Below are 106,730 nucleotides of genomic sequence, written 5' to 3' on the forward strand. Positions count from 1 at the left end.
AGAAATACAGAAAGAAATACACAGTTAGTGGATTATATATTTATATCATAGCTTTACAAGGACTGAGACCAGATTACTACCACCATGACACAACAGAGACAAGAATACCTCATATTATAACAAAAACTAGCGACAGTCACTTCTTCTCAGCAATGGGGAGCTATTTAATTTTTAAAAAGTTACGAAATCCTAGAGTCAGGAGATGTGTACTCCTAGTCAGGAGTGGAGTTGACATTTATGCCACACAAGGCCTGAATGATGATGTTGACAAATGATATTCTATATATAAATCCCTTTTTTGCGTGGGTGGGTAAGTGAGTCTGGTGTGGGCTATTGCTGAGGTAACAGAAGATCTCGCAGTGAGTTGGTGTCACTTTCACCACATCGCCCCACCAAGTGTGTGATCCATTTATGGCGCAAATTAAGTCACCTCAATAAATCACAGTCTGGGGTAAGAGGGCTTAGGTGTTTAATGTATGGATGGAAAAGGGGATTGGAGAAAAGGTGTTACACAGACAAACACTAACAATAACAATCTTCATCAGGGCGACGATGAGCAGCACATCAACATGAATCGGCTGTGGAAGGAAATGAATATGACACTTCAGTTAAATCTATGGCAAACAGTCCTTCAGCTGCAGAGACCAAGCTATATATATAAAGGTTCTGTCATCTAGGTTTGAAAAGTTTAAATTATGGAGGAGTGAAAAGAAGTGTAGCTGGGTGTGCTGAGAGGGGCTGTACAGAGTGATAAGTGCCTGGATACCCAAGCAATGTGCCTCCAACTGGCCACTTGACACTGAACAGTGCAAGAAGCACCTGAGTTCCTAAGAGAATGCAAATGGAGGGCAAATAGGAAGGGTATTTGTGGTCACTCAAAGGCTTGAAAATGGGTTGGTGCACTACCAAAGTTGGGGTATCAGGAGGGAACATTTGAGGGGCAATGAGATGGGGTACTGAGAGGTTAAAAAAGGAATCAGCGGCATAGAGGTATGTGGATCCTGGACCTATTCCCACAGTGAGAGGGGTCAAAAGTCCCTTCTAAAGTGTACTGTACAACCCTGTCCAAATTTTATGCAGCCTGGCTTCCTCTGTAATTACTGAACCACCACAGTTCTACAAATGGTGACTGTTAAAAGAAAAATGATACTGTATTGCCAAATTAGGCAGTGCATCTGCATTCTTCTTAGAATGTCCATCTTTGGTGCTTGGCTGAACCGGTAAGGTAAGTAGGAGTGTTATGGAGTTTTCGCCTTTTGATCAGGAGAAGAAAAGGTCTGTGGATTGTAAAACAGAAACGTTATTTTAGAGTCAAGGAAAAGGACAAAATGTAAGCTTCATGAGGAGTGTACCAATTACCAAGACTCAGAGGCAGACCAAGAGCATAAGCTGCTGCAATCATTCATTTTATCAGTCAAGGCATATCAATTAACTGAGAAATGAGAGCAATTCACAACCGAAAACAGACAAGTAGCTGCATGTACTGGGTTATCAATAACACAACCGTCATCATAAAATGTAGCTAAGTGCCTGCATCATGTGATGATGATGATGGGGCATCACAAGTTTGTTTCCAGTTACAAGCAACAGGCCCCTCTCCCCGACCACAACCACAACCACATAAGAGCAGTTTCACATTTGAGCCAGCACACACACTCAGCAGCATTTCCCAAATCACTGCACCTCTCTTCTGTTCACAGAGCTGCGTAGGCCTTAGAGTCATCATCATGTTGGCTTTCCTTTGAAGTGGATAGACTCGATACCTTCCTTCTTCTGGCTGTTGAGGTAGTCCTGCCCTGAGTCCTTCCATCCTCCTCCTGACGATGAGTAACAAATCAGTCCGACTCCTTCCAGAGACCTGTAGTGCACTGCTGTTGAAGAACAAGAGGAGAAACAGAATTTGAGTATTTTGTGTAGATTTGTGTTTGACATTCCCGGCTGAAGCACTTTCGTGAAGACAGTTTTGGCTGCCACCGAGGTCAAGCTAAGGTCCAGGACCTTAGCTGCCCTCCACACAACCATGGCACTAGAGGCTCCCTCTTCCATAGCCCGGACAGAAGGAGAAAACGTGCCAGTATCTGGATAAGTATCCAGTCCACTGGCTTCACCCGGATCCTCAGCCTAGTCCAGTTCTTCTTCATGAGGCTAGTATTTTTCAGGGTCCAGCGACCGCTCCCAATCTTCCCTAAGTCCTAATCTGTAAGGAAAGGGCTCAGGCTCTGGCTTGGAAAACATGGCTCCAGTCGGTACCGGAGCCGTCATCAGCCCCTCCGGCTCCGTGTCAGAGAATGGGGATGCCACTGGAAGCGGCAGCTTTGGAATCGGTGTCGGGGAAGGTCAGGTGGTACGACAGACACCGATCTGGATTCATCTGTGAATCCTTGGGGCCCGACTGGCATTGGAGTCGCTGGCGTGATTCCAGAAAGGGCCCCTCCCGAACCCGCTGGGCCCCAAGGCAAGCTGGAGGGAACAGGCCACCCAAAGATGAGGTGCATGGCCTCATACAATTCTCTCTTTTGGGTGGTGGTTGCTCTGGCTCCTGGAAACTTGGGAAGGCGCAGAGTCGGCCTAGGTGCTAGCTCAACTGCGGAGCCACGCCTCGAGTGGCAACGCTCTTGTCTTGCCAGCCGAGGCAAAGTCAAAGCACGCCTAGACTTCTTCCTCTTGACAGACTTAGCTGAATGGCTCTACTACTATAAGAACAATTGTTACTTACCTGTAAACAGGTGGTTCCCCAGTATTGGTGTCTTTCATAGATTCACATGCTTGACTATTCCCCGTCGTCGGAGTGGGAGTCCCACGGTAAATAAAATAGCAATATATATAGTCATAATATACCTAAATAATACCATAAATAGAGCTATGTAGGTGTAAAAACACCAAGAATGTACCTATATGAAATCTCCATAGGGATACATGGAGAGAGAAAAAAGACATTTGCAGTCTATCTCTGTCATTATCTTGGTCCAAACTACAGCCAATCAGGCGTCAGCACCTCTCCAGAACCTTCTCCTCAGAGTTCCTGACTTCAGATTTTCGTAGCACCAAAGTGTATGCATAGTTTATGAGGAGGAAAAAGCCTCTGAAGGGAGGAGGGAGGGTCGCATGTGAATCTATGAAAGACACCAATACTGGAGAACCACCTGTTTACAGGTAAGTAACAATTGTTCTTCTCCAGTATTGGGGTGTCTTTCATAGATTCACATGCTTGAATATGAATAGAAAGCAGTAACCATATTATTGTTTCCATAATGACATCAACATGAGATCGCAATGATCTTAAAAACATCACATATATATATATAGATACATATATCTGTTGACATACAGCATGTATATAAATGCAATGAATAATATTGAACAGTAAATGGAAACAATATGGAGGCGGGAGGAAGAGGCTCACCTTATTTAAAAAGATTGCGCAGCACTGCCTGTCCCACTGCAGCATCCTCCTTGCTTAAAGCCGCCAAGCAGTAGTGCTTAGTAAACGTGTGTCTGGTCGACCACGTAGCTGCTCTGCAGATGTGTTGCAAAGGTACTCCAGCAAATAAGGCGGTAGATGATGATACTGCCCTAGTGGAGTGTGCTCTCACTGAAGACTGCAGTGGTTTGTTTGCCTTTTGATGGCAGAAGACAATAGCCGTCGAAATCCAGCGTGCAATCGTCGGTTTAGTAACCTGACGTCCTTTATGAGAGCGTCCATATGCTATAAAAAGCTGATCGGATTTTCGAAACGAAGCTGTCCTGCTGATGTAGAACTTCAAACATCGTTTCACATCCAAAGAATGCAACCTTTGCTCCGCAGGTGTCTGAGGATAAGCAAAGAAAGTCTTTAATATGACTGGCTCGTTAATATGAAAATCAGAAGGCACCTTGGGTAGGAATGATGGATTGGTACGCAACACTACAGCATCCGGTTTGAACTGCAGGAAAGGAGGTTTGATGGTAAAAGCATGGATGTCACTGACACGACGTGAAGACGTTAGTGACAGAAGTAGGGCCACCTTCCAAGTTAGATGTTTGAAGTCGGCCTTGTGAATGGGCTCGAACGGTGGTCTCATCAATTGCGCTAACACAACGTTAAGATGCCACAACGGAGGAGGACGCCGAACTGGCGGAAATTTTCGGAATAAGCCTTTAAAGAATTGGCGGATTATTCTTGAGGAACAAAGGGAATTTGAGCCATCCTGTCGGAAACGGGAAATCGCTGCTAGGAAAACCCGTAAAGTTGCATGGGATAGTCCGGAACTAGCCAAGTGCAAGAAGAAAGGTAGTAATTGGTGTGCCGTGGAATGTATTGGGTGGATTCCGTTAGAAGCACACCAGTGGCAGAATCTTTTCCATTTCAACTTGTACGTCTTGACTGTAGAGGGTGCTCTTGCCTGGGCCAAAATGTCCCTACAATCCTGCGGGATGTCTAGATGGGCGAACTCATGGTGTTCAGGTTCCATGCCGATAAACTCAGTGAGGAAGGATTCAGATGACAAATTCTCCCTTCGCTCATCGTGAGCAGATCTGTCCGAGACTGCAGGAGGATTGGTTGGCATTGGGACAGCAGTAGCAGTTCTGAGAACCATGCCTGTCGGGGCCAACGTGGGGCTATTAGAATCAGGTGGCAAGGTTGTCTCTTCATCTTCCAAAGGACCCGAGGTATGAGGGGAATTGGAGGAAAGGCGTACGCAAATAGATTGCACCAGTTCATCAAAAGGGCATTTCCCTGTGACCCTTTGTGGGGATGCCAGCTTGCATAATCTCGGCATTTTCGGTTCTCCGGCATAGCAAAGAGATTCAGCCGTGGACGACCCCATTGTTGGAATATCCTCTCTAGAGTTGGTTGGTGTAATTCCCATTCGTGGGTCGATGAGGAGGACCTGCTCAGGGAATCCGCTAGGACATTGGATATTCCTGGTAGATGAACTGCTGTAATCATGATGCGATGACTGAGAGACCAGTCCCAAATTGATTGAGCTAACCTGGACAGACTCGGGGATTTCGTTCCGCCCTGTTTGTTCACATAGTGCATACAGGTTGTGTTGTCTGTCTGTATTAGCACTGATTCTCCTTGGATTAAGGGTAGAAATGATTTTAGAGCCAGAAAAATCGCCATAAGCTCCAACCTGTTGATGTGCCAAGTTCTTTGATGTGTTGACCATCTTCCTTTTACAGAAAGATCTTCCAAATGAGCGCCCCATCCCTCTAATGACGCGTCTGTCGTGATTGTCCTGTCCGGTGTCACCGACAGAAATGAAGTGCCTTCTGCTAAGTTGGCTGGTATTGTCCACCATTCGAGTGCTGACCTCATTTGATCTGTGACACATACCATGTCGTTGAAAGATCCCGACACTTGACGCCATTGAGCATCCAGTGCTTCCTGGATAGGACGTGTCCTTAGCCTGCAGTGAGGAATCAAGGCAATGGACAATGATGCGATCCCCAGAAATGATTTCAACAGTCTTACAGAAACTGACTTTTTTGACCTGATCAAAGTTACCAGCCGTAATATCTTTTGTAGACGCTCCTGGGATAGAAACGCTTTGGCTGATATCGTTTCCAGAGTGGCTCCCAGAAAGTCCTTTTGTTGCGAAGGATGAAGCTGGGATTTCGCTGCATTTATGGAGAGACCTAATGAGCGAAACATCTCCTGGCATAGAAGCGTGTGTTGTCGCAGGCGAGCGCTTGACTGTGATTTTAGAAGACAATCGTCTAGGTATGGAAATATTTGCACACCTTGGAGTCGCAGAAACGCTATCACTGGAGCTAGTAGCTTTGTAAACACTCGAGGGGCCGAGCGCAGACCAAACGGTAACACTTTGAATTGGAAATCGTGTTGACCCACTCGAAAACGCAGGAACTTCCGATGACGTTGTAGTATAGGGATATGAAAATAGGCATCCTGGAGATCTATCGTTGCCATGAAATCTTCCTGCGAGAGTAAACACAAGATCTCTACTAGCGTCATCATACGAAAGGATTGGCTCTTTATATATTTGTTGAGCGCCCTCAGATCGAGGATGGGCCTCCATTCTCCGTTCTTCTTTGTGATAAGAAAGAACCGGGAATAAAATCCTTTCCCCCTTTGAGATATTGGTACCAACTCTATAGCTCCTTTTTGCCTTAGAAGTCGAACTTGATGTAAAAGTTCCTTGATGTGAGCTGGTGGTGGTCCGGTGGGTGGTGTGGACGGAGGGAATTTCGTGAACTCTAAAGCGTGCCCCTTTTTCACAATGTCCAAAACCCAACGGTCCTTTGTAATTGAGGACCATTGGGAAAAGAACAGAGAGATTCGACCTCCAACATTGCTTGTCTGGTAAGGGTCATTGTCTTTTTGACGCGTTTCATCTGTATGAGGATTTCCCTCTATACGACTTGGAGGCCTGCTGTCGTGATGATTGTTGGTGCTGGCTATATGAATAGCGGTTCGATCCTTGATTATTGGGTCTATATTGATTATTTCCCCTTCGAAAATTTGAGGAGGTGCCGCGTCCGCGTGCACCACGAAAATTTTGTCTTTGAAATTGTAAATTTCCGAGAGATTTAGCCGTCTCAGTATCCTTCTTTATGGACTGGAGCGCTTCATCGACGTGATTTCCAAATAACGCCTCCCCGTCATAAGCCATGTTTAAAATCATGGACTGTACCTCCTGGCGAAAGGATGTCGATCGTAACCACCCTTGCCTGCACAGAACAGCCGCTCCAGCAAGCTGACGGAAACCCGTGCATGCGATGTCCACTGCACAATCAATCACTTCCGCCGACGTAGCTTCTCCCTCTTGGAGCAACTTCATTGCTTCGCCCTTAGATGGCTCCGGCAGTTCTTGAACCAAAGTCGAAATGTCAGCCCACACTTGTCGGTCATAACGACCCAAAATGGCCAAAGCATTAGCCGCTCTAACCACAGTAGAGGCCATTGAAGAAAACTTACGCCCTATGGCATCCATTCTACGTCCGTCACGGTCCGGTGGTGCGGTGACAGTAGATGCAGGATTTTTCGCCCTACGTTGCGCTGCCTGCATAATGACGGACTCAGGTCTTGACTGACTGACCTGTGAGGCATGCTGGGGTTCCTAGTGGCGCCCTATACTTCTTTTCTAAACGAGGCACCTGTGCTGGCAAGGTATTAGGTGTTTTCATCAACTTCTTGCCTTCTTCCCAAATGAAATCCACAATGGGAATAGTATGCGTTTGTTTTAAAGGTTGACTCTTGAAATCATAAAGGAAACAATCTTCCTCTCTGCACTCCGTTGTCAGCCTAAAACGTTGTGCCGCCCTTTCCATTAGTTGGTGAAAAGTCGCTATGTCCACTGGGGGTGAGTCACCAGATACCACTTGAGAGGGGGATGGTGTTTGTGCTTGGTACATGTCCCACTCCGCCATATCATCATCATCATTATCAACATCACCATCATCATCTGGGATTTCACCTTCTTCTCTTTCCTGAGGGACCTCCTCCACGAACTCTTGATGAGGTAAAAACCTCGTTGAAGGCTGTCTTGGTGGTGCTGACGGCATCAGGGGTGAAGGATTTTCAATCGGCACCGGAGTTATATTTGTCGGAACCACAGGCGTTGACGGAACCCCAGGATGTTGCGGCGACAGAGGAAAACGTTGGTTATAATCGTCCAACATGCGTTGGAGATTAGCTATGAGTGACAATGGCAGAGTCGCCGTTGAATGTTTCGCAGGAACCTGCTGCCTGTAAACTGGATCTTCATCCTCACTACTGTCATCCTGGCATTTAATTATTAAGTCAGATGGGCTTTGCGCCGTACCAAAAGAGTCAGGTAAACCTTCCTCGGACTCCTGTTCAGAATCTGTCGCAAATAATGGTGACGGAAGCTGCGACTCCTCTACAGGAATAATCTCGTCTTGCCTATCTAGGCCAGTAGTAGGTGGCAATGGCATCAAGGGGACCACAGCGAAAGATGAAACCGGCGTTGAAGTCGCGGGAGGCAGCTGCTCTCTCAATGACTTTTGAGCAGATGATAATCTGCTCACCTTTATCCTTACTGATGAAATTGCCGTCGACGGCTGTATGGTATTCACCAAGGACGTTTTCGGAGAGGGCCTCGTCGACGGAGCTACCGTCGGTGGAACGGTGGTCGACCGAACTATCGTCGACGAAATTTGCGCCGACAAACCCATCGTCGACGGAGCCGTCGTCGACGAAGCCGTCGTCGACGGAGCCGTCGCCGACGAAGCAGTCGTCGACGAAGCCGTCGTCGGAATCTTCTTCTTCTTCGTCGACGGAATAGCCGTCGACGAGTTCGACGACGAAGTCGATCTCACACCCTTCGTCAACGACGAAGTCTTCGTCGACGGAACCTTTTCTTTCCTCGTCGACGACGATGTAATGGGTAATATAGAAGTCACCGACCTTGTGGTACTGATGGTTACCGTCGACGTGGCTAACGTCGACGGGACAATCGTCGACGAAGACGCTGCTGATGTCGTCGTCAGAGTCACCGTCGACGAGCCGGTCACTGCCAATTTCGTCGGAAAATCGTCGACGAGGCTGCCAGTATTTTTCCAGAAAACTTGGAAGTAGACACCTCAATAGCCTGAGAACTAGGTCTCGAAGGTGACAAAACAGTAGGTGAAACAGCAGATGTGGCAGCTGTAAGAGCCAAAGACATTTTCTTTTTCTTTAGGAAAGGAGATGGCAACTCCTGCACACTACTGCGCTTTGAGGCTGTCTGGGAACGGCCAGAAATAAGGCTTTCCATATCAGAAACTGGATCTTCCTTATCTTTAAGTCTCTGTAGCCACAATAAGAGACGGCCTTCCCTGTCCTTCAAAGTTTTAGTAGAAAAGGTTCTACAAAACTTACATTTTGCCACCTCATGATCCGGGTACAAACAGTAAATGCACTTACTGTGTGGGTCCTCAGAGAATAAACGCAGTTTTCCACACGAAGAACAAGGTCTAAACAGAGATCTCTTACTTGAAGACATTCTGACAGACAAAAACTGAGCAGAGCTCAGGGAGACTCCCTGTCACACGACGTGCGGTAGAAAATCTGAGGTCAGGAACTCTGAGGAGAAGGTTCTGGAGAGGTGCTGACGCCTGATTGGCTGTAGTTTGGACCAAGATAATGACAGAGATAGACTGCAAATGTCTTTTTTCTCTCTCCATGTATCCCTATGGAGATTTCATATAGGTACATTCTTGGTGTTTTTACACCTACATAGCTCTATTTATGGTATTATTTAGGTATATTATGACTATATATATTGCTATTTTATTTACCGTGGGACTCCCACTCCGACGACGGGGAATATTCAAGCATGTGAATCTATGAAAGACACCCCAATACTGGAGAAATACAATGACGATCTTGGGCTCTGCGACCTTCCTCTCCACCGGAACCGTGAATGTTGCGGCGTCGCACTTCAAGCCACCATAAGCTTGAGGGAGCGCTCCCTCAAGGCCTTCAGGTGCATGGTGCGGCAGTAGAAGCAGGTCTTTGGGTCATGATCAAGCTCAAGGCACCAAAGGTATTCAAGGTGCGGTGACAAGCGCCGCAGGGCTTGAAGCCAGCCTTCTTGGATGACATTCCTGCCCCACCAGGCAGTAAACCCCCCAAAATGACTTTGACCAAACAGTGAAAAGTCAAAAAATTACTAAGGAGTAGCGCTTCCTAGACCCGCGCTGGCTGGTGCGTAAAGAAAAGAACTGATGACAACAGGCCTGGGTGGCACCTATATAGGCACCCCAAACATCATATCTGGTGCCAACAATGTCAGCAACGACGAACAACGCCACCTACCAGCATGGTATTGCCCATGAAAAACGTCCGGATCCAGTCTGAAGTCTGGGGATAATTCTAAAGTAAGGAATTTGCAGCTAGAAGTCTCTATCAGATCATTTGTTTCTCAAATGCCTCTATACATTTGTATTCAGCAGACTGGTGAAAGCCTGAACCACAAGGCTCTCTGGTGTTGGGCGCTGCAACAGGAAAGGTGGGTCCACCAGAGCCGGCCTGTGTTGCCAGGCTATTTTTCTATGGACAAGAGGGAAAGATCCTGGCTTTGCCCAGGTGTCCAAGGGGTGTCTGAGTCTCTGATTAAAAGGAAAAAGTGGTTCTGAAGTGGTCTGATCTGACTGCAGAACCTGAATAAGCACATTTGTTTTAACTTCTGCCGATAGTAGCAGAAGGTCAAGAACTTCTGCTGCTTTACTGATCACCACAGAGAATGAGGCAGATTTCTCAGTAGAGGGGCAAGGTGGAGAATTGAGACCATTGTCAGGTGACGTGTCAAGGCCATTCGAGTATTGGAGGTCCAGAAAAGGTGTTTTTCATCATAAATTAGTGGCGTATCATCGCCATCATGTGGCTCCGGGTTGGAAATTCTGAGAGGTAAGGGGAAGCGTCTCAGACTCAGAATGGGGTTGCCACATAGGTGGACGAGACTTTGGTCTAGGTCGCAGTGGATTTGCTTCTGAGGCAGAAAGAACTAAGGGCTATTTCTCTCACATTGGTGGCATTGCTGTTGGCGTTGACACATGGGGAACAGGTGTGGTTTTCAATGACGTATGTGGAGTCAGAGAGGGCGCTGAAGTAGGGTTGGACCTCAGAGTTGGTTTGAGAGGTAAAGGAATGGATCTGTCGGTGGTAACCCGACTGGAAGCCTCCTCGGATCCATGGGCCAGAAGACATGCCAGAGAGCACTGGAAGGGTAACAAAAATCTGCAACATAGCCTCCTTAAATAGTTGAATCTGCTGCGGTGTCACAATAGACCTGAGAACTTTGTAGGAAAGTGCCCCTTTTTGCAGGGTTACCCCCCACTTTTTGCTTGACATCTGATGCAACCTGACTTGATGAGCCCTGGGTCCCTACCAATCAGGTTCTAAGAGATGCCCCAATAAGATGCCCCCGCTGAAAAACAACCAGCCCTGGTGTGGTTCCTGAATGGCTGCCCGCCATTTGCCACCACCAGACATGTTTCTGGACACCTGGGTAGAGAGCCTCCGCTCTCTGGGTCCAGAAACAAAGCCTATCCTGGGCAAAGGTGTTATGCCTCCTCCCCCAGGAAGGGCTGGGTCCACGAAGGGGAAGCGTCATAGGCCTGCTGCCTTTGAAAGCTGTCCCTGCCTTTTGCTGCCCCAAGCATCTGGCTCCCATTGGTTCTGCCCCCCACTTTGGGCAGGAGAATCGGCGGCAAAACCAAGCTCGGAGGAGAGGGTGGCCACCTTGCCAACCCCACCCCTCAGGTGGGGGAGGCAAGGTATGTTATGTTATGTTATACGGGGTTTTGTTAAGCGCTCAGCTACTCAAGCAGAGTGTCCCGGCGCTGTCAGACCCGAAACCACAGAACTCTAACAGGGGGAAAGAGGCTTATTGGCTAAATAGCCAAGTTTTGAGCTCTTTTCTAAAAGACAGCAAGCTCTCACTCTTCCTTAAAGAAAGTGGGAGGGCATTCCAAGCCCGGGGCGCAAGGTACTTGAAGGAACGCCCACCGATACGGGCGCGCCTGATTGCTGGGACCGTGGTGAGGGATAGAGACGCCGAGCGCAAGGCTCTGGCTGGTCTATAGAGGGTGATCCTCTTCCTAAGGCAGCGAGGGCCCACACCTTGAAGGATTTTAAAAGCAAGGGTGAGCGTTTTGAATTCAATGCGCCTCTGGATAGGCAGCCAGTGAAGGGTTTGCAGCAAGCCGGTCGCATGGGCGCGTTGACCAAGACCAAAGATCGCCCGAGCGGCCGAGTTTTGAACAATCTGCAGGCGCGAGAGGAGAGACTTCGGAAGGCCCAAATAAAGGACATTGGCATAATCGAGCCTGGATCCTATTAGGGCCTGCACTGTCGTTTTCCTATGGGCGATGGGGAGAAGGGGAAGAAATTTTCTAAGTGATTTCAAAACCCCAAAACACTGGCCAACTAGACTCATGATTTGTGGTTTCAGAGTGAGAGGGGTGTCCATCTTAACCCCGAGATTTTTTGCCACCAGAGTTGCATTAGAGGGGGGAGACATATTCATCGGCCACCAGGATTTCCAACAAGTATCTGGAGGACAGCCAAAAAAGAGAACCTCGGATTTATCCGAGTTACATTTGAGTTGATTCTCTTGAAGCCAATTGAAAACTGCCTCCAGACAGCCTTTAATGAGATCACCATCAAAGTCCATATCTTTCCCGCAAGAGAAAAGGAGCTGGGTGTCATCAGCATATGAGACAATCTGGGCACCAAAAGACTCAGCAAGTGCCGCCAGAGGGGAGATATAGATATTAAAAAGAGTTGGGCTCAGGATTGATCCCTGAGGGACACCCACATCCATAGGCGGCACTACCGCGGAGTGTGGGGGTGCCCAGACTGTTTCTTGGCGGTTGGTCAGAAAAGACGAAAACCAGTTGAACACCGTTCCTCCAACACCGATCTCGTCAAGGCGCGCCAGAAGGCGGCCGTGAGGGACGGTGTCGAATGCCGCCGAAAGATCGAGCAATATCAGCATTGCCTTCCCCCCTGAGTCCAGAACTTCCTTAATGGCCTCAGTCACCTCCAACAGTGCCGTCTCCGTTCTCATATTGGTACAGAACCCGGACTGAGTGTGGTGCAGAATACCATGGGACTCAACGAAGTCCGAGAGGACAGACTGAACGTGCTTTTCCGCCACTTTTGCCAAGGCTGGGAGCAAGGAGATGGGTCGATAGTTGGCATGATTAGTGTGATCCAAAGAAGGCTTCTTCAGCAGTGGAACGACCATTGCTCGTTTCCAGATGGACGGTACTGTCCCTGTTTCTAAGGAGCGATTAATGATGGGGTTAACCATCGGGTTGAGCACATGGGCTACTTTGGCCAGCAGCTTAGCGGGGCAGGGGTCCAACGGAGAGCCCGATCTTATTTTTAAGAGAATTTCCAAAGAGGCATGAAGTTAGATAGGAGGGAAGCTCGTCAGGCTGGGTTGACCCTGCTCAGGCACCACAGACGGGGTTTTAGGACAGGACAGTCCTCCCGGAATGAGAGAGGTAAAAGTTGCCTGAATACTCCTGATTTTATTGGAGAAGAAGCTGGCTAATTGAGAGACCCACGTCTCCGAGAAGGAACATTTGAGGGAGCTGGCAGCAGGAGAGGTGAATTCTTTCACAATAGCAAAGATTTCTTTGCTAGTATTCGCCGCTTCTTCAATCCTTTGGGTGAAGTACACTTTTTTGGCTACATAAATTTCTTTATGATAGGCCTTAATACAGTGTAGGAAGGTGGATATCTGACTATGGTTACCCCCAACTTTTTGCCTAGTGTCTAGCTGGTTTTTCGACTTAGTTGGCCTGAGATCCTGCCATTCAGGGTCTCAGGCTGTCTGCTCTCTCTTTAAAATGGACTCCATGTACCCTAGGTACATAACCAATTGGTAAGGATCACCTTATTGGACCCTGTACAGTGTACCCTAGGTACCCAGGGCATAGGTGTACCCTAGGCCTCCCAGGGGCTGCAGCATGTATTATGCCACCCCTGGTCTGGCCTTCCAATCAGACACAACTGGCTGATCACTCAGCTGGGGCAAGGTCGTGTAATCACCCCTTTTTTTTTAAATTATTTTTATTGCAGGAATCAGTAAATCTTTACACCATCGGCCCGCATTACATCTCAAGCCGGAGCGTTGAAACCCACCCCTCCGATCCCCTCCGGAAGTTGCGTACACAGCCGTTCAGCCCACAACCCTGGGGTCGGGCGGCAAAAGTCCATGGGGGCTCAGGAGGTTGTCGAGGTCGGCCCGGAGGATTCGTTGTCCTTCATCTGCTTTTCTAAACAACCCCATAACTCCAAAATCGTGTAATCACCCCTTGCTTAGATATAGTATGCCTATATCTACCCTTATATATAGACACATGTGTACCTATCAGTCACTCCTATGGCAGGCCTTAACAATCCTGGAGGCAGAGTGCTTGGTAACATGTGAGATGGTGCTCTAGCATGAGCTGAGCCTGTCTGCAGCTTTCGGAACCATGTCCTTATGGCTGTTCTATGATATAGCCTACCATATACTCTTAAAGTGCCTTATAATCTTAAACGGTTATGGTAACTATGGTTTGGCTTTATCAAAACATGTCGTGTAAGGTGTCTAACACTTTGGAATAATACCCCCATACCATTTCTGGTGATGAGGATATTATTCCTCCCTTCTAGAGGGAGAGGCATGTTAAAACCCTACTTTGCTGTTTAACTCTAACCAAAGCCTCAGCATCACAAAATGGATGCTGCTGCCACAGACACCAGTCTGACCTCCTGCAGCTGGGAGTGATCCCAGCCAGGGAGGCCTGGACAATAGGTTTCCTGCTTGGGGAGGTGCTAGCAGAAGAAGACTGAAGAATCTCCCTTGTAGCCTAGGAGTGGCTACCCTGTGCAAACAGGCACCATCAAGAGACTACCCTTTGCTTTGCCCACGTTCTACGAGGAACCGACTGCAGAGCCCGACCAGAGCCTTGACTTCCAGACTTCTCCGACCCTGATCCACATCCACAGCAAAGCTGAGATCCGTGGAGGCGACGAGCGACGTGGGACCGGCTACCTGGGAAAAGTGGCTAGTAACTTAAAGCGCAGCTTCTGAGGCACCCTCGAAGTTGTGCACCGGGGATTGAGAAGCCCCAACCCCAAGCACCATCTGCACCGAAGACCAGCCCCCCACACTCCACGAGTCCTGCGTGGGGCCCTTCTGCATTTTCCTGCTTGCCGCGTCTGTCCGGTTGCTTACCCGCTGGCTAGTGGCCTTTGTGACGACGCACCCTGAAATCTTCTGCGCTGGTTTGGCTCCTCCAGACTGGCTCCAGCTTCTCTGCAAAGAAGAAGCACCCCAGACCTTCCTGGTCTGCACCAGAAGCAAGTCCTCCGTTCTTCGTGGGTTCCGCTTGCCAAGGCTTGGTGAGTCCTAGTCCAACTTCGACGCCGCCGACAGCAAGAGCCTTCGTGGGACAGCTCGCCTCCTGGTCCTGGTCGTCCTCGACGCTTCCTGGTCCTCCTGGCTGCAGCGACAAGCTTCACCTTCACCTGCAATCTTCACGACGTCGCCTGGTTCCTTCCTGGTTCCACGTGGTCACTGGCTAGTGACCTTGACTCTGTCCCTTCTGCTTGCAGGTTTCCTCTCTTCTTGATCCCAGCCTTGGGATCCACCGGACACTCTTCACTGACTGCCTGTCAGCATCTTTCTTCAGGCATCCATAGGAGTCGACGACGAAAACCGACGCATCTTCACCCCTATGCACCCACAGCCTGTGGGCTAGGTAACTTGGGTACTCCGGTGCTCATCAGGATAGTGACTATCCTAGTGTCTAGTTTTCAAGTCTCAACTTCCTAGCTACTCCGGAAGTGTCCTAAATCTACCGTTTTCTAAACTGTACTATTGCTATTGACTTTTACGCATTACGCGTGAGTGTTTCCACTCTGCACACGAATCCCGTGGGCCTCCCACTTCCTAACTAACGCTAGTGTAGTGTAGCCCCAGCGATTCCCTAGGCCTAGGCCTACTCTATTTCCGTGACAGTGGTCCTTATACCACTTACTTAGTATATGGTTTGCGTGGCCCCTAGGGCCTAACTGTATTACTTACCTGTGTGACTTAATGTATGCTTAAATAAGACTGTGTTGTACTTACCTCTAATCTCATAAAGAGTGCTGAGGGTTTGACTAGAATAAATACACTTTATTTTATATATATATCTGTTGTGGTGTCCTTTCATTTGGTATTCAAGGGATTATATATGGTATCACAGCTGGCTTCACATGCCATTCAGAGTTTAGCCTAAGACTGCTCTTGTCCATGCTACCACTAGGATAGCTGGTCTATAAGGTTGACTTTACAACCAATCGCCATAAGGGTATTTGGACAGATATAAGGTGTACACTAGAACTAGTGACATCATACATCAGGCCAACTTCTCACATACAGGACCTATAGGCCTCCTTTAGTGGATCTAAATAATTGGCACGCCAAGCTCTCTCGGCCTTCTTACAGAGCCTTCTACTGGCATTGAGAGCAGGCGTGAACCAGGGGCCAGAGGCACGTGAAGATTTCTTGAGGGAACGCTTAGGCGGGGCTAAGTCCTCCAAGCACTGTGCTAGCCAAGTTTGGAAACGAGAGAGGTCCAGTTCTAGGTCCCCAGTAAGAGAACATGGGTGAGAGAGCCTATATTGCTCAATCATTTCAGGTGTAACTAGATGAAAGGGTCGTGAGAGCCGGGTCTGACAGCCGACAGGTCTACCAGTTACAGCGGACCTGGACTGAATCTTAAACGCTAGTAGAGAATGGTCAGACCATAAGACGGGAAGAGGGGGCGCAACAGAGATGGAAGAGGTAGAAAAGATCTGATCCAACGTGTGCCCTCTATCGTGGGTCGGCGATATCACGTAGGGTAAAAGGCCCAGAGGTGCAGTGGTATCTAATATTTTGATAGTGTCAGCGGCATCCAAATTATCAAAATGCACGTTAAAATCGCCCAAAAGGATAAAATGTTTAAATTGAAGACTCAAGGTTGATATAATAGTGTCAAGCTCTTCGCTAAAAGATCCCAAGGGGCCTGGAGGTCTATATATCAACAGACCGGCACAGGATTGTGCAGGTGAAAAAGAAAGGCAAAAACCCAAGGCTTCTACCCCGTGAATTTCATTAGTAGGAATAATGGAGCATTCATACCGTCTGTCTATCAGTAGTGCTACTCCCCCTCCCTTTCTATTCATCCTGTCTTTTCTAAGTACGTAATAATTAGGGGGCAAGGCAGTGGCAATATCCGGGCCGGAAGTATCATCAAGCCATGTTTCAGTAAGAAAGAGACAGGCTGGCTTGAAATCAGTAAGGAAGCTGAACAGATCCTGAGCATGCTTGCTGGCCGAACGAGTGTTTAAAAGAGCACAACTGTAAGAGCAGTCATCAATGTTATGAATCGTCGTAGTGGTTATATGCCGGCTAAGCTTGGAAGCCATTAGCTCCGCCCGGTCCCATCCCAAAGACCAACCACATCCCGGACAACTCAGGTTCTCCCCGGTACCAGGGTCACACACACCGCAGTTGCTGTGCAGGCCAGTTCTTAAAGCAAGCAGCTGAGGGCCTGTGTACTCCACAATTCCGCACCCGTCCGCATCCGGGACGCTGACGGGCGCAGACGGGCTTTCCTTAGGCGCTCCTTTGGCGCGGGAAAGGCGCCTCCGCACTGCGCGTCCGCTGCGCGGAGTCATCACCGTCTGATTTTATACTTCCCGCCCGTGAGGCAGCAAGCCTAGTCCGCCGACCAGCGAGCCTGCCTCACTCAAGATGGCCGCCGTCCCAGTGCGACTATCCCGCTGTACAACAGACCAGCGAGAGGGTCGCCCGGAGAGCCCAGCAGGAAGGAGGAGAGCGTGGAGTTGCGAGGCCGCGACACCGGAGCAAGTGACTTCGCTCCGCTGCCCCCAGGTAAGAAGCGAGTCCCCTTAGCCCCAAACACAGCGAGAGTACAGGAAAGATCTCCCGGCTTTGCGCCTCAGGAGAGAATAGCAGCAGCAAGAGATGAAAGCAGAATAATACACTTCACACAATACAGCATAGATTTAAAAACGATAAAACACAATTTTAAAACAGCGCTTGTAAATAGTGCAAAGTAGGCAATAGCAACCCGCCGCCAAAAGCAGCTCACACCAAGGCAGCCGCCCAGGTAGAGTCCATGGCAAAGGTCTGATCGGAGCAGGGCAAGGAAGCTGATTTTATACTTCCTGCCCGTGAGGCAGCAAGCCTAGTCCGCCGACCAGCGAGCCTGCCTCACTCAAGATGGCCGCCGTCCCAGTGCGACTATCCCGCTGTACAACAGACCAGCGAGAGGATCGACCGGAGAGCCCAGCAGGAAGGAGGAGAGCGTGGAGTTGCGAGGCCGCGATACCGGAGCAAGTGACTTCGCTCCGCTGCCCCCAGGTAAGAAGCGAGTCCCCTTAGCCCCAAACACAGCGAGAGTACAGGAAAGATCTCCCGGCTTTGCGCCTCAGGAGAGAATAGCAGCAGCAAGAGATGAAAGCAGAATAATACACTTCACACAATACAGCATAGATTTAAAAACGATAAAACACAATTTTAAAACAGCGCTTGTAAATAGTGCAAAGTAGGCAATAGCAACCCGCCGCCAAAAGGAGCTCACACCAAGGCAGCCGCCCAGGTAGAGTCCATGGCAAAGGTCTGATCGGAGCAGGGCAAGGAAGCTGATTTTATACTTCCCGCCCGTGAGGCAGCAAGCCTAGTCCGCCGACCAGCGAGCCTGCCTCACTCAAGATGGCCGCCGTCCCAGTGCGACTATCCCGCTGTACAACAGACCAGCGAGAGGGTCGCCCGGAGAGCCCAGCAGGAAGGAGGAGAGCGTGGAGTTGCGAGGCCGCGACACCGGAGCAAGTGACTTCGCTCCGCTCCCCCCAGGTAAGAAGCGAGTCCCCTTAGCCCCAAACACAGCGAGAGTACAGGAAAGATCTCCCGGCTTTGCGCCTCAGGAGAGAATAGCAGCAGCAAGAGATGAAAGCAGAATAATACACTTCACACAATACAGCATAGATTTAAAAATGATAAAACACAATTTTAAAACAGCGCTGGTAAATAGTGCAAAGTAGGCAATAGCAACCCGCCGCCAAAAGGAGCTCACACCAAGGCAGCCGTCCAGGTAGAGTCCGTGGCAAAGGTAAAGCACACATCTCAGTCCCCTCCATCTTGAAGATGAGGGGACTCAACCAATTAGGGAGAGGCTCATGCCCCTCCCAAAGGAGGGTGGCATAATAGGGGGAATACCTACCTCAAGGAAGGGACCCATTGGTCCCGACCTGCACACCCTTTTAACGCCCCTAAATTTCGTATATAGGGGCAACCCTGAACCTTGCCTCCTCAGATTCCAGGAAGAAAGAAGGACCGAAGAGCTGTGCTGGCCCAGGAACTAGAGGACACCTACAGCTTTGGCCCCAGCCCTAACGGCCCGTCCAGCCTTTAACCTGCCTGCAGCAAGAACTCAGGTGAGTTCAGCAACCCCCAGAACCCATAGGACCTGCCCTGCACTCATCTAACAGACTCTGTTTCCCGTGAGCACCGGATTTGCTCAAGCCAAGACTCACCCACAGAATCCGGAACCAGGCCGCTCCAAGATTCCGCCACCACCAGACATGTTTCTGGACACCTGGGTAGAGAGCCTCCGCTCTCTGGGTCCAGAAACAAAGCCTATCCTGGGCAAAGGTGTTATGCTTCCTCCCCCAGGAAGGGCTGGGTCCACGAAGGGGAAGCGTCATAGGCCTGCTGCCTTTAAAAGCTGTCCCTGCCTTTTGCTGCCCCAAGCAACTGGCTCCCATTGGTTCTGCCCCCCACTTTGGGCAGGAGAATCGGCGGCAAAACCAAGCTCGGAGGAGAGGGTGGCCACCTTGCCAACCCCACCCCTTAGGTGGGGGAGGCAAGGTAAAGCACACATCTCAGTCCCCTCCATCTTGAAGATGAGGGGACTCAACCAATTAGGGAGAGGCTCATGCCCCTCCCAAAGGAGGGTGGCATAATAGGGGGAATACCTACCTCAAGGAAGGGACCCATTGGTCCCGACCTGCACACCCTTTTAACGCCCCTAAAGTTCGTATATAGGGGCAACCCTGAACCTTGCCTCCTCAGATTCCAGGGAGAAAGAAGGACCGAAGAACTGTGCTGACCCAGGAACTAGAGGACACCTGCAGCTTTGGCCCCAGCCCTAACGGCCCGTCCAGCCTTTAACCTGCCTCCAGCAAGAACTCAGGTGAGTTCAGCAACCCCCAGAACCCATAGGACCTGCCCTGCACTCATCTAACAGACTCTGTTTCCCGTGAGCACCGGATTTGCTCAAGCAAAGACTCACCCACAGAACCCGGAACCAGGCCACTCCAAGATTCCGCATCACTCTGCACCAGACGTCCACGGCCCAAGTTCGAATGGGCTAACACCCCTAGGAGGTCTCCCCAGCGATCCTGAACTGGGATCTAGTGATCCCAACCTCTCTCAAGCTTTGAGATGACGCGCGCAGTCTCAGCCTGAAGGGTACCCCCAACTGCGACCGGAGCTGGTAAAGAAACCCGACGCCAAAAGACACCCCTGCACCCGATGCCCCACGTTCTTGGGTGGATCAATCGACGGTGTCCAGGCATCCCCCCAAGAATCCAACTTACCTCTCCAGCCACTGGTCGCCTTCAGGAAGTCTCCTTACCCGAGCCTGCAGAAACCTTGCCAAAATTAAGGACCCCATTGGAAACCACAGGATCCCCGACATCCTCTTGGCACCCGGCCACCTTTGTGCCATTGGTGGTGCAGCTCCTGTGCTGATTTTTGGCCCCTGCAGTGCTGACCTTAACTCCAGGAGCTTTGCTCCCACAACCGAGTGGCCAGCTCGTAAGCAGTCCATGACCTTAGGCCCCCTTAGGCCCATTGGCTAACATTGGGCCCCTACACTCTGCACCGGGCTGCCCCCGTGCCGCTGGTGGTGCAATTGGAGTGCCTATCTAGACCTTGGGGAAACTTGGTCCTAACCCCCAAAACTCCCACCTGTAAGTCCAGTACTTACCTGTAAAACCGATAACCATTTTTCTCCCATTGGAATCCATATTATGAGCTTTGTTCCTAAAATGTTCTAAGTGTTGAACTGCTGTTTTGTATGGAGGAAAAAGCAAATATATCTTAAACCAAGAAGAGTCTTACTTACCTTGTATTGTGAGATCCTTCTGTGTGGTATCTAAGCATACCAGTCCAAGTAGTCGATGTAATCTGAAAGTAATCAAAAAGTATTCTCCAAGTAATTACTGTGCAATTTAAACTGCTATTTGAAACCATACCAACCTGTAACAATTGCAAATCCATTCTCAATTGCATTTCTGACTAAAGGTTTACAATTGAAAGTACATTTTACCTACCTGTACCAAGTCTTGCTTGGTTCTAGAAATAAAATATAAGTATACCTTTTTTATACTTACCAATTGATCTGGATTCTGTCTCCGAGTGTGTGTAACCAGTCCTTGAGTAAGTGAATACAATAAATGCTTAACACACCTTTTGGATAAGCTTAACTGCTCGCCCACACTACCACAAAGAGAGCTGTTAGTACTTACCCAATTTAGCCTTTGCTACACCTCTTGGGACTATCTGGACTCTGTGCACACTATACCTTACTTTGGTATAGTATATACAGTGCCAGCTTCCTACAAACTTGGCTTGGATAGGGAGAAGTGAGGGGAACTGTGCCGTAACCTGATGTCAAACTGACTTCTCTTGATGAGAGTAGTGGGAAGAAGGGTGCCATGTTCGGACTTCTTGTGTTCTTCTTCTTGGACTTACCTGAGGAATTGGATTGAGATGACAACCTCACTTGGGAAAGAGAACGTTTCCGCATTCCTTTTCGACTGGGACTGGCCTTCCGAGCCTTTCCATGGTGCTTGGCGATGTAGAGCTTGGCCTTGCAGTCTTTTGGACAGCTGAGCAAATTTTTCTCATGACTTCAAGTCATGCGAGGATCCGAAACACCAGAAACCAGACCTCGTCAAGGTCTGTCACTGAAATGTGTTTGTGGTAATCCATGCAGGGTTTGAAACCTGTTGTTGTGGGGGGACATATGTCATACTGAAAACATTTTTGGGAAGATTTCTGATAGGGGACAGAAACTGAGGTCTGCATCCACATCGGAAGGCGCGGAGAGAAATGAACTGATGTTGATGTGCCAAGGTGGCAGGCATATGGAGGCAAAATGCCTCTTCCGGGGCAGGACGGATCCAAAGCGGAGTTGCATGAAGCCACCTTCATGCATGAGGGAACTGCTGAGAAAAAGCTCCGGATCCAGTCCGGAGCCTGAAGGTATTCTCAAGGTGAGGAATCTATGGTTAGAAGTATCCATCAGAAAAAACCCTATCCACTCTTCAGAGGTAAGATTCCTCTTTCCTGGTAATACTACCTTTAAAGGTTCCGATGTTCTACATATAATATTTACTGAGTATAATTGATTCAGAGCTATTACAATTTCCACCAATTCATTGTTTTCAAAACAAATGGGCCCGCCCCCTTTACGCTGTAAATAAACCCTTATTTGCAGGTACTTAAAATACTCCTTGTTATTAACACCGAATTCTGCCTTCAAATCATTGAATGAGATAAAGCCAGAAGGAGAAAAAAGGTACGGAGTCTATCTACGCCTTCAAGAACCCAATTTTGTATGTACCCATCTCTAAAGATTTCCGTCAGGATCCAGTAATTCTGAATCGGAGTATAACAGTTCAGTCTTTCTAGACCCAACAATTTCCGCAGAGCTAACCATATCTTAAAGGCTCCCAGAAGACACTTGAATCGTACCTTTTTGTAATAGCCTAATTCTATTTGCCTCCAGAGGCACCCCAGGCCTTGTTTCCAATTAGCAATTCAAATATAGTAGGGGTGAATTGTGGGGGATCGCTTGATAAGGGTTCCGTCAATAAAATAGGGTTATATTGCAACATGGTTGCCCAATAATATAATTTAAGATTAGGGAGAGCCCACCCTCCTCGCTCTTTTGGAAGTGATAAAAACCTCAGTGCTCTTCTAGGTTTGGAGTAAGCCCATACAAATCTTGTAAACATCCTATCAAAATATTTTAGCCATTCATTCAAGAATTCCCAAGGCATATGGATGTAAAAAAAAAAAAAAAGAGAAAAAAAAAGAAAGATCCGTTTTATGAGATTGCATCGGCCGATCATTGTGAGATGGAGATTATTCAACCTTGATAGCTCTTTACTGGTCTTTGTGTTAGCAAGGGCTCTAGATTTTGTTTTATAATTTTATCAACGTCAGAAGAAATGCAAACACCCAAATATACTGCTTTGCCCGCTACTCGATTATCTATCAATAGGATCTTCTCATTGATGATGATTTGAGTTTTTACCTTATTCAATGAGAAGCCGGAAATACAAAGAGAAAGGTTTCCTCCTAGATTGCTTTGAGGGCACTTTCTGGGTTGGGAGTCACCACTGCAACGTCATCTGCATATGCCAACATTTTACTTTCGAAACCCTGCAAAATTATTGGAGGGATTGCGATGTTTTGGACCATTTTACGAATAAACGGATCGAAATACAACGCAAATAAGAGGGGGGAGAATGGGCACCCCTGTAGAGAGCCGTGGGCAATCAAAACCAGTCCTGACATACCCTCAGAAATGCAGATGTTCGCTACCGGTTTATAATAAAGAGCTTTGATTCCCTGGATGAACCTTGGGCCAATACCCCTTGCTTGCATTTACTGCCAAAGATAGTGCCAGCAGATCCTATTGAATGCTTTTTCTGCTTCTAATAATATCAGGGCCATAGGGTCTCCCGACACTGGCACTGCGTCAAAAATTTAATGACTCTCCTAATGTGGTCTGTGGTGTCCCTCCCCTCAATAAACCAGTGTTGTTGATTCACTACGATTTTGTTATAATCTGGGCTAGTCGTTCGGCCAAAACTTTAGAGTATATTTTAGAATCTCCATTTATTAAGGTAATCGGGCGATATGATCCTAGTTCTATGGAGGGCTTGTTCTTTTTCAAAAATACTGCAATTTTCGCTATGGACCATGACCCCAGGGGGAGGAGGGGATGGGGGGAGCTCCACTAAATATTTGATTAAATAGTACAGTCATCGGGTCTTTTAATTGTGGAGCAAACGTTTTATAAAATTATGAGGGGATTGTGTCCACTCCTGCTGCTTTGCCAGAGGGGAGATTAGAGATTGCAAGGTATATCTCATCCCATGATAAATCTCCTTCTAGGGATTCACCCTCTTCAATAGACGTGTTTACACATGTTCTTCTGAGAAATTCTGCAATTTGCCTCGGCCTGCCGCTTGTATCTTTAGTATATAAAGCTTGATAATATGTTTTGAACGCATCTCTGATTTTATTTGAGTCTGAGACTAACCCCTGAGTCGGATCTCGAATTTCTCTTATTTCGTTGCTCACGCTCTTGTGCCATGCCCTAACTACCAGATGGTGCACAACTTGTTCGCTACACCATACGTTCTTTCCTTCCAAGCTGTATACTTTTCAGCTGCCCTATTTATAAAAATCATCTCTATTGCAGCCCTTGCTGTGATTATCTCAATTTGGGCTTCTTTAACATCCCCTCCTTGTTGTAAGACTCTTATCAATTTCTCCTCGGCCGCCACTAAAGTATCTTGTTTGTTTAAAAGGATTCGGCTCTCATTCTTTCCCCGATTCAATGAGAAACGGAGCGTCTCTCCCTGTAGACATGCCTTGAATGTATCCCACACCGTATTGCCGGGGCGCTGTCACTATTCTCTCTGAAGAATATTGGGATCAACTCGGTGATACACCTGCGATATTCTTCATTGGAGAGCAGAGCATGCTCAAAACTCCATGTGCTATGAGTTTTCCTCCCCATTCCTTGAATTTCTAACACCAAAGGATCATGGTCTGATAAAAACCGTGAATATCATTTGATTTTACCCAGGAGACTGATGATGACATCTCCGCAAAACACTATATGTAGCAGCTGATGAGCCAGCTCACAAGATATCTGGTTAATAGCCAAGGGGTCAACGTCTATGCTGCTGTATATTGTACCCAGCGTGAATTTATCTCCGCAGGGGGTATAACAAACTACTGTAGCCCAACGATTCTGTGTGTCAAGCCCTACTTGTGAAAATTTTAGCCAGTTACCTCGAGCCAAAATCGCGACCCCGCCCAATGTGTGCCCCTTGTGAGGTCCCACCTACAAGTCTATAGCCCAAAGTGTCTAAAATATTCCTTTGTGACGCTTCAATATGCGTTTCTTGCAGACACACAATATCTGCATTCAAAACCTGTAACCTTATTGAGACTCTAGCTCTTTTTTTGGGATCATTCAAATCACAAATGTTAATAGAGGCAATATGTATCTTCTGATTATCACCCATTATCTTGCTTTGTAAAACATCCTTGACTTTTGACTTTGACATTATAATAGCAACATGCAACAAACCGAACCTTGTTCTCCATCTTCATCCAACTCCCTGTACTTAATAATTTACTCCTGAGCGGGTGGGGTCCCATCTCCCAACCCCCACGGCCTATCCCTACCCACCCTCCCCTGGTCCTACACCCGTTGACGAGAAGGACCCCGCCCCCTCCCTCTGTGATCAACCCCCTACCCCGTGACCCTTTCCAAACCAATGAGCAACCAGGCTTAGCCTGTGTGATGACATCTAAAAAACCCAACCCGCCTTCCCCTCCTCCCCAATCAATACTTCCTGACAGCCATCCATCAGTAAGAGTGAGATATATTACTTATCCCCCCCCCCTTTTTTTTGGTTTCTTCTGCATTTTCTTCACCGTTTCGGCCACTTTCTTCTTTATCCTATATATTTCCCCTTCCCCTTTTCCCCTCCTTTTTAAACCCTTCTCGTAGTAGTGAAACACCCACCTTAGTGATGCATCTTACTCAAGTGATTGCCTTTGAATTAAACTCTTACATCAGATCTCATCTAAATACTCCTGGGCCCGCACCTCTGAAAAAAACCTTTGTGTGCATCCTTTAAACACTACTTTCAGTTTGGCTGGGTTCTGTAGGTACACTTCGGCACCTAATTTCTGAAAAGGAGAAAAGAGTTGTCTCAGGTGCCATCTCCCCCCCACTGTAGGGTGGGCAAAGTCTGGCCGTGCAAAGAAGGAGACGCCCTCAAACTCTCTTTTTGAATTTGGTCGAGCCTTATCATAGATACTCTGCCTTAATAAAAAAATTGCCGAAGTACACTAGTACCGCCCGGGGATATGCTGTATTGCCCGCTTGTTGTTTCTTGAGGGTTAGGGGAAATCGGTGTGCCCTTTGAATTTCTTTTTCCACTTCCAGCCTATAAGTTCTGGAAAGGCACCCTTCAATAGTTTGGCTATATAGCCTCTGGAGTCCCCTCCTTCGATGCCTTCAGGGTTTCCCAACAATCTTAATTTCTCCTCTGCTTATTCTCTTGCTCCTCAAGTTTCCATACCAGATCAGAAAGCTTAGGATGCTGGGAAATATGCGCAGATTTCAATTCTGCAACCTCAGTTTCAAGAGTTTTGGTGCATCTCCACCATAGTCATTCTCTCTGCGATCTCAGAACAAGTTTTGTTTATCGTTCCGACGGCGCCCTGTATTTTGTTGGATGCTTGGCGAGCCCGACGATTGTCGTTCCTGATCTCCTCCTGCATCTGCTTAATAGTGGCCACGATAAAGGAAGGTCAGTGTTCTGACGCACCACTGGATGCTGGTCCTGCTAAATTTTTGGTTGATCGTGGAAACACCCCAGTGGTTAGCCCTTCCGCTCTCACCCCTTGCTGGTCCGATAGTTGGATTGATGAATAGTCCAATCTTAGCCTAGGGGTATCTCTAGTAGGTGAGCCTTCCTGTTGTAAGCTCAAATTCTTGCTGCTTTTCGTCCATTTCCTTGTCAGGCTCATAACTTTCCTCTTTGCCTTTCCTCCACCAGACTGACTCTTTTGTCTGGTGTGAAGAACAGATTCGTCTAGGGAGCTACTGCTGGTTGGGCATGAAAGTGTGGGAGATGAGGATTCCAATTCGGGCATTGAGGAGTCAGAGTCATCAGTTAACAAGAAACATTTCTCGCCACTCCCTATGGGTTCAGGGGAAGCTATTGAGTTCACAGCCAGAGAGCTACAGCCTAACAGGGTAGAGCTCACTTTTCCTATGCCAGAGGGGTCCTCCCTCACCCAGAGTTCGGGCTTCTCACTAATTGCAGGCTTTGTCACTGGATGCTCCATATGTGGTTCACCCACTGATGCCACTAGGGCCAAACCTACACTAATTATTGCACCTTATCCACACTTGCTCTTTGGTTCCCACTTACTCTTTGATCTTCAGTGGAATGTGGTTCCTCTACCACGGCAACAGTCTCCGGATTGGGTGCGGCTACAGTAATTGGCATTGGAGCAGCTGCACTCACATACTGATTTTTTGGGCCTTCCATATGGGAGAGTGGAAATAAATCAGAAATTACCAGTTGTCACTCGGCAAGTGCGATGGTATTGCTCCCACGAACAGAACGCTGAGCAGGTTTCACTTCTACGCCGGTTAAGTCCTCGACTTTCTTCCTGCCCCTCCTCTCCGCATTGCTCTCACGGGAGGGCTCTGGGTGTGCGCCCACCCTGGAACTGCCGGCTGGGAGTGAGCCCGCTGTTGACGATGCCGAGGACTTCGGTTTCGGTCCCCTTGCACCTCTACCCACCATCTGACCGGATAGCTCTGCTCGGCAAGCCTCACTGAAGATCCATCTTAACTCTCTAAAAGATATCGGGAGCAGTACGGCAATCAGAACTGCGCCATGCTTCTTGGTCTCACTATGCCTAGTACTCCTGCGGAGATGGCGGTCAAAACTTCTACGAGGGGAATCAAGGCTCCACCACTTCTCCAACATTTGATCAAACTACTGTCGGAGATGATATGCCTTCCTATTTGCAATCCGACATACAGTCGAGGAGGTAAGGAGAGACGTGGAGCGGGGGAGCTATTCAGGCGCCATCTTGCTTCAAATGCCCTACATCCATTGAATTCCATGTGATTGGTCATGTGTGATGCTGGACTTACTTCCGCTGTGTGCTGGACTAATTTACTAGTTTGGGGTCCCATTTTGACCATAGTAACTTTAGAAGGGCAGTTTGTGAACAGGAAAGGGCTTACTCGTTGGTGGATGGGTGCCTACCCGTCCCCCCCTCCTCCTCCCTCTGAACTCCTCCTTACTCCTCTCTAAAGCCCTCTCTTTTAGTCCCTCTCATTTTCCAGCCACTCCTATGTTTCCCTTCTACGTATACTACTAAAATATATGTTTATGTGTGCAGAGACTCTGCAGTCTGGGCGAATCAAGGCTGATTTGCATATGCCAAGTTTCTGATTACTTAGTGCTTCCAGCTGATGGTCTGGACAGCAGCCCAAGCGATCGCCTGTGGCTGACAGTACTTTAAGTAGCCATCATATTGTTGTTTGTTCCAGTAAAAGCTCTTAGTGCGACTGGTATGCCCAAACTTGGGTTCGGTGCTCAGTGTGCCACATGACTCAAGCTATACTGTTTCTTACAAGACCTAAGTAGGCTGAAACTGGTCTGGAGGTGACTTAGCCAGGCAATTCAGGCTGGACTGTTCCTACTGGAGCAGGAAGAAGACTGATTTGCAGATAGCAGGTCTCTGTAAAGTGGTACAGTGTGTGAAAAAAAGATGGTTTGGAAGCCTGAGTGATCACAACTGGCTGAGATTAAATCAAGCATTTCTTTCATCACCTTGTTGTTTGTAGCTGTAGATACCTTAAGTGCAATGGGCATATCCAGGCATGGGCCCCATGCTCACTGTGGCGCAGGACTCAAGCTGCCAGTTCAGGTGCAGGACCCAGACTGATTTCAATGTGGCAGGTCTCTGTCTAGAGTGGTACAGCAGATAAAAAATGTTGGTTTGGAGTGCAGCCCGAGCGATCACCAGTGGCTAAGAATAATTCAACCATTCCTCCCAGCACCTTGTTGGTTACTTGCCATTCACCAGCCAGTAGTCCAAGTATGTAAATACATGGACTTCTAACCATGAACTCTGATTGATAGTGCTGCAGTCAAAATGTAATCCTCAGGTAATATCTGAGAGCAAGAAGAATTGGAAGATGAAAATCTGAATTTTTGAGATCCAGGGATGGCAAACAATGTCCTGCATTCACGGGCCACAAGATTTTTCAGAGACAGTGTCTTGGGCCTGTCCTACCGAAGTTCAACAGTTGAAGATGAAGGATGGGTCTCAGACCTTTGTCCTTCATGGGGGCTAAGAAGTAAAAGGAGCAGAGCCCCATGCCCCTTTCCTCTAGAGGTTCCTCCGCTACAACTCCTTGGTTAGAAGGGCAAGGACTTCCACCTTCAAAAGTGAGGGGTGTGCTGGAGAGTCCTGGTGGAAATAGGTCAGTTCAGAGGGAGACACAGCAAGGGTTGGGCATAGGCTTTGTGGATTAGCTGGATGACACAGTGATCTGTCATGATTGCCTCCCAACTGGTGGAAAGATGGGAGAGACTCCCCTCCATCAGAAGACGAGGGCGAGGGTCTTAAGGAAGAAAGTGAAGGGGAATCAGGCAGCAGACCTGGCACAGGATGATAGAGATTGCATTTGCCATTGCTTTCTTCTTCTAGAGTCACCATTGTGAAAAAAGGAGTGTTATAACCATTAGGGTACCTGAACAGGCTGAAACGGGAGACATCCTTTACTACACAAACTTTACAACACAATACTTTTACATCATGGTTTTCACAACGCAAGTCGTTACAACAACTTGCACTGGATGGCGCTGTACACTAAGGAATATTATCATATACTATTCCAACACCTTCCCTACTGTCCGCACGGACTGGAGTTGGAATAGTAAATCATACTATTCCAAAGTCCAGCGCCCACAGAGCAAGTCATTGTAAAGACTTGCGAAGTAAAAACCGCAATGTAACATACCGCGTTGTAATGGAACGCGTTGTATTGTCATATATTCGTCTGAAACAGTTATCTCTGTTGGGACTGTACTGTTTTGGAGCAGCCACAAAAGCTTTTATTTTGTTGGTGGAAATGCCAAGGCTGGAGACCAGACCTAGCACACAACCTGTATCTCTACTGGTATTGAAGTTCTCAAGGGAGGAGCTGGCTTTCTCTCCAAACAGTCACTCACCATCGAAGTGCATGTCCATGAGTGTGAGTTGGACATTTCCGAAGAGGCAACGGAAATCTTTCATGCATGCTAGCACAGCATGACAGCTGTGTCCAATGACTGAGCAATGGTGTCTGCAGAATCCAGGTTGTACCTTGAGATCTGTTTGAATGCTTTCAGACAGTCATTACACATGTCTAAAATAGACTTTTGATGTGGCCTGGCAAGCTGACCACTGTAAGTGTTGCCAATTCCAACAATGGTTGAACATATCCTATCCTATTTTACCCAGAGAGGTCTTAGAAAAGCTCATCAACAGACGCTTCACTGACCATCTCAGCAACCAACGCCACGCAATCCTGCTTTAGGCCCAACCACAGTACAGAAACAGCACTTATCACTGCCTCAGATGACATCTGCATGATCCTGGACAGAGAGAATTTTGTAGCCCTCATCCTCCTGGACCTCTCTGCAGCAATGGACACATTTTCACACCCCATCCTCATCAGGTACCTGCACAGCATCGGCATCCAAGGACCCGCTCCTTGCTGTTCTGCTTCTTCTTGATGGATAGAACACAGCCCGTCAGGCAAGCAGCATACTCCTCAGAAGTCCACAAACTCAACTGTGGAGTACCTAGAGGTTTGAGCCTAAGCCCTACCATCTTCATCGCATTCATGATCGCTCTGACCAGTGTCATCCGCAGACATCAACATCCTCTCCTACACCGATGACACACAACTGATAGATTCTTTCTCATTCAAGACCCCAACACAAAAAAGATAACAGCCTGCATGAAAAAAGACATCAATTGGATGAAATCCAACTGCCTCAAACTCAACACAGACAAAACAGAAGTAGTAATCTTCACTGAGAACACTTTGCCATAGGACTCAAACTGGTGGCCGGCCAAACACGGTTCCACAACCACACCCAGCACACACAGCAAGAACCACAGGATCATGTTAAATGCAAAGTGGACCACACAAGTTAACACTGTCAGAGAATCCTTCTTCCACACCCTGACAATGCTGCGGAAGATCTTCAAATGGCTCCCAAGCAACATCAAAACAAACGTCACTCATGCCATCATCACAAGCAAGCTGGAGCTAAGGGAAGACCCTCTATGCCAAAACCACTAAGATACTCATCAGAAGTTGGCAGCTTGACTCATTCTCCCACACAGAAGTCACATCACCTTTGGAGCTCCACTGGTTTCTGATACACAAAAGCGCTAAGTTTAAACTCTTCACACACACATTCAATACACTACAGAACTTTGGCTCCACCTAACTGAACAGTCACATCTCCCTCCACCAATCACCCACGCAACTCTGCCATGTCAGACTCTTACTCATGCACGTCTCATGTATTCACATGAACAGATCCGGAGGCTGGTACTTTTCGTATATCATTCCTAAAGCGTCTAACAACGTCCCACTACACATCAGAGCCTCCTGCTTTCTTCTTGAATTCCATAAGAAGCTAAAAGACAGGCTTTTTGACTACCCCCCGGCCTTATGCTAGCCAAGGCACACACATATGCCCAATAGCAGGATACCCCTATGTGCTTGCTTTACAAATACATGTAACATAACATATAGCATAACCTAACCCAATATAAAATAACATAACGGTCCAAAAGGCCGGTGGCATTACTCGTACGGACGGCCAAACTGTAAGAAGCAAATACTTTTGGCCCACAGAGCTAGGTTTCTTCATATCTCTATTTGCTTTTTGTACCAACCATAGTCGTAACTGAGGAAACTTCACCTGAAGGAGAACCAGAAGGATAATGGATTTTATTTTCTGGTGAAGTGTCAAGGCCACCCACAATTTGCGAGTACAGATAACAGCCAGCATCAGTATTATAACTAGGAACGAGGTTATCAGCCACACTGAATCTTCATCCTCCATACGGCTATAATCTTTAATTAGGAGGGTGTCTAAATTGAGAGCCAAAAATCGTCTTCTTCGTTGGCAATTCTCGGAGTCCTTGTCAGAAAGCTTTAGCCTTGACTGGATCCAACAGAAGCGATACACTCTTCGATCCCTCACTGTATCCACTGCTGCCCTGACACTATGTAATATGTTGGGCAACATTAAAAACAGGGAAAGGGGAAATGGATAAGAGATAAAATGGAGGCACTGGATACAACCATTCTGCCTCGTCACTCTGCGGAACACGAACGTCTGCAGGTTGGAATGGTTATCTAAAGACAAATAAAAATAGCTTAATATGGAAACATTGGTTGTGAGAAGAGGGACTACAATGACCAACATTCCTCATTGCATCTCCCACCAGGAGGCGGCCAGGCAGCGCTCATGGGCCCCACAGTCCTCTTATGGGCAGTCACTTCCGCAGCACAGGACTCGGAAACATTGGTGGACTGTGAGAAGGAAGACTCCTGTGACAAACATTCCTCGCTGCACCTCCCACTAGGAGGCGGCCAAGCAGCGCTCATTGGCACCGCGGCCCTCTGAAGGGCAGAGTCACACCCGCAGCACGGGATGCGAGCAGGCATGCCTGGGCCCCACCCGTCAATCCCGGAAGTGGCTGGTCTGGGCCACCCCTCTTGGTCTGAAACTTCCATCATCTATTAGGCTGTCAGCTGCCCCAAGAAATATGGGTAAGCGAAAAGCCAGTGACATCTCAGCGAGTGGCATTGCTAAGTGGGGGGCTGGTTCAATTACCAACTATCTGACTATCAATCAATCAATCAATCATTTGCATTTATAAAGCGCGCTACTCACCCATAGGGGTCTCAAGGCGCTGGAGGAGGGGGGAGGTCTTGAGCTGCCTTCTGAAGGAGAGGTGGTCCTGTGTGGCGCGCAGGTGGCTGGGAAGAGAGTTCCAGGTCTTTGCTGCCAGGTAGGAGAAGGACCTGCCTCCGGCGGTGGCTTTGCGGATGCGAGGCACGGCTGCCAGGGCTTGTCCGGTCGAGCGTAGGGTGCGAGGAGCGGTGTAGAAGGAGACGCGGTGGTTGATGAGTTTTGGTCCGATATTGTGCAGGGCTTTGTGTGTGTGGGTGAGGAGTCTGAAGGTGATCCTCTTGCTGACTGGAAGCCAGTGAAGTTTCTTCAGGTGTCCGGAGATGTGGTGGTGGCGAGGTATGTTCAGGATGAGTCGTGCGGCCGCGTTCTGGATTCGTTGTAGTTTCTTCTGTAGCTTGGTAGTGATGCCGGCGTACAGAGGGTTTCCATAGTCTAAGCGACTGGTGACGAGGGCGTGGGTGACGGTCTTCCTGGTGTCGGTGGGGATCCAGCAGAAGATCTTGCGGAGCATGCGGAGGGTGTTGAAGCATGCCGAGGTCACCGAGTTGACCTGTCTGGTCATGCAGAGGGATGAGTCCAGGATGAAGCCGAGGTTGCGTGCGTGGTCGGTGGGTTGGGGAGTGCTGCCTAGGGCGGGGGGCCACCAGGAGTCGTCCCAGGCGGTGGGAGTAGGGCCGAGGATGAGGACCTCCATCTTCTCTGTGTTAAGTTTGAGCCGGCTGTCTGTCATCCAGTGCGCTTCTTCCTTCATGCCTTCGTGTAGTCTGGTTCTTGCTGAGGTGGGGTTGTTGGTGAGGGAGAGGATGAGCTGGGTGTCGTCGGCGTAGGATATGAGGTTGAGTCCGTGTTTTCGTGCGATGTTCGCCAGGGGGGTCATGTAGATGTTGAAGAGGGTTGGGCTGAGGGAGGATCCTTGGGGGACTCCGCAGATGATCTCCGTAGTAGTGGATCTGAAGGGGGGAAGGCGGACTCTCTGGGTTCTTCCGGAGAGGAAGGAGATGATCCATTCCAGGGCCTTGCCTCTGATGCCGGCGTTGCTGAGGCGACGTATTAGGGTACGGTGGCAAACCGTGTCGAAGGCTGCAGAGAGGTCCAGGAGTATGAGGGCCACGGTCTCTCCTTTGTCAGTCAGAGATCTGATGTCGTCCGTGGCTGCGATGAGGGCGGTCTCGGTGCTGTGGTTAGCTCTGAAGCCGAATTGTGAGGGGTCGAGTGAGTCGTTGGTTTCCAGGGCGGTGGTGAGTTGAGTGTTGATGATTTTCTCAATCAATCAATCAAGCTTTATTCGGCAATAAAGTCATAAAAGCACATTTACAAAAATTACATAAAATAGTTAATAAATAACCTAAAAAGTTAAAATTACAATTAAATCTTTAAGCAACCGTCAAGCTAGCTATTTTTTAAAACAGAAAAAGCAAAAGAGAGAAACATAATTAGTGGGGCCAGCCCATATACACTTATATTACACAAGTATTAGCATGGTATAGTTTGATGATCACATTACTTTAGCTACCTAAATATGATAACTACAACAGGTAGATTTTGGCTGGATACAATATTGTTTTTAGATGGAGAAAGTTACAGCATGCCTCAGAGCTTTTGACCTTATTCCCCAGGCCCACCCTAAGAATTTGGCCACAGCTATACAGATCGGTGGTGTGGAATCTGTGGATAGAATGCGAAGAGCTATGGCATATCTTCTGATACCCAGAAATCTGCAGATTGGTTTTATCCACATTTTTCGGGGTGCTACATACATTGGGCAAAAAAATAATACATGCCCTACATTCTCACATTCTTCTACACATCTGTAACACCTGCCGTTCTTGGTTCCTTGACCCCCCCATCTGGAAGTAAATTCTGCAACAGGTAAGGTACCCACCCGTAATTGGAAATATAATTTACGGTCTCGGGTTTTTTCGATAATATCCCAGTACTTATCTAAGAGGGGATAGGCTTTTAGATCAAGAAAACGGCATGATAGGTGGGTGGAAAGGCCTTGGGAGATTTCCGACATATAGACCCATTCCCAATACATTATTTTCAGCTTTTCTTTGGATGGAAAAACAGCATTTGCAGGATCTTTCCAAAGTGCAATCAAGCCTATACTACCCAAGAGAGATTCAATCCCATGTAACCATGTTATTTTACGGGACCTGTCAGTTTCAATTATGTCCACAAAGCCACTCCTGTAATGGGCAAGTTCGTCTGTACACCAGAGCCGACGCCAATACAGTATTGGACGAAGCTTCGCCAGATGTTCAAGTGGCTTCTTGCCAAGGTCCAACAGTAAAGGTCGTAGTGGCGTGCTAGAAGGGAGGTTTGTGATTTTGCGTAAAAACGCATTTTCTAATACCTTCAGACTGTTCAGGTTACCAAAGCCCCAGAGCTCAGCCCCATAAAGGCATGAGCTCAGGACCTTGGCCCCATAGATTTCTAAAACTGGAGAAATTGGCTTGGTGTGTGAGGTTTTAAATCAAGACAGAAGAGCACCTGATTTTTGTTTATGTTGTAACACGGCACGATCTAACTGACAGCCCCAACGCATATCTTTCTGTAGTGTTATGCCCAAATATGTAAATGAGGTAACCTCCTCCAAAGGTAACTTGTTCATATAAATTTTTCCCTTGAAGGACTTATGGGCATTAAATGACATGAACTTAGTTTTGCCCGTATTAACTTCCAAACCCCTTGCTGTACAAAATTCTTCAAAGCGCCCGAGAGCCTTCTGTAGGCCACTTGGGGTCTTGGAAATAATTAATGTGTCATCCGCAAACATGAGGATAGAAATCCGTACTCCTGCCAAGGCCGGCGCGTCGGTGGGGGTCAGTGAGAGGTGACCGGCCACCCCGTTGACAAAGAGCGAGAACAGGGTCGGCGCTAAAACGCACCCCTGCCGCACGCCCCTGCCAACCGGGAAATCCTCTGTCACCTCCCCCACACCCCCCCACCGCACCCGGGCTACATTTCCCTCATGTAAGCGGATGATCACGGTAAGAAGCTCAGGTGCAATACCCATTTCCCTCAGAACCTGCCAGAGCCTTCTGCGTGGAACCAAGTCGAAGGCTGCTTTTAGGTCCACAAACACCGCATATAGGGCGCCGTTCCCCAAGATCACCGTTTTCCAATACAAGTTGACAAAACGGAAAACTTGATCAATTGTACTTGTCCGGGATCGGAACCCTGCCTGCATTGGGCTTAAGATATCCTGGTCTTCTATCCATATTTGGATTACATGGAAGAACATGCGGCCTATAATCTTTTGAATCGAATCTATTTGACTGATCGGCCTATAATTACTTGCGATTGATTTATCCCCTTTTTTGAATACTGGGACAATTTCTGCACCCTTCCACGAAGGGGGGATATCAGCTCCCTGGGCAATTGCATTCGCTAGTCGCATGATATAACTAGACCAGAGGCTTCTGCCATTAATAAACACGTCCGCAGGAATTCCATCCATACCAGGAGCTTTGCCCCCAACCACTTTATCTAGGGCTCTATCTACATCTTTTAATGAAAATATTGCCCTATCATAATAAACATAGCTAAAAGTCTCACTGTGTGTATTTTCATCGGGTGCAGCATACTGGGGTTTGAAGTAGTCGACCCATGCATTCTGCGCCACGTTGTTCTGTGGCCGCTCTGCTATGCCACCCCTGTCCCATTTATATGTGTCCCAAAATACTTTGCTATTCTTGTTCCTGCAAGCATCAAGGAGATCCTTCCACATTTCATTATCCCAAGTTTCCTTTGCCTCCTTCAGTATCTTCCCATAAGGTGACCTAGCGGATTTCACAAGTAGTTGATCTTTCTGTTTGAGTGCACTACCAAGTTCAACCCGGGCTTCCCTACAAGCAAGATTATACCATCCCTCTTTTTTATGGTGTTTGGAATTTTTTGGGGGAATTTGTTTAAAAAAATATTTTCTCAAGCCCGCAAAAAGCTTGTTATGAACTTCCACCACTATCTGGCGGGAGCTTTGGCCCTCTATTACTCTACCCGGTACATCAAGTGCACCGGTAACTTCATCATTTATTGCTAATAGGGTTTTTGGGTCTTCTACAATCCGATCCCATTTCAAATAACAAATGTTGTTAGACAGTAGATGTTCAGACTCATGAGTGTCTTGCTGCAATGATAGATAACCAAACAGGGACATGCTAAATGATGAAGCTAATGGATGATGGTCGCTCTCAATTCGGTTGACTACCTTCATGTCTCTAAAGTGAGGCCAAAGTGTAAAATGAACGAGCAAGTAATCTATTCTGCTTGCCCTACGACCATTATCAAAAGTGTTAGTCCCTAATTTATCGGACAAACTTCTACCATTGGCTGCTCTCATATAGTTTCCTAGGCACAGTCCATTTAGCTGGATTGCCGCCTTCGTCCACCTTTTTACAGGAGCGATCTCAAGAAGTGGAATTCCCCAACTAGCATTTTCTTCAGCAGTAAGCTGAGATGTGTCATGATCCGGGGGCTCAAAGGAAGTATTAAAATCACCTGCTACAATAGGTAGAGTGTTCGGGGGCAAGGAGTCTATTGCTTCTTCCAGTAACTTTACGACTGGAGACTTTTTGCCCCCCGGCAGACCTTGTGCATAAACGTTAAAGATTTCTAACTTAATCCCAGACTTTGAAGCAATCTTTACAGATAGAATATCGTCACTAATTCTGGGTCCTTGGGTAACTCGACATCCTAGATCTTGCTTTAACCATATGGTTAGCCCGCCAGACGGGCGTCCTCTTACGCTTTTTAAAGCTGGGATATAAAAGTTAAGAAATCCATTACATAACAGGGGCTCTATTAGCCACGTCTCTTGGAAGAGACATATGTCAAATTTAGCTATAAAACCCAACCAATCAGGGTCTACAGCTTTAGGGCCTAGGCCTGCTATGTTCCAGGATATTAGGGACATTGAGCCGCTCTTACTGTTTCCTCCCTTAGTGGAGCTTGGACTCCATGGTAAGAGGCTTAGACTATCCCTATCTAGGTGTGCCGGTTTATCCTTGGTGGGAGTACTTGCGTTGGTTATAACCCCGAGCTCTACTTCTCTACCTTAATCTATGACACAACTTAATGGGAATATCCCCCCAGTCCCTATGGTTGGGCGGTTGTTCTCCCCTATCTGATACTGGTCAGATGTTGTTTTCTCGGCAAATTCATTACCTACTTCAACATCCTCAGTTGGAATGGTACAATCTACCCATTTTTCTGCAGAGGTTATAGCTGGTTTACTTGATTTATTCCTCTTACTGTGGAGGTTTAGACGTCAATCACAGTCTTCCAAACCAGAGGCCCAGTTGCCTCATATTGCACATTAGGTCCTCTGTTATGCCTGGGCCAAGTATCGATACCTCTCTGGCCACAGTCCACTAGGTTTGGCTGTTGGCGGTCACAATAGAAGAAGGACAAGGGCAGGGAAAGAATAGGAGTACAAGAATTAGGATTCTGCCAGTTGCAGATGTGTTCCACTGCCCTGGTGTCTCTAAAGGTAATTATTATACAATCTCCCTCTATTGTTTTCCTTTTAGAGCCTACCCAGTTAACTCGTCGTGCAAAAAGAATTTCTGCAGAGACGTGCTGGGGTAAGGGGCGGTTTGAATTTAACCAGAACACACATTTATTCTTCAATTCCCTATAGTCCTCCCTTTTGTCTATACCCAGAGGCTTGACCCCTGCCAATATTATCACATAGGGTCTAGACTCTGAAGGGAGGTGTATATTTGGGAATTTTCTTGTTGCCGGAGTACTGGATGTTACCCTCCCTGGTTGCTCAGCTACTGGGCTACCGCTTACTGGTTCCATTGCGCGCCCCACACTCTCTGTATTACATATAATAGTCTTAGTAGTATTCCGAGTTGCCTGCCCCATTATCGGCGAATTAATTTTAGCTACAATGGGAATAGAGGTTGGGGCGACATTAACATTTATAGCACTTTTATCAGAGGACATAACAGGTAACTTGTCGCACGCCTGACAATTACTAACATTTTTCAGGCGAGTCTGTGTTGACGAGTACACCAACTCCAAACATGTCAGTCTATTTTCGATGCCATCCAGTCTATCGTATATTGGTTGGCATGTTTTATAGAATATTGACTCTATCTTTCCCCAAAAGTCATCTCCTACATTTTGTAGTTCCTTGGGTGAGGCTAATGGAGATGGTGTTGGTGCTCCAACCATTTCACCGACTATGGTTACTTCTGGAAGAGCGGGGGACATCTCAGGAGTATCCACGGGAATAATTCGCCTTGCTTTTGCAGTTTGACCTCCATCTAGCGGTTCTCCGCGTTTCCTTTTGGGTCTCTGATTCCGGAATACAATGAATAGATCTTCCATGGGAGGGAGAAATATTTTCCGGCACACATATCACAGAGCCTACATCTTTGTCGGATCCCTGTTTTGCATTGTGGACCGGGGAATGTGCGTAGGTCAGATGGCCCAGAGAGGAGCGTTTGTCTGCAAGAGATCCCAAGGATAGGCGTTTCTCGGTGTAATCTATTTCCTTATCCAAAATGGAAGACACTCTTACCAAGAATTGGTCTAAAGTACCGGACAGGGACTTCCGTCCCGTATCAGAAGCGGCAGTCATTATGCAAACGCAAAAGTGTGTTAGACTTGGCTTAAGGCCTCAATCACGCTATGGAATGCTGCTCGTATAACAAACGAATTATTATTATATCCCTAATATTTGGGCACCAGATGGGTAGTAGAGTGTGACTGACCTTATTAGTTGGGTCAAAGGGGGTGGCCCCGACCCGACCTCAATCGTCCTCTAACGGGCTCAAACGGGCCCGCCCTTGGTCCGGCGCGCATCCGCGATGCGGAGGTAGTGGATGATCTTTGTACTGGCGGGTGGGTGGGTGATACGCTGCAGGTGTGTGCCTCCAGGCACTCTGGGCACGTAGTCCCGCTTGCTGCCTTCTCCAACCGTGATGCGGCTCCCGCGCCAGCGGGAGCGGCGAGGTTCTTTGTACTGGCGGGTGGGTGGGTGATATGCTGCAGGTGTGTGCCTCCAGGCACTCTGGGCCACGTAGTCCTGCTCGCTGCCTTCTCCAACCGCGATGCGGCTCCCGCGCCAGCGGGAGCGGCGAGGTTCTTTGTACTGGCGGGTGGGTGGGTGATACGCTGCAGGTGTGTGCCTCCAGGCACTCTGGGCCACGTAGTCCTGCTTGCTGCCTTCTCCAACCGCGATGCTTTGGCGGGGAACGGGAGGAGCGAGATGGGACTACTGCTATGTCTGTTATTAATTCGGAGATTAATTTGGTAGAGAAGAGGTTGGGGGCCAATAGAGGATCTCTGACATAGTTAGCATTGAATGAGCATACTGTTACCCAGCCAAGTATAGATACTGATGAGATTATTGGAGTTGTCGAGGGGAGAACTGTTAGTGCGAGTAGATTAGGTGTGACAATTTCATCAATTCATTTGTTGTGTGCATTCAATGGAACCGGACATTGTACCCATGCAGCAGGAACAGCAGCCTCATATCGAGTAAAATGCATTTATTACTGCTTAGTTGCTGCTGACATTACAGCTTCCCGGCCAAACAAAAGGAAGAAGAAGTGCAACTCGTGTACGGTGAGGGTCCCCAAGCTGAACAGGAATACACGTTCTGAGACCAATCAATCTGGGTGCAGGGGTGGGTCTTCTGTGGGTAAAGGTAGAGGATATGAGAATGCGGGGGCAGAGAGAGACGCAAACATGCTACTTAATGGAGTGTATTTTGGTCAGCTAGGAAGTGCCCGTGCAAAATTGCTGGCCCGATGACATCAGTACTGCAGAGCATTGATAAATCATTGAAAGAACTGTTGGTGCAGGCACAGTACAAGCCATCTGGTCTGCCCGTGGAGATGGGATCTCACCCTTGCCTCTCAGAGACTGCTGCTATGAAATCAATTGCCAAGGGGAATACAAATGACGAAGGAACATCCTTGCTGTAGATGCCTCACCACAGAGCATAGTGGATTGTTTTTCCCATCATTATAGTATAAATACTTTCCTGCTATCTACTGTCAATACTGCTCCAACTGAAATGGATGGAAATAGTACTCCATACCTTGCAGCTTCCCCCAAAATGTACTCCATACTTTAGTAGTTCTGAATAAAGTACCTCCTCTGCACCCAGCCCAAATTAAAACTACCTCATAGCTGAAGATCAAGGCAATTCATTGGTATGTTCCGCTCTCAGAAGCATCAAAGAAAATACCCTGGCAAGTGAAATCATAGGCGTTCGAAGGGTATACTGGGTGGGTAAAAATCCTAAAATGGAAAGTGGCGACTGTGTCGTAATTAATTTCCGGGACCCAAAACTGGTGGAGTTTAGTTTACAGAAACTTGGCGGTCTGCAGAAACTTCTGAAAAGGATCTATCCAGGCCCTCTAGGCTACTTTTATAAACTAAGGTGCACTGACCCTGTCACTCACTCAATGAATAACCCACGAAACAATAGCATTTTCACCGTGTCCACTCAAAATCGCTCTGCCACTCTTGAAGACATCGATTGAGTGGCTAGTTCTGTTGCTATAGCTATGTGGAAAATGTTTGCAATGAAGACATGCCAAACACTACAGTCAATTCAATTCGATTCAGCTTTATTCAGTTTAAAAATTACAACCATACGAGCATTCTAAAACAGTTATCACTTAAGAAGTAAAATAGTCAATATAATTAAATAACACATATACATGACAAGAGATTTGTCATAAAAGTAATTTGTAAATCAATTAAAATAGTGCATTGATTTTACAGTACATAGGATAGGTTACAGTGCATTTTTCGTAGAAGTCTTTGATGGAGATCAGTAAGAATTACTAGATTAAATTACAAATAATAATAAATTTAAATATATATGTTATGGCCTATGAGTATTTAGAGTAAAGTGCATCAGTCTATACTTAGACCTATGTTTTTTCATACATTACTATACTAGAACTTATATTTTTTCATACATTAGGGACTCAAGATGTGAATTACCGTTTCTTCTTTTCATCGCCATTTGTACAAAAATTACCATTACATTGCATACCTTTTTATATTCTGAACTGCGCAAATATTTAAAAGCGGGTTTATAAAAATACAATTTACCTTCTATGAATCGAGGTCGTAAAACGTGTTTCCTGATATCTCTGTAAAAATTACGGAAGGGGATACAGTGCAATGTTTACTGTGGTGACTTTCCGTCACAAGGGCAGCTTGGAATATTGCGATTCCATTTACCCATATAGGGAAATGCAATCAAATGATGAAGAATACCCATATTGTTGTGTGCCCAACATAAGTGGTCCTTCACAGTATGTCTTAGTCATCGGCTTTGAGGATGCTGCTATATCTCTTAATGCTTCTCTTGCTCCTACAAGCCAAAGTTTTAGCTCCCTTTAATATAGTGTTGAATAGCCATAGGATCTTTAAAATCAACATTCACGTCACACTCCTTTAAGTGTTTGCAAACATACTGCAACCAAGGACTCTTTTTATGATGTTCGAGAGCAAGGCAATCCATTATGATTTCCTGGGTAAATTTAGTACCATCCTTGCTCCAGATCCCACGCCAAACAGTAAGACCTGCTGCACTAATATAATCGGTAATGTAAGAGACTGACAATTACTTGTGAACAACATATAAAGGGGATGAATTGGGGACTGCTAATAACTTCCTTAAAAATATATTTTCCTGGGTCTGTAATACAGAGTGATTAGCCAACCCCCATAATGCTGCGCCATAGCAAGTACCTGTGAGACATTTACTCTTATACAGGGTCAGGATTTCCCCAATTGGCTTGTTCCTCATTTTTTTGGGGAGAATCTGATGATGGCTTCAATTGACCGTGAAAAGTTTAGTTTACAAAGGTCAATATGTGCTCCCCAGTGCCCCTCCGATTTAAAAAGTTGGCCCAGGTACAAGAAAGAACGGATCTTAGCAACTGGCACACCGCCAACATGATGAATTCGACTTTTTGTTTTCCCTTTTCTGCATGTCAATGTGAATATTTTTTTAAGATTAAGTTTTAAGTTTTCTATTAAGATTTGGAGCACGTTTGCTGTTCTAGAAAGCAAAACTGCATCATCCACATACAAAAGGACTGGTGTAGGGCGTTTACCAACTCTAGGGGCATCAGCGTTCAGCTTTTGCAGGCGTTTATCAACGTCATTAATATAGAGCGAAAATAAATGGGGTGCGAGGACACAGCTTTGCCTTATGCCACGAGTAACTCTAAAGCGGGGGGTGCATTCACCTTTAGGACCATAGCGGACTCTTGAGGTTTAATAGATCATATATTTGCGATAGATAAGTAATAATCTCAGAAGGGCCTCCCATGACCGTTCGAGTCTGCCACAATTTTGCATGATTGACTAGGTCAAATGCACTTATTAGATCTACAAAACATAGATGCAGATGACCCCCTTTAGAGAGCGTATATTTCCCAATCAGCAGTTTGAGATTGACGCACTGCTCGATGGTCCCTATATCCTTCCTGAATCCATATTGGGTTTCAGTGAGTGCTTTGTTGTCACCTACCCAAGTTTTTAATCTCTTTACACCTAGGCGTCAGACTGGATCCAGGAAGTTTTTTCGTCAGCAGTACCTCTACGTGTTGGAAGGTGGCATCGGTCGGCTCCACGTCCGTCGTCGGCGTCGTGGTCGCCGGGATGACGTCTTGGCAGCTACTTAGACGCCGCCCTCGCGAGCTGACGTCAGTTCTGTACACAACTTTCCGCACCAGAAACGCAGAGCCATGCAAGACACTGACCATTGGGGCACAAAACTAGGGCCCTGAAAGATAATGACGGAGGTTGTGGGACAGTAGGTTCCACTTGACGTCAGATGGCATGTACTATGTGTATCAGGGGAACAAACGTTGACTAAATACCAAAAAATATGGCTACTAGTGGCTGCAATGGTTGTCAAAAGAAATATTGCCAGAGCATGGGGGTCTGCGCAAGCACCAATGGCAACACTATGGAAACGGGATATGGACTGGTGGTCTGCTGAAGAAAAGACAGTATATGAAAGTAGGGGTTGTCCCAAGAAATGGGGAAAAAATGTGGCAGCAGTGGGAGTCCTACAGGGGCAACTTGGAGATGCCTGATAGTTAGAAGAGGGTGGGGGTGGCGGGTCAGATAGGTGAAGGACTGAGACCCTGATTGTAGCATGATGTTTGTCAGGTACAATTATTGATTGTAGTGGGTGTAGTACTGAACTGAAGATATATAAAGCATGTAACTCATGATGATGCTGTATTTTGAAACTGATGAGTGTTTAATAAAAAGAATAAAAAAATGTAAAAAACTGAAGCCCTGAAAGGATGTCCTTAACCCTAGAAATCAGTTTGCAGAACGGGGAGGAGGGTTGGGACGGTAAGGAATCTATAACTAAGTAATGTTTCTTACAGATATATCGTTACCGAAGGTATGTAACTTGTTCATCTGAAAGAAACACTTTAGTTATAGATTCCTTACCTTAGAATAGATACCCAAGCAATACCAACCCTGGAGGTGGGTCTGCGAACCAAGATCACACCAGAAAGTCCTGGAGAACAGAACGGCCAAAGAAGCCGTCTCTCCGGACTTGACTGTCCAGGCAGTAGTGCTTGGTGAACGTGTGCAACGATGCCCTCGTAGCCACCTGACAGATGCCGTTCAGAGGAACGCCCCATTCCAGAGCAGTTGTGGCTGCTGTCGCCCTGGTGGAATGGACGCGCAGCCCCACTGGAGGCTCCTTCTTAGCAAGAGAATAACATGTTTTGATACACAAGATGACCCATCGGGAGATAGTCCGCTTGTGTATGGCCCGATCTTTCTTGGCACCCACGTATCCAACAAAGAGCTGGTCATCCACCCGGAACTGTTTGGTGCTATCCAGGTAGGAGGAAAGCGCCCGTTTTGGGTCCACACAGTGGATGCTCTCTTCCTCTTTCGAAGGATGCGGGGCGGAAAGAAGGTGGGCAAAGTGATGGTCTGCCCGATGTGAAAGGAAGTGACGACTTTGGGAAAGAAGGATGGACGAGTCCGGAGGACAACTTTGTCCGGATGCACAGAGAAAAGGAGGCTTAGAAGAAAGTGCCTGGAGCTCACTCACTCGTCTGGCAGAAGTGATGGCCACAAGAAATGCAGTTTTATGAATTAATGAATGATGACATTTATAAAGCGCTGGCATTCACTCCAGTGGAGCATCTTGGCGCTAGGAACGGGTAAGCTGAGTGTCAAAGAGTGTGGTCTCTAAAGACGCCGTGGTCAGATCAAGGATAGGGCCAAACTATCTGGAATTGTGACGATCCAAGTTTTCAGTTTTTTCTTAACCATGGACTCCATCTGTATAAGTCTCAGTTGGTGGGTAAATAGTTCCAGGCTTTTGTCCCCAATACCGCGATAGATTTTCCTCCTCTGGACATTAAACGGAAATGGGGGGGTACTAGTAGATTTTCATTGGAAGATCTCAAATTACGTGTAGGTACATAGGCTTTCAATCTGGTCCTGAGTTATTTGGGGCCACTTTGTTTTACAGTTCTGAAGGTTATCACTAGGATTTTAAAGAGAATTCTCTTGTGTATTGGTAGCCAGAGAAGGATTTGGAGGGCATCAGAGGCAGATGACCCCTTTGGTAAATTAAGTACCATTCGGGCTGCTGCATGTTGTACAGTCTGTAACTTTTTCAGAGTACTTTTCTTCACTCCTGCATAGAGACTGTTACAATAATCTAGCCGTGATAGTATCAAAGTCACTGCCACAGACTTGCGAGCTGTGGCTGGAAGAAGGTCAAAGAATTTCTTCAGAGTTTTTATCCAATGAAAACAAGTTCCTGCTGCCGATAGAGCCTGCCGATGAAAGGAGAGGGAGGTGTCAAACGGACTCCTAGGTTTTTGGCAGTGTCAACTGTATTAGGGGGTGAGACTACGTCTGTTGGCCACCACATTTTGGGTGAGAAGATATTATATTTTCCCAGCAACAGAATCTCCGTCTTTTGGTTGTTACACTTAAGGTGATTGGACTTCATCCATTCGAAGACTGCGGAGAGACATTGTTGTAAGTTTTCTTCTGCTGCTGTGGAATCTTTATCCAGGGTAAGGATGAGCTGTGTATCATCAGCGTAAGACACAGTCTCAATGTCAAAAGATGATACTAGGTCAAACAGGGGCACCATATATATATTGAAAAGTGTAGGGCTCAGAATTGAGCCCTGAGGCTCACCTGAAAGCAGCTGCTTCTCTGTTGAAGTATAATTGCAGAGTGTTACTGATTGTCTTCTGTTTTCCAGGAATGATGTTAGCCAAGCCAATGCTTTCTGTGAAACCCCTGCACTTTTTAACTGTTTACCCAGAGCGGCATGGGAAACAGTATCAAATGCGGCTGAGAGATCCAACAGAATCAGCACCGCCATCTTTCCTTGATCTAGTGCGAATTTTAGCATCTCCGCAGTAGCGTTGAATATCCGGCCCTGAAACCTGATTGCCTGGAGTGTAACACGTTGTTTAAAAGGAGAAAATCATTCAGTTGCTTATTTACAAGTTGCTCCGTGTGGAGTGAGAAGCCTCAAAGGACAGTTGTGAAGTGGTTCAAAGGGAGCGCACATGAAATAGGTTAAAACCAAGTTCAAGTCCCACTGAGGCATAACAGAGGGAATAAGAGGAAAGAGATGAATTATGCCCTTTAAGAAACAATTTACAACCGGCTGAGAGATAGCCCTTGATAGTGGCCAGGGCAGAGCCCTGCTGGGCCAAAGAAAGAAGAAACAAGAGAACCTCAGAAAGAGGGGCAGAGGGGGGATCCACAGCCTTTGCTGTGCACTATGCCACAAATTTGTTCCACTGGCAGGCGTATACCGTCTTAGTGGAGGGACGCCTGGCTGCCAGAATGACATCACAGACTTCGGGAGGCAGGTCGAAAGAACTCAACTGCCGCCGCTCAATCTCCACGCAAGGAGGTGAAGTCTGGACAGGTTCGGGTGGAGGACTGTCCCCAGTTGCTGAGACAGAAGATCCTCCCGAAGAGGCAGACGGGGCAGAGGATCGATAGCCATGTTGAGCAGCTCGGGGTACCAGACTCTTCGTGCCCAATCCGGAGCCGCAAGAATGACTTGGGCCCGCTCGCGCTTGATCTTCTTCAGCACTCTGGGGAGAAGTGGTATAGGTAGAAAGGCATACAACAGACCGCAACTCCACTCGCGACGAAAAGCGTTGCCTAGCGAGTGCCGCCTTGGAAATTCCAACGTGCACAATTTCTGACATTTCACGTTCTCTTCGGTGGCGAATAGATCTAACCAAGGCTCTCCCCACAGTCGAAAGAGACCTTGTACCACCTCCGAGTGAAGACGCCATTCGTGATCCATCATGCACCTGCGGCTGAGTTTGTCGGCTCTGGCGTTCAGGGAACCTGCAAGGTGTTGAACCACCAGGGATATGCCCTGATGTGGCAGTCATGTCCAGAGGCACAGGGCATCTTGACATAGGGTTCACGACCCCACCCCGCCCTGTTTGTTGCAGTACCATATGGCGGTGGTGTTGTTCATGAACACCTGCACTACTCTTTCCAGGACAGAGGGAAGGAATGCCTTGAGTGCAAGACGAATCGCTCGGCGCTCCAAAAGGTTGATATGGAGCTCGGACTCCGCCAGAGACCAGAGGCCTCTGATCTCCGACTCTCCCATGTGGCCGCCCTATCCCAGAGGGATGCGTCTGTCACCACTGTATGTTCTGGTTGGGGAAGGGAGTGGGACCTGCAGTTGACCCAATCCTGGTTTGTGAGCCACCACTGCAGTTGTCGAGCAGTGTCCTCCGCGATCTGAACGCAGTCAGACAGATTCCCCTGATGCTGTGCCCACTGGAACTTCAGGTCCCACTGCAGAGCCCGTATATGCCATCTGGCATGATCGACTAGCAGGATGCCATGAGGCCCAGCAGCCTCAGGGTCATTCTGACCGAAACCCGGGATAGAGGCTGAAAGATTGGAATCATAGCCCGAATATCCCATACTGTTTGGGAGGATAGACCCGAAACCGTGCACTGTCCAGAACCGCTCCGATGAAGAGGAGCTTCTGAGAGGGATCCAGGTGTGACTTCGGCACATTGATTGAGAACCCCAGTGAATGCAGGAGGTCTGCCGTAGTCTGGAGGTGGGAGGCGACTGCCTGGGACGAGCCTTCCTTCATATCCAGTCGTCGAGATAGGGGAAGACTGAAACCCCTGATCTGCGTAGATGCGCTGCGACCACCGCCATCACTTTCGTGAACACCCGAGGGGTGCGGGTAGGGCTAAAGGGGAGCACGGTAAACTGAAAATGCTCGTGCCCTACCGTGAACCGCAGGTAACGCCGGTAGGACGGGGATGTGAAAATAAGCATCCTGCAAATCCAATGCTACCATCCAGTCTTGCGGGTCGAGGGCAGACAAGACCAGAGCAGGCGTCAACATCTTGAACTTCTCCTTCCGGAGGAAGCAGTTGACATTCCAGAAACCAGAAAGTAGTGGGAATAACAACCACAACCTACTTCTCGGACAGGAACGTGCTCGATGCCTCCCTTGGCCAAGAGAGCCGTAACTTCCTGCTGGAGAAGGACCAGATGATCCTTCTGTGGTATCGTGGTGGCATGGCTGGAGGGGTAGTCTCGAAAGGGAGGGAGTAGCCCCTTCGGACTATTTGTAAAACTCGCCTATCCGACCTGATGGTGCACCAGTGGGGGAGGTGATGGCGTATCCTGCCGCCCACTGGCATTTGATGGGCCTGAAATGTCGGACCAGGAAGGTTTGGAGGCTGCTGCAGAGGGGTGGGTGGGGGGGGGGGTGGTTAGTGGACTGGCCCCCGGAACCACTGCGGTTGTTCCCACGTCCCCAGCCACACGAAGGTTGGGTAACTTGCTGCGGCCTTGAGTGGGACGTAGCGGGCACCCCTTCCGTAGCCACAAAAGGGACGAAAAGCAGACTGTGTGGGGCGGGTGGAGAGGCCCAAGGACTTGGCCATAGCCCGTGAGCCCTTGAAGCGCTCTAGAACATTGTCTGTTTTGTCGCCAAAAAGGCGACGGCCATCAAAGGGCATGTCCATCAAGGTGTTCTGGACAGCCCCTGAAAAACCAGTCGACCTCATCCAGGCATAACGGCGAAGCGCTACTGATGTGGAATTGGTTCTGCCCAGCCTTAGAGAGCTCTGTCCGGGTCTCCTCCGGACATGAGACAGCACCTGCGCCACCGATTCCCACACCGAGTGAGAATAACGGCCCAAGAGACATGTGGTGTTTACGGACCGCAGTCCTAAGCTGGCGGAATAGATGGTGCAGCTTCTTGGATTCCCTTTCCGGGGGTGCGGTAGGGAAGGAGCTTTTGAAAGTGGAGGCTTGGACCACCAAGCTCTCCGGGGTAGGGTGTTGAGAAAGGAAAGTGGAGTCACCCGCGGCCGGGTGGTGGCATCGGGCTATCATCCTATCCACGGGAGCCACACTGTTGGGCCTGGACTAAGTGCCCAAAAGGATGTCAGTAAGGGCCTCGTTGAACGGAAGTAGAGGCACCGAAGAGCTCACCGCCGGCTGAAGCACCTGTGTCAGGAGGTTAGTCCTGACTGCCACAGTAAGGAGTTCGAGGTTGAGAGCCTCGGCTTCCCTACGCATCACCACTGCGTACAAAGCTCCCTCCTCCGTGGCCACGGTAGGAGACAACATGCCAAGGTCAGGGGAGGTGTCCAGACCCCTGGCATCACCCAGTTCCGCTCTCCAGTCCTGTCCAGATTCTACCTGATCAGCTAAAGGGTCTCCTGACCCCTCCCAGTCCTCCTCCTCATCCTCTGGGTGCCAATCTGGCTGAAAAGGGACCCCGAGAGCGAGCAGGGTACAAAAACCCCTCTCTGTGCCGGATCCGGCATCGGGCGACGTCGGTCCGGCTCCAGGTCCAAGTCGGGATGGAGGCCGGGGTTGACGCCAGTGCCGGAGGAAGCAGCGCCGGTGGAGGCGTAATGAGGTCAACCGGCGCGATCCGGATCCAGGCCTGGATCCTAGGGGGGCCTGCGGCGCCGGGCCGGAGCCGTCGGCGGAGAAGGCCTAGGCATGCTGGCAGCGAAGAAGGCATGCCGGCGGGTCCGGGCTGCCCAAAGATGGCATGCATCGCCTAGTAGGATGTACGAAGCTCAGCGGGAGTCGCCCCAGGTCCCGGAAAAGGAGGGAAGCGCGAAGTCGACTCTTCGGGCTCCGCACACGGAGCAGCAGGAGGGGCACCAACCGCATCCCTCGCTGGATCGGCCGACCGATGAGGAGAAGTCGAAGAGCGATGATACTTCTTCAACTTCTTCTTATGCTTCGACTTACCTGACCCAGAGTGCGAAGAGTTTGATGACTTGGACAAATGGTGGTGGCTCCCCGACTGGTCCCTAGAACTCCCTCGCGACCGGGACCTCGAATGGCGCGGAGCCGACTGCCGGCGCACAAGCAGCTTTCGGGACCGCTCCCGCAAAGCCTTCGGCGCCATCGACCGGCAGTCAAAGCACAACTTGGGGTCATGGTCGCGCTCCAAGCAAAAGGGGCACGCGCGGATCATTCACCAACATCAGTCGGTTACAGGAACCGCAGGCCTTGAAGCTGGGCATCCCTCATGCACCAGGAGTTAAAGACTCAAAAAAGAAGTCAAAAAGTGACTGGAGGTACCGCTCTTCCTGGATCTGTGCTGGCTGTCACGCAAAAAGAAAGAACTGACGTTTTGCGCGTGAGGGCGGCGACTAAGTAGCTGCTCCAACGTCATCCTGGCGACACGACGCCAATGACGGACGCAGAGCCGACCGAAGCCACCTTCCGACGTGCAGAGGTACTGCTGACGAAAAACTTTCCGGATCCAGTCTGACGCCTGGGGGTAATTCTAAGGTAAGGGATGTATAACTAACGTGCTTCTTTCAGATATAAAAGTTAATCAATAATATGCACTGTTGTCCTGTAGTGCAAAGAGAAGAAACTGAAAAAACTATAAATTAGTATAGACTTTCTTTAAAATCAAGGGAGATGTGACTTAAACTAATCCAACGAGGCCTCCTTTTGCTCTTCCATTCTGCGAAGAGACAGCTTGGGTAGAACCCATTTTAAAACTATCAATATAGAATGGTTCAGTATGCCAAGTCTCTTGTAAGAGAATTATTGAACAATTTTTAAACAGGTTACTTCTTACCCCAGCCACATTCCATGAAATGACAGTCGGGTTTTCATATGAAAGGTTTCGATTTGGATTAAATCTATAAGTAGTGGACTTGCTAAGATACCTTGATTGATAACAGGCAATTGTTATACCTCCTCTGGTAGTCAATCAAGATCACTACAGCTTCTAAGGGGTAAGAATCTATTGGTCAAGAGTAAAGGGATATGCTGACCTATGGGGAGAGATCTATTGTTAATATAAAATGATCGCTCAATAGCAGGAATGTAAAAATGTCCTAATGGGACTGCTATAATAGTGACATTCTATTGGTTCGGTGGACTTGCATACATATAGGAAAGTTCATTAAGTAATGCTCTTACCACCTCAGGGCAGCGTAAAGTTACAACGATACAATCTCCTTGACAAAGCTTTGTCATGTTACCAACCCAGTTGGCTCATCTCATAATGATAATATTTTGAAAGAGAAAGTTGGTACTACAATTTGGGTTCTTAGTAAACCAATGTACAACCTTATTTTTCAAATCCACCCAGGACTCTATAGCCTTATCTGTCAGCTTCAGATTTTTAAAAAAAAAACAATTACTTAGGGCGTAGCCTGTGGGGGTAAAGATAATGTGTCCTTTTAAGTCTTCATTGGCCATTAATGTATGGCATTCAGCCCCATAATTCTTATTACTGGATGACCTTCCAGCTACATACGTATTAGGCAGATCCAAGAGTTGTGCATGCGTAATAGGAGTCTTTTTCGTTTGTTGTGGAGGCAACATTTGGATATTATTTGTTGTTACAGGTAAAGGATGCCCTATGGCAGTCATGATCAGGGGCTTTGCTAGGGGGTTGCACTGGAGCTTATGTTGGAAGGAGATAGATCTGTAACCATCTTTACTAACCAGGTGACATCGTACTTAACTGAATTTTATTTCAGCCATAAGTCTCCTTTCGATGGTATCAATTTTACCGTGTAATTTTTAAAAAAGGGTTTCCAAACTTTGTGCGTAATTCGTAGTTAAAGCCTCCCCAGTCCCAGATGGAAGTTTTTTTTTTCTTTCCAGTTTTGCTTTTGATGGCTGTGCACTAGATGTAGTTACAGTTATTGCATCCTGTTGTTTAATCTTCTTTGCAGGGTGTGGGATATCATATCAGTACCATTTGACAAAACAGATATCTCTAGTGGCAAAGTCGAGACACATTGGCCTTTTTTAATAAGATCCTGACTCACTGGACTGTTCCTTCTACTCTTATCAATATTGGGTATGTTCAGACCCATCTCAATTGATACCATGTCAGTTCTAGTTTCAATTAGGGCTGCATTTAATGCTGTCTTAGTAGCAGCAAGACGCTACTCGGCATGCACAATTTCGTTATCAATCAAACCCATAGCATTTTTCAAATAATTTGTTATTCGGACGTTGGTACTCACAGGCTTTCCTCTGCCATTTGAGGGCAGTGTTAGCTTCCGTTTTCCCATTCCTGTGAAAGCTATTCCAATATAGTGTTTATATTAAAATAAAGCTAGGAAGTCGCTCTTCTTACCATCAGATCCTTTAAAAAATATCAAGGAGGGTGGTCTAGCCCAGCAGCGGACGGGCGCAGACGGGCCCGGTCTTCGCCAGTGCACGTCTCGCACTGGGTTTTAGGAATACCCCTTACATCTGAAAACATCCCTGAGCTCCTCCCTCGCAGCGAGGGGGTTGTAGCCAACATCATGACTAGGTTTCATGATGCAAGGAGGATTCCCCATGGTGAAGCATGACACCTTTGGTGTTTGAGGGAAACTGTCCTTGTAAGTCAGTTTATTTCCCTGCTTTGACGTTACTTAGTCTCTTCAGACCTGAGGGCTCTGTGTATATGGAGTGTTCCTTAGTAATCACCATTTTTCTTTCTTGCCTTGCTAATCTATCTGCAGGCCTAAGGCTTCTGATATGATTTTGGGCTCTGGGTCTCAACTTAAGTGCTTTGTGAAGATCCACTAGTGCTTGAGAGCAATTTTTACCAAACCACTTGGGTGAAGGAGATGGTTTTTGGGAGATTTGACAAGTGAGGAGCTCCTTTATGGAAATTAAAATACTGCTAAATGCTACCACGGTTTGATTGTCCTTGAAAGGTGAGTTTAAGCATAAACAGATCTCCTTATAAGAGAACACTATTTTGGGCAGCAATTTAATGGGGTCAATAGTCTCCCATTTTAAAATATAGCCGTGTTTCCTGGCTAATATTGGTTTGGGTGTGTATTTAGAGCCCAGGTTTTTGGCAGAATACCAGTTAAACGTGGAATATAAAAAAGAGAGATCGCTAAATTCAGACTGTACGACCTCAAAATCCTTAAAGTTTCTACTTGAGGACATGGGGAACAAGATAAAGTCAATACATGAATAACCCCCTGACCGATGAAATGTTGCAGCTGTTAGCCCCCTAATAGGGCATATTGGTTGGCGATTTCCAGGTCCCAAGCCATCAACAAACTATTTAGAACATTGCCATTGTTATGGTGATTAAAATGAGTCAAAGAATGGCCCTTTTCATCAATGACCCCACATATGTTAGGGTCAGTGTGGTTACAAAAATATGGGTGTTAAAATCCCTGGCTCATATAATAAATGGCAGTCTGGTGTAATGAGTAAGTAAACCCTCCATTATGTGTCCCAGTTCTTCTACTAATTCTGCTGGATTTATAAAATTATCATTATAAAAATGTATTAACAGTAAGTCAGGATTTTTCCGTCCCCCAACTACTATAATGTGGAAGTAGATGGAGCTGTTAAAGAATTCTATTTTATCAAACGAAAGAATGTTAGCAATGAATGTTATTAGGCCCCCTTTTGCCCTGCCTGCAATAGAGGGAGTGGCTGGCGTAAAGATGGAGCGATAGCCATTTAAAAAGATAGGTTTCTGTGCCCATGTCTCCTGCAAACAAATAATACTGGTTTCTCTCAGATCTGATTACCACACCAAGCTGCCTTTTTCCTTTTTAAAGCCAGCAATTTTCCATGAGATGAGCGAAATTGTTCCTTCATCAGACTGGGATAAGGCTCCCCCCTAGAAACGATAGATGGTTGACTTAGTCGATCATGTGAGACCTGAATGGTAGCAGGCGAACCACCCATACTGACAGAGCCTCCTGCCGTGGGTTGTATTTCCTCGGCCCCAAACTCCAAGGTAATGAGTGGAGCCAGTGGATTAAGAGGGGGCTGAGTCAGTCACAGCTGTCCAAATCCTCAAGTGCGGCATATCTGTTTCCATACAGTGGGTTAGCTGGGAATTGCAAATTAGGTTATTAGCTGCCTGGGGTCTTACATTATTAGTAATGATTTTAAGTTTGGGTGGTGGTTTGTAAACAAATCCCAATGGGACTGTAAAAATTTGAGAGTGTATGAAGGGTGCTCTTGGTAGTTGATATAAGTGCCTCACTAGCAAACGATTGTCAAAGTTAAGAACAATGCAGTGATTGTTAATTAATTTTGGCGCTTGGCCTACCCAGGGTATTATCCTGGCCATTATCACGTGATTTTAAATTAGATGGCCTATATTAGTGGCATTAGATAACCAATGATTACAAAAGGTGTTCCTATAGTTCCTCAGAAATGGAATGAAGTCGAACAAGAAGAAGAAGGCTAAATCCAACCTAGTACACCATGTGGAGATCCATATGTTGGATTTTAATGCCCTCACACACCCTTTCAGGTGTCATGCTTCATCATATGGGCTGCTCCTCGTCGGGCCGGCGGTGCAATGCCCAACGGGCTCCTTAAAAAGGGGCACTGTAGCGGAGATCTTCTATCCAACTGCCGTATGGTGAAGAGCGGGTGTGGGGCCAGGATAATGTAGATGTATATTAGTGTGGTTAAAATAAGGTCAGGAGTGTGTGAGGGCATTAAAATCCAACATATGGATCTCCACATGGTGTACTAGGTTGGATTTAGCCTTCTTCTTCTTGTTCGACTTCATTCCATTTCTGAGGAACTATAGGAACACCTTTTGTAATCATTGTACTAGGGGCCCCCGTTGCTACTGGACCTCCGATTCCTTCGTGAATGGAAAAGGCCTCTTCTGTCCCTCCTTTTTGTATTCCATTAGATAACCAATGTCAAGCCTTCGCCATCAGTTGAGTAGTAGATTCATTCTGAGAAACTTGGAGCGGTGGAACGTTTACCATAATGAGTTCTAAAGGACATGCCACAGGTGGTAGGTTCAGGGTAAAGGGGTCACTACTCTTCGAGGTGTCAGGGGAATGCGTACTGAGTATGTTGGTGTTTGGGTTAGGGACTATAGGGGCTATACACACACTGGGATTGGTGGCTGCAAGATCCGCCTGAAGTAGGCCTCTATTGGAGCCAAAGGAAGCTACCTTTGGCTGCGTTATGACTGGGGGGGGGGGGGGGTCTCTGTAAGGTCAGAGTTTGCTGTGGCAAGATTTCCATTTACTTGACCCTGGAGCACGTTATAGCTTGTTGCACCGTTATTCGGAAGTGCATATCCTGATACTACCAGTGCCCCCGACCCAAACTGTGGCTCATGTTGTGTCTTCAAATTCTTTGCCACTAGATCGGCGAGAGTTCGTTCAATAATATCTAAACGAACGACTGGGTGGAGGCCATACAGAGCTCCAGAGAAATAGCGGTTAGGGCACGGTTCCGCCTAGTTCAGCTCCGGATTCTCCATCGCTCCTATGTCAGGACAGTGCAGTATTGCATTGGCTATTGTGGGCCTGACAAGTGCTTGCAGGGATGTAACGAGACTGGGATGTTCTTTCACATCCTGTGGGCTTGTCCTCTGATATAAAGGTACTGGGAAGCTATTGCGCAGGTCATGTCCGAGGTGGTGGACTCCATGGTCCCAGTGGACATCAGGTGGTTGATCCTGGGAGTGACAGGGGAGGTAACTGGCTTGCGTTGGCAGGTGTGGTGGCAAAACGAAATATGGCCAGACTTTGGGGGCCTGGGGGGTGCCATCGAAAGAGGGCTGGAAAAAGGATCTTGACTGGTGTCACTGGGCAGAACACGCCGTGTATCAGAGTAGAGGGTGCCAACGTAAATGGGAAAAGATCTGGGAGGCATGGATGGCATACGGGGGGTGGATTTATTGACCGATTGAGGGGTATTGCCCACTACGTACGGTGCGGGGGGGCTCTGGGGTAAACCGGGAGTGCCATGGACTATTAGAAAACTAAGGGAACTGTACAGTATGGATAATGCTTTATAGCCGTTTGACTGACCCACTGCTATGTATATTGTCTCATTGAATGGAAAGCATTTATTTTTGTTAATAAAAAGATGTTTAAACAAAAAAAACAGTATCTAAACGAGTGATAATTGGGTCTATTAATTTTTGGAGGTTTGCTTCAACATCCTGCCAGCTGCAGATCAGGCTGGATTGGTTCGATTGGGGTGTCGGGGTGCTTGGTTTGTCCTGCATGGGGTTGCTCTTTCTTGGTTTTTTAGCTGTGAAGACTTAAGCAGCTCTGGGTGGGCCTCTTTTCCTTTTGGCAGTGGGAACAACTGCCTCAGATGTTGACAGGGTCACAGCAATGGGGCCGGAGAGGGCGCCGAAGTAGGAGAAGGCTCGCATACAGTGATCTCGTCAGCTTCGGGAGGTATAGCGGCTCGGCTAGGGAGGTGTGAAGGATCAGTTAAAAGCCCCCCGTCTCCCAGAGACAACCTCCTTTCAGCGTTCGCTATTTCTTTATCCAGGGCGGGAGTGGCTTTCGCAAAAAAAGTATCAAGTGCGGTTCTCGTTACCTTCTCTGAAGCTGGCTGGGTCACTTTCTTCTTCCCCATTCTCCAGATATTCGAGAGGCAGGACGTAAGAGAGGGGCCCAGCCCAGCCTCCTCCCGGCTCTGATAGGCGCAGGACGGACCGCCCTTGGGCTTTGCCCGGGCGCGTCCTGCGCCACGGGGCTGCTAAGTGCTGGGACGGTCTTGTCGGTAAATAAATACTCATAAGCTTCTATCACAACAATTTTGTCAATAGTAAAACACACATTACTGGTTCCCTCTACTCTGCTCTAGATGTGATCCTAACAGATATAAATGGGGATTATGTTATTATATGGGGAGGGGATTTCAACCTAAGATTATGCCCCATCTCTGATGATAGGGTCTGTGGAGAAGGGAAGCCTGACTCCGGCAACTTTTCACACTTTGACCACATTTTGTGTGGCGATACTGTGAACAGGATTCTAAAAATCTATAACCTTATAATTAGCAATGACCTAGCTGCTTTGAAACAGGTAACACAGGTAGAAGAAAGGGGTCTGTGATCGATGTTGTTGTACTACCCAAAGCTTGGGCAGGGAAGGTGTCTAAGTTCCAGATTTTAGAGAGTCATCTGAGTGATCATAATCCACTTGTGTTAGGCCTTGTCCTGGGTCCCCTATGGCGCGTAATAATAAGATGACTTGCCCGATTAAGTGTACAAGAAATAGGGGGGTTTGTCGCAAGTGGAGAAACATCGACACACAGTGTGTTTCTAGCCCAGCTCCTGGAATCAGATGGATCATGTTAAGCCATATCTTAGCATTCAACCTGAATCGAATATTGCATTATGGGCTTTTGATGAAATCTGTAAAAGGGTTTCTGTGCAACTATCATCATCCAACATCCATTGGGGTTCAAGACAAAATAAATGGTTGGATAAGTCAGTCACATGGGCACTTAGGGCCATATGTAGGTACCTAAATACCGGTCGGTAACGGCCGAAAATCGGTAAATATCCCGTTACCGACCGGTATTTAGGCAATTGAGATGTAGGTGGCTGGATTGCAGGATTCGGTAATTTACCGAATCGGAATTTTAAGAAATCGGTAAAATACCGATTCGGTAAATTACCGAATCCTGAAATCCTATGTAGGGGGCACTCAAGTGAGTGCATTTTTGGTTTCTGGATTCGTTATTTACCACCGAATACAAGTTGATGGTAAATGACGAATACCTTTCAAAAAGCAATATTGTGCTTTTTGAAAAGTGCCATGTGGCAGACATACATGCCCTTAGGGCATGTATGTGCGCCACATGTGCACACATGCACGATTCAGGGGTGCAACAGGGTGTCAATGTGACACCCTGCCACCCATGTATATGCACCCCCTATTACCGATTCGGTATTTCCCGATTCGGTAATAGTAAATGGCTTCCCATTCATTCCTATGGGCCTCCAGGCCCATAGGAATGAATTGGAAGGGATGCATTATTACCGATTCGGTAAATACCGATTCATAAATACCGAATATTACCGATTCGGTAATAATTACCGAATGTTTACCTACATTCTATTTACCGATTCATAAATACCGAATCGGTAAAATTCGGTATTTATGAATCGGTAAATAACAAATATCTACATATGGGCCTTAGTTTTCTCAAACAAGCCCTTAGAAGCTCACCTAGGTCCCAACAGAAATAAGGAAGTGTCTGAAGCTTTACAAAGAAGCCATCAAATTAAAGAAGGAAGAGGTCAAAGGGAGGCTAGGGACCAGTTGCCAGCTGCTTTCGCAACAAACAATACGACGTAATTCTGGAATGTAGTTAATGCCCCTTTCTTTTGAAATAGCTCTTCTGCCAGCATAGATACGACCATCCATGAGCATTTTTGGGTGGATCATTTTGCTAAATTGTATGACACTTATGAGCAGGATTACTCTGAATACAATGCCATAAAGGAGGTGCCAAACTCTGAGCTCAAGGGAGAATTTACAATCTCCCTTGGAGGCATCATTTCTGCCTTGAAAAGATGCCTTAGTGACAAAGCACCGGGACTGGATGGGGTCCCAGTTGACAACTTCAAAGACAATACAGCATTATGGGCCCCAATACTGATGAATGTATTCCGAAGTGCTGTTTGTGTCGGTTCACCCAAATCCTGGTCTAGGGCAATCATTGTACCAGTTTTTAACAAGCATTTACAATGCAATAGGTCTCGCAATAGCGAGATTTTGACCTATTGGCAATGTAAAAGGCAATGCTTTTTATAATATTAAGAGGCATTGTAATTTACAATACAAATAGGTCAAACTTTAGCGAAGCAAGACCTACTGTATAGTAGAGCGCGGTGTCCTTGAAAAGGGCGCCGCACTCACCAATAAAAAAACAAGTATTTGCAATGTAATAGGTCTCGCATTTACGCGAGTTTAAGCTATTGCCATTGTAAATGACAATGTCTATTATTTTAGTTTTGTTGCTTGAAACATAAATAAGAGGCATTGTCATTTACAATGCCAATAGCTTAAACTTGTGTAAATGCGAGACCTATTGCATTGCAAATGCTTGTTTAAGTTTAAAACTGAGCGCAGACCCACTTCAAGGACACCGCGCTCAGTTTCCTTTTAAATTTGTTTTTTTACTTTAACACTGAGCGCGGTGTCCTTGAAGCGACGCTGCGCTCAGTTTTAAAGTAAAAAAAAAAAGAAAGAAACCGAGCACGGTGTCCTTGAAGCGACGCTGCACTCAGTTTTAAAGTTAAAATAAATAAATAAACAAACAGAGCACGGTGTCCCTGAAGCGGGCCCCGCGCTCATTATGAAAGTAAAAAATAAAATAAAAAATTAAACAGAACGTGGTGTCCCAGATGTGGACCCCGCGCTCAACATGAAAGTTAGATACAATTTAAATTTAAAATGATCGCGGTGTCCCTAAAGCGGGCGCAGCACTCATTATGCAAATACCCCAAAAAGTAGCCGCCATTGTCACCATCAGTGCTAATAACAAAAATAGTGCTCACCCCCTAGATAAAGAACAAGATGTAATGAGCCCAGTAAAAGGTCCAGTTGTTATGGGCGGCAACAAATGGAGACAAGGCGGGACTAACAAGCCCATTTACGAATAAGAAGCCACCATTTAAGAAGGAAAATTACACAAACCCAATGACAAATATGGGCGGAGAGTGGGCGGGGCTGCTAGTGCATACCCTAATACAGCATGCCTTGCGGAGCGAGTAGTGTATGTGCGCTGCGGCTAGGCTCGACCTAAATACTCAATATTCAGAATATTGTGAGATATAAAATAACACTTGCCCCCAACCACCACCCTCTCTTTCAGAGGAGAGGCAGCCGAGAGAAAAGGCAGGGAGAGATACAAAAAGGCATGAGAGCGGGGAAGAGGGGAGGCTAAATAGGCGAGAAAAAGAGAGGGCAATACGGGCGGAGCGATGAGCGCGGGATAAAATAAGGGAAGTGATGGAGCTGTTAGAGGATAGCGAAGAAGATAAGTCGAAAAGAAGAGGCAGCTGCAGGTATAAGGGAGATCAAGCATTTGCAATGCAATCGGTCTCGCGTTTGGGATCTTATATATATTTAGCTATGCAGAAGATTAGCCTGGGTGCTGAAACATCTACTGTTCTTTAAAATAGAGGTAAAGTAAGCCCCAAACTGCATGACACGCCAGGTATGGGAACATATTGACTTTCAGCGGGAAATGGTATAGTCCAAAGCTTTGTTTTTAATATAAAAACAGGGCCTTCGGTGGTAATATCACTGAAAATACTAGATTTGAAAAAAATATTGTCCATGGGTGCTCATGGAAGACAATTTCTATGGACTGAAATCTAGAGAATGCTAAAGTGATTGTGGTATTTTACTGACCTCTGCTGGTCATTTTCTATAAAGAAAGTTAAATAGAGGCAGTTGCCAGAAAAGACAAAAAAGAAAGTCTCTCAGCAGAAAGCAATTCTGGTATTTTACTGACCTCTGCTGGTCGTTGTCTATCAAGACAGTTAAATAGAGGCAGTTGAACAGAAAAAAAGTCCCTAAGCGGAAGCAGAAAATCCTAGGGCTGATATCCAGAGCCTATATAGTACATACATATACAAGTATATCATGAGTATATACTAAAGTATATACAAGAGGTCTCTAGTGCTCGACCTAAAAGAACAAGTTACTTACCTTCGGTAACGATGTATCTGTAAGAAACATTAGTTAGTTAGATTCCTCACCTTAGAATATCCCCAGGCGTCAGACTGGATCCGGAAGATTTTTCGTCAGCAATACCCCTTGCGCGTCGCTAGGCGTCGTCTGCGGCTCCGCGTCCGTCGTCGTGCGCCGGAATGACGTCGTCGGAGTACTTAGACGCAGCCCTCGCGCGCTGACGTCAGTTCTTGTACATAGCCTTCCGCGCCAGGAACGCAGAGCCATGCAAAGACCGACACTGGTGCCAAAAATAAAATCTAGGGGCCTGAAAAGGAGAACCTTAACCCTAGATGTCAGTTCGCAGAACGGGGAGGATGGGTGGGTCGGTGAGGAATCCAACTAACTAATGTTTCTTACAGATACATCGTTACCGAAGGTAAGTAACTTGTTCATCTGAAAGAAACACGTTAGTTAGATTCCTCACCTTAGAATAGATACCCAAGCAATACCATCCCCGGTGGTGGGTCTGCGAACCAAGATCACACCAGAAAGTCCTGGAGGACAGAACGGCCAAAGAAGCCATCCCTCCGGACTTGGCTGTCAAGGCAATAATGCCTGGCAAACGTGTGTAGCGAAGCCCACGTCGCCGCCTGACAGATGTCCTGCAAAGGGACACCCCGTCCCAAAGCAGTAGTAGCCGCTGTGGCCCGAGTAGAATGGGCGCGCAGCCCAACAGGAGGGTCCTTTTTTGCCAAGGAGTAACAAATTTTGATGCACAAAACGACCCACCGAGAGATGGTCCGTTTGTGCACAGCTTTCCCCTTCTTAGCACCCACGTATCCAACGAAAAGTTGGTCGTCCACCCGGAACTGCTTTGTGCGGTCCAAATAAAAGGAGAGCGCACGTTTTGGGTCCAGACGGTGGAGCCTCTCTTCCTCTTTGGAAGGATGCGGAGGCGGAAAGAAGGTGGGCAAGGTGACAGACTGCCCAAGATGAAATGGAGTCACCACTTTCGGAAGAAAGGAGGGACGAGGCCGAAGGACAACCTTGTCCGGATGAACAGACAGAAAAGGAGGCTTTGAAGATAAAGCCTGGAGCTCACTCACCCGTCTAGCCGAGGTGATGGCTACCAGAAAAGCAGTCTTAAGAGTCAGAAGACGAAGAGGACAATTGTGAAGAGGCTCGAAGGGAGCGCACATCAGGAATGTCAAGACAAGATTCAAGTCCCACTGAGGCATTACAAAAGGGACAGGAGGGAACGTGTGAGTAATGCCTTTTAGAAAGCGTGTAACTACAGGGGACTTGAAAAGAGAAGGCTGATCAGGAAGCTGCAAGAAGGCAGAGATGGCAGCAAGATAACCTTTCAGAGTGCCCAGGGCGGAGCCCTGCCGGGCCAAAGAAAGAAGAAAGAGGAGAACCTCAGAAAGAGGGGCAGAAAGGGGATCCACAGCCTTTGCTGTGCACCATGCCACAAATTTGTTCCACCGGCAGGCGTATACCGTCTTTGTGGAGGGACGCCTGGCTGCCAGAATGATATCACAGACTTCAGGAGGCAAGTCAAATGGCATCAACTGCTGCCGCTCAATCTCCACGCATGGAGGTGGAGGCTGGACAGGTTCGGGTGGAGGACCGTCCCCTGCTGCTGCGACAGAAGATCCTCCCGAAGGTGCAGACGTATCGGAGGATCGGTCAGCATACTGAGTAGCTCGGGATACCAGTACCTTCGTGCCCAATCCGGAGCCACCAAGATAACTTGGGCCCGGTCGTGCCTGATCTTCTTCAGCACTCTGGGCAGAAGTGGTATAGGCGGAAAGGCGTACAACAGACCGCAACTCCACTCGTGACGAAAAGCGTCGCTGAGCGAGTGCCGCCTTGGAAATTCCAACGCGCAGAACTGCTGACATTGCGCGTTCTCTTCGGTGGCGAATAGATCTAACCAAGGCTCTCCCCACTGCTGAAAGAGACCTTGCGCCACTTCGGAGTTCAGACGCCATTCGTGATCCATCATGCACCGGCGGCTGAGTTCGTCTGCTCTGGCGTTCAGAGAGCCCGCCAGATGTTGAATCACCAGGGTTACGCCCTGGTGTTCCAGCCATGTCCAGAGGCGCAGAGCCTCCTGACAAAGGGTCCACGACCCCACCCCGCCCTGTTTGTTGCAATACCACATGGCGGTGGTGTTGTCCGTGAACACCTGCACGACACTTCCCCTGACAGAGGGAAGGAAGGCTTTCAGTGCAAGTCGGATCGCTCTCAACTCCAACAGGTTGATGTGGAGACGAGACTCCGCCGGAGACCAGAGGCCTCTGATCTCCGCCTCTCCCATATGGCCACCCCATCCCAGGAGGGACGCATCCGTCACTACGACATGCTCCGGTTGGGGAAGGGAGAGGGTCTTGCCCTTGACCCAATCGCGGTCCGTGAGCCACCACTGCAACTGCTGTGCAGTGCCCTCCAAGATCAAGACATGGTCGGACAGGTTGCCGTGATGCTGGGCCCACTGAAACTTCAGGTCCCACTGCAGAGCCCGCATGCGCCGCCTGGCGTGATGCACTAGTAGGATGCAGGAGGCCATCAGCCCCAGAAGCCGCAACACTAGCCTGACCGAGACCCAGGATAGAGGCCGAAAGATGGAAATCAGGGCCTGTATATCCCGGACCCGCTGTTCCGGTGGATGGACCCGGAACTGCGCGGAATCGAGAACCGCTCCGATGAAGAGGAGCTTTTGAGAGGGGCTCAGGTGTGACTTCGGCACGTTGATGGAAAATCCCAGCAAATGCAGGAGATCCGCCGTAGTCTGGAGGTGGGAGACGACTGTCTGGGGCGAGCCCGCCTTCAACAACCAGTCGTCGAGATAGGGGAAGACTGGGACCCCTGATCTGCGCAGATGAGCTGCGACCACCGCCATCACTTTCGTGAACACCCGAGGGGCACTGGTGAGGCCGAAGGGGAGCACGGTAAACTGAAAGTGCTCTTGGCCCACCGTGAACCGCAGGTAACGCCGGTGGGCCAGCAGGACGGGAATGTGGAAATATGCGTCCTGCAAGTCCAACGCTACCATCCAGTCTCCAGGGTCTAGGGCAGCTAGAACCTGAGCCAAAGTTAACATCTTGAACCTTTCCTTCCGGAGGAAGGCATTGACGTTCCGGAGGTCCAAGATAGGGCGTAGGCCCCCTTTGCCCTTCTTGGGAACCAGAAAGTAGTGGGAATAACAACCACGACCTACTTCTGGGCTCGGAACGTGCTCGACGGCCCCCTTGGCCAAGAGGGCCGAAACTTCCTCGTGGAGAAGATTCAAATGATCCCCCGAGATACGGTGGTGCTGCGGTGGCATGGCTGGAGGGGTCGTCTCAAAGGGGAGGGAGTAGCCCCTTCGGACGATTTGCAGCACCCACCTGTCCGATGTGATGGACCGCCAGTGGAGCAGGTGATGGCGAACTCTGCCGCCCACTGGCGTGGAATGGGCCTGAAAGCTCGGACTAGGAAGGTTTTGAGGCGGATGCTGCCGGGGTGGATGTGGGCTGACCTCGTCGTCCTCCAGAACCGCCTCGGCGGAAACCACGTCCGCGACCGCGCGCAGGTTGATTCTGCGGCTGGTGGCTAGGCGCACGTGAGGAGGCACCCCTTCCTTGGCCACGAAAGGGGCGAAAGGCGGAAGTTTGCGACCGCGGGGCCGAGAGGCCCAAGGACTTGGCCGTAGCCCGGGAGTCCTTAAAGCGATTCAGCGCACTGTCCGCTTTCTCGCCAAAAAGGCGAGTGCCATCAAAGGGCATGTCCATGAGAGAGCTCTGGACATCACCCGAAAATGACGTGGACCGCAGCCAGGCGTGACGTCTAAGCGCCACTGAGGTAGAAATCGCCCTACCCAGCGAGTCCGTGGTGTCAAGCCCACATCGTATAGCATGTCGCGCGGCATCCCTCCCATCGGCCAGAGCCTGGGTAAGTAGTGTCCGGACCTCCTCCGGACACAGGGGCAGCGCGTCCTCCACCGCATCCCACAGAGAGTGGGAATAACGGTCCAAGAGACAAGCGGTGTTCAAAGACCGCAGGCCCAAACTAAGGGAGGAGAACAGCTTCTTGCCAAACTGCTCTAGTCTCTTGGAATCCCGGTCAGGCGGGGCGGTCGGGAAAGAGGATTGGGAGGTGGAGGCCTGGATAACCAGGCTCTCAGGGGTAGGGTGTTGGGACAGAAAACTGGGGTCGCCCGGAGCAGGGCGGTGGCGCCTGGCGACGTTCCTGTCCACAGGAGTAACTGTGGAGGGCTTGGACCAGGTGCCCTGTAGAACGTCAGTGAGGGCCTCATTGAATGGCAGCAGAGGCTCAGTGGAGCTTGCTGCAGACTGAAGCACCTCAGTGAGGACGTCCGTCCTCACAGCCACGGCAGGTAGCTCGAGCCCAAGGGCTGCGGCCGCCTTGCGCAGCACCACAGAGAAAGCAGCACCCTCCTCCGAAGCCACAGTTGGAGGAGAGATGAATCCAGTGTCTGGCGAGGTATCCAGGCCACTGGCCTCCCCCAGTTCATCTGCCCAGTCCTGGGACAGTTGGGCCTGAGCGGCCATAGGATCCTCGGATCCCTCCCAGTAGTCCCCATCATCCGACTCCTGGTGTAGAGGAGAAAGTAACGGAGCCGGGCGGTAGACAAAATGTGTCTCTAGCGGCGCCGATCGCGGCGTCCATCGACGCCGTACCGGCGCCGGGCCCGGAGTGGGACTGAACCGGGGCTCGACGTCGAACGGAGTCGACGTCGGCGTCGGGGGTGGTACCGGTGTCGACGCCGGCGGAGGAGGCGTGACGAGGTTGACCGGCATCGACGGGGACTCGAGAACGGGTCCCACGGGCGCTTGCGGCGTCGAGGCCAGAGCCGTCAACGGCGCCGGGGCCGGAGCCACCGGCAGGCAATGCAGCCCAGTCGGGTCCGCGGGGCCCGACGGCGCACCAGCGGGCGCCGACGGCAGAGCAAGCTTCCTCATGGCCGAGAGGAAGGCACTGACTTCCGCCGGCGTCGCATCAGTCCCAGGGACCGGAGGGTATGGGGACGTGAGCGGCGCCTGCGGCTCCGCCGGAGCCGCGGGGGTGGAACCACCCTGACCCTCGGCCGAGTCGCGCGACCGGCGAGGGGAGTCCGAAGAGCGGTGTCGCCTCTTGGACTTCTTGGAATGCTTCGACTTACCCGAAGACTTGGATCCCGACGACCGATGGTGATGTCGGCTGCGGAGCCGAGTGGCGAATCTCGAGAAGCTTACGGGACCGCTCCCGTCTAGCCTTCGAGGTCAGGGCCTTGCAGTCCGAGCACGACTCCGCGTCGTGATCGAGGCCCGAGCAGTAAAGGCACCGGCGGTGATGGTCCGTAACCGACATCAATCGGTTACAGTCCGTACAGGCTTTAAACCCAGGCATCCTACCGGCACCGGTGTCGAGACACGATCAAAAAGGATCAAAAAAGTTAGTCAAAAATTGACTAAAGGGGTAGCTCTCCCGGATCTGCGCTTACTGGCGCGGAAAAAAGAAGAACTGACGTCAGCGCGCGAGGGCGGCGTCTAAGTACTCCGACGACGTCATTCCGGCGCACGAATCCGACGACGGACGCGGAGCCGCAGACGACGCCTAGCGACGCGCAAGGGGTATTGCTGACGAAAAATCTTCCGGATCCAGTCTGACGCCTGGGGATATTCTAAGGTGAGGAATCTAACTAACGTGTTTCTTTCAGATAAGGGGGGTGCACAGATGCTGCAAAAATAGGAGGAACAAGAGTAGGGTAGACTCTGAGAAGAGAGGGGCCGGGATGAGAAGCAGAGAGACAAGGGAAGGAGAGAGTGGGGTACAGAGGAGGAAGAGAAAGGGCGGGAGACATCTTGTAAGAAACAGAGAGAGGGACATGGAGGGAAAAGGACATGGAGAGGGGAGACAGACAAGGACTGACGAGAGGAGACAGTGAGAGAGGAGCAAGACAGGAAGAGCCAGGAAGAACAAAGAGATAGAGAAAAGGGAACAGATAACCTGAAAGCACAGAACGAAAAGGAAAGACTGTCCGGGAGGAGAGACGGCTGCATTGGTGGCAACTTTGTGGGTGTTGCCGTCATTCACAAGGAGCCGGATATCAGTGCACAATCTGGGGCATTTTCTTTTCCGATTCTACAATTGTAAGATGCCTCAAGCCCAGCGCTGCCACCCACCAAGACTCCGTATCTACCACTCACCCCCAGCACAGAAGAGCCTACATCCGTCACAGCTGTCTTCGTGAACTCCTTTACCATGACTACCAACCTGAATAACTTTCTGTCAAATCCCTGGCATCGTAATGGAAGTTGTGCCAGATGCCGTGACACTCCTGGGCTCTCTGCTCATCTCTGTTACCCCCAGGGATTTAACATGGCACTGTGTTGATTCTTATTTGTTTAAAGGACTAGGTACCCACGTCTACCACGCTAAGACATACCGAGCCTAGACCTGCCACCCTAAAGGAATCTGCACGGTGCCAACCTAATGGAATAAGTGATCATTGCGTCAATGGTACATGGTTGGGCTACATGGACTCCTAGATCCTCAGCCTATCACTGTCACCCTTAGGACCCCCGTGATTATCTCTGCCTACTACTGCCAATTTAAAGGACACGGTGCTCACTGCCACTGAAAAAAAGAGCTGCCATCTGACTGCAGCCTCCGTGTCTGGCGAGGGGTACACTGATGTGCCTTTTTGCAAACCAAAAGGGACCTGGGGAGCAGTAAAGCGAGGAACCGAATCCTGATTGATGGGCCGTGAGTGAAAGGCCTGCCAATCACCTCACACCGAGGCAATTTCACCCACCTCTATTCTGAATCCGACTGTGCAGACTCCAGCCACGAGACGGACTCTTCCTGCCTCAGGGACAAACTCAGAGGGATCTAGATGCAGAGTGCGGTGTCTGTGAAGTGGGCGCTGCGCTCACCAATAAAGTAAACAAGTGCGTGCGGCAGCAGGTGGAGGGGAGAGAGGTGGGGGGCCTGCGTCGGTTTCCCTTGCTGCTCGCTCCCGCAAGGGAATCGCCAAACGTGCACGCGTTGCCATTGAAAGCAATGCAACGCGTGCACGTTTTTGGCAGAAGAAGGGAATCGATGGCTAAAGGTCTTTTTCCTATGCAGTGCATGCGCGCTACGTAGGCGAGACCTAAAAAGAATGAAACAGAGCGCCGTGTCCCTGAAATGGGCATCCCGCACAACATTAAAGTTAAAAAAAAAGAGACAGAGCGCGGTGTCCATGAAGCGGGCGCCGCGCTTAACATTATAGTTTTAAAAAAAAATTCAACCGATCGCGGTATCCCTAAAGCGGGTGCAGCGCTCAGCATGCAAATTGTTAATTTTTTTTAAAAAAAGGTGAAAGAACACGTGTTCATGAAGTGGACACAGCGTTCTTCTAAAATGTGGTAATAATTTAAAAGCTTGGCAATTGTGCAGTGGGGTAGGGGGCAGCTGCTTTAAAAGTTAGACTGGCATAGCGCTGTATACCCCCCTCACTCTGAGTACCTTCAATCTGCACATTTTAATAAGATTTACTCCACTGTTATATGAAGTGCTTTCACTTGGCAAAATTGAGCAACATGCAATGACAAATCATACCTTTTAAAGTAACAATGATCCCTAGTTTAAATCGTAAAGAAATGCGGGTCAAGAGAAGAACCCGCACAACACTGCTGCTAAGCATGAACTAACTCGTTGATTTGCTAATAAATGACCTGCATATTTTCAAACGCACCAAAAATGCTGCACGGTTCCAACATAATGCAAAACAACATCTGGCTAAGATGAAATAATAGCCGCTGGCTGAGCTCATGACAGGATTTGAGCTCTTCTTCTGCGCATGCTGTCTGCCGTACCTCTGTACCGTCGCCGACTACGCCGCAGTAGCGGTGTTTCGGGCTGTAATTAAACTGAGCTACCGCGACAAATCCGGAGACAATGTATTTGAAATAAATGAGGCCGTGTTATCTGTAGGAGAGTAGGGTCTGCTTTCTATGTTCACCCCCACTTTTTGCTTTTGCTTTACTGGTTTTCGACTTAGATGTGGCTGTGGGCCTGCTAATCAGACCCACAGCCCTGCTGTTCTCTCTCTAAATTAATACTATGTACTTTAGGTGCATAACCCATTTGGATAGGATCACCTTATTGGCCCCTGTACAGTGTACCCTAGGTACCCAGGGCATAGGTGTACCCATGGCCTACCAGGGGCTGCAGCATGTATTATGCCACCCCTGGCCTTCCATTCTGACACAACTGGCTGATCACTCAGCTGGGGCAAGGTCGTGTAATCACCCCTTGCTTAGGTGTAGTATTCCTATACCTAACTTACATATAGACACATGTGTACCTATCAGTCACTCCTACGGCAGGCCTTAACAATCCTGGAGGCAGAGTGCTTGGTAACATGTGAGATGGTGCTCTAGCATGAGCTGAGCCTGTCTGCAGCTTTCGGAACTAAGTCCTTATAGCTGGTCTATGATATAGCCTACCATATACTCTTAAATTGCCTTATAATCTTAGACGGTTATGGTAACTATGGTTTGGCTTTATCGAAACATGTCGTGTAAGGTGTCTAACACTGTGGAATAATACCCCCATGCCATTTCTGGACATGAGAATATTATTCCCCCCTTCTAGAGGGAAAGACATGTTAAAATCATACTTCAACTGTTAGCCTCTGACCAAAGCCTCAGCATCACAAAATGGATGCTGCTGCCACGACACAAGTCTGACCTCCTGCAGCTGGGAGTGATCCCAGCCAGGGAGGCCTGGACAATAGGTTTCCTGCTTGGGGAGGTGCTAGCACCTCCCCAGACAGCCTTTAGTGTATTGGGGCAGGGTGGGCTGAAAGGAATGAGACATGCCTGGGGCACACAAGGTGTTCCTTGCATAGTCCAGTTCAAACCGGCGCTGGGGCACTCCAGCCCCAGCTCTGGCGCGAAACTGGACAAAGGGAAGTGGGTGTAACCACCCCCTCCCAGGTCCCACCCATAAGGCGTGACCTAGCAGGTATCCCAGCCCCCCAGATTAGAATAAGAGTGGGAGTTGGGCCTCAAGACTTTAGATTATCCTGAACCTGCAAACTTGAACAGAAACTCTGGACCTTCGACATTCGACGAAAGAAGAAGACTGAAGAATCTCCCTTGTAGCCAAGGAGTGGCTACCCTGTGCAAACAGGCACCATCAAGAGACTACCCTTTGCTTTGCCCACGTTCTACGAGGAACCGACTGCAGAGCCCGACCAGAGCCTTGACTTCCAGACTTCTCCGACCCTGATCCACATCGACAGCAAAGCTGAGATCCGTGGAGGCGACGAGCGACGTGGGACCGGCTACCTGGAAAAAGTGGCTAGTAACTTAAAGCGCAGCTTCTGAGGCACCCTCGAAGTTGTGCACCGGGGATTGAGAAGCCCCCACCCCAAGCACCATCTGCACCGAAGATCAGCCCCCCACACTCCACGAGTCCTGCGTGGGGCCCTTCTGCATTTTCCTGCTTGCCGCGTCTGTCCGGTTGCTTGCCCGCTGGCTAGTGGCCTTTGTGACGACGCACCCTGAAATCTTCTGCGCTGGTTTGGCTCCTCCAGACTGGCTCCCGCTTCTCTGCAAAGAAGAAGCACCCCAGACCTTCCTGGTCTGCACCAGAAGCAAGTCCTCCGTTCTTCGTGGGTTCCGCTTGCCAAGGCTTGGTGAGTCCTAGTCCAACTTCGACGCCGCCGACAGCAAGAGCCTTCGTGGGACAGCTCGCCTCCTGGTCCTGGTCGTCCTCGACGCTTCCTGGTCCTCCTGGCTGCAGCGACAAGCTTCACCTGCAATCTTCACGACATCGCCTGGTTCCTTCCTGGTTCCACGTGGTCACTGGCAAGTGACCTTGACTCTGTCCCTTCTGCTTGCAGGTTTCCTCTCTTCTTGATCCCAGCCTTGGGATCCACCGGACACTCTTCACTGACTGCCTGTCAGCATCTTTCTTCAGGCATCCATAGGAGTCGACGACGAAAACGACGCATCTTCACCCCTATGCACCCGCAGCCTGTGGGCTAGGTAACTTGGGTACTCCGGTGCTCATCAGGATAGTGACTATCCAAGTGTCTAGTTTTCAAGTCTCAACTTCCTAGCTACTCCGGAAGTGTCCTAAATATACCGTTTTCTAAACTGTACTATTGCTATTGACTTTTACGCATTACGCGTGAGTGTTTCCACTCTGCACACGAATCCCGTGGGCCTCCCACTTCCTAACTAACGCTAGTGTAGTGTAGCCCCAGCGATTCCATAGGCCTAGGCCTATTCTATTTCCGTGACAGTGGTCCTTATACCACTTACTTAGTATATGGTTTGCGTGGCCCCTAGGGCCTAACTGTATTACTTACCTGTGTGATTTAATGTATGCTTAAATAAGACTGTGTTGTACTTACCTCTAATCTCATAAAGAGTGCTGAGGGTTTGACTAGAATAAATACACTTTATTTTATATATATATCTGTTGTGGTGTCCTTTCATTTGGTATTCAAGGGATTATATATGGTGTCACAGCTGGCTTCACATGCCATTCAGAGTTTAGCCTAAGACTGCTCTTGTCCATGCTACCACTAGGATAGCTGGTCTATAAGGTTGACTTTACAACCAATCACCATAAGGGTATTTGGACTGATATAAGGTGTACACTAGAACTAGTGACATCATACATCAGGCCAACTTCTCACATTGGTGAGCAGCGGTTGGGATCTGAGCTTGCTGTTGTAATACCATTGTAATCTTGAGATACTAAATTGAAAGATCACACAGATATTGTCTAGGTACATATAACATAGATTATAATACTTAAGTCCTACTGGACTTAGTGGTTGTAGGTTGAAGGGAGTAACACACCCTGACTACAACTACTAGAGAGGTTTAGTAGGAACAACTAGTGTAGGTAGGTGCACACACCACACCCTCACTAGATCATGTCTCTGAGAGGAGATCAAGTAGATGCTCTCTCAGGAGGATCAGGTCTGCAAAAGACCCCCTCTAGATATGATACCTTAACATTCCAGGAGATGAGACACTTGTGTACCTCCAGAGGAATAAAACAGGGAGCAAACCCTACCCTCCTTCAGTTAAGACAACTCCTAGAGGAGTATGACATTCTTAGGGCATCTCAGGCAGCTACCCTAGGTACAGAGGAGGGTCTACCCACCACAGAGGAGTCAGATGGGACTTCAGATGAAGAGGTAGACAGCCAGGGCCAAGTAGGAAGACTTAGCCAGGCTAACCTAAGCTTACATGGGAGTTTGCATGGGGTCCCCCCATACAGACCCCCAAGTAGGCTTACACAGAGAAGCAGGAGGGACAGATCCCCTTCAAGGGAATCCATCCACTCCCATGTCTCTAACATCTCTAATGCTTCCTCTCACAGGGGAATGACTTCCCCTGAGAGAAAGGAGCATGAAGCCAGAATGAGGGAAGCTAATCTGAGGATTCAGAGGGAAGAACTTGCCCTTGCCAAGGAGAAGCTTGCTCTGGCTAGAGAACAAAAGTTAAGTGGGTCAGAATCCACTGGTGGCAGCAATATCCCTAAGGATAGAGACAGGCACTATGACAATAGAAACCTGAGCAAGATTGTCCCTCCCTACAAGTGTGGGGATGACATCCACAAATGGATAACTGCTTTGGAGAGAGCTTGCAAAGTACAGCAGGTACCCCAAAGTCAGTGGGCAGCTATCTTGTGGCTCTCCTTCTCTGAGAAAGGTAGAGACAAGCTCCTCACAGTTAGTGATGAGGATGCAGATAATTACACTGTCCTGAAGAGTGCTCTGATTGATGGGTTTGGCCTAACCACTGAACAATACAGGTTGTTGTTCAGGGATACCCAGAAGACACAGACTCAGGACTGGACTGACTTTGTAGATTGTGCCACTAAGGCTCTGGAAGGCTTGCTAATGGGAAGTAAGGTTAAGGACTATACAGGATTGTATAATTTGATCATGAGAGAGCAAATACTTAACAACTGTCAAAACCAGCTATTGCATCAACACCTGATTGATTCTGATCTGACTTCTCCCCAAGAATTGGGAAAGAAGGCAGATAGATGGGTCAGGACTAGAGTTAAGCAGAAAAACCAGAACCAGGGCGGTGATCAGAAAAAGGCAGACCAGAAGGGTAATGATCAGAAACAAAAAGACCAGAAGTCTTCACCAGGCCCCCAAAAGGCTCAGGGGGAGGGTGGTCCCAAAATTATAAAAAGAAAGATGGCCAAAAGAAACCATGGTGCAACTGTGTTGATTCTTATTTGTTTAAAGGACTAGGTACCCACGTCTACCACGCTAAGACATACCGAGCCTAGACCTGCCACCCTAAAGGAATCTGCACGGTGCCAACCTAATGGAATAAGTGATCATTGCGTCAATGGTACATGGTTGGGCTCCATGGACTCCTAGATCCTCAGCCTATCACTGTCACCCTTAGGACCCCCGTGATTATCTCTGCCTACTACTGCCAATTTAAAGGACACGGTGCTCACTGCCACTGAAAAAAAGAGCTGCCATCTGACTGCAGCCTCCGTGTCTGGCGAGGGGTACACTGATGTGCCTTTTTGCAAACCAAAAGGGACCTGGGGAGCAGTAAAGCGAGGAACTGAATCCTGATTGATGGGCCGTGAGTGAAAGGCCTGCTAATCACCTCACACCGAGGCAATTTCACCCACCTCTATTCTGAATCCGACTGTGCAGACTCCAGCCACGAGACGGACTCTTCCTGCCTCAGGGACAAACTCAGACGGATCTAGATGCAGAGTGCGGTGTCGGTGAAGTGGGCGCTGCGCTCACCAATAAAGTAAACAAGTGCGTGCGGCAGCAGGTGGAGGGGAGAGAGGTGGGGGGCCTGCGTCGGTTTCCCTTGCGGGAGCGAGCAGCAAGGTGCGATAATTGCTAACATATGGCGCCGCTGCTCGCTCCCGCAAGGGAATCGCCAAACGTGCACGCGTTGCCATTGAAAGCAATGCAACGCGTGCACGTTTTTGGCAGAAGAAGGGAATCGATGGCTAAAGGTCTTTTTCCTATGCAGTGCATGCGCGCTACGTAGGCGAGACCTAAAAAGAATGAAACAGAGCGCCGTGTCCCTGAAATGGGCATCCCGCACAACATTAAAGTTAAAAAAAAAGAGACAGAGCGAGGTGTCCATGAAGCGGGCGCCGCGCTTAACATTATAGTTTTAAAAAAAAATTCAACTGATCGCGGTATCCCTAAAGCGGGTGCAGCGCTCAGCATGCAAATTGTTAATTTTTTTAAAAAAAAGGTGAAAGAACACGTGTTCATGAAGTGGACACAGCGTTCTTCTAAAATGTGGTAATAATTTAAAAGCTTGGCAATTGTGCAGTGGGGTAGGGGGCAGCTGCTTTAAAAGTTAGACTGGCATAGCGCTGTATACCCCCCTCACTCTGAGTACCTTCAATCTGCACATTTTAATAAGATTTACTCCACTGTTATATGAAGTGCTTTCCCTTGGCAAAATTGAGCAACATGCAATGACAAATCATACCTTTTAAAGTAACAATGATCCCTAGTTTAAATCGTAAAGAAATGCGGGTCAAGAGAAGAACCCGCACAACACTGCTGCTAAGCATGAACTAACTCGTTGATTTGCTAATAAATGACCTGCATATTTTCAAACGCACCAAAAATGCTGCACGGTTACAACATAATGCAAAACAACATCTGGCTCAGATGAAATAATAGCCGCTGGCTGAGCTCATGACAGGATTTGAGCTCTTCTTCTGCGCATGCTGTCTGCCGTACCTCTGTACCGTCGCCGACTACGCCGCAGTAGCGGTGTTTCGGGCTGTAATTAAACTGAGCTACCGCGACAAATCCGGAGACAATGTATTTGAAATAAATGAGGCCGTGTTATCTAATTGCCAATATGTTTTCAAATGCACTGAAAATATGGGAAGATCGCCTTATTACCAAATGATCTAAAGATTAAAAGAGAGCAACGTTAAACAAAGTGTGCCATTAAGATCCCTGCCAGTAATAAACATGTGTATGCCATACATGTTCATTGCGTGCCATATCCCTGCACTACTGTAGAATAGGTGCTGGGAACTCTTTGCAGATGAAGCATTTAAACTTGTAATCAGAGAAACACAATAGTCGTGGCGAACATGGCAGAAGAAAGTGTCTCTACAGTGCGAAATGGATGCCAATCGTACGTACCCTCGCTTAAGCCAAAATGTTCACGTAGAGCCAGATTTTAGTCACTAAACAAAATTCTGCTCACCCACATTTAACGCCAACCATGTAACAAGCCAAGTAAAAGGTCCAGTCGTTATGGGTGGTAACAAATGCAGACAACGCGGTACCAAGGAGGAACTAACAAGCCTACTAACGAATCAGAAGCCATCATTTATGAAGGACAATAACACATGCCAATGACAAATATGGGCGTCGAGTGGGAAGGGCTTCCAGTGCATCCCCTAATACAGCATGCGCGCTGCCCTTCGGCTTGACCTAAAAAGGGGGACATAAGTACTCCTAAATGCTATCGACCCATATATTTAATTGATTCCACAGCTGAGGTGTTGGGCAGAAATTTGCTGGATCACCTTGAAACATAGGCAAATGAGAAGTAAATTCTAATCACAGCACAATATGGTTATTCTGAACAGATCCAGGACAGCAAACCAGAACGATTTGAACCATTGGCCGGGTCGGCCAATGGACCAGTAAATTTCGGTCTCATCTGTTTCAGCGTGAGGATCTGCTTGTTTGAGAAGCAGCGTCGAGTCTCCGAATATTTCCTGGAGCAGGGCAGTTTTGTGAGGAAGAAGAGGACATTTTCTATTTTCCGAGGAAAGATAGCTTGAGAGATCATTCCTTTACAGGTGGAGTACCTGTGGGTGAAGGAGGTCGCTGAAGCATTTCTTTGTGAATCTTAGCCAGAAACAATTTTGCCTCCCTTTCCTGAAGGCGTCTGGATGAACATGAGCACAATAACAATTGGCTGTTGTGTTGTGTTTTTTAAAAAAGTTTTAGAGAAGCTGTATGGCCTACTTGCTGTCAAAATGCTGAGGTACATTGTTCATGTGACACCAAGAGAGCACTTTGGACCTTTGTTGATGATTTATGGAAAAACAGGAACTGATGTCAGCGCGCACAGCTTGGCAAATAATATACTCCTGTGTAATCATGTCTGGAAATGGCATCACGACTGGAGATGCATGGTGCCATTTGATACTTGCTAAGGCTTGTGCGCACCCTCAGACGCAGAGCCCATCAGTTAACTGACATGACCAGTAAGCAGATCTCTCGGTTTGGAGCTTTTTATTTGGAAAAAGAGTCCATTCCACAGAACGGGGAGGTGAGAGGGTTGTTGAAGAATTTGTTTTTAGACAGAATGCCCACCAGAAAGAGCGTTACTGACTGTAAGTAACTGCAGATGCCTCACCTTGTCAATAGGTACCAAAGCAGTACCTCCCTTGGTGGTGGGTCTGTGGACTGGCACAAATCAAAAAGTCCTGCAGAACCGAAAGGGCAAAATGCCCATCTTGATAGACCTTGCTGTCAAGGCAATAGTGCTTTGTGAACATGAGCACTGATGCCCATGTAGCAGCCTGATAGTTATCCAGGACAGGCCCTACACTTGCTAGGCCCTACACTTGCTAGTGCAGTGGTAGCAGCCTTGAATCGAGTGGGATAAACTTCCTTCAGGTGTCTGCTTCGTAGCTAGTGCAAAGAAGATCTTTTTGCAGAGGACTATTGTAGGAAGCTGGCTCTGTATATACCTTGCCAAAGTATAGCATATAGTCTGCACAGAGTCCAGGGAGTTCCCAGAGGTATAGCAGAGGCAAAATTAGGTAAGTATTAACAGCTCTTTTTGTGGTAGGGTGGGTGAGCAGTGAGGCTTATTCTGAGGGTGTGTTAAGCATTTAATGTATTCACTGAATCAAGGACTGATACGCACACTCAGAGACAGAATCCAGACCAATGAGGTAAGTATAAAAAATATATATCTATATTTCATTTTTAGAACAAAGCAGGAATTGGCACAGTTGAGTAAAATATACTTCCAATTGCAAGACTTTTCAAGGAAATACAGTTGCTCTTGAAATTGCAATTGTTACAGGTTTGTAAATGCTTTGGAAACAGTTTAAATTACACAGTAATTACTTTCCATTACGCTTGGATTACTTTTGGATTACTTTTGAGTACTAGGGGTGGTATGCCTAGATGCCACACCTTAGGATATCTACATACAAGGTAAACAACTTTTTAAACTTTGTAATAGAATTCTCTTTTCTTCATACAGCACAGTTCCACACAGACATTTTTAGGCCCAAAATCTCTTCACATGGGTTCCTATAGGGAAAAACTGTTAGCGGTTCTGAAGGTTAAGTACATGACTTACGAGGGTGAGTTTTGGGGGTTAGATTCAAGGTTCCCCTAAGGTTGGATGCAAAGTGCAGGGGCCAAATGTTAGCCAATGGGGTAAGGGGGCCTTCGGTAAGGGACTACTTACGAGCAGGCCACTCGGGTGTGGGAGCAAAGCTCCTAGGGTTAAGGTCAGCACTGCAGGGGCCAGCGACCAGCACAGGAGCTGCAACACCAGCAGCACTGGAGCTGCCGGGTGCAGGGTGCAAAGCGGAAGTCAGGGACCCTGTGCTTTCCAATGGAGACTTTCAGTTTTGCAAAGATGATGCAGGCTCGGGCAGGGAGACTTCAAGGTTCAGGGTCCCCTCAAAATACTAAATTTAGGGGTGTTAGAGGGGTGTGCAGATCGGGACCAATGGGTCCCTTCCTTGGTGTGGGTACACCCCATATTATGCCACCTTCCGGTGGGAGGGGGCATGAGCATCTTCCTAACTGGCTGAGTCCCCTCATCTTCAAGATGGAGAGGACTGAGATGCGTGCTTCACCTCGCTTCCCACACCTGAGGGGTGGGGTTGGCAAGGTGGGCACACCTCTCTTCCTAGCTTAGTTTTTCCTGCTGATTCTCCCACCCAAAGTGGGACCGGTGGGAGTCAGATGCTGGGGGCAGCAAAAGGCAGGGACAGCTTCCAAAGCCAGCAGGCCTTTGAAACTTCCCGTTTCGTGGACCCAGCCCGTCCTGGGGGGAGGAGGCATGACACCTCTGCCAAAGATGGGCTTTGTTTCTGGACCCAAAGAGCGGAGACTCTCTACCCAGGGGTCCAGAAACCTGTCTGGGGGTCGCAAATGGCAGGCAGCATTCAGGAACCACACCAGGGGTGGTTTACTTTCAGGGGGCATCTCTAAGTTGCTGTCTCAGTGCATTTTACATTAAATCCCACACTGACAATTGTGTGGGTTTAATGCAATGAGATGTTTGCTACCAAACTTCCCAGTTTTTAGTAAAGTCATTAGGGAGCTGTGGAGTTCGTAATGACCAACTCTCATACCATACTTTACTACACTTACAATGTCTAAGAATGGACTTAGACACTGTAGGGGTGCAGGGCTCATGCCTCTGTACCCTCACCTTAAGGCTAGTGCACCCTGCTAGAGGGGTGACTTACCTAGGTCTCAGGCAGTGGGTTGCAGGCATGGCACACAGGGATGTGTGCCACGTTGACTCTTCCCTTTTCTCTGCACCAAAACATGCATTCTGCAGTGGCGTGTGGGTGTGTGAAGGTGAAGGGGCTCCAAGGGTGGCACAATAGGTACTGCAGCCCTTAGAGGCCTTCCCTGGTCACAGTGCCCTAGGTACCCATGGTATCTTTTATAGGTGGCTTACCTGGGGCCAGTGATGTGCAAATTGTGAATACAAAGGTACAGTCTTGGGTAAGAACACAGGCCCTGGGAACCTGATTGGCAGGGACTCAGGGCACATCAAGTCAGGTTGCATCAGATGTCAGTCAAAAAGTCGGGGGTAACCATGCCCAAAGGGGCACTTTCCTACCCCCCCCCCTCCCAAACGAAAGAGGATGGGACTAACCTTTGCCTAGAGAGTCTTCATTGTCTAAGTGGAAAAATCTGGAAAGCCCACCAGCATTGGCATGGGCAGTCCCAGGTCTATGTTCCACTGTAAAATCCATTCCCTGTAGGGATATGGAGCAACTCAAAAGTTTAGATTTTTCTCCTTTCATCTGCATTAGCCATCTGAGAGGACTGTGGTCATTTTGGACTAGGAAGTGAGTATCAAACAAGTATGGCCTCAGCTTCTTCAGGGACCAAACCACAGCAAAGGCCTCCCTCTCAATAGCACTCCAATGCTTCTCCCTGGGGACTAGCCTTCTGCTTATGAAAGCAACAGGTTGTTCATCTCCATCATCATTTGTCTGGAATTTGACAGCTCCTATCCCCAGCTCAGATGCATCAGTCTGCACTATAAACTGCTTGGAGTAATCTGGAGCCTTGAGAATAGGTGCTGAGCACATTGCCTCTTTTAGGGTGTCAAAAGCCTTTTGCCAGCCAACTGTCCAGTTCATTTTCTTGGGCGTCTTGTTGGAGTCGAGTTCTGTGAGGGGAGTCACAATGGACCATATCCCTTCACAAACCTCCTATAGTACCCAGTCAAGCCAAGGAATGCCCTGACTTGGGTCTGGGTTGTGGGAGCTTCCCAGTCCAGAATGGTCTGCATTTTGGGTTGAAGGGGTTGGACTTGGCTTCCACCTACAAGGTGGCCCAGGTAGACAACAGTTCCCTGCCCTGCTAGAGTGAGTAGAAACTCCTTATACAGCTGAGGCACTACCACTCTCCTAGTGGCACTAGGTTTGGGGTCTCTGGTCTCCGTGTACAGGAGTCCCTCCTCACAATAGACTTTGTGAGAGCCACTGACATCTCCCTTCTCCTGTGCAGCAGCTTGCTGCCTCAGGCCTTCAAGAGTGGGGAAGACCTGCTGCCCAAGGCACAGCTGTTCCCTAGAGGGTCCGCTGCTCCAAGGAGCTACACCTCGTAAGGTTCAAGTTCCATGGGCTCAGTTCCCTCTGGAGCTGACAAGTCCCCTCCCTGAGTAGAGGGGTCCAGAACTTGTTGCTGTATGGAAAATGTTTCACCAATCTTCCTACCTTTACTCTTGGGAGGTTAGGCCATTCTTTTAGTCTCTAATCCTCCTTGTTCACCCTATGCTAGGCACTGTGCTCTGGTTTTCACACACACTATCTCAAGGATTTGCAGCATTGCTGCATGTGTCTTTCTTTCTACCTCAGCCCATGCTGAGGTCCCCAGATCATTCCCAAGCAGACAGGCGGCTGGAAGCTTTGGAGAGACCACTACCTGCTTCAGGGCCGCAACCCCCCCAGGTAATATCACTATAGCCATGGCATGCTTAGTGGTGATACTGTCAGTGTTGGTAACTGGATAGGTTTTTACAGTTAGGTATTGCTCTGTGGAAACCAGTGTATCACTCACCATAATGACACTGCCACCTGTATCCCTCAGCGATTCTATCTTAGTCCCATTCACTAAGGGGTACTGCAGGTATTTCTTTAAATTAGGGGCCAGACAGCCAAAGTGGCTAACCCTCCATCCCCCTCAGAGACTAAAACAGCCTCAGGGTCAACCCTGATTTGCTATGGGAACACTATTGATCCCATCAGGAGATTTGCCATACCAGTAGGTACTGGTGGGGGTCTAGAAGCTGGCTTGTTCGGACGGGTGCGCCGGGTATGCCTAGACGTAGGTCCCGGGGTCACTGTGCCACTGGATTCAAGCTATCCTGGCTAAAGAGGGGTGAAAGCCCGAAACCGGTCCTAGGATGCTTGTTTCCGGTCCAGGGAGGACCTGGCTTGGCAGTTCGGGCTGGACTGTTCCCATGAGGCACAGGGTCAAGACTGATTTGCAAATGGCCAGGTCTAAACTGGGGTGGCATGGTGAGCACAAGAATGATGGATTTAACCCTGCTCTCTTGACTGGGGGAGAATGTTTTGATTTGTTCTGCATTTCATCCATCAAATGTGTGTCTTTTGCTTGTTCGGACAGGCAGCATCTCCAGTTTGTTGTCCCTTCTTGTGACAGTGGAAACACCAGGCTTTTGCAGGATCAAAAAACGTCATCTTGTACCCACTAGTGGGCTGGGAAAAGTTCTTGGGTCCACCCCACTTACCAGGATTTTGGGGGCCTTTAGAAGACTCTTGTGTTTTATCTTTGGGGTTCTCACCCTCTTTCCCCTGGGGAGGCTTTGTGGCCTCTTTCATTTGGTCACCCGCAGTGGTTGTCTTGGCTACCCTTGTCTTGATCCAGAGGTCCACCTTCTTTCCTAATACTTGGGGAGACATTAGACCTATGTCTACCAGATGCTGATGCAACTTTTCACTGATGCAGTAACTTAAAATGTGTTCTTTCATAAACAAATTATAAAGTCCTTCATAATCCTCCACTTTACTTCCAGTCAACCAGCCACCTAGTGTGTTCACTGAGTGGTCTCCAAATTCAACTCAGGACTGCCTCTAGGATTTCTGAGCCCCCCTGAGTTTACTTCTGTACTCCTCAGTAGTGAGTCCTGATCCCTCAATCAGGGTGCCCTTCATAAGTTCATAGGACTCTGCTTCTGCCCCACTAAAGGTCAGAAGTCTATGCACTTACCAGAGAACAGTTCCCACAAGAGTGCCCCCCAGTGAGACTTTCTCACTTTTCTTGCTTCACAAGCCCTCTCAGAGGCTGTGACCCACTTGGTGATGTCATCACCATCCTCAAATTTAGTGACCATCCCTTTGGGGAATTTAGGATCCTTCTTTTTCTAAATTTATAAATATCTCCACCATTGACTAGGCCCATCTCTACTCTCTCTTTTTCTAGAGCTAGGAGCCTAGTCTCTAGGTCTAGCCTTTTGGTCATCCTTATTAAAATGAGATCCTCATCAGTGAGGTTTTCCTCACTGTCTGGTAGGGAGTTTGCCCTACACCCTGTACCTCTTAGGAATAGAGGGCAGGACACAAAGTTCCCTTCCTTCCTAAGTAGTTGAGGTGGTTGGTCTAAGACTTCATCATCCTCATTACCTTCCCCATTCTCTTGAAGGTCTTCACATTCTTCTGTGGGGTGGTCCTTTGCATGCCCTGCCAGGAACTCCTGGAGTTGTCGCCTGGTGGGGTTGGACCCAGTTCTTATCTGTTTAGCCTTACAGAGAAGCCTTAACTCTCTAACCTTTACGTTGGAGTAAGGGGTGCGGTCGAGCTACTCAGCCATATTTCCTGGATTGCTCATTATTTTTCTAAAGTGGTGTTCTTTTTGGAAGACCTACACTAACAGGTCTATATACTTCCCCCTAACTTCAATGACTTTTACTTTTTTCTACAAAATGTTACAGGGACTTAACACAAGGCTTTAACAAGAATTTTAGAAGTTTGGGGAACAAAATAGTCAATTCAAAATTTTTGGGGGGATTTTTGTCATGTGATCAGAGGTCGACTAAGTTAGTCCAATAAATGCAAGGCTTTATATCCCACCACTGATCCACCAATGTAGGAAGCTGACTCTGTATATACTACACCAAAGTAAGGTATAGTTTGCACAGAGTCCAGGTATGCCCCAGAGGTATAACAGAGGCTACGTTAGGTAAGTACTAACAGCTCTCTTTATAGTGGTGTGGGCGAGCAGTTAGGATTATCCAGAGTGTGTGATCAGCATTTATTATATTCACTCAATCAAGGACTGATGACACACACTCAGAGACAGAATCCTGGCCAATCAGGTAAGTATAAAAAAGGTATATTTATGTTTTATTTTAAATCCAAGCAGGACTTGGCACAGGTAAGTAAAATATACTCTCAAATGCAAGACTGTTCAAGGAAATGCAGTTTTGATTGAATGTGCAATCGTTACAGATTGGTATGTGCTTGAAAAACTGCTTACATTGCACAGTGTTAGATTTGGGGGTCTCTAGTTGGCAGAGGTAGGTACCTTTGTCCAAATAGGGTCCCTTGCGTCTAGTCAGGGTAAGGGGGTACACTCCTAAAATAACCCCTGCTCACCCCCTTGGTAGCTTGGCACGAGCAGATAGGCTTATCTCAGAGGCAGTGTGTAAAGCATTTGTGAACACATACAGTAACCCAGTGACAGCACTACAGATGGGCACCTCACAGGTTTTATATAAAAAATAAGTATTCTTTATATAGACTTATCACAACACCACAAACGACAAAAAAATCCACAGTACTGTACTTTAAAAATGGTAGAAATAGCTTAGTTCTCTTAAGATGGTAAATGCGACACTTTGAGTTCAATGTACCTTAGGATGCGTAACGCTATACAACAAAAGTGTTGCAGGGAACGTGATGCGTCGGTTCCTTACACGCAAGAACGGTGATGCGTCGGGTCCCTACTGATGCTTAGGGGATGCGTTGGTTCTTCTCTGCGAGGAGAGGTGATGCGTCGGTTTCTTACTGCGCTTCCGTGGCGATGCAGCTCGCAACGCCGTGATGCGATGAAGATCTGGTGCGATGAAACAAAGATGGCGTCTTCTTCTTGATGCGACACGATGCGTGCACGCTCGTCGGCGACTCAACGATTCTTCTGAGCCGCGACAGGCCCTGCGACACGCTTCCCGGTGATGCAGCGGCATCTGATGCGACGTCGATCCTCATCCCCGGCGATGTGAGGCGCTTCGGCAACGATGCAACAACTGCAGCGGCAACACGCTTTCCCAGCGATGCGACGACAGCGGCTGCGACACGCTTCTCCGATGATGCGGCGGCGTCTGATGCGACGTCGATTCTCTTCTCCAGCGATGCGAGGCGCTTTCGGGTAGTGAAGCGACAGCGGCAGTTCGGCGACACGCTTCTTCTTCGTGCTTCGCACTTCCAGCTCCTTGCAACACGCAGTCCCTCAGAAAGCCCAATACAACTGCGGGCAGTTCCAAAGAACTCTTGGGGAGCTGGTGGGTGAAGTCTGTTTTCCCTGAGACTTCAGCAGGAGGCAAGCTCTTTCTCAAGCCCTTGGAGATCCTTCACAAGTTGATGAAAGTACACACAAAGTTACTCTCTCCTTTATTTGGCAGTCAGGCAACCACTGCAGACCAATCCCCCAAGCAGCACTTCAGCTTAGGGATAGTCTCCCCTCAGTCTCTGGTTCCTCTCCTCAGCAAAGGTTTCTTCTTGTTTCTCAAAAGTGATCTAAAGTTCTTGGGTCTGGGTCCCCAATTTTATACACAGTTTATCTTTGTTCTCTGAAGGCAGAGAGGCCTTTGCCTAGTCCAAACCAGTTCTGGTCAGTCCTGGAGCACTTTATTGACAAGACTCCATCTTTCCTTTCACAGAGTAGGCCAGGGATATCAGACGCACCACAGGAGGTGGAGACAGCATTGTGGAGGGAAGGCACAGCCCTATTCAGGTCCAAGGTGCAACTCCTCCCACCCATCTACATTCAGATCTCTCTATTCAGCCCTCTGCTGACGCACCCTGTCTCCTGGAATTTCCCAGCCCCTGTCACTCAAACTCCAGACAAGGAATGCACAACCTAGCAGAGGCAGGCTTGGACAGTTAGACAAGAAAATACCTACTTTCTAAAAGTGGTATTTTCAAACACAGAATGTTAAAACCAACTTCACCAAAAGATGTATTTTATCATTCTGAGTTCAGGCATACTAAACTCGAATTTCTACCTAGTTCCCTGAGTCAGTTAGGATTATAGCACAAGTTACTTACCTTCGGTAACACTATATCTGTAAGAAACATTAGTTAGTTAGATTCCTTACCTTAGAATATCCCCAGGTGTCAGGCTGGATCCGGAAAGATTTTTCGTCAGCAGTACCCCTGCGCGTCGCTAGGCGTCGTCTGTGGCTCCGCGTCCGTCGTCGTGATCGCCGGGATGACGCCGTCGTCATGATCGCGTCGTCGGAGTACATAGACGCCACCCTTGTGCACTGACGTCAGTTCTGTACATAGCTTTCCGTGTCAGGAACACAGAGCCATGCAAGAAACCGACACTGGTGCCATGAAACTAGGGCCCTGAAAGGGATGACCTTAACCCTAGATATCGGTTCGCAGAACGGGGAGGATGGGTGGGGCGGTAAGGAATCTAATTAACTAATGTTTCTTACAGATATATCGTTACCGAAGGTAAGTAACTTGTGCATCTGAAAGAAACACGTTAGTTAGATTCCTTACCTTAGAATAGATACCCCAGCAATACCAACCCCGGTGGTGGGTCTGCGAACCAAGATCACACCAGGAAGTCCCGGAGAAAGGAACGGCCAAAAAAGCCGTCTCTCCGGACTTGGCTGTCCAGGCAGTAATGCTTGGCAAACGTGTGCAGCGAGGCCCACGTAGCTGCCTGACAAATGTCCTGCAAAGGGACTCCCTGTCCCAAGGCAGTAGTAGCCGCTGTGGCCCGAGTGGAATGGGCCCTCAGCCCCACAGGAGGATCCTTCTTAGCCAAGGAATAACAGACCTTAATGCACAAAACAACCCACCGAGAGATGGTTCGCTTGTGCACTGCCCGCCTCTTCTTAGCGCCCACGTAGCCAACAAAGAGCTGGTCGTCCACCCGGAACTGTTTTGTGTGATCCAGATAAAAGGAGAGCGCACGTTTTGGGTCCAGACGGTGGAGCCTCTCCTCCTCTTTCCAGGGATGCGGCGGCGGAAAGAAGGTGGGTAAGGTAACGGACTGCCCGATGTGAAAGGCAGTAACCACCTTAGGAAGAAAAGAAGGGCGAGTCCTCAGAACAACCATGTCCTGATGGACAGAGAGGAAAGGAGGTTTAGAAGAAAGAGCCTGGAGCTCATTCACTCTTCTGGCAGAGGTGATGGCAACCAGGAAAGCAGTCTTGAGAGTCAGAGAACGAAGAGGACAGTTATGAAATGGCTCAAAGGGAGCGCACATCAGATAAGTTAACACCAGATTCAAGTCCCACTGAGGCATTACAAAGGGAACAGGAGGAAACATGTGAGTAATGCCTTTCAAGAATATATTTACAACAGAACAGGGGACTTGAAAAGAGAAGGCTGATCAGGAAGCCTCAAGAAGGCTGAAACAGCTGAAAGATATCCCTTGATGGTGCCCAGAGCAGAGCCCTGCTGGGCCAGGGAAGGAAGAAAGAGGAGAACCTCAGAAAGAGGGGCGGAAAGGGGATCCCCAGCCTTTGCTGTGCACCATGCCACAAATTTGTTTCACCTACAGGCGTATACCGTTTTAGTGGAGGGACGCCTGGCTGCCAGAATGACATCACAGACTTCAGGAGGCAAGTCAAATGGCATCAACTGCCGCCGCTCAATCTCCACGCATGGAGGTGGAGGCTGGACAGGTTCGGGTGGAGGACCGTCCCCTGCTGCTGCAACAGAAGGTCCTCCTGAAGAGACAGTCGAATCGGGGGGATCGATTGACAAACTGAGTAGCTCGAGATACCAGTATCTTCGTGCCCAATCCGGAGCCACAAGGATGACTTGGGGCCCAGTCGCGCCTGATCTTCTTCAGCATTCTGGGCAGAAGTGGCATAGGTGGAAGGGCGTATAACAGACCGCAACTCCACACGCGACGAAAAGCGTCTCAGAGCGAGTGCCGCCTTGGAAATTCCATAGCGCAGAACTGATGCCATTGCGCGTTCTCTTGGGTGGCGAATAGATCTAACCAAGGCTCTCCCCACTGCGGAAAGAGACCTTGCGCCACGTCCGAGCTCAGACGCCACTTGTGATCCATCATGCACCTACGGCTGAGTTCATCCGCCCTGGCATTCAGAGAGCCCGCCAGGTGTTGAACCACCAGGGTGATGCCCTGATGTTCCAGCCATGTCCAAAGGCACAGAGCCTCCTGACAAAGGGTCCATGACCCCACCCCGCCCTCTTTGTTGCAATACCACATGGCGGTGGTGTTGTCCGTGAACACCTGCACTACACTTCCCCGGACAGAGGGAAGGAATGCCTTCAGTGCAAGCCGGATCGCCCGCAACTCCAATATGTTGATATGGAGCAGGTACTCCGCCGGAGATAAGAGGCCTCTGATCTCCGTCTCTCCCATGTGGCCCCCCCCATCCCAGGAGGGACGCATCCGTCACCACTGCGTGCTCCGGTTGAGGTTGGGAGAGGGATCTGCCACTGACCCAATCGCGGTCCGTGAGCCACCACTGCAACTGTCTCGCAGTGCCCTCTGAGATCAGGACGTGTTCGGACAGGTTGCCCTGATGTTGAGCCCACTGGAACTTCAGGTCCCACTGCAGAGCCCGCATCCGCCACCTGGCGTGATGTACCAGCAGGAGGCAGGAGGCAGGAGGCCATCAGACCCAGCAGCCGTAGGGCCATCCTGACCGAAACTCAGGATAAAGGCTGAAAGATCGGAATCAGAGCCTGAATATCCCGAACCCGCTGTTCGGGAGGATAGACCTGAAACTGCGCCGAGTCCAGAACCGCTCTGATGAAGAGGAGCTTCTGGGAGGGACTCAGATGTGACTTCGGCACGTTGATGGAGAACCCCAGCGAATGCAGGAGGTCGGCCGTAGTCTGGAGGTGGGAGACGACTGTTCGGGGCGAGCCCGCCTTCAACAACCAGTCGTCGAGAAAGGGGAAGACTGGAACCCCTAATCTGCGCAGATGAGCTGCGACCACCGCCATCACTTTCGTGAACACCCGAGGGGCACTGGTGAGGCCGAAGTGGAGCACGGTAAACTGAAAGTGCTCGTGGCCTACCGTGAACCGCAGGTAACACCGGTGGGCCGGCAGGACGGGGATGTGGAAATAAGCGTCCTGAAAGTCCAACGCTACCATCCTAGGGCAGTCAGAACCTGAGCTAATGTCAGCATCTTGAACTTCTCCTTCCGGAGGAAGGCGTTGACGCACCTGAGGTCCAAGATAGGGCGTAGGCCCCCATTGCCCTTCTTGGGAACCAGAAAGTAGTGGGAGCAACAACCCCGTCCTACTTCTGGGCGAGGAACGCGCTCGATGGCCCTCTTGGCCAAGAGCGCCGTAACTTCCTCCTGCAGAAGTTGCAAGTGATCCCACGACATGCGGTGGCATGGCTGGAGGGTTCACCTCAAAGGGGAGGGAGTAGCCCCTTTGGACGATTTGCAGCACCAACCTGTCCAAAGTGATGGTACGCCAGTGGAGCAGGTGATGGCGAACTCTGCCTCCCACTGGCGTGGAATGGACCTGAAAGTTCAGACTAGGAAGGCATTGAGGCAGATGCTGCGGGAGCAGATTTGGACTGACCGGCTCTCTGTCCCCCTGCTCCGCCAAGGCGGAATCCACGTCCGCGACCACATTGACTCGCTCTTCGCTCTTGGGCTGAGTGGTCGCTCCCCAGCGACATTTGGTATCGTTGTGCTTCGCTTGTATTCTAAACTGCCTCATTATTTTGCCTGCAGTCTGCCTAGGTTGCCGCTTTGCTTTGTATGCACTTTTAAATTGCCATTGTAACTTTCCCTCTGATTGCGCGTTTTCCTCAAGCGCTCTGCTGTGCTCACCCCTCCGCTGCCATTTTGTTTGTTGTTGTCGTCCTCTGTTGCCCGCCCCGCCTCCCAGCTGAGCCGCCCTCCCACAAACTACAAACAGCGCTCCCTTACCTAGAAGCGCTGTGACTCGCTCTTCGCTCTTGGGCTGAGTGGTCGCTCCCCAGTGTCCCTGGCGACATTTGGTATCGTTGTGCTTCGCTTGTATTCTAAACTGCCTCATTATTTTGCCTGCAGTCTGCCTAGGTTGCCGCTTTGCTTTGTATGCACTTTTAAATTGCCATTGTAACTTTCCCTCTGATTGCGCGTTTTCCTCAAGCGCTCTGCTGTGCTCACCCCTCCGCTGCCATTTTGTTTGTTGTTGTCATCCTCTGTTGCCCGCCCCGCCTCCCAGCTGAGCCGCCCTCCCACAAACTACAAACAGCGCTCCCTTACCTAGAAGCGCTGTGACTCGCTCTTCGCTCTTGGGCTGAGTGGTCGCTCCCCAGTGTCCCTGGCGACATTTGGTATCGTTGTGCTTCGCTTGTATTCTAAACTGCCTCATTATTTTGCCTGCAGTCTGCCTAGGTTGCCGCTTTGCTTTGTATGCACTTTTAAATTGTCATTGTAACTTTCCCTCTGATTGCGCGTTTTCCTCAAGCGCTCTGCTGTGCTCACCCCTCCGCTGCCATTTTGTTTGTTGTTGTCGTCCTCTGTTGCCCGCCCCGCCTCCCAGCTGAGCCGCCCTCGCCCCTCCCCCTCCACTATCCATATATGACAGTTGCTCCCGCGCGCAGAGTTCACGCGCAGCGACCGCGCCCAATCCGCGCCGAAGGTGCGCCAAAGGTAAGCACGTCTACGCCCGTCCGCGCCCAGCGCCAGACCCCCTGGTCCCCGTATTGCCCACCCCTCCCGCATTACTTACGATGCCACCACCCTCCTAGCCCTCAACCCTGGCCGCTCCCCCAACTGCGTCCAAGCCGCTCCTGGACACACCTATGGACCCTTTTCCTGCTACTCCTGCAAGTTCGACGGCACCAAGAACAACTCCGCATCCACGAACACACAACAGATATCCGATCCCAACCACCTACAATGCTTCCTGCTCAACACCCGCTCGGTCCACAGACACGCCACTGACCTCTGGAATCTACTCGACACCATCTCTCCGGACGTCGCCTTCCTAACAGAAACATGGATGAATGCCTCCTCAGCCCCATACATCACCATCGCCATCCCGGAAGGCTATAAGATCATTCGCAAGGACCGTACCGGCCACACAGGAGGAGGCATCGCTATCGTCCATAAGAAATCCATCCGTATCTCAACCAACTCAGACGTCAACCTCGCCAACTCTGAACACCTTCACTTCCAGATCCACATCGACCCCAAGACCACACTCAGAGGCACCCTCCTTTACAGGCCACCAGGACCCCGCGCACAATTCAGTGAGGACATCACGGACTTCATCACTCCACACGCGCTCCCCTCCGAGGACTACATCCTTTTGGGAGACCTCAACTTTCACCTTGAAAAGAACAACGACCGCAACACCACCACCCTTTTGGACAACCTCGCAAACCTTGGACTTAAACAACTTGTCACTACCCCCACCCATATCGCAGGTCACACACTCGACCCTATCTTCACCTCCAGCAAGCATGTTTCCTTCAGCCACTCCACTGCTCTCCTTTGGACTGACCACAGCTGCGTTCACTTCACCTACAACAAGCCCACATCCAACAACCACCCCCAACCCACTCTGCAAAGAAACTGGAACAAAATCACCATCAACCAGATCTCCTCATCGCTTCTTCAAAATCCCCCCGCCCACTCCTCAAACCCAGACCAAGCAGCCACCAACCTCACCCAATGGTTATCCAACAGCGCCGACATCCTAGCACCACTGAAAAAACGACAAATCAAACTAGGCAGCAAGAAGGCCTCCTGGTTCAACGATGATCTTAAGAAATCCAAGAAACTCTGTCGCTCCCTCGAGAAGGCCTGGAAAAAAGACCCAACCACCAGCACCAAGGACGCCTTCAAAAACGCCACCCGCATTCACCACCAACTAATCCGAAATGCCAAGAAAGCAGCCTTCAAGGACCGTCTAGACAACAACGCCCACAACAGCAAGGAACTATTCAACATCTTCAAGGAATTTACCAACCCCTCAGCCAACTCCAACGACATCACCCCCTCTCAAGCCCTCTGCAACTCCCTAGCCTCATTCTTCCACAACAAAATTGCAGACATCCACAACAGCTTCGACAACCAACCAGAAGTCCAAGCTTCCCAATCCCCTGCAGGTTCCCCACCCCCCCCGAACATCCTCAACGACTGGAAGCCAATTTCCACTGAGGACACCATCCATCTGATGAACTCTATCCACTCAGGATCCCCCACAGACCCCTGCCCTCACCACATCTTTAACAAAGCAGACTCCATTATTGCACCGCACCTCCGAGACGTCATCAACTGCTCCCTCAACTCCGCAACCTTCCCGGAAAGCTGGAAACATGCCAAACTCAGCGCCCTCCTGAAGAAACCCACAGCTGACCCCACCGAACTCAAAAACTATCGCCCTATCTCACTCCTTCCATTCCTGGCCAAAGTCATCGAGAAAGCTGTCAACAACCAGCTCGCCGCATTCCTCGAAACCAACAAATCCCTCGACTCCTCACAGTCCGGCTTCCGAGCCAAGCACAGCACCGAAACCGCCCTCATCGCAGCAACAGACGACATTCGAACTCTACTGGACAATGGAGACACAGTCGCCCTCATCCTCCTCGACCTCTCCGCAGCCTTCGACATAGTCTGCCATAGCACCCTTCTACAGCGCCTCAAAAACATCGGAATCCAAGGAAAAGCACTGGAATGGATCACCTCGTTCCTCTCCGGAAGAACCCAGAGAGTCCGCCTCCCACCATTCAAGTCAGAGGCCACTGAAGTCATCTGCGGCGTACCTCAAGGGTCCTCACTCAGTCCCACCCTCTTCAACGTTTACATGAGCCCCCTCGCGGCCATTGTACGTCAACACAACCTCAACATCATCTCCTACGCCGACGACACTCAACTGATCCTATCACTCACCAGAGACCCTAACACGGCCAAAACCAACCTACACGAAGGAATGAAAGAAGTAGCCGAATGGATGAAGCACAGCCGTCTGAAACTGAACTCAGACAAAACAGAAGTCCTCATCTTAGGTACCTCCCCCTCCGCCTGGGACGACTCTTGGTGGCCAGAGGCCCTTGGAATAGCACCCATCCCGACGGACCACGCACGGAATCTGGGCGTCATCCTGGACTCCTCACTCTCGATGAACAGACAAGTCAACGCCGTTTCTTCATCTTGCTTCAACATTCTTCGCATGCTCAAAAAAACATTTCGCTGGATCCCTACCGAAACTAGAAAAACAGTCATCAACGCTCTGGTCACGAGCCGACTGGACTACGGAAACACCCTCTACGCCGGCACCACCGCAAAACTCCAGAAAAAACTACAACGCATCCAGAACGCCTCAGCCAGGCTCATACTAGACATCCAGCTTAAAGAACACATCTCTGATCACCTGAAAAACCTCCACTGGCTCCCCGTCAATAAGAGGATCACTTTCCGGCTCCTAACCCACGCACACAAAGCACTCTACGAAATCGGACCGGAATGCCTCAACACACGACTATCCTTCTACACCCCCTCCCGCCAGCTACGATCCTCCAACCAAGCCCTTGCTAATGTACCTCGCATCAACAAAACCACCATGGGAGGTAGATCCTTCTCCTACCTAGCAGCTAAAACCTGGAACTCACTTCCCACTCACCTTCGCCTTACTCAGAACCACCTAGCATTCAGAAAGCAACTCAAAACGTGGATATTCGACAAGTAACTCCCCACCCTTCTACAAGCGCCTTGAGACCCTCTGGGTATGTAGCGCGCTATACAAATCTTTTGACTTGACTTGACTTGACATTGAGGCTGGTCCTGCGGCCTGTGGCTAGAAGAACGTGCGGGGGCGCCCCTTCCTTGGCCACGAAAGGGGCGAAAAGCAGAAGTTTGCTGGCGCTAGGCCGACAGACCCAAGGACTTGACCGTAGCCCTGGATCCTTAAAGCGCTCCAGCGCGCTATCCGCTTTGTCGCCAAAAAGGCGACGGCCATCAAAGGGCATGTCCATGAGAGTGCTCTGGACATCCCCTGAAAAGTTCGTGGACCTCAGCCAGGAAGGACGACGAATCGCCACCGGCGTTGCAATCGCTCTGCCCAGCGAGTCCGTGGTGTCAGGTCCACATCGAATGGAATACCGTGCTGCATCACGCCCCTCAGCAAGAGCCTGGGCGAGCCGTGTCCTGGCCTCCTCAGGACACTGGGGCAGCACGTCCGCCATCGTATCCCACAGAGAGTGGGTGTAACGGTCCTAAAGGCATGCAGTATTAATGGACCGCAACCCAAGACTGAGTGAGGAAAACAGCTTCTTGCCAAACTGTTCCATCCTTTTGGATTCCCGGTCCGGAGGTGTGGACGGGAAGGCGGTTTGGGACGTGGAGGCCTGGATAACCAGACTCTCAGGGGTGGGGTGTACGGACAGAAAGCAGGGGTCGCCTGGAGCTGGGCGGTGGTGCCGGGCCACGTTCCGATCCACAGGAGAGACTGTGGAGGGCTTGGACCAAGTGCCCATCAGAACGTCGGCGAGGGCCTCATTAAACTGCAGCAGAGGGTCCGAAGAGCTTACTGGCGGTTGAAGCACCTCAGTGAGGAGGTTAGTCCTTACGGCCTCTGCAGGGAGCTCCAGGCGCAAGGCCTTGGCTGCCTTGCGCAGCATCACAGCATAAGTAGCACCCTCCTCCGTAGCCACGGAACGAGGAGAGATGAAACCAGTGTCAGGCGAAGTGTCTAGACCACTGGCCTCCCCCAGATCATCTGCCCAGTCCTGACTTAACTGGCACTACTGTGCCAGAGGGTCCTCAGACCCCTCCCAGTCCTCCCCTTCATCCGTGTACTGGTAATCAGGCAGAAATGACGGAGCCGGGTCATAGGCGAAAAGCTCACCCATCGACGCCGGAGACAGCGCCGAGTGGCGCCGCTCCGACGCCGGACTGAAACCAGGGACGGCGTTGTCCGAGGACGGCGCCGGGAGTGACACCATGGGGGTCGGCACCAGCGGAGGAGTCGTGAGGTCAACTGGTGTCGACCGGGATCCAGGCCTGGATCCCATGGGGGCCTGCGGCGTCGGAACCAAAGTTGACGACGGCGCCCAGGTCGAAGCCGCCGGCTCGCTAGGACCCCCAGTCGGACCTGGGGGCATGGAGGCGCGCCAGCAGGCCTCGACAGTGGGAAGAGAGTCCTCATGGCCACGAGAAAGTTTTGAATCTCGTCCGGAGTCGTATGAAGCTCAGGGACCGGAGGGTGTGGGGCTGGATGCGATTCCTGCGGCTCCGGTGGAGCCGCACGGGTGGTGCCACACGAGCCCTCGGCCGAGTTGCGTGACCAGCGAGGGGAGTCAGAAGAGCGATGCCGCTTCTTCGACTTCTTTTTACCATGGCTTGACTTACCTGAGTGCGAGGACTTGGATCACAAGGAGCGGTGATGATTGCAGCTCTGCGACCGGTCCCTCGACTTCCTCCTCGACCGGGACATCGAGCGGCGCGGAGCCGACTGCCGGATCTCAAGGAGCTTGCGGGACCGCTCCCACCTAGCTTTCGACGTCAAGGCCCGGCAGTCGGGGCACAACTTGTCATCGTGGTCGGCCCCAAGACAGTAGAGACACCGATGGTGGGGGTCGGTAACCGACATCAGTCGGTGGCAGACGTCACCTGGCTTGAACCTGGGCATCCCTACCGGCACCAGGAGTCGAAGTCGACTCGAAAAAGATAGACAAAATGTCCAAAAAGTTAGTCAAAAAATGACTAAGGGTACGCTCTTCCCGGATCTGCGCTTGCTGGCGCGGAAAAAAGAAGAACTGACGTCAGCGCGCGAGGGCGGCTTCTAAGTACTCTTGACGACGTGATCACGACGCCGACGATGGATGCGGAGCCACAGACGACGCCTAGCGACGCGCAGGGGTACTGCTGACTAAAAATCTTTCCGGATCCAGCCTGATGCCTGGGGATATTCTAAGGTAAGGAATCTAACTAACGTGTTTCTTTCAGATAGATGTAATAATCAAACTGCCCATTCTGGTTTATGGGGAAAAGGTAGCCTTGCAATAGTGAAAAACGAAAATGGCTGTAATTCACTATTAGGACATGCCACACAGTCCAGGGCATGTCCTATCTTATACTTACAATGCACCCTGCCCTTGGACCTACCATAGGGGTGTCTGATATGAAGAAAAGGGAAGGTTTCGGGACTGTCAAGTGGGTGCACTTGCCCAGTCAGCATGGCAGTACCAGACTGCACACAGGCTCTGCAATGGCAGACCTGAGACACACTTTTACAGGCTGCTTCTGTGGGTGGCAAAACCAGTGCTTCAAGCCCACCAGCAGCATTTGGTTTACAAGCCCTGGGCACACTCAGTGCACTGTACTAGGGTCTAGCAAGTTAACCAAACCAACCAATCATGGAGTCACCAATCCATACATCAATTTACCATAGGGAGCACTTGCACTGTGGCACTGAATAGCAGTGGCACAGTGCCCACAGCATCTAACACCAGCAAAAACACATGAGGCAACAGCAAAAAATGGAAGGGAGACCCACGCCAAGGTGCCAGGTCTAACACACAGTAATTACTTTCGGATTACTTTTCAGTTACTTTTGGATTACTTTGTGTACTGGGTCGGTGGTATGCCTAGATACCACACCTTAGGATCTCGCAATACAAGGTAAGTACCACTTTTTATACTTTGCAATTGACTTCTTTTTTCTCCATACAAAACAACAGTTCAACACAACATTTTTAGGTCCAAAATCTCTTAACATGTGTTCCTATGGGAGAAAAGTGTTAGCGGTTTTCCAGGTAAGTACACGACTTACATGTGGGAGTTTTGGGGGGAAGGACCAAGATTCCCCAAGGTCTAGATGGGCAATCAATTTGCAGCACCAGTGGCACTGGGACCGCCGGGTGCAGAGTGCAGGGTGGCCAATGTTAGCCAATGGGGCTAAGGGGGCCTTCAGTTAGGGACTGCTGGCGAGCAGGCCACTTAGGTGTGGGAGCACTGGAGGGGCCAACGACCAACACAGGAGCTGCACCACCAGCTGCACTGGGGTGGCCAGGTGTAGGGAGAAAAAAGGACATGGGGGACCCTGGGCGCTTCAATGACCTTTGGTTTTGAAAAGTTGCAGCAGACTCGGGCATGGAGACTTCCTGAAGGCGTCTACTGACAGGAGAGGTAAGTTGGGATCTTTGGGGATGCCTGGAGACCATCAGTTAGGCCACCCAAGGCCGTGGAGGATCGGGTACAGGGGTGTCTTCTGGCGTCGGGTTTACTAACCAGGTTTGGTCGCAGTCGGGGGGACCCTTCAGGTTGAGGCTGCAGGAGTCATCTTGAGGCTTGAAGAAGGTCACGGATCACCAGATCCCAGGTCCGGATCGCTATGGAGACATCCTTGTGGTGTTGGGCCACTTGAACTCGGGCCGTGGGTGTCGGGTGCAGAATCGCTGAGTTGCTGGAATCCAGATTCTTTTTTTGAGCAAATCCAGTGCTCACGGGAGACAACGTCTGTAAAATGGTTACAGGGCAGGCGCTCCGGGCTCTGGGGGTAGCTGGCTGCTGGGCTCGCCAGGGTTCTTGCTGTAGGCAGGGCGTAGACGGGACAGGCCGGTAAGGCTGGGGCCAAAGAAGGGTTAGCACAGCTCTAATCCTTCTTCTTTCTTCCTGTAATCTGAGGAGGCAAGGTTCAGGGTTGCCCCTAAAATACTCGATTTAGGGGTGTTAAAGTGTAAAGGTTGTGACCAATGGGTCCCTTACTTGGGGTGGGTACACCCCATATTATGCCACCCTCCAGTGGAAGGGGGAATGAGCCTCTCTCTAATTGGCTGAGTCCCCTCATCTCAAGATGGAGGGGACTGAGATGTTTGCTTCACTTCGCCTCCCACACATGAGGGGTGGGATTGGCAAAGGTGGGCACACCTCTCTTTCTAACTTTCTTTTTCCCCACCTATTCTCCCACCCAGGGGTGGTCAGAATCGGTGGGAGCCAGTTACTAGGGGCAACAAAAGGCAGGGACAGTTTCCAAAGGCGGATGGTCTTTGAAGCTTACCCTTTCGTGGACCCAGCCCATCCAGGGAGAGGAGGCATGACACCTCTGCCCAGGATGGGCTGTGTTTCTGGACCCAGAGAGCTGAGGCTCTCTACCCAGGGGTCCAGAAACCTGTCTGGTGATGGCAAATAACGGACAGCCATTCAGGAACCAACACCAGGGCTGGTCGACTTTCAGGAGGCATCTTTAAGATGCCCTCCGAGTGCATTTTACATTAAATTCCACACTGGCATCAGTCTGGATTTAATGTGCTAAGATGTTTGCTATCAAACTTCCCAGTTTTTGGTAAAGCCATTATGGAGCTGTAGAGTTCATAATGACCAACTCCCAGACCATATGCTATGTATGGCTTTACCACACTTACAATGTCTAAGAATGGACTTAAACACTGTAGGGGTACAGGGATCTTGTATCTGTACCCTCACCTTAGGGCTAGTGCACCCTGCTAGAGGAGTGACTTACCTAGTCCTAAGGCAGTGGGTTGCAGGCATGGCACACATGGCACCTTTTACAAGGGGCTTACCTGGGGCCAGGTTTGTGCCAATTATGGATACAAAGGTACAGTCTTAGGAAAGAACACAATCCCTGGGAACCTAATCGGCAGGGACCCAGGGCAAATCAAGTCAGGTAGCATCAGTTGTAGTGAAAACGTGGGGGGTAACCATGCTAAAAGAGGCCCTTTCCTACAATTATCCTTCTAGAGAAGGTTATTTTCTGCCCTGCGTTCTCATTCTTGGCCCTCAAGCAGCCCAAAAAGAGTTGATTGTTCACATGATATAAACAACTATCATCAATACAGAAACTAAGGGCTCCATGGGGCCCAAGCAATGGAGTTTCTCCTCCTCTTTTGAGGATTGAGGCAGGGCAAAGAAAGGTATTCAGTAAACATGCAGCTCAAGTTCTCACATCAGTTTTTCTGGAAAGAATGCTGTTAAAGAGGCAGGGCTGAGTGGGTCTACTGCTCACCTATGTGACGAGCTGATGTGATCAAGACCAGAAAGATTGTTTTCAGGGTCAGGAGACATAGTGGAGCACTGTGCATTAGTTCAAATGGGGTACACGTTAGAAAAGTGCAAACCAAATTCAAATCCTACTGGGGCATCATAAAAGGATTCAGCAGAAACATATGCTGTAAACCTTTAAGAAATCTCAGGTAATATAAACAAAAAAGGTTGATCCAGCAACCTCAAGAAAGCCAAAAGAGCCCACAAATAGCAAGTCTTTGCCGAGCCAACAACAAAACAAACAACACTCCAGGGAGCTTAGCAGGTAGCAGGTCAATCTGACCAGTGTTACACCACAGCACAAACTGCTCCGTTGCCTGTCGCACACCGATTTTGTGGATTGGCACTTCATTGCCAGAATCACATCAATGAATTTGGAAGGAAAATGGAAGGAGATTATCTGCCACTGCACAATCTCTACTCATGGAGCTGCATGGTGTGGAGGCCCCCTGACCCTGTTGATCATGGTGGAGTTACTCAAGTTGTGGTTGACCTCTTTGGGTAAGCTGGGGGTTGCCCTGGCTAAGATAGAGTTAGCAGAGGTAGACAACTCTCAACCCAAAGAAAAGAAACTGGGCAAAGAAGCAGACAAGGTGCATTTTACGTTGGGTCCCAGCTCCCTAGAGGATATGACCTAGACAGGAGGATGTAAGGCAGAGTAGGCCCTGCAACAACCCAGCCTGTTTCCTTACTCTTCCTCGCCTGAACACTAGGTAGGCTCTCCCAGATTGTGGCTGAGCTTCCTGGCCTGTTGACTGGGGAGTAGGGAGGCTTGTGTGGAAAACTGGATTTTGTTGCAGTATCTTCCCCCTTTTTGCCTGGTATCTGGTGCACTGTAACTGAAAGTGTACTGGGTTCCTGCTAACCAGCTTCCCAGTACCAGTGTTCTTTCCCCAAACTGTACAGTTGATCTACGATTGGCACTCTTTTAGGATGCTTGTAGGTCCCTAGTATGTGGTACCCCTGGTATCTACGTCCTTGGAACAAAAGAGGGTCCCTAAGTGGTGCAGCACAAATTGTGTCACCCTATGGGACCCCTCACCAAGCTCATGCAAACTGTTATTGCAACCTGCATGTCTTGGTGCAGAGAGAACCGAAGAGTCGACATGGCACACATCCATGTGTGCCATGCCTGCCAGCACAACATATGGTGTAGGTAAGTCACTCCTACGGCAGGCCTTAAAGCCCTAAGGCCGGGTGCACTATACCTATGTGTGGGCATATCTGCGGGAGTGGATATGTCCTCGTGATATCTAAGTTCCTCCTTAGATATTACAAGTGCACAGGGAAACCTTAAAGGGTACATGGGATGGACACTCGTCATTACGAGTTCCCCGGTTACATGATGGCTTCACTGTACCCCAAGGCGTTTGTAAACACCTCGTCTTAGTAAACCCACACTGATGCCAGTGCTGGATTCATTAAGAAATGCACCCAGAGACCACCTTAGAGGTGCTCCTCGAAAACCTACTGACTACTAGTATGTTGACTGACTGGTCTCGACCAGCCCACCACCATAGACAAGTTTCTGACCTCCTGAGGTGAAAGCCTTTGCTCTCGGAATTCAGGAACAAAGCCTGCTTTGGGCGGAGATGTCAACACCTCCTACAAGCAGGATGGGTATTCCAGGGCGGGAAGCTTCAAAGGCCCTGCCGCATTTGTTATGCGACCCCGGGCCGCTCCAGCTAGTGGGGGTCCCCACCCCCATGTCCTGACCCCAATGTTTGGCAGCAAGACAGGCAGAAAAATGTGTAAGGTTAGGAGGTGTGCCCACATTCAGCCAGCACCACTCCGAGGGCGGGCCAGCTGATGTGGCCCCCACTTTTCAGATTCCTCCATGTTGTTTTGGAAGGAATTAGCATTCTAGGGTCAGGGTTATGGCCACTTCCCACAGGAAGTGTTCATACAGAGAGTGTAGACATCCTAACGGTAGGTAGCCCATTTGCTACTACCTGTCACTCCCCTTAAACACCCCTAAGTTGAGTATTTAGATGGCACCTCTGAACCCAAGAGCTCAGATTCGAAGGCTCAACAGAAGAAGGACGAAGAAGAGTCACTGCCTGGCGAGAAATGCAGCAGAACTTTGGAGCGAAACCCTGTCGTCTTCAGCCCTCTCTCGGCAATTGCGACATAGTGACTCGTCTGCGAAAATCACAAACAGTCTCCCTTAGAGTAGAGGAGCTACCCGCCTGCAGTCCACAAGCACCGACAAACAGAGTCTTGTCCACCGCCTTGCATCTCCCCAGCCCAACCAGTGCCACAGACAACCAGGAGAAGGTACCTGTTGTCTGGAAGGTCAGATCTGTCTGCCTACCGAGTGTGAAGACACCAGGAACAACCAGAACTGTGCAGCACCAACCCCTGGGGTACCGGACGCCCTGCACCAAACACCAACAGTAAGAGACCAGTCTGGCTTCTCACTGCACCAGGACCAAGCAGCTGTCGAGTAATGACAGCATCACTGAAATCATCACCCAGAGAGTGGCCCAGCTGCTTGGATTTTGCCCCTGGCAGCTGTTTGTCCCTGACCGCGAGGTGCATCTATGTACACCCAGTCCAGCTGACCTAACCACTGTGCACCAGAGCCACCCGGCCCAGGACCCGAAGAACCGGCTATGCCCCCTTGCTTCAAGACCTCTTGCGACATAAGCCCACATTTGGGAGCCTTTGGACTTGTCTGCACATCCCCCTGTACTGCCTGTTTTTGGGTGGCCCCCCTTTAACGTAGCGCCAGCTACCAGCCTTACCAGCACCCTGCTCGCAGTAGAATCCGGGTGGTTCCCGAAGGACTGCTGGCAGTACTTAGGACCTTGGCCCACTACAACTCCGAACCATGAAGGTGAACCCCTGAAACCGACTGTACCTGCATTTATGCATCTTTGATTTTTACTCCCATAGGATTACATTGTGTGTAAAAGCGCACAGGTTTGAACATTTTACTCACCTCTGAATATTGATATCGAAAACAGTACTTACCTTTGAACAAAGTTCTTCGTTTTAAAACATATATAAAAAAAGTGTAATTTTTCTAATTTGGAATCGGATATATTCTTTGAGTGTGTCTCATTTATTGCCTCTGTGAGTACAACAAATGCTTTGAAATACCCTCTGATAAGCCTAACTGCTTGCCCACACTACCACAAAAGAGAGCGTCGGTATTATCCAAGTTTGCCTCTGTAAAGCAATTGGGGACCCACTGCATTCTCTGCACACACAGTGTACTTTGTTTTAGTACACTACATAGAGAGACAGCTTCCTACAGTATCCATTAAGGCCTCACTGAATAGCAAGAGAAGTTTATTAGGTGCCTGGCCAGGCTGAAGAGTCTCCTTCAGGTCATCAGTTTTGACCTCCATTGTAGGGAGCTGCAGATCAGGGACCTCTGCAGCCCACCTCATGACCATACAAAAAGAGGCACTCTGTGGCAGGACTGGGGGAGAAACAAATCCTGTGTCTGGTTAGGTATCCATACCACTGGCATCTTGTAATTTGGCACACCAATTGTCCTCATTGTATTGGACGGCAAATTTGTCCCGCTCATCATAATCGTTGTCTGGATCTGATCCAAACACCTGATGTAAAGTGTGGGCTATACTGCATGATAAAGGCATGGCATAGTAGTCTAAAGAACTTGCTATAAGCTGTGCTTTTGTGGGATCAGAGCATGGCCCTGGTCGATATGAATCTGTTCAGTCAGAGACCACTATAGGTAATTGCTACTCTTCCTATGCCTTAAGTCAGCACCAACGCCAATGCGAAAGGAATCGTTGCAGTGAGTAGTGCTGGAACCTAAGCTCGCAAAATGCTGTTGTGGAACCCCAAGCATGTTCAAGGAGCACAAACAGTGCAGAGAGGGGACCCGCTGGCTGATTCCAATTTGACGCCACTGAGGAGCCTTGGGGCCAGAAAAGCACACCAAAAGGAGCTGGAAGGATTTGAGATATGTGCAGCATGACCTCCCTAAAGGCCTCTATTTGCTGCGAAGTCCCACACTTGGAAGTTTGGGTCGCATTGAGACCAAACTCAGAATCAGCACTTCAGAAGTTTGGGAGAAAGGCTGAGAGGCATGTAAATGCCCTTGTAACATCTCTGGAGTTCGATAGTTAGTCATTTTAAAGTAATTTATATAACACAGAGGCTAAGGATAACTTTGAGTACATTGTGTATAAACAAGAAGGCATTCTACCCTCATCCACACCCTTAGGTCATGAATGGGAATCACTAGCAATGTTGTTCATTGGTTCTCCTTCTACCTTTGCAAACAACACTAATTCATTCAAATGGGCACCTCCATGTCCCAAAAGTTCTCTATCAACTGCAGTACCCTATGGTTCCATCTGGTTCTTCGTCACATTCAACCTCAACATGTTGCCCTCTTGGGCTCTACTCATTTATATCGTCAGCTCTGAAGGAACTACGGGGCATATCAACAACAACCGGCGATAATTATCGCTCAGCGCTCTTAGCGTGAGGATAATTATCGCCGGCTAGCGTGAATTTTTATCGCTGAGATAGCGTGCTATTAGCAACGCTTATCTCAATAGCGATAAAAATCTACACGCTAACAGGCTAACGTGAGATTATCGCTGGAAACCCAGCGATAATCACACGTTACCTTGTTGATAGGGACAGGCAAACTTAGCCATGATATCCACCTTCCATAGGATATCATGGCTAAGTCTGAAAATTAGCAGACGTAAAAAAGCAGCGTTAACTGCGGTTAGCGCTGCTTTTTTTGTCTCTAACAGGGTTAGCGACATTCTTGATAATAGGAGAAATGTCGCTTAGCGACATTTCTCTTATTATTTTACTCTGGAACGCCCCCTTTGCATCTCATTAGAGATGCAAGGGGAAGCGTAGAGTAAAAGGGTGCTAACATGCAAATTTGCGTGTTAGCACCCTGTTGTTGATAGGGTGCTAGTTTTATCTCTGCTTTTTTGGCTTTTAAAGCCAAAAAAGCAGAGATAAAGCCCTTGTTGATATGCCCCTACATTGGTTACTGTGAGGAGTTCACCGCCAATCCCGGGATTTCCAACATGGCGGCGAACCACACCCAACCAGGAAGTCAGGGTAGGGTGCTAGTTGTTGACGCACGTCCTGACGGAGACGCGACGAGCGAGGGAGAAAAGGAGCGCCAGAGAGAGAGACAGGCGTCTGCTACCGGAGTCAAGAGAAGGAGAAGAACCACGGCGCGAGAGGACGAGGCTGGACAGCGGCGGAGGAAGCAGACAGGTGGAGAAGAGAGGTATCGGGGAGCAATCGGCCCCAGGAGAACAGGAGGAGGAGACGACCGGCAACCACGAGGAATGCTCCCAGAGCACTACGCTTGAGACCAGTAGTCCTGAGGCGACTGGATCTCCCTCCACCACGGCCCCGACGGGTCGTGGTCACAGGCAAGTGCCAGCTGCACGTTTCTTTTCTCTAAAGGGCTAGTGGGCAGGACGGAGAGAAGCACCCAGCTAATCACCTAATCCCTCACCTAGGCACCACACTGTTAGGGCACTGGTGAAGGCGTACACAAACCCCCCCCCTGCCATTAAGCATCAAAGGCCAGCGGCCTAACACTTATTTTCTTGTCTTTCTTTTCTTTCCCTTTTTGGTGTCCCAACTCCCCACCAGGAAAGTGAACCCCCAGGAAGACCCCAGAACGGACAACCCTGGACGAACTGGGACATTGGTGCAGTACTTCCTGTTTACTAGAGAACTGTTTGTACATAGTTTGACCCCTGTCTGTAATAATTTGAGTTACAGAGAACAACTTAGCCTACGGCTGCCTAAGTTGGAGGGATTTATGGGACACCAACACTCACCTAGAGACCACAGTTACCTCTTGGACATACCTCTTAATACAGCCTCACAGAGCCTGTACTGGTCACAGAGCATTTTTACATTACTGGACCAGTCAGCATCTCAGCGAAAAACAAAGAATATGTACCAAAGATACCCTTAAGATCTGCCAGAGCCTTTCTCTTAATATCCCCACATATCAAGTTTAGGAGGAAGGGTGGGGGATTTTTCTTCCTCCTGGCCCTGAAATTGTGGTACAGCCTTCCATTGCCACCAAGAGCCAGAACAAATCACTGGAAAATGTTCAGGAATTTGAAGATTTGGCTCTTTGAACAGCTAGAAATTCTCGTTTTCAGTTATACAACGCAAGACACCCTTGTGGGGTATCAGTTGCGCTTTATAAGTAAACTTCATCATCATTATAACAATTCACTAATATGCAGACAGCACACACCTCTACTTGAAAGTCTCCTCTGCTCTAGACATCGTATGTCTCAAACCAGGCCTGAACCTCATCCAGACCTGGATAGCCAGCATCTACTTGAAGTACAACCCCAGCAAAAGATAATTTCTGTTATTTGCTAGGTGCAACAAATAACTAGTCCAAACCTGTCTCAATGACATGAACCTGGATAACTTGGGACCCAAAATTTCACCCAATGCCAAGTCACTTGTATTCACGTTCGACACAAACCCCACCTTCAAGAACACAATTCAAGAAAAAAAAAGAAGGCCTTGTACCAGCTCTCTCTACTAAAGTGTCATTTTTCCCCCAAAAGCAACTTAAGAACTGCTGTTCAAGCCCCAAGCTCTTGCATGTGGGTGGTGGGAAAGCCCGGCTCCGCGACTCCACAATGGCCCTTCATAAGGTCATCCTACATGCATCAGCATGTCTGATTCAGGGACTGGAGAAATATGACCACATTACCCTCACCGTGATGGAACTTCACTAGTTTTCCTTGCCAGTCGGCAATATCTCCAAAACCAGCTGCAACATTAACAAAGCCACCCATAACAGTAGCCACGTCTATCTGGCTGCCAATCTCACTATCTCTGCTATCTCCTGGGCACCAGGACACCATCAAACTGGAGTCTATGAAGAGTAAGAAAGAAAATTCCAAAGCAAATGGACTTCTCCATCTATGCACCCAGGCAGTACTACCCTATGGATTAAACAGAAATTGCAGGATTAGTCTAAGCTGCCAATTGGGGACATCAGTATTTACAAGTACATAAACCTACCACTGGACTTTGGAGGACCTCTATTCAGCAGCAGAACACACCATACAAACCACTTCTGATGTACTATCAAGTAGTTGCATGCTGACGCTGCCCCTTCGCAGTACACACTCTGTGTGAGCGTGACATGGTCAGCGCCTTTTTTCCTTTTTTTAGTAGTCTGAGGTCGACTGTGCCTGTCTTTCAGTTCTGCACTGAAGGCTGACGCAGACCGTATTACATCTGGTGCCTCTCCGAAGTTGGTGCAGCCTTTAGCTTACTGCTTTTGCTGTCCCTGGTTGGAGTAACCGGGCCACTATCCTCCAATTCACAGAGTTTCTATGACCCATGCTCCTCTTTCCATCTATTTTAGGGTTTTATGGCTTCCTTTATGCTGTGCCTCTGTCCCAACTGTCGTAGACTATTCTGGTACCTCACTCACCAAGGGCATACTTTTGTAAAGCTCACATCCCTCGTTATGAATTAAGCCAACCTCTGGGCTACAAATAATTTTTCATAAAGTAAAGGGAGAATATAGGCGATAATCTCCACCATGGCAGGTGGAGACAGTAAAAATCTTCTATAGGAGAAAGAACACACATCTGCTGTCAGCCAAGCTCCTAAGTAGGTCAGCTCATCCAGCCCTAATGTCCCTGAAATTATTTAGGGGTTTGCAGTTAGGGTGTGTTATTCTCATCCTTACTAAACTACCCTACTCAGTCTACCCTAACATCACCTTCCTTACGGAAACCTGAATGAACTCCACCTCCACCCGGACATCGCCACCATTATCCCAGACGTCTACAAGATCATTCAAAAGGACCGCATCAACAAACCGGGTGGAGATATTACCATCGTACACAAAAGCACCCTCCACATCACCACCTACTCGGACGACCACTCAACCAACATGGAGCACCTCCACTTCCAGGTCCAGACTAACCTGAACACCACCCTCCACGACACCCTCATCTACAGACCCCCTGGACACTCGCCACCCTTCAGAGACTCCATCATCGACTTCATCGCACCCCACGCTCTTGCCTCCACAGACTACATCCTCCTAGGCAACTTTCACCTGGACGACTCCAACGACAAGAATACCTCATCCCTGCTGGAGAACCTCATCACTGTTGGACTCAAACAACTGGTATCCTCCCCAACCCACTCAGCAGGACACACGCTCAACCCCATCTTCTCCGCTAGCGACATCACCTTCAGCCACACCTCCGAGCTCCTTTGGACCGACCATCACTGCGCCCACTTCTCCTTCACCAAACCTATGGTACACCACCACGCCCACCGCTATCCTCACAGAAGTTGGAACAAGGTCACCGTAAAACAGCTCACCACCTTCCTCAGCACAAGCCCACCCCTGACATCCATTAACACTAATACCTCAGCACACAACCTCCACCAACGGATTTCAAAATGCACCGACACACTGGCTCCCCTAAAGAAAGCCCCAGGCAAGGGACACTCGAAGAAAGTCAGCTGGTTCTCTCCCACTCTTCATGGGTCCTGCCGTACCTGTAGACTGCTCGAGAAAAGATGGAGGAGCAGCAAGACCCTAAAAGACCACTCAAACTTCAAAACCGCTGTCACCGCACACTTCCACCTCATTAGAACAACAAAGAAAGCGACCCTACAAGGATCAAAGTCTACGCACTTAATAGCAAAAACGTTTCGGCATGATCAAAGAATTCGCCAGACCCAGTACAGAGACAGCAGAAATCCCTCCCTCCCAAGACCTCTGCAAAAACCACGGCACCTACTTCCACCGCAATATTAAGGAGACATACAACAGCTAAGACAGCCACGATACCCAAGACCTTCTCACCCCACCCGCAACCACAGCACCCAATGACACCGGACCCCAGCAGACCCTGCACAGCTGGACCTTCCTCATCGCCGACAATACCCTCAAGATCTTGAAGAGCATGCACTCTGGAGCACCCTTGGACCCCTGCCCGCATCACATTTTCAACAGAGCCGGCACCTCTATAGACCCAGAACTCTGCCACACCATCTACTGCTCCATCAACCTTCCCGGAAGACTGGAACCACGCAGAGATCAACCCCTTGCTGAAGAAACCCTCTGCCGACCCGACAGACCTCACGAACTTCAGACCAATCTCTCTGCTCCCCTTCCCAGACAAGGTCATCAACGCCCAACTTTTCTGAGTTCTTCTAAGCAGACCACATCCTGGACCTCTCCCAATCTGGCGTACGAAGCAACCACATCACTGAGACTGTCCTCCTCTCTGCCACAGACGACGATGCACACTCTTCGACCAAGGCGCAACTGCAGCCCTCATCCTCCTGGACCTCTCAGCCGCCTTCAATACCGTCTCCCACCGCACCCTATGAACAAGACTCCACAAAACCAGCATTTGTGACAAAGCCCTGGAAGGGATCCACTCCTTCCTCACCGGCCAAACACAGAGAGTCAGACTTTCACCGTTCCACTCTGAACCCAAAGAGATCAGCTGCTGAGTGCCTCTGGGCTCATCCCTCTGAGCCCCACTCTCTTCAAAATCTACATGGCCCACTCGCAGCCATCGTTGTGACCCACGGACTCAACATTGTCTCCTATGCAGACGAAACCCAGCTCATTCTCTCCCTCACCAACGAACCCATAGTCGCCAAGAACAACTTCCACGAAGTCCTCATCCTGGGCTCCTCCACCTCCAACTGGGACGACTTTTGGTGGCCCGCAGCACTTGGAACTTTACCCACAGACCACGTACGAAACCTCAGCATCATCCTGGACTACTCGCTCACCATGAACCACCAGATTAAAGTCGTCTCATCATCCTGCTTCCACACACTACAACTGCTCCGAAAGATCTTCAAGTGGATCCCCACTGAGTCCAGAAAGACGGTCACCCAAGCACTCATCTGCAGCAGACTCGACTACGGCAACGCACTCTACGTCTGCAT

General features: G+C 49.0%; 1 long non-coding RNA gene across 1 annotated transcript; it reads right to left on the reverse strand.

Moving 5' to 3' along the window:
• Positions 1–703: 703 nt before the first annotated feature.
• On the reverse strand, positions 704–56,243 carry LOC146782983 (uncharacterized). Its single transcript, XR_014972111.1, has 3 exons — positions 56,213–56,243; positions 1,684–1,871; positions 704–1,277 (listed from the first exon to the last, which is right to left on the reverse strand). It is a non-coding gene; the product is annotated as an uncharacterized LOC146782983 (long non-coding RNA).
• Between the last annotated feature and the right edge of the window lie 50,487 nt (positions 56,244–106,730).

Source organism: Triturus cristatus, chromosome 12, assembly GCF_964204655.1.
Source record: "Triturus cristatus chromosome 12, aTriCri1.1, whole genome shotgun sequence".
NCBI classification, from domain to species: Eukaryota; Metazoa; Chordata; class Amphibia; order Caudata; family Salamandridae; genus Triturus; species Triturus cristatus.